Genomic DNA, 127,518 nt, shown 5'->3' with positions numbered 1-127,518 from the left:
TATGTCACACCCTTCCACAACCTCATTTGCTCTTTCAAAGGCTGCTCAAGAACCTACATTTTAGGCAAGAAGCTTTACAGCATCAATGTGCTTTAGTGGATTCAGATTCCATATGGTAGTGATGGCTGGTACCACCACAAGGGCTTCAGAAGAAGACAAAGGCAGGTTATCCAGGCGGCTGGTGGTTTGGGGTCACCGTTGCGTTGGTTTTTGTTGGTGATAAATTTGGCTGAGCAGACTTATGCTTCCATGTGAACATTCACCTTTAGGTTAGATATCGGTTGTGGCTCTGTAGAAAAGTCTTCTTCTAAATGACAGGAACATGCAAACAGCTCAATATCTGCCATCGATCGTTGCCCAATTAAGACATCTGTTTGTTTACCCTCACATAGAACCGCGTGTGCATCTGAATGATGTTTATTGAACAATGTGACCGAAGTCACACTGGGAAACGGGAAGTGATACAGATATTAGTGTCGTGTTGTGGGTGACAAAGGACAAATGAAATTTAAGTCACCTGTGAATATTGAACAGAACAGAAAGGACACAATTTCACCTACCTGCTGTTGTTCAATGACCTATAGGACCTGTCATCAAGCCCTGCGTATGTACGTATGAATATAAGACGATTTGCATCATTTATAGCCAATAAATACAGTAACCCTACTGAATATTTACATTTTATTGACACATTCGACTTTCTTTTCCAACACTGGGTCACCAGTCTAAAAACATTGATATCGTATACCTTGTATATGTTATCTACCCGTGCTTTCAAAAAATATAAATATGAATTTGAGAAAAAGCAAGGGTTTAGGAACAAACAAAAGCAAAATCTGCCCAGGAGTAAATATTGGTTCCTATTGGGCTTGAAGAGAGGAGAATCTTAAAGAAATACGTTTTTTTTAGAAGAGAGAAATCAAAACCCCATAAGAATAAAAATTAATATAGAATAATCATTTTATAATAAACCATCCACAACTTAAATTTCAAAATGTTAGGGCAATGTTACTGGTAAATAACCCTTTTTTTTCTAAATATGTAGGGATGAGCGAAACTGTCCCGTTTCCCTTTGATGAAAAATTTTCAAAACCACGGGAAATTTGCAAAATGCTAAAATTCCATTTAATTTCATCAAATGCATTGGAATCAGTAGGTGTTCTTCTGGCTCAAAAAATGCATGGCCAAATGCTAAAACTGCTTTTTAATGATTTTTTTTCCCAGTGAAACAAAATGCATGAATGTGAACTCAAAAACTCAGAATAGATTCCAAAACTCAAATTTTCAATATTTTCAAGAGCGAGAAAAAATGTTGAGAACGTTGGTTAAATTGACCTATTCTGGGCCCTCGTGTAACCGTAGGGTCTGTTACCTCTGTAGTTATGCCTATGCTCGACTCATTGAAGATGATGAGTAGAATTTGATTTTGCGTTATTAGAGTATCTTTTCATATTTTTAGCTGTTTTAGTCGTAGTTTGCCATAAATAAGCTAACATTTGAGTTTGCCAAGTTTGTTCGACAAAAACACAAATTCACACATTTTAATTTTTGTTGAATAGGTCTCTATTACAAATCAGCACCCGTAGGACTTTCCTCTTTGCAGAAGATTACCCTGATCACTGTCCAAACAACATTTGCCTAATCCAATTGCCCCTATTCATCTTCCTTACTCACTGATCCTTGCACATGACTGCCGTGCCCAAATCCCTGCTCTGCTGTGCCCAAATCCCTGCCATGCCCAAATCCCTGCTCTGCCCAAATCCCTGCTCTGCCATGCCCAAATCCCTACTGTGCCCAAATCCCTGCTCTGCCATGCCAAAATCCCTGCTCTGCCGTGCCCAAATCCCTGCTCTGCCATGCCCAAATCCCTGCTCTGCCCAAATCCCTGCTCTGCCATGCCCAAATCCCTGCTCTGCCGTGCCCAAATCCCTGCTCTGCCGTGCCCAAATCCCTGCTCTGTCGTGCCCAAATCCCTGCCGTGCCCAAATCCCTGCTCTGCCGTGCCCAAATCCCTGCTCTGCCCAAATCCCTGCTCTGCCATGCCCAAATCCCTGCTCTGCCGTGCCCAAATCCCTGCTCTGCCCAAATCCCTGCTCTGCCATGCCCAAATCCCTGCCGTGCCCAAATCCCTGCTCTGCTGTGCCCAAATCCCTGCTCTGCCATGCCCAAATCCCTGCCATGCCCAAATCCCTGCCATGCCCAAATCCCGGCTCTGCTGTGCCCAAATCCCTGAATCCCTGCTCTGCTGTGCCCAAATCCCTGCTCTGCTGTGTCCACCAGAAAATTTGTTTTGAAATTAACAACTGTTTGAGATGTCACCATTGTCCTAGAGCTGCTGTACTTTCTGTAAAACCCCAAGATAGTCCCTCTGTAAAAAAAAACTACAGGTATGGGACCTGTTATCCAGAATGCTCGGGACCTGTGGTCTTCCGGATACTAGAAAATCATGTAAACATTACGGCCATTCCATAATTCTGAGCTTCTGGATAACGGGTCTCTGGATAATGTATCGCATACCTGTACAGTGTTTTTATATAAAACTCCTTATCACATATGAGAAAATAATGTCGAATTACAGTAAGACCTTCTCCTATAGACTCCATTTTATCCAGATAAGACAAAATTTTAAAAAATGATTTTCTTTTTCTGTGTAATAATAAAACAGTCGCTTGTACTTGATCCCAACTAAGATATAATTAATCCTTATTGGAGGCAAAACCAGGCTATTGGCTTTATTTCATGTTTATATGATTTTCTAGTAGACTTAAGGTATGAAGATCCAAATTACGGAAAGATCTGTTATTCAGAAAATGCAAAGTCCTGAGCACCTGGGGCGTAACTACAGAGGAAGCAGACCCTGCAGCTACAGGGGGGCCCAGGAGGTATAGGGGCCCCATGAGGCCCTAATTTATGTACAATTTCAATAAATATTGGTAAAACAAGTCGACTCCTAGACATTTTGGGCAATAATTTGCTGTGGGGCCCAGTATCATCGAGTAATGCAACGATTGAGCATTCTGGATAACAGATCCCATACCTGTATTGCAGAATTTAAAGTAAAATGTTGAAACATCACAAAAAAAACAAACCATATATTCTTTGTTTTAATCTGTTAACCGAAACCCCTGTGTGCACCTGTACGTTTAGCAACAGCTCAATGGAGCATGAAAGACATCCCTCGGTAAACAGCTCAAGTGTTTCCCTTGTCTGTGTTTTGTACAGGAGCAGATACCTCGTAGGTATGTACAGGTTAACATTTATGCTCTGGGGCCACTTAAACTGTTGGGGTAGACGAAAGCTGAAAAAGTATGTAATAAATGAAAATAAAATTTAAAAAATGTTGTGTAATTGGAAGAACAAGCCGCAGAATTGTGCAGTATTGCACTTGTGTAACGCTTTAATAATAATAATAATAATAATAATACTCTCTTTGCAGAAGTCCTGAGTATATTTGGGGGGGATAATTTGACTGCAAGGTCTAAACATAGCGGGGACAGGCTGTACCTTCAACTTGACTTGGGGGCTTCTTATTTAAAGATCAGAGTTAAAACCATAGTCACCTGTAGTGGAATTTTCAATGTTTTCCCCGGGTTTTTTCTTCAATAAGACAAATCCAAATTTTATTTTAATCAATAAACATCTTCTGTTCTTAGATTTTACAGTGTATTCCCTGGCAAGAACAGAAATTGGGCCATATTCAATAGGGTTCTGTTTTCACCTGGACAAACCAGTTTTTGGAAGGGCTGTCCAGGGTGAAACTAATTGCATGGCGATCAGCCAATCACTGATTGTCACATAATAACTCCAACGTCACCAACCCACACCCCAATGTCATCAGCCCCGCCTCCAACGTCACCCACCCAACATGACCCACTCTACCCCCAGACGTCACCCTCCTGCCCCCTGCCTAGAGTTGAGTAAACGAAAAAGTGTCAACCCTAAGCTTCAACGTATCTCCTTATTCAATTCCAGCTTGTCCCATAGATCATAGAGCCACATGTAATTCAATAAGAAAAAACGTATCTCACTGGTTATCACATGAAAACTCTATTGAATCTAAATGGAAAAGACTGGACCTGAATTAGGATAAACGTCTTTTATCTGCAGATTGAATCTTGCCTTTATGTTTTCACATGATAAACCATAATAAAGATAGATTCATAAATATATAGGTCAATCGATAGAGAGCGATAGATAGATAGATAGATCGATAGACAGACAGACAGATAGATGATAGATAGATTGATAGATAGATAGATAGATAGATAGATAGATAGATAGATAGATGATAGATAGATAGATAGATAGATAGATAGATAGATAGATAGCCAGTAGATAGATAGATAGATAGATAGATAGATAGATAGATAGATAGATAGATTGATAGATAGATAGATAGATGATAGATAGATAGATAGATAGAGAAATAGATAGATAGATAGATAGATAGATAGATAGATAGATAGATCGATAGATCGATAGATCGATAGATCGATAGATAATAGATAGATGATAGATAGATAGATAATAGATAGATAGATAGATAGATAGATAGATAGATGATAGATAGATAGATAGATAAATAGATAGATAGATAGATGATAGATAGATAGATAGATAGATAGATAGATAGATAGATAGATAGACTGTAGATAGATAGATAGATAGATAGATAGATAGATAGATAAATAGATAGAGGACAGATAGATAGATTATTGATTATAGAGAGATAGATAGATAGAGAGGTAGATAGATCGATAGATAATAGATAGATGATAGATAGATAGATAATAGATAGATAGATAGATAGATAGATAGATAGATAGATAGATAGATGATAGATAGATAGATAGATAAATAGATAGATAGATAGATGATAGATAGATAGATATATAGACTGTAGATAGATAGATAGATAGATAGATGATAGATAGATAGATAGATAGATAGATAGATAAATAGATAGAGGACAGATAGATAGATTATTGATTATAGAGAGATAGATAGATAGAGAGGTAGATAGATCGATAGATAATAGATAGATGATAGATAGATAGATAATAGATAGATAGATAGATAGATAGATAGATAGATAGATAGATAGATAGATGATAGATAGATAGATAGATAGATAGATAAATAGATAAATAGATAGATAGATAGATAGATGATAGATAGATAGATATATAGATAGATAGATAGATAGATAGATAGATAGATAGATAGATAGATGATAGATAGATAGATAGATAGATAGATAAATAGATAGAGGACAGATAGATAGATTATTGATTATAGAGAGATAGATAGATAGATAGAGAGGTAGATAGATAGATAGATAGATAGATAATAGATACATTGATAGATCGATACTTGGGATCTTCGGGACCTGAAGTTTTCCGGATGATGGATCTTTCCATAATTTGGATCTTCATACCTTAATTCTACTAGAAAATCATGTAAACATGAAATAAAGCCAATAGGCTGGTTTTGCCTCCAATAAGGATGAATTATATCTAAGCTAGGATCAAGTACAAATATTACGATACTGTTTTGAAAAATTTGGATAAAATGGAGTCTATGGGGCAGATTTACTAAAGGGCGAAGTGGCCAATGATAGCAACTTTTCGCCAGCGTTGCCACCTGCTGGGACATCGCCAATTCATTAACAGGCGCAGGTGCCAATTCGCTAGCGAACTGGACCATCACTAGCGTTCGTTCGCACTCTATCGCCAGGCGACTTTTCGCTCTGGCGAATGATCGTTACTCTGCAAATTCAAGTGCGGATTTTACTGAACATTATCTCTTTCACCGGAGTTGACTTTGCACCTCAGACCAGGCGAAGTGCTAAAAAGAAGCTTCTCAATCTTCTGTCACTTACATCATATCCTGTGAGCCGAAAATGCATTTAAGCTCCAAAAACGCTGGCGACTTTTCCTTCTTTGAACTTAAAAAAGTCCTGACTTAAAAACTTTTTTTGGGTTAGCGGTTTTCAACAGACATTTCATAACATATGGAACATTCAGTTTACAGTGGGCTCATGTGTAGGGCATTATATTAACTCTTTGTCTTTATTAAGGTTCCCTGGACATTTGTAATAAAAAGTGGTAACTTCAACCATTTGCACCAACATTTATTATATAGACGTCCATACAACTTTAAATTACCCGCCATATGCAAATTGAACTAAGTGCAAGATCACTAGAGAATTTTCGCTAGGCACAAACGAACGCTAGTGCATCCTCGCTATGAAATGCTCGCACATCCGAAGTAACGTTAGCGAAAAGTCGCCAGTGTTGGGCGCCCAGGGCGCAACTTTGCATATTAGTGAATTAGCGTAGCGGTAGAGGATTTACGAAGTGTTGAGATGTGTGCGAATCTGTCACTGGCGATAATTCACCCTTTAGTTAATCTGCCCCTATGGGAGACGGCCTTTCCGTAATTCAGAGCTTTCTGGATAACGGATCCCATACCTAGGTACTAGTGGCTAACACAAAATACTTAAATGTCTGTTTTAGCATAACATTTTCCAAGAATGTAAAGACGAATTAGTAGTGACTATGTAAATACAAGGAAAACACCAATCGAATTCTTAATTGAAATTCTTAAATTCTTAATTTATTGCAAACACCTTCTAAAAATGTACAAGAATAATATCTCTAGTTGAAAGGCACTTTATTCATGGATTCCAGTACGAAACAAAAAATATATACAAGCACTTGGTGTGAAATAAAACCGCTCTCAGCACTGGAATTATCTTTTTTTTTTTTTCTGTTAAAATACATTCATCTGTAAACAACATAGGTTAAAAATTCGCTATCAGCACCCCAATGCGTAACAAAAACGATTCCTCCGTCAGATCGCAAAAAGAACGGCGAGTTCCCCCCCCCCCGCAGATCCTACTTGTGCTACAAAATATACTGTCGAAAAAGCCTGCATTGCCACACTGCATCACAAACAGACACCTATTGCCAGTCATGTGTAATAAACACACACAGAGCATAATGAACATATACTGCAACCATTATATGTATCCTAAGTATGGGATCTATTATACAGAATAAGGGATCGTTCTTTAAATTGGATCTCCATAGCTTTTGTAAGGATTTTTTTTGGTGACATTTTTATTTCTGAATTACACTGCAAATAATTCACTCTACCATGTAAAATGTTATTTATAACCCCACAAGTGTATTTATTTTAGTTGTAATATTGGTGTGTAGGTGCATCTCAGGTCATTTTGCCTGGTCATGTGATTTCAGAAAGAGCCAGCACTTTAGGATGGAACTGCTTTCTGGCAGGCTGTTGTTTCTCCTACTCAATGTAACTGAATGTGTCTCAGTGGGACCTGGATTTTACTATTGAGTGCTGTTCTTAGATCTACCAGGCAGCTGTTATCTTGTATTAAGGAGCTGCTATCTGGTTACCTTCCCATTGTTCTGTTGTTAGGCTGCAGGAGGGAAAGGGAGGGGGTGATATCAATAGAACTTGCAGTACAGCAGTAAAGAGTGACTGAAGTTTATCAGAACACAAGTCACATGACTGGGGGCACCTGGGAAACTGACAATATGTCTAGCCCCATGTCAGATTTCAAAATGAAATATAAAAAAATCGGTTTGCTCTTTTGAAAAACGAATTTCAGTGCAGAAGTTTGCTAAAGCAACGCTATTATCTGATGTGTTTTGAAAAAAACATGTTTCCCCATGACAGTATCCCTTTAAGTCTATGGGACATGGCCGAATAAGGGATCCTGTACTTGTTGAATAAGTATATTAGTTGCAGTATATGTTTAATCTGAGCATTATTTTGGCTTCTTACTGTGACAAATTCTTATATTACATAGTTGCGAATTGAGGCCAGCGTAGCATTCATTTCCTTGTAGTGTCCAACCACTGAACATATTTATTAATAATTGCTAGTCAATATGGATAAAGGTCAATGGCTCTCAGATTATTGGTGAATCCAATGCTGGAAAAAGAAAGGGACAACATACAATAAGACTATTTGGGGAATTTTATGTGGGTGTATAACCTTCACCAAGATTCACTACCAAAAAAGTTGTGGCAGAACCAGAATTCCCAGAATCCCTCGATTGCAGGATAATGAGTTTTGTGATGTCTACAGAATATTTCCAATGAGAAAAAATGTTAATTTTGGTAATGGGACAACCGAAATAAGTGCTTCTTTATAATAGCAGATTCTTTGAAAAGGCGTCTTGATCAACCAGTCTTAATTAATGAACCAACGCTTGTGGAACTGGGATTCATGTGATATTGATATCTCTTTATGTCACTGAGTAGATACAATGCACTGTAAACATTTCCAAAAAAAAAAAAAAAGTAATACGTCATATTCACCCAAAAACTGGGAATTATCACATTTGTTCATAAATTTACCAACAAAACATTCTTAATTGTTTTTATCTTATGTCAGCTCTGGGATTCTTTTATTGTGTTCACTGGTTGATAAATGAAACTAAGGACCACTGCTCTTGAGTAATACCGTCCAACGTTTGCATTGAATAAACTGTATCTATTTTTCCTAAATTCTTCCCACCATGAAGTGGACTTGGCTCTATTAAAATGATATGATAACATGGAAGCTATGGAGTTCTTCAAACATGAATCAATTTTGAAGACCCAAGGTTGACTGTTGGGAATCCCAACGCTAGAATGAGTATTGTCCAAAGCTTCCTACACACACTCGAGCCCATTCTATACAAACCCTGGACTAAAATAGAGCATAGAACTGGGGGGGTTGAAGTTGCCTTGAACTTCATTGTTGCTCCAAAAAGAAAGAGATGAATCTGCAGGAACACCTGGTCACTGTGCTCCCTCAGTCAGCTCCAACAAGAAGGCAAGAGTTGATTGATGAGTCCTGTTGAGACATGCACAAGATGGCAGCATTAGATCGCCGTTATTATGGGTAAGCAGGCACAGCACAAGAGACTTTTTGAAGGACAAGTCAGCCTGAAGCAGATAAGCCAGTCTCAAAGCAGACAGAAATAAAAAAAAATGCTCAATAGCAACTAGACATCAGTTCACATCACATCAGTGCTTTATAATAGACTCTATTATCTATAATATAAATGTGGGTAACTTTAAACTGTTTGGGGAGCGTTTTTTTAATTTATTTTCATAAATCATACCATTATTATCACACCGGACCATTATCAATAACTCAACTTGACATTTAAAGCAATATATTGGCTTCCAGAATGCAGTTTTATTCTGTCCTCACAAAATTCAATAAATCAATGGCCTCCTACAATTAAATTGACTTTTCCAGCTTGTGTGTGTAGTCTAATTATCATCTCTGTCTAGCAAAGTTGCTGTAACACCAACCGCAGTTCTTAGATGAACTTTTTCAGATACCAAGGGGAGTATGTCTTCCCTGCAGAATGTGGGTGGAAACACATTGATTTCTGAGGTTGCTTTTGAACATGAGTCCCAATCTCTGGATCCTCTGGTTCCAAGACAGGGAAGGAATGTACTTCTCCAGTCTGACCCGCACCCAACCCTAACCCCCAACGTTTGGCCAATTTTTAATCTGAATCTTTCAACTGGTGTTCAACCCACTCATCACTACTAGTTGTGCCTTATGACCACCAAATGAAGCAACTCGTGGTAGGTCTTCTAAACACCAAATGAAGCAACTCATGGTAGGTCTTCTGACCACCAAATGAAGCAAACCACGGTAGGTCTTCTGACCACCAAATGAAGCTACTCATGGTAGGTCTTCCTAAAAACATTTTAGCCTTCCTTAACAGGCTTGATGTGTCTCCATGTGGTTCCATGTCCTGTTATCCACCTAGTGCTCTTGTGGGCAAACCCGTCTATGTTATTCAGATATATTTATTAATTTATATGACTCATCATACCCATAATTTGTTTCCTCTGTAGAACCTACACCTACAGTCCAAAGCAACAAGACACTATGCATGTGCAGAGAGCAGCGTATAGTACATGTTCTACAGAATACAAAATCTTATTAAAATCACAAAACAATTTCTTTATGCATTTTTTCAGCCAAATACACATTGTGTAAATCATGCTCCGAACACTCACATTATATCCATAGCCTGAGGCCAACTTGAGAGCTTTTTTACTGCAAGGGGAAAAGAAAGAAAGAAATAGACTCAGCGGTGCAGTGTAAGTTTTGTGGTTTAACTTTATTTTTTTCTCATTATTTTTAATAGTATTGTATGTCTGAGGAACTTATAATGTAGATATATTAATATGCGGTTTTGTAATGTAAACAGACCCATACAGTATGTGTGTAATGAGCTAAACTACAATTAGAGCAGTCCCAATGGGGTAGAGTTTATAGTACACAATGGCAAGATCTGTTGTGCAGATGGCCACCATTTCCGCAGCATTTGAAGTAATAAAATCCAAGAAAAACTTTTGGAAAAAAAAAAGAAAATATCTCTTTCAAAGATTCTACAATTATGGGAAAACAAGAAACAGAAATATAAAAGAATCCCCTGTGCTTCTACAAATGTAAAAAAAATACCTGTTTTGCTATGAACTTACATAATAAATGTAAATAAGATGACGGCACTTCTAGAAATAAGTCAACAGAATGCAATATTGGGTCCAATATAGGAGAGGCATATTCAGGGCTGAATTTGGTATTAGTGCTCATGTGGCCTAGATTGGTAGTGTATCCTTTAGTTCTTTTAGGCTCAGAATTGAGCAGTGAAGTTTCTGTATTTGTATTAATACACAATTCAGAATACAGTTTTTCATCATCTAAAACGTGATGGGTGGGCTATCAGATTCAACTGCACGTATAGGTGTTTTAATCCACCATCCCTCTTCTCTCTTAATAAACTGAGCAGAGATTCCATATATGTGTATGTAATATTACATTATACACTTAAGAATTGCCACAACCCCACTTATTTTGAAATGAAAATCAATTTCACCATAAGTTTATAAAGGTCTACACATCAGTCTCCCTTACATCATAACCTATGCTGCTGCGTGAGCTCCTGTTTGTTGATCTTGGGCGATGAGCTCCACCATTCCGTCCTTCCTCTACATTTTTCCCATAAGCGGCATTAATTCTGTCTGCTATCAACCCTTCTTTTTCAGGAGGATCCTCAGCTGATGACTCTTCATCATTACTCTGTCGGAAGATGTAAGAAGCGTGTTTCACCGAACGCCTTAGTAGATGTCTCCTAAAAGCCCTCTGGATTTTGATGGCACAGACTTCTTCCTGCTTCCTTTTGAGAGTGGTGGTGATTGGTTCATAAGACACTTTTGATGGATTTGCCGCCATAAACTTTTCTTCCATTGATTCTTTCAAGGCATCCATTTCTCCTGAGTCCCCCAACACCTCTTTAGTGAGTGCAAACAAAATGTCCAAGCAGTGAATCTTATCTCCAGTTACCATTGGAAGATCCAAAGTAATTAGTTTAATTTTGTTAGGTTTTGGAATCCGTAGAGGGTCTTGCAAAGTGTCTACAAAGTCTGACATCCGACTGTATTCAACAAACTGGGTGGCATCTGGATCAAACTTCTCCCAAGTTTCATAAAACATCTCAAAGTCATCTTCACATAATGGCTCGCCGCTCTCTTCAGTGGCAACATTAAAGTTCTCCAGGATAATGGCAATGTACATATTGACAACAACTAAAAATGAAATTATGATGTAGCTGCAGAAGAAAACTATACCTATAGCCGGATTACCACAATTACCGCTAACTGTTGTTCCAGGGTTCTCCATATGAGGGTCACAATCTGGAGGGCCGCTATTTAGGATTGGATTTAGAAGACCATCCCAACCAGCAGACGTGGTGATTTGGAACAAGCATATTATGCTGTTTCCAAAGGTTTCAAAATTAAATATGTCGTCTATTCCAGATTCTTTCTTTACGTAGGCAAAATTGGACATTCCGAAGATTGAATAGATGAACATAACTAAGAAGAGCAGAAGCCCGATGTTAAACAGAGCGGGGAGAGACATCATTAGGGCAAATAGTAGTGTGCGAATCCCCTTTGCTCCTTTAATGAGACGAAGAACTCTACCGATTCTCGCCAGTCTGATGACTCTGAAAAGGGTTGGTGAAACAAAGTATTCTGCTATGAGATCCGAGAGAACAATACCTAGAAATGTAAATAGGATTTAATTAGTTTCTGAAGTTTGAATTAAATCTACAATATTCTAAAGAGGATATGGTTCTCTTTAATTTACTAAGTTATGTTCCTGCCTCCAAAACATATGCTAGTTAGGCTATTTCTCTATTACCCCAAACATGGGTCATAAACCATCTTCACTTGTAGCAGTTAATGGTTCTTGTGTGACTATAAGTAAGGGGCAGTATTAATGACTTCTAAAACACAGTAGAAGACCTCTTAATCCACTTAATCCACGACTGATACTCACCAACAATAGAAAGGATGACCACCACAAAGTCAAATATGTTCCATCCGATTGTGAAAAAGAAGTACCTCAGAGCAAACATTTTGAGAACACATTCACCCGTGAAGACGACAATGAACACCAGATTGATCTTGAAAAGAATATCAGTTTTTTCCTGGCTCTGGTCATCTGTTTCAATCATCATCGTCACCATGTTGAGGCAAATTAGAATCATAATCACAATGTCAAAGAGCTGCTTCATGACAAAGTCATACACCAAACCTTGAATTTCGTTCTGGTCGAGTGGATTCGACAAACAAAGGAGAAACAGACATTGTGACAAAAGGAAACAGATACGAGAAGAGATAAGGAAGAGGGTTACTGGTAGAAGAAAGGAAATCGACTTCTATTTTTGTCCAAAAAATGATAAAAGGCAAGGTAAAATGCACATTTATTAATTCTCTTTCTTTGGTAATGTCTCAGCTTTAAAGGCCCTGTTAATCATGGAATTGGAAAACCTTTCATTAATCATGAGAAAAAACTTGATGGCATTAAAATCACATTCTGTTATTGAATCTTGAATTTTGCCAGTTTTTAATAGATATATTTGTTTAAATATTGCACAGTACGCTGTGCTTAAATGCTAATATAACAAGGTTTTGAGACATAAAGTCAGTCTATTTTAGGATAGAGATTTATATGTTATTTGTTCTTGCTTCATTGAAAGCTGCCTCTACAACCAGCTGTGCCCAGATAGAAAAAAGGAAAGTTACTGCCTTTAGGCGAAAGCATTGACCATATTGTTTTATGTTGCATATATATTACATGTATTGTATGTATGTTTACTATATGTAGACTGCCTGCACATGTGTTGTGTAAATCACTTATTGACTTAGTGCCTCAAAGCCTAGTTAGAATAGTCAGACTCGGATTTGTGGCAAGGCCGCCAACCTTGCTGCCGAACCACACCCACGCCAATCCCCACTGCTTCGGTCCTGATAATGAAAATTTGCACAAATAAAGGGGAGGGGACAGGATCAATGAATGGCAGTGGGCCTACGGGCACCCGCTATGTAAATCTGGCCCTGGGAAGAGTCTCACCAAAAGATGGTAGGAGACAGATAGGTTACACAAAAGCAGGATGGGTCTGGGCCGGTGAGACACCGGAAAAAAACCTGGTGGGCCCCTGCTCTCGTGGGCCCTGCCGGCCCAGATCCACTCTCCCAGCCTGCACTCCTTTGTGACCTCCCCTCTCAGGAGACGCCCAGGAAAAAGGTATGTGCTGGCGGAGGCGGCGGAGTTAGTGGGAGGCTTGAGCAGGGGGCCCCTGGGGGTGGCAAGCTGCCCTGATGCGGCAGCCCTGATGGGCCCAACACCCCCCAGTCCAATGCTGCACAAAAGTAGGAAGTCCAGTGTCCAGCCATGAAATATTAATTTGCATTGGCATCTCTTATTCAAAAATACTACCCTTTCTGTTTTAGAACCAGTGCAGCTAATTTAATGAGCAAAGTCTGCTAATCTTTACTAACTGCCGTTGCATCTTAAAGATGTCCTTTTGTTTTAAACAGAGCTTTAGCTAACAAATAGTTTAGTCTGGATCCTCTATTCAAACCTTTCTTCTGACTAAGATGACCCCATCCACTGCCATTGCCCTTTTCCTGCTTTCTGGACCCTACATTATCATTATTTGGACCTTTGGTCAAGCTGCTGTCCAGGGGAAGTTCTATAATTGCTTTTCTTTAGGTTCAGATACTGTTACAGCTATGTCATTATTAACAATGAGAGGTTGGCTGTTAATGTGTACACCCTGATCTAAGTCTGAAACCTTCTGCCTGTAAATATTATATTAAGAATAATCATGCTTTTTCTCTTCCTTTTAAATCTTTGTCATAAGAACTTGAATTTTTTGGATGTAGAAATTATTTGTTTTGACATTTTTTGTTTTCAAGGGAAAAAAATTTGAATCTCAAAGAAATGAGTGAAATATTTTACCGCGGGTCTTGGAATTGGTTTTTGGGGTTTTTTGGATCCCAGCTTTTTCATAGCGTTGTAGTATTTCTTCTGTTCCTCAGTCATAAAGATGTCCTTACCTCCAAAGTATAAAACAAAACAAGCCTGTTATCATCATTTTAATATTTTTTATATTTTAATATCATTTTAAAATATGGTGCTAATATTTACACTTACAATTAAGAAACACCACCGTATCTATCTATTTCTTTATATAGCTTGTACCTAAGGTTCCAAATAAATACTTATCTTTTTCTTTTGCTGGTTGAAGTTGTCGATAATGACACCGATAAACAGGTTTAGAGTGAAGAAAGCTCCAAAAATGATGAATATGACAAAGTACAAATACATATAGAGATTTATTTCGTATTGTGGCTGGTCCTCAATCTGTAGGGGAGGGAAGAAAGGATAAACAAAAAAATGTAAAAATAAATTGATCATTTTCTTTGCATTACTCTTTATTTTGGTTTAGAGATCTAGGGCTTGTTTTTCCCACTCTCTCTCCAGATATCAGCTTAAAGGGACGGGCCACAAAAAAAACATGACTTGTGCCTGCACTTTAGGAGAGAAATGCTTTCTGGCAGGCTGCTGTTTTTCCTTCTCAATGTAACTGAATGTGTCTCAGTGGGACATGGGTTTTTACTATTGAGTGTTGTTCTTAGATCTACCAGGCAGCTGTTATCTTGTGTTAGGGAGCTGTTATCTGGTTACCTTCCCATTGTTCTTTTGTTTGGCTGCTGGGGGGAAAGGGAGGGGGGTGATATCAGTCCAACTTGCAGCACAGCAGTAAAGAGTGATTGAAGTTTATCAGAGCACAAGTCACATGACTTGGGGCAGCTGGGAAATTAACAATATGTCTAGCCCCATGTCAAATTTCAAAATTGAATATAAAAAAATCTGTTTGCTCTTTTGAGAAATGGATTTCAGTGCAGAATTCTGCTGGAGCAGCACTATTAACTGATTCATTTTGAAAAAATGTTTTTTTCCCATGACAGTATCCCTTTAACTCTAAATAAATGTGACAAAAGTGTCATTACCCCACATTGAGTGCCGTGCAAAGCTCCTTATTTTTACATTCTCATACACAGTTTGGGTTTTTTCTTTCTTGTATAAATTGTAGCCTAATATAACTTATTTCTGAAGCTTATTTTTGAACATTCTAATTCTGATAACAATTTTCCCCGCACATTTACATGTCCATCCCCTGTGGGTGCCGTCCCTGAAGTCTTCAGAACCCAAGACACAGGAAGTACAGACACTGCTGTTAAAGTTAAAAAACCACTTTCCCTGGTATCGGAAGGAGCTGTGCTTCTACCTGAAAGCCACTGCTTTCAAAGCTTCTGAAATGAACGTTTTAGCAAACTTTTAGATTAGCTTACCCCCCTCCCAATTTCTTAACCAGTAATAATCAAACTAAGAGCAGCATTTGATCTACTCACATTCCGGGAATCTACAGCAGCATACATGATATCCATCCAGCCTTTGAAGGTTGCCTGTGTAGAGAACACAACATAATATCAACCTTCATAATCACTTTGAAAGGCCAGAGAATGTTTTTATTTTCCCTTCCTTGGGTTTCTTCAGCTATGATTTCGTTATAAATACCATGGGGAGAAAAACATCTTCTATCTCCTCTAGAGGTCTCCATCAGACACCTTTCTGCTTCCACCAAGTTCGGTGGAGGGATTACTCATCTAACGTAATTGAAACTACACCATTAGTGTAAATTATTTGGCTAAATTATGTGCAAATTAAATGTTTTTTTATATAAATTTTTATATCTAGTCTCTGAACAAATGAGCATTTCAATATCTTGATGGTGTTGGTCTGTGTTTCAAGCTAATTTCTGATCAAGCAACCATTCTCCAATGGGTATTTCCCAATTCCATATTTTGGATTCCAACAGATTTGGATAACTTGAATTCCAACAAACAAAGGTCAAATAAACTACAATTGATTTGTCCAAATCCTGAACCATAATCAGAAAATGTTCAAAAATTGCAATAATTGTGAACATAAAATTCTTATTTTCAGTTGCTCAGGGTCACATGACTGTAAGGGATAGATTTATCATAGGTCGAATATTTGAGTTTTTTTTAATTCGAATGACCTCACAATTTGAATAGTATCTTATTTAAGAAAAAAATTCAAACATCTAAAATTCGAACAAATATTACCCAACCCGAAAACTCAAATCGAATTCCAATGGAGTTTTTTCTCAAATGGATCACTGGAACTCTGCCATTGACTTCTACATGAACGTGACAGGTTTAAGGTGGTGAATAGTCAAATTTGAATTGTTCCCAGGGTCCAGCTATGATAATCTCAAATTCGAATTCGAGTTCTTAACACCTAGAAGGGTATATTTATTTTGGAGTCTGAAATTTCGGTGCGCTGGTTTCCACAAGACATTTGCCATTACTGTATCTTTAATGAAAGTGGCACCAGACATTTAGGAGAATAACCTTAAGTTACTTGTCAAGGTTATAACTTGCTCCACGCACAATATCAAATGGACCTTAATGCCTCGCAGTGTGATCTTCTTACCACTTGTAGAAGGGAGAGATACCCAAGGCCCACATTGTCAAAATTCACTTTGACATTAACCCATCGCACTTGCTCTGTATGGTTTAAAGCGGAGCATTCGGAACGGTTGTTGACCACGTTGACCTCAAATAATTCTGACGTGGTTGTGTTGATGCATCGATAATATTTCCCGGCAAAGAGATTAACGCCCATAATGCTGAAGATGAGCCAGAAGATCAAACAAACCAGCAGGACATTCATGATAGATGGAATGGCTCCTAGAAGGGCGTTCACGACCACCTGGAAACATAAACAAGCGAGCAGTTGAGGAGGGAATTACCAGGTCCTTGCCTGTCCCACCCTAATTTTTTTTGGGCGGACGCGTCTAATACCACCAGAAATAGTATTCAATAGGTTGAATGTTGCTGCTAAATATTGAATCTAAAACTTCAATATGTTTAGGTGTGTACTGGTATTCTACGTCTTTCCTGCACACACAGAGAACATCAATCACGCAGAGAAGAACAGAGACTTACTCTCATGCCTTCAAATCTTGACAATGCTCGTAACGGTCTGAGGGCCCTCAAGGTTCTAAGGGATTTGATGGGGCCAAGTTCAGAGTAGCCCATCCAGTTGGCTGTCAGGCTGATTAAAGACACCTATCAAAAAACCAATGGCACACAAATCACATCATGGTAATTCATCCTTTATGAGGGCAGATTGTGCTACATTAATTAACTTACAGCAACAATTAGGAAATCCAGCCAACACCAGGCATTCGTGAAATAGATCTTAAAGCCGTACGCCGTCCACTTCAGTAGCATTTCAAACACAAAGATATATGTGAAGACTTTATCAGCATACTCCAGGATAGTCTTTATCACTTGCCTCTGTTCAATGTAGACATCTTCAAATGCCTAGAGGTTAGAAAAGATATGGAATTAGTGTTGATTAGTACCTAAAATTCTTCCCTTCTCTTTGACCTCTCCCTATAGGAATCACCCACATTTACAACCCTGATTGGATAGAGAAAGGAATATAGTTGGGGCTTAATAGGGAGTGGTTGGGCGTGAGGTGGTTGTGGCAAAAACGTTTGGGTTTGGATTTTGATTCAAAACTTTGCTGACGGAAGCATTTGCAGAAGCAGAAAATAAACAGACCCAGAGAACATAACAAGGAGTTGAAAGGAGAAAAACTTCAAGGAAACTAGATTATTCAGAATCAGTGATAAATTCAGGGATTACCCTTTTTTTGTGATGTCGTTAGGGTTGCCACCCGGCCGGTATTTTACCGGCCTATCCGATAAAATACCTGCCAAGGCCGGGGCCGGTATTACAAATTTACCGGCAATGTAGCTGCCGGTAAATTTGTAATATGATTAAAAGGAGCCCTCGGCCTGCCCCCAATCCCCTGGAACTTACCTTTTCTTTTACTTCTTCTAGCGTCCGTGGCGTCCGTGGTGTGGCCTGCCCCTTTTGACATCACGGCCCACCCCTTTGTGTCCCCGCCCCCCAGCAGCCGGTAAAACATTTTAAAAAAGGTGGCAACCCTAGATGTGGTGTGGGACCAATTTGGCCAAAGACTTTAAGCATGCATAGAATGCAAAGTATAAAGATAAAATAAAAGAAACTCAACTCGATTAGGTGCCCCTGATATACTTAAATACTATTTGGTGGCATGGTCGGATAGGGTACACGATGGAAAATGGGTGACTCTAGAAAATGACAAGGTCTCCCCTTATACTATATCCTCATAATTATGGGTCTCTTGAATGTAAAAGATAACCCACTGAACTCAGTAAAATTGACTCTTTCCTTATGGAACTATGCTAAGATTCAATACAATACAGTTCAAGAGCCGTATAGATAAAGCCCTATATGGGGCAACCCATATTTCACTCCAGGACTCACTAACGCCAATGCACAATAAGGGGAAAAGGCAAACCTAACACAGCGAAGGGATTTCTACAACCCACGTTTCAGGAACTTCAAGCTAAATATGATTTAAGTGCCGTCTTGCAGTGCCAATATCTCCAATTGAAACAATAGGGGCTCAGATACAGAGTGCGCACCAACGGATACAATTATGGCAACAAAAGCGAACAGGAAGGGTCTCATATCAGACATTTATGGTATACTTAATCAATGTTCAGAAATGTCATTTGTTGAACACGGTTATATGCAAGCTTGGGAACAATTTCTTGGGATGGATATTCCTCTCACCAAGTGGTTACTTATATGGGAGAATCTTAAAAAAGCTTCAATGTGTGTTACGCATTAGGAAACAAATTACAAAGTCATGATGCAATGGTATATGACACCCACTAAGCTGCACACAATTTATCTATTAGAAAGCTACTGGAAAGAAGTATTATCCTTATTAGAACCCCTGCTGGGTCTTAATTTACAACTAGACCCACAAACCTTCCTGTTAGGAAAGTATGGAATCCATGGGATACTTTGCATCCTTTGACAGAAAGTAGATTGTTTTTAGAAGCTGATACCTCCCCAAATACCCCCAGACTCAGAAGGTTCAAAATGTTATCTTTCTTTAATTTTATCTTCTTTTCCCCGCTTCTTCTCTTTTCTCCCTTTTTGCACTTTTGTTGCTTTTCAATTTACTTCTTCTTTATTGTTTTCAACTTCTTTCAACCATAATCACATGACTCACCACTTCCCAAATGGGAAGAGATGTTCCATAATGCATAAGGCGTATTCACATAATGGATAATATGCTTTTCATGAGCTAATGTGCAGTGATGGGCGAATTTATTTTCCAGGCGCGAATTCTCAACGAATTACCGCAATTTGCCACTGGCAAATAAATTTGCAAAAATTCACCAGCGAAAATTCACCGGTGTCAAAAAATAAATTGACGCCGGCATCCGTTTTTGTGGATGCCGGCACATGTAAGCCAGAGAATGTGCGCCGGCGTCCAAAAAACGGACGCTGGTGTCAAAAAATTTGAGAAATTTCCTCAAAATTTGCTAAACGGCGAAAAATTTGCGAAATGGCGCCTGCGTCTCGCTTTTGCAGCCAAAGCCGTTTCGCTAATTTTTCACAGTTTCGCGAATTTTGCAGAAAATTCTCAAATTTTTCGGTATAGCGAAACGCCCCAAATTCGTCCATCACTACTAATGTGTACAATGATAACCTTATCCAATATGTACAATGTGAATATATGGATGTTATGATATGAAAATAAAAAATCAAACTCAAATAAAGAGTTAAAAAAAGTGATTTCTTGCTGTCAAATTTTCACGTTGGGCACTAATAATTATACAAAATCATACTTAATCTTATGTTTTCTGGATTAGAAGAATAAAAGATCTTGAAGAAGATGGACAAGGTATATGTACCAGTGCTCCACTACTGAGTAGGATCATGAAGATGATGAAGGTTTCAAACCAGTTGTGCTCCACAATCACGAAACATGTTTTCCGAATGTTCCACCAAAGTTTCCCTTTTTCTGTTGTGATGTCGACATAAAGACAAGGGAATCTTCGTACACAATCTTTAAAAGCAAATATGGGAGAAATATTTGAATTAGATGAATTGTGATTCTTCTGTTTGGGTAGAAGAACAATATCCATTAATATTACAAAATAAAATATATATGGTTTAAGTAAATAAAGCTGTAATTGACCTGCATAACTGCCCTGTGCCTTTATATGGTCACATAACCCTTCAGTGGCTTCCAATATCCTTCTCATTTACAGTAGGGGGTACATTATCCCTTATAATACATGAGTGATACTCAGAGTTCCCTGTATAACTCAGCCTGCAGCCTTGTGCCTTTATATGGTCACAGAACAACCCCTCAGTGACTTCTAATATCCTTATCATTTACAGTAGGGGGTACATTATCCCTTATAATACATGAGTGATACTCAGAGTTCCCTGTATAACTCAGCCTGCAGTCTTGTGTCTTTATATGGTCACAGAACAACCCCTCAGTGACTTCTAATATCCTTATCATTTACAGTAGGGAGTACATTATCCCTTATAATACATGAGTGATACTCAGAGTTCCCTGTATAACTCAGCCTGCAGCCTTGTGCCTTTATATGGTCACAGAACAACCCCTCAGTGACTTCTAATATCCTTATCATTTACAGTAGGGGGTACATTATCCCTTATAATACATGAGTGATACTCAGAGTTCCCTGTATAACTCAACCTGCAGCCTTGTGCCTTTATATGGTCACAGAACAACCCCTCAGTGATTTCTAATATCCTTATCATTTACAGTAGGGGGTATTATCCCTTATAATACATGAGTGATACTCAGAGTTCCCTGTATAACTCAGTCTGCAGCCTTGTGCCTTTATATGGTCACAGAACTCCTTAGTGACTGCCAATATCCTTAGTATTTACAGTAGGGGACATTATCACTTTTAAAACATGAGTGATACTCAAAATCCACTCTATATTTCTCAACTCCTGTCTCTTAAAAATGGATTCACTTGTCAGTGTGCAGCAGTAATTTGGACTTTATCCCTGTATATGGCAGCTTGATGCACATTCAGGCCAAACAAAAGAGGGAAATCTGGGAAAACTAGAGCAGCCACTTGTACCTTCCACCTCTCCTTTTAGTGAATAGGGTTATCAAGGTTACACAAGGAGAGGTTTTTATTGGCAACTATTGTTCTTGCCTGTTACTATTACTTGAAATCTAGCTATTATTAACTTGGAGCAGATATAAAATACTATGCCTTTGTCTACACAGGTTGAAAGTTTTACTCTTCCCCGTACCCTTAGTGAAACATTCCTCTGGGCCTTCATCTTCTTTGTGTTCAAGGGCCTCCTCTTCCTCGTCAGGTTCTGGTGGTTTGTAATCTACTGTGCTACACACTGAAGAGCCATCATCGTACTTCTTCTGCAGAAAAAGATACAAATGTCACACTGTGTGGTTTTCGGAAATTCCTTTATAAATTTATGTCAACAAACATGTATAGCAAACGTCAAGGGAGTCTATAGTGACACTACTGTCCCTCCATGGCATAAAAGCTAGAGTTCTTTCAAAAAACTCCTTTGAAGTGGACTTCTTTAGGATCTACAAAGACATTAAGACCAAGTGCTTCTATCATTTAGTCTAAGGCTATTGATTATAACAACACAGCCAATCAGAATTAATATACCAAATGTTTAGAATGTAAAAAAGGATACCTACACTGTGATGGGAACTCAAGTTATAAACATGTAGGCCATGTTCTGATACTGAAGATAATTCCTTAAAGTATGCAGTGTAGTCATACCTTGAGCTCCTCCACCTCCGACTGTGTGCTAAGCTCATCCGTATCTGGAATGTCAAAGTCGGACTCTTCTGAGGCGATAGGAACTTCTATACGAATGTTTGGGTTGTTAAAAAAATTGGCACGGTCATAGTCGTCCATGAAATAACGTGTTTTTTTAGTCACACCATCAATCAGTGGAGGTTCTGTCTTGGGTTCCAGTTCTGACTTGGGTTCTGGTTCTGTCTCTACGTGGTTGAGAGCAATGTTTTCTTTGTTAGGGTGGTCCTCTTCTTCCTGCTCGGTTTTTGGCTTCCTCTTGAAGTGCAGGATAGAGAAGAACGTTTTCTTCACAAAGTCAATGCCCCTGGTGATCCTTCCAATGGCAATCTGTAGGTTGTTCATCTCCCCATCGTCGTCCGAGGCCGATAAATTGTCTGCGCTGAAGGAACTCAGCAACAAAGCCAAAAAGAGATTGAGGACCTAAAGACAAATACATGGCAATGTCATCATATGAAGTTGAATTTACTAATTTTGTAAGTTCCATCCTGATACTTACAGCTGTTTTACTGTTTCAAGTTTAATCAGTTGCTTTATCGATAGGCAGCCTGCCCCAGCTCAGGCATACATGCAGCCCAAATTTCACACATTCAGGGGGATCAAATAACCGTAGATTGTAAGATGGGAAGTTTAGATTTATTACTGATGGTTCACATTCTTCCCTACTGAAATTTCATACTCTTAATGCACAAGAAGTTTTTTGAGTTTCTTCACCTGGGCCTTTGGGGTCTGGGTATAAAAATGTATTGGACGACATTTTTCAGCATTTAAGAAATTTTTTATGGGTATGTATTTGGATAAGCCATATAGTAGTGATCCCCAACCAGTGGCTCACAAGCAACATGTTGCTCCCCAACCCCTTAAATGTTGCTCCCAGTGGCCTCAAAGCCGGTGCTTATTTTTGAATTCCTGGCTTGAAGGCAAGTTTTGGTTGTATAAAAACCAGGAGTACTAACAAATAGAGCCTCCTGTAGGTGGCCAGTCCATCTATGGACTACCATATTTGGTGTCCCCAGAAATGTTTCCATCTGCTTGTGTTCTCCAATGTTTTTTTAATTTGAATGTGGCTCATGAGAAAAAAAAATGTTGACGACCCCCAACTTATAGTTAAATCTGAATATGGTTTGGAAATGGAAAAGTAAATTCAGTACAGTCAGATACACATGAAGAAGGCGAAACATTTCAGAGTAAAAAAAACATATTCATCTGCTTTTTAAACTTTATCCCTAATTAAACCCTTATGGCTCAAATAGAAACAAATCCCATGGACATGAAGCCCATGTAGAACAAGCTGTAAGCTGAAAACAGGACCAGCCAATAACCAACCCTTAATGGCACAGCTAAGAAGATTTAAATAGAACCTTTGCACCGACGTCTTGTCTCCCGTTTGTTTGATATTGCAGTTAGGTACCTAGACACCAACTTCTACTTTTCTATTTTCTGATCGGATTACTAAGCTACTTAAGTTGCTTCCTCCTAATGTCCTGTTATAGCCTTAAAGGAATTCTGGAGGAAATAGCTTCGAGCCTATATTTGTACTTGACAAACAGCTTGTGCATTGGAGCTGTTTAATTGGCAAAGGCATGGAACATGCTTGAAAACAAACAACATTGTATGATATCTACCAAGCCTTTGGATCATGGTTTGTATTGCCCAACTTAGCCAACAATATGTGTAGCTAAACTTGACAAACGCTCTATTGGTTGTCCACCCTAGAGGAATGAAAATTGCTTCTGAATTCACTGCATAATTCTGGAATACAAAGAAGCTTTGCCATACTCAGTAAATAAACATTTCAAATACATGCGTCTGCTCGCACTTGACCTAATCTGTGGGTTGTTAACATTCAACTGACTCATGCCTGCCAAAAGCATACCAGCTGTCCTTGACCATGATAATGTCATATTTGTCACAGGAGTCACCAACGGGGAATGTCATAAGTGCTTCCAGTTAATGATCCTTCTAATTTTTAGTAGTTCTTTACTCTTGGGTATATTTTAAGAAACATAAGCAGAAAGCACTACGGAGACAAATATGGCACATTGCAATGCCGCCTTAACTACTAATACTCAAGTTGTGAGTTGGTGTAGAACTTTACTTTAGTATCTTCTATTTGTTTTGATATTAGTTAGAGACCCTCAGTGACTAATGTATTTCATCTTAAAGGAAAGTGTAAACCATTGCAAAGGACCATGGTTAATGCCTCTCAAGTTGGGTAGGCTTGAGGCCAGATATTGCCCACTTTCTGGTTTTGTAGAATCCGTAAAGATTAAGTAAAACATACTAAGGAGATCTGAAAATCCATGAGATGATAGGCAACTTACCACCAGGTTACCGATCACCATGACCATCATAAACACGACCAGGCACATGGCTTGCCCCGCTACTTCCATGCAGTCCCACATCGTCTCTATCCACTCCCCGCACAGGATCCGAAAGACAATGAGAAAAGAGTGGAAGAAGTCATGCATGTGCCACCGTGGCAGCTCGCAGTCGGAGGCAATCTTGCACACGCATTCCTTGTAGCTCTTCCCAAACAACTGCATCCCCACCACCGCAAAGATGAAGACAATAATTGCCAACACCAGGGTGAGGTTTCCCAGAGCTCCCACTGAGTTGCCGATGATTTTGATGAGCATGTTAAGGGTTGGCCATGATTTGGCTAGCTTGAATACCCTGAGCTTGAAACAGGAAAACATTGTACATTAGTTCGACAGAATAGAAAGAACAGTCTAATTAAATAATTTTTGGCTTTTTTAATTTGTCGTAGTAAGCTGTATGGTTTGGGTAGGGGCTCTGGTGCAATTTCGTACATTGACCCCCATTTGTAATAAAAGGCAATACGTTTGCCCAGGAGCAGTAACCCATAGCAAGCAATAAGATGTTTGCTTTTAAACCGATGACCATTAAATTCTACCTGCTGATTGGTTGCTATGAGTTACTGTTACTTTTATTACATAACCCCTTAATGAATAATCTCTCATGCATTTTGTTTTGGCAAAAGCTGGTGGCCTAGCTGGATAAAGCGAACATTTTGTGCAGAAGAAGAAGACTACATTGTCCCCATTGTCGTACCGTATATGTGGATAGTAGAAGTTCACTGGATGAGAGATAGCAGAAGAGGGGGCACGTAATATAAATCGCAAGCATTATTTAAAATGGCATTTTTGTGAATGTTTAGCACTCATTCACAGGCGACTATTACATCGCGCATTATCTCTAAGCAAAAGGTTTAGCGTTAACACCTGCTCTGGAGTTTCATGAAAGTCGGCCAGATCTCGATCGGATGGGACAGAAAATCTCGTCGGATCGCGGCCGCATCTATTCGTTGATGCAGTCCCGCAATCCGACCGCCCGTTTGGGCATCTTTAGGATCCGATCGTTGGGCCCTAGGGCCCACGATCGGATCAGCCGATATTGCCCACCTCAAGGTGGGCATATCGGAGGGAGATCCGCTCGTTTGGCGACATCGCCAAACGAGTGGATCTCTCCATGTATGGCCACCTTTAGCCTATAGGCGGATGCAGGCAATTAATTTCACTTTCCATTTTGCATTTCCAACATGTCACTGCCCTGCTCACAGTCTATAATTGTGTAGCTAGTAGGCATGGGCATCAAGTCTCCCATTCTGGCACACAAACAAGATTTTAAAGGTGTTACAAAGCTTATCTTAATAACAGGGTCCACAAAATGGCTGCTGCCTGCTTGCTGTGGTTATGAATTCCAAAGCAGGTGGCAACAAAGATTTTAATAAGTTATATAATGTAAGAAAAGTTTATTTTGCTTTACAAACACAATAGATAAGAATTTGGAATTATTTCTTAGGGTAACAGGTCCCCTTTAAAAAATCTAAAAAATTTGGATTTTGACAAATAACCTCCTTTAACCTTTAATTAATGGTATAGGACAGCATAATTACAATTCATTTACTGATTACTGAGTAGGGATGCACTCAATCCAGGATTCAGTTCGGGATTCGGCCAGGGTTCGGCTTTTTTCAGCAGGATTCGGATTTGGTTGAATCCTTGTGCCTGGTTCAATTGAATCGGAATCGGAATTGTATAAGCAAATTAGGGACGGGAAGGGAAATCACGTGACTTTTGTCACAAAATAAGGAAGCAAAAATGATTTTTTAGGATTTGGATTTGTTTCGGTATTTGGCTGAATCTTTCACGAAAGCTGAATCCAAACTAGTGGATTCTGTGCATCCCTATTACCGAGTTCATATACCATTTTGGGATGTCCATATATAAGCCCCTTGTAAAAACAAATGCTGAAACTGCATAACCAAGACTCTATCCTGAGACACGGCTTATATTTCAAATCATGATGTTGTGCAGAGAGTTTGTTGAAAGTTTTGCAAGCAGAAGTACACATAGTTTTACTGCATATTACATTTCTCCAGGAACCCCCAGCTAACGTCTATAATTATGGCTCACCCCATCCCTCCCATTGCAATATTTCCAGGAGGAATTTTTTCAAGTTTTTTGAAAAAAACACATTTTTCAAGAGTTATACCCCAAACCTGGAAATAGCTCGAATCCGAAAATACACCATCTAAAACCTGTTGAAGTTATGTAGGAGTCAGTGGCAGAGGTCCCTGGAACCACTGGAAAATGTTAATAGCCTGCAAGACGTTCAAGATCTTTTTGGAGAGTTTTCCCCAAAAACTTGAAGGATTCGAGTGATTCAAGTTTTTTCCCACCAAAACCAAGTTTTCGGGTTTTGCAATTTGCAGTTTTTTCCATTTGAGTTTTTTCTTAAATAATGAACCATTTGAGTTGTGAGTTCATTCGAGGTACAGGTATGGGACATGTTATCCAGAATGTTCGGGACCTGGGGCTTTCCGGATAACGGATCTTTCTGTAATTTGGGTCTTCATGCCTTAAGTCTTCTTTTAAACATTAAATAGGCAATAGGCTGGTTTTGCTTTCAATAAGGATTAGTTATATCTTAGTTGGGATCAAGTACAAGCGACTGTTTTATTATTACAGAGAAAAAGGAAATCATTTTTAAAAATTTTGATTATTTGGATAAAATTGAGTCTATGGGAGCCATTCCGTAATTCAGAGCTTTCTAGATATCGGGTTTCCAGATAAGGGATCCTATACCTGTATGACAAAACTCTAAAATTCAACCTTTGATAAATAACCCCCTAAAACAGCAGAGAGAGAGGCAACAGAAAATACTTACCAGACGGAATGATCTGAGCACAGACAGACCTTCCACATTTGCAAGACCCAACTCCACCAAACTCAAGGTGACTATAATGCTGTCAAATATATTCCACCCCACTTGGAAGTAGTAGTAAGGATCTAGGGCTATGATCTTGAAGAACATTTCAGCTGCAAATATGCCAGTAAATACCTATGAAAAAAACAAACAAATTTTAGTAAAAAAACTTGAATGAATCATTTGTACAGAAAACAAGTAAATTCGCCTAAGGTCAGAATGAGGCTCAACCTCAGATTCCAACCTTAGACCCTCTAGTTCAGTTCTGTCCAACTGTTTCCATGCAGAAGGACAATTATTCATTATACATATAACATACAATATGTTGGAGGGTCAGAATATGATGATGTTATCTAAAGATCAACGCTGATCCCGAGCCATAAAAATCTTTAGGAGGGCCACCCCCATCCAACAGAATCCCAATGGGACAGTACCGTTCTATTATAAAGATTTCCAAATTACAAGACTTCCCCCATAGTGGGACCCAAAGCAGTTGATGGGGTGCACCAACCTGATGTTCAAATGGTAGAAGATTTGAGCAGATGCATGTCTACTGAACCCTTTCAGTTATAGTAGGCCCAATAGTAAGATGAGGATTTTGAGGAGAGCATTATTTGGATAAAATGCTGGACCACATGGCACTTGAAATAACGATGTTCAAAAATCACTACTCTAGAAGATCATAATTGCTTCTATTCAGCCGGCTTACCATGAGAGTGCCCAACTAATGTTGGTAGTTTACAGGACTACTATAGGGTAATGAACCAACATGGATAGTTTTGCCCATTTGTACAGTAATACCCACTCAACCTGAGTATGACCAGAACAAACAGAACTCACCAAGTTTCCTACGCTCAGAACATTCTCAAACCGCTCCGTCATCGGGTAGTGTTCCATGGCCATAAAAAGGGTGTTAAGCACGATGCAAATGGTGATTCCCAAGTCGACAAATGGATCCATGACCACAAACCGTACAAATTCCTTAAACTTCACCCATAGGACGCAGCAATCCCAGATCAAAAAGGTGTTAGCGAACTTGTACCACCAGGGAGGGCATTTTTGATGAGCCTCTTCCAGTTCTGTGAAAAACACAAGGAGGCACAATGAATTCATATTATTTCATTAAATATGTCCACCAGTTTTGCATAGGTGGCAGTTTTATGTATTCCACTGGGAAATGGACCCAGTGTCCCATGTCCAGGGGTAGTGTTATATACGTGGCTACTTTATCCAACCATCCTAGCATCATAGAATGTCAGAAAATGGCAACGCTATGGTGGGAACCACCTAAACCACCAAGATCTAATAAAGACAAGTTAATAGAGCTCCCCTTTAAGATCAATAACTGAGGAACAAAGGACAACGATTAAGACAGCAGCAGAAGCAGCATTGCATTCCAAATACTCTTCTCTCATCATACAGACCTTCAAGAGCAACTTCTGACACGACACTGCGGGTACTCGCTGCCCTTTGCTGTAGAGTTGGCTCCTCCAAATAAATCTTAGAATTCCTCTGTTGATCTGACTGTGCTGAGCTTGTCTGAAAAAAAGATTGGAATAAGTGTGCATCATTAGAGATAAAAAGAGTTAGCACTAATAGTCTATTAGTTTGTCTTGGCTAGAGCAACGGTGGTCTAGAGTGGCCAAATATTACTGGAAAAAATTTCTATGTATTAAAAGACATTTGTTGAACCTGCTGATAGGTGAGCTTAATGTAAGAATTTTTTTTGTCATGTGCCTTCAAGTGTTATATGAACACTGTGGGGTTTACTTACTAAAATCCAAATTTATCTCATATTTTATTTAAAAAACCACTACCAAACTCCCATGCCTGATTATAGCTTATTTATTAGTAAAAAACTTGATTTAATCGGATCGCGGAAACCCCGAATTATTTGAATTTTTTTTCTTCCCCTGAATTGCTCAAATTTTTCTAGTTTTAGCCTGAAAACCCAGAACTTGTTGGATTTTTGGGCTAAACCCACCGCAGACCATGAGAACTTGAGATAGGCGCCTCTCCTATTGACTTATACAGGACCTCAACAGGTCTGAGATGGCAGATGTTCAGATTCATGCTTTTTGCAGCATCGGGGTATAACAAATCTCAAAAAACAATTCTAGTTTTCTAGTGAAAAAAAAATTATATTTTACAACCAGTAATGGTTGTGATGGTTGCATTGGGAAGTATATAAATATAGAATCCTGATAATGTTGGGGTCCAAATCTACAGGCAGATAAACGAAATAAAACTTTGTGGCTTTGGTTTCAAATTCCAAGTATAGGAACAAAAAGCCACAGCTATTGGAAAGGCCTACTGGAGTCCATATTTTCAGATGGCAGAGCCATGGCATTGGAACCTTACTCATATAATGCTGACCCCCTAAGGAGGGCCCAAAGGTGTGCAATGAGGTCCATTTAGGTTGAGATTTGTGTTGAATGGTTAATGTTAAACATGAGTTAGCTGCCCTACACTTTGTGAGCTATAATCTCCTTTAGAGCTAAAAGGGACCATGAACATATGTTTGAAGACAATGGCAAAGTTGTGTTTTGGTACTTTTGATACTCACATCCTCCAAAGAGGGTGCGCGTTCAATAATAACTTTGGGCACTGTTCGCCCGTTGCAGTCCATATTTTCTGTGCCGTCTCCAGCAAGACTGTGTTCTGAAAGAGCCTTTTTCTTTTCCGTGTCGATGAGCCCAACTGAGGCAACACTGGACTTCTGGAAAACAAATGGTACTACGTTGCCTTTTTGGTGAAATACCTCAAAACAGAAAATTACTCTTTTAGCTGTGAAAGTCTCCATCATGTTAGTGATCTTCAAAATAAAGTACCTTGAAACCCATGTAAATATAAGAACCAACAGTTTGTACATAATTGTTTCAAGTAAATAAAGGTACATCATAGATGTATTTTAGTGCACAGTGAGCCTTGAGGTTTTCTTTCCAAGATATGACCATAGTCATTGTGCCAAGATTTCCCATACATTGACCCATTTTCCCTTTCATTGTGGGGCACCATGTGCTGATGGCAAGAAGGAAATGAAATGTAAATCTTTATTTGAAGAGTTCCTTTACCTTCATTTATTGCCTTAGTATAATATTTTCCATACAAGAAGCTAGTTGGGAGACAGTCTTGTGGACAAAGGACAACATCATTGAGTGGCCCTCTTCTCTTTGGTGTCATAGATACAGTAATGTTCTGTATCTATGGCACCAACGAGAGAAATCAGAAAAGCCACTTCTGTCAACATTTTTTCCCCTGATGAAGACCTTCTCTTTTGGTTGAAACGCGGTGGGCTTTTATTATTTAATACAGATTTTCCTGTTTTCTTTTTCTTTAAAGTGTGCAATCCCTTGACTATTTTTGTTTAATGGATTGGGATCGTATATGGGCTGATTCCAGTGGACTGGTACCTCACTTATCTCTTAAGGCAGTGATCCCCAACCAGTAGCTCGTGAGCAACATGTTACTCTCCAACACCTTGGATGTTGCTCTGAATGGTCTCAAAGCAGGTGATTATTTTTGAATTCCAGGCTTGGAGGCAAGTGTTGGCTTCATAAAAACCAGCTGTACTGCCAAACAGAGCCTCAATGTAGGTTGACAATCCACATAGGGGCTACTAAATGGCCAATCACAGTCCTTATTTGGCACCCCAAGAACATTTTTCATGCTAGTGTTGCTCCCCATATCCTTTTACTTCTGAACGTTGCTCACGGGTTCTAAAGGTTGGGGATTCCTGTCTTAAGGTGTGCATCTCTACTAAAAGCCACTTCTTTAACCGGTGTATTCATTTAAGATGGGAAATGCCAGAATAATACTCTGTTAAATGCAGGTTGGTGAGGTACAAGAGGAGGCTTTGAAGGCCAGGCTTGTGCACAATCATTAGTCAAGAATTTTAGAGCCTCTATTTTAGGAAGCTGGCGTCAGGAGTTCTGAAGTAGCACAGCAAGTAGTGAGCCATTATTCATAACGGGAACGTTGTAAATTCCTGAGGGATTCTGCAATATCCTTACAGAAACCTACGTTAGGGGAACTTTTAAGCAGGAGAAGAGAACTCACTGTTCCATATGAACTTGGCTCTTCCTTGGTAGATCCTTGGAGCCTTAACAAACATACAGTTAACTTTAAAGGGATACTGTCATGGGAAAAAACATTTTTTTTCTAAACGAATCAGTTAAGTCACATGACTGGGGGCAGCTGGGAAATTGACAAAATGTCTAGCCCCATGTCAGATTTCAAAATTGAATTTAAAAAAAATCTGTTTGCTCTTTTGAGAAATGGATTTCAGTGCAGAATTCTGCTGGAGCAGCACTATTTACTGATTCATTTTGAAAAAAAATTTTTTTCCCACGACAGTATCCCTTTAAGTAGAATTTACCAATGGCGGAGCAGCTCTGAAGCTAATTCATAGCTCGCTGTTTTCCCCCAAAAAGGAAAGTTTTGACCTAGCATGGCAGAACTCAGTACTAGGAATAGGATGGATCTGGCTGGCTGCTCTCTCCAACCATCAGAAATTGAGTCACTTTAAAGAAAACCTTGGTTTCAAAGTGAAAGTACTGAAAAATAGGCAACCTTTATGCAGGTTTGATAACATCTGTTCCATTTTTATTTTTGCCCCAGAGGTTTACACCTAGTCAGCTGCCATCTGCACACAATTTCCAGAGCCATAGTGCATAGTTATTATTTTGTGTGTCAGCCAATCTCCGGGGCCTCATGATGCATTTCTTAAGGTCTTGGGTCTATAATTAGCATGCTACTGGATTTGTACTCTGATACTCTAGGATAGCCATATGGCACTTACTAGAAGATACTGTTAAAAAAGTACAGTATTTAGAAACCTGGTATTAATTATTCCTGTTAAGTCAGTGCATAGGGGCTTAACAGACCCTATGTCTCCTTATTAAAATCTATCCCTGGCAGACTGTAACGGTTCTGATCTCTTCAATGCTGTGTTGGCTCATTCTCCAAGCTGTGCAAGTGTAAATATGAGAAGGATCGGCTCATCAGATTACAGTTATATGAAAGGTCAAGGGAGCACCGTACATTACTACAGTTAGAAGCAATAACAATTTTTGTGCTCCGCTCTGGTTGCTCTTGGATACAACCCACAGCAGAAATCCCACACGACTAAACCTATGTATTCTAGCGAAGAGCCAACATGAAAGGCTTAGATAAATCTAAATGTAGAGTCATATCTGGAAAGCCGCCATAGCTGTCATCGCAGTAGAAATAAAACCAATAAGTCATTCCCAGAATTCTTATGTTTACAAGTTTTCTGGCCCAGATTTTAGAAAACAAACTGGGATTGAATAACAAAGCAACTTTCTGATGGTTTCTATAGCTAAATGCAATCCATGTTTTTATTACATTAGTAAAACTAATCTAGACCACTCTCGTTCATCCCATATACCTTTACTAGATATGACCCAAGTAAAAGGTACTGACCCTACGTTCATTTTCTTGATGTTTCTTCAGCTGCTCCAAAAGCTCCTGGAACTCTTTCTCTTTTTCTATTTCTTCTTGGATGGTGGCTTCATTCTGTTCTGCATATGCCATGGCCACCACAGCAAGGATCAAGTTAATCAGGTAGAAAGACCCCAGAAATATTATCAGCACAAAGAAGACCATGTAGGTTTTACCAGCTGCTCGTAGGGTCTGGAGAAAATGAGAGAAAGAAATATCAGTGGTTTGATTCATGAACAGAGTTGCTAATTGCACCATGTGCCCTAAATAGAGTTAAAAACCCATCAGTAATTAGTGTGTACTCCAAATCTCACCATGATAGACCTCTAAGCTGGGCTTTCTGGTGTATCTAGGACAGCAATTAGGCATTATTTCCACATTTTACCCAAAATAACCTTTGTGCTAATCACCCTCCTTCTGTACCATGTTCCCACAGGAGGCCAGCCTCCTGGTTTAGGGACCACTGATTTAGAGTCATATATCTTGTTAAGGAATGGAACTGCATAAAAATGTAGGCAGATTTTCAAAGAAAAAAAAGTCTAATTTCCAGTTGGTCATACATATAGAGGTATATTTATCAAAGAGTGAAGTTAATAGTGAAGTTCCGCCACTAGAGTGAAATTCCGCCACTCTCCATTCATTTCTATGGGATTTTTATAGGCGTATTTATCAAAGGGTGAACTTTCACTTTCACCCATTGATAAATACGCCTTTCAAAATCCAATAGAAATGAGTTGAGCTGCGGAATTTCACTCTAGTGGCGGAACTTCACTCTTTGATAAATTTACCCCATAATATCTCACGTGCATGGTGTGCCCTAAAGGGATCGTACCAACTGGAAAAGATTCTCCCAGTAGTCCTGTGTCATTAATCGGAAAAGGGAAAGGAAAGCCCAGTTGAATGAGTCGTAGCTGGTGTACCCGTAATTTGGATTTCTTCCAGTTTTCATACAAGTGTAACTTTCTGGACATTTCCTATAGACAAAAGGAGAAAGAAGAGAAAATCGCCCCTGTCCTGTTAGAGCCTTCCATCAAATGATCACACCCTCAACATAAATGAATAAGAAAGACATTTACTGGACAATTACCCAGCGTCGCTGCTGTTGCCACATAGAAGAGCATCATTTGCTCCATCCAGGAAGTAAAAATTTGCTTTTGTAATTTGGGAATAAAACACATGAAATTAATGACACAATCAAACAAGGAATGATTACATTTTATAAATTTGCACTTGGACATGGGTGTTTTTAGCCCATAGATTACAGAAGTTAATATCTGCTTTTCTCTAATACCTTCATCGTTGAGGTAGGCATGCCAGTCAATGGTGTAGTTGTCGAACACCTCTGTGCTATTGCTGAGAGTAGAATTGATCATTGTATCATTATATAGGGTGGTGTTTAAGGTACTGTTGTCATATAGCATGAAGTAGTCAGCAGGGGGTGGCCATCGGACACATTTGTGCCTCAGATTTCCCATAAAGAGCTGAAGGCCAATGAGGGCAAAGACAGCAAGACAGAAGACAGTGAGGATCATCACATCGGAGAGTTTCTTCACTGACTGGATCAAGGCACCAACAATGGTCTTCAGGCCTACAAATTAAATAACACTTAGGGGTTATATATCCAAGTCCGAATGCAAAACACTTGATAAAATCTGAATTTCTAGTGGAAAAAAACTCTGAATTTATTAAACCCCATGGGTGTTAAAAGTCCAAATAAAAAAATACTCAGACCTGCTAAGTTCATGTAGAAGTCAATGGGAGAAGTCCCGAATATATTCAGATCTACGATAGGTTTCGTGCAATAATTTGAAGATTTTGTGGTTTTCGGCGTCAAATCCTAAAGATCTTTACTACTCGAATGTTTTCGTGATTTTAGCAAAAAATAAGGGAAAAAATCAGTGTGGATTTAGTCGGACTATTTTACCGAAAAATATCAGAAATTTCAGATTTTGATAGATAATCTCCACCTTGTACGTTTATCTTCCATGACATTCTCAATACTCCCTAACTCTTTAATCACCAAGTAGTCTAGCTCATCCTTCTTACCTTTGGCTGCAATTCCCTTTGTCAACCAAGAGGCAGGAAAGGTGTTCTACTAAAGTGTTATCACTGTTGTTAATGGACAAAAGTTCTGTAATCAGAACCCAGATAGTTGACTGACTCCCCCACACCCAGCAAGAGTTAAAGGGATACTGTCATGGGAAAAACAATTTTTTTCAAAATGAATCAGTTAATAGTGCTACTCCAGCAGAATTATGCACTGAAATCCATTTCTCAAAAGAGCAAACAGATTTTTTTATATTCAATTTTGAAATCTGACATGGGGCTAGACATATTGTCAATTTCCCAGCTGCCCCAAGTCATGTGACTTGTGCTCTGATAAACTTCAGTCACTCTTTACTGCTGTACTGCAAGTTGGAGTGATATCACCCCCCCTTCTTCCCCCCCCCAGCAGCCAAACAAAAGAACAATGGGAAGGTAACCAGATAACAGCTCCCTAACACAAGATAACAGCTGCCTGGTAGATCCAAGAACAACACTCAATAGTAAAATCCCATGTCCCACTGAGACACATTCAGTTACATTGAGAAGGAAAAACAGCAGCCTGCCAGAAAGCATTTTTCTCCTAAAGTGCAGGCACAAGTCACATGACTGGGGGCAGCTGGGAAATTGACAAAAGTCAAGTACTATTAACTGATGCGTTTTGAAAAAAAACCTGTTTTCCGATGACAGGATCCCTTTAAGACCTCAACTCACATAGAATCAGGAAGTGGAGAAGACAGCCATAAAATACAATATAATAAGGGCAACTTCTTAAAATGTAGTACCTGTCGTTCTCTAGGCATGAAAACTAAAATAGAAATATCTAAAAACTCTCTCTGTAGGAAAAACAACTCCTTAAATTTACTTCTCAATTTACCTCCTTGATAAGGATTCACCAACACAGTGGGGTAAATTCAGTAAGATGCGAAGTTGCGCCGCACTTCTCCAGGCGTAGTTTCGCCAGCGCTCCGCAAATTCACTATAATCCGAAGTTGCGCTCAGGGGTAGCGTAAGGTTTGCGAAGTTGCGCTAGCGTTGATTCGCTACGTAAAGCGAAGTTACGCTAGCGAAGGCTAATTTGCATACGGCGCCAAATTCAAATTTCAATGGAGGAATACGTATCAGCACTACAAATGCCAAGAAAACCTTCAATTCATCAAATAAAATTTTTATTTTGCCCTACACATGTGCCCACTGTCTAGGTATGAGTCAGGAAATGTAGGGGGGAAGGAGGGGAGCCCCAAAAAAACTTTTCGATCTTTTTCAGCCTATCACCCATAATGTAGAAAACACGCCAGCGTTTTTTGGGACTTAGAAAAAATTTTGACTTTTTTTGAAACAATCCCTATCTACTCTATTGCGCTTCGCCAGGTCTGAGGTGGCGAAGGAAGTCTAGCGTAAAAGGTAGCGTTCAGTACACTGCGCAAGTTAGTGAATTTGCGTACTTACGTCGCTAGCGAAAATTCGCCTGCGTAAGGGTGCGAAGTAACACTAGCGAAACTACGCCAGCGTTCGTTAGTGAATTTGCGCAGTAACGAAAATGCCAAACGCTAGCGAATTAACGCTAGCGTTCGGCGCTTCGGCGCTTAGTGAATTTGCCCCAGTGTTTTTTCCTGCATCCTCTGTCAATGGGGAAGGGGCACACTGGTGGTTTGATGGGCAGCTGGCAAAGGGCATATAAACTTCATTGCTTAGGGCGGTTTTATAAGATGGTGGCAGTGGTTGAAATTGCCCCCTGCACACGATGGAGGAATATTGATCAGACTAGGTCCAGAGCATATACTTTGCCCTGTAACACAATCTTGTTGAGACTCCATGAACAATAAAGTTGATATGTCTTATGCAAACTGCCTATCAGAAGTTGTTTTGAGTTTTGTAACACCAGAAGATGTTATCCTATCAAGCCATGATACTCTTCTTCACAAAGAACGAGGACTATATTTTATTGGGATTGAGGTAATTGTGTCATACCAGTCCTACAGTTTTGATAAAGCCTACCATAGTAAAATTGAAGCAAAAATATGAAATATTATTGGAATGTTCCATTGTGTCCCTTCCATATAGAACAAGAGAAAACAAGAGATGCTCCATGGAACAGATGATTGTGCTCTATGGTAGATGTACTATGTGGAAGAAAACCTGAGGACTTAATAAACATTAGACTTTTTTCATGGCTGAGCCTCAAAAATGCATTGAATGTCGAATAGATTGAGAGGCAAAAGAATAGCACTGTAGCCTTGGAGTGGACAAATATTGTAGGACACCTCTTTTAATACTTTTAAATGGCCATTCCCTAGTACATAACAATGTGAATAGCAAGCAAGAGTCAACTATATCCTTGCATAACAAGGACTATGTAATTAACAGGTCCTCCAAGTATGAAGGAAAAAAAGGTTAAAGGTGGCTCGGGATGATATGGAAAAAAAAGTCTACTCATTGTAAGTGATACAAAGGAAACATTTCCAAGAGGTGTGAATCTGCTAAAGTGTAAAATGAGCAACATAACAAGACGATTGACCTGAATTCACAGTATGTATATTTCATTAGTAGTCAAAGGTACCTTCTCATATAAATACACAGATGTATGAAAGGACGAGGATAAGAATACACTGCACCCAAGCTAGTTTATCCTGTTAAGTTGGTTTAGAATACTAGTGGTGTCCTTTGAGACAGGGTTCCCAGTTATAAAGATAGCTAGAATCTCTGCCTTAAAGCAGAAAATGTAAAAAGTAAAGAATTTTGTAGATGCCAAGAAAGATACAGATACAAACCTGGAATTACTGTGATTGTTTTAAGAGCACGGAGTACACGGAATGTCCTGAGAGCAGACACATTCCCCAAATCTACAAACTCTGTGGTGTATCTAAGGAAAGAACAAAGAGACAACAGAAACCAGAAAATGAATTTGGTAGACAGGCTGGCACTAAGTGTCATGATATACCCCACATGCAAGTCGAGATCACTAAGAACATGCAGGTTTGCTAGAGAAAGAAATATATTCTACATCAGGAAATAATGTACCCTCTTTTTGAAAAATGTAAGAGTATTTGAAGTCACCAAGGAGTTTCATGTCCATATGAAGTCACCAAGGAGTTCCATGACCACATGAAGTCACCAAGAAATTCCATGACCATATGAAGTCACCAAGGAGTTCCATGACCACATGAAGTCACCAAGGAGTTCCATGACCATATGAAGTCACCAAGGAGTTCCATGACCACATGAAGTCACCAAGGAGTTCCATGACCACATGAAGTCACCAAGGAGTTCCATGACCATATGAAGTCACCAAGGAGTTCCATGACCATATAAATTCACCAAGAAGTTCCATGACCATATGAAGTCACCAAGAAGTTCCATGACCATATGAAGTCACCAAAGAGTTCCATGACCATTTGAAGTCACCAAGGAGTTCCATGTCCATATGAATTGACTAAGAAGTTCCATGACCATATGAAGTTGCCAAGGAGTTCCATGATTATATGAAGTCACCAAGGAGTTCCATGATCATATGAAGTCAACAAGGAGTTCCATGACCATATGAAGTCGCCAAGGAGTTCCATGTCCATAGGCAGTCACAAGGCCAAAGGCCAAGTTCTTTTATACAGATCCTTATAGTCGGCCAACCCCCCAAAAGCTACCTCTCTCTGTGCCCTGCCTTATGCGATGAATTGATCATGTCTTGGGGTGTCAAGGAATGACATGTTCAATGCACAATGAGCCAGTATTGTGTTGCACAGTCCACAATAGCAACAGTTTAATTGGGGAACTTTATGGAACAACACAACAGTTGGTTTCAGAGATATAGAGAGATTCAAAGGTGAAAAAAGGAAATAGTCTGGGTGTAGGTTTTGATATTGTACAGCAGCCCTAGAATAATTCTACCGTCATGGCAGGGCAGACAAGGATCTATAAAGTCGGCGGGGCGTCGGGTAAGGGTTGGGTGAAGGTGAAGGAGCAGCGGGTTAGGGTCGGGTGCAGGTCAAGTTTTTCTCAATCCACACATCACTATTAGTGGGTTATATCTACACAATGACTGGTATTTCTCATTAAGTTTAATAGCTGATGCAGTCATTGATATCTATGGATATTCCAATATATAAGCAAGCAGGTTAGTTACCACAATGTCTACCTTCCACTTACGCCATAACAATGACACAGAAATCCAGCCAGTTCCAGGGATCTCTGAGGAATGTAAAACTGTCAATACAAAATCCCCGAGCGAAGATTTTTATTAAGGACTCAAAGGTGTAAATTCCAGTAAACGTGTACCTAGAAGTCAGAACCAGAACACAAGGGAAAGGTTCAGTGACACAGTCAGATAATTTAATAATCAATCATGGTCAGAGATGCAGCTAAAGCCAACCAGACGCTATGCATCAGCAGCAGAAATGTAACTAAAATAACATCAATAATACTAAGTGTCAAATATTTGACTTGAAGCAGTGCAATATGCATGGAAAGGCAACAAATATGGTTGAACATGTGCTGGACACATCTTACTGCACTCACCAATCAAAAGCAAGCATCAGCAGAGCCTAAAATGCCTGTTTAGCTCTAGGTAGCAATATCTTCAATGTCACAGCCAGTGCTTAGATAAATTAATGGGGGTTTTTTGGCTTGATCCTACGAAGCATATGCAAATACATGCATTAAAGCTGTAACAAAGACATTAGGGAGAGAAAATATCAAGAAACCAAGCCTGTGCCCAAAGACAATAACAAAAGCCATCACCATGTTTCTGCCTTGCGCTGCTCTACCAGTATGAATGTCACTTACTCTACATTCTTGGACCACGGTGGTGGGTCACTCATGGTCATAAAAACACAATTCGTTAAGATGGTAAACATAATAAATAAGCTAAACAATGTGACGAGAAGTTAAGGAAACATATAAATGCGGTCATTAGAACAGAAAACATTAGAAGACCGTGAGCTTGCAGTAAGGTAAATAGACTCTAGTTTGGGTCCGAATTCCTTGGAAGAACCACTTCCTTTGTATTATACAAGTGTTACTGATTTTTATATTTGTGATTTTATAAAGAAGGTGTTGTCTCTATAACACTGAAGATGCATACATGATGATCCAATGAGGATTCTGTATTCTTTTTTAAAAATTGAAAATGTCCAAAATATTCCCATGGGTGAAAAGTCAATATGCAGGACTGGAGAAAGTGTCATGTATTCCCTTGATGAAGTAAACAGTGGAGTTCATTTTTGACAAGGTCTGAACATTAAGCCCATGATTTCCACAAGACAATGTCATGCAGGGGCAGATTTATCAAGGGTCGAAGTGAATTCGAGGGAATTTTCGAAAGAAAAAAAATTCAAAATTCAAAGTAATTTTTTGGATACTTCGACCAATCGAGTAGGATACTATGACTTCGAATTTACTTTGACATCGATTCGAAATAAAAATCATTTGACTATTCGACTATTCGATAATCGAAGTACTGTTTCTTTAAAAAAACTTCGCCAACTTAAACCTGCCGAATTGCTGTTTAGCCTAAGGGGGACCTCCTGTGTGTTTTGCTAAGTTTTTTTATGTTGAAGGATTTTTTGGGAAAATCGTTCGAATTGTTTGATTCGAAGTACGATTGTACGATGTATAAAATCCTCCGACTTCGAATTCGAATATCGGAGGATTCTACTCGATGGTCGAATTTCGAAGTTTTTTCTACTTCGAAATTCGACCCTTGATAAATCTGCCCCTAAGTATCACCTTGAGCCAAAAACTGGCTAATTTTGCTCCAGGAAACCACCCTATAGTTTTTTTTTTTTTAAAAGGACCCCTATTAGAAAGAAAAATCTTCTTTAATATCTATCATAGTCAATTTGAACACAATGTTTTTAATAAACTAGATGGTTGGTCATTTCGTGGCTCTCTAATTACTCCCCTTCGGAAGCCACCTCATTTTTTGAAGACTTTCACTGCATAATAAAACACAAATGAAAAGGTATAATGAAAGGATATGAATGGATTAAGACTTTAATTGCGCCTCTTCTGAATGGATTAAATGGATCCAGTAAATACAAGGCTTTTGTGGCTGTGAATCGGAATATTGCTTTCCCTTTGTTTAAGACGATAAATGTCTGTTGAGAGAAAAAACACAATTCGAGAAAGTATAGAAACCTGTTGATTAACAGTAGGATGACAGTAGAGATGATTAAAGGGAGAACTTTTGTAGAAAAAATCATTTGAAGGAAGCTCATTGACTCTAATGAGCTGTAAGTCATTAATAAAGTAATGCACCTAGAGAGAAATCATTTATATTGTTATTTAAAACCTCCTTTATGACTTTACAATGGGAAGAAGTATAGAACTTTTCAAAAAAAAGAACTATGACCAAATAAATTCAGTCATGGTGGAACAAGTACATTTTATTTCTAGATCACTTATAGCCCCCTACCAATTTATTATTATGCCCCACTCTGTTTCTGTACACAAATAAAAAGTTATTCACCTACATGAAAGTCAACATGAAAAAGTTGAAACATCTATATTTTTCTAAATGTTACCTTTTGAGTGTCATAAAAATAATCTAGTTCCTCTAAGGGAACCCCAATAAGTTCAGGTGGAGGATCTCCATATATAAGAGGCAAGTTCTTTCCAGCCTCCAGTCCATTGTTGGGTTTCGGTACTCTCCCTTCGAGCACTTCAATCTGTTTGGCTTTCCGGGCAACCTCCTCCTCAATTCGCTTCTCTATTGCAGCCAAGGACTCTCTGGTAAAAGGACGCAAACTCTCAGGACCGGGAGGGCGCATCTTGCCAGCCATACTCTCATTATGTATCTAGGGGAGGTACAAACTGGCAAATCAGCCGTCAAGACAAATCCTGAAAAGAGGAAAAAATTAAGCATAATCAATGTTTACAAAAGCATTAAAAATGAAGTGCTAAAAAACAGAATAAGCCCTAATCCCTCATTTGTCAACAGTCACTCTATATATCTGTCAACTTTAATATGCTAGCAATTTTATCCATGCCTAACTGAGTTTATTTGAGGAGAGGGTAGGCACAAAGTCGGACTGGGACTCCAGGGGCCCACCCAAATACCTTAGACCAGGGGTCCATCAAAAAAACCTTAGACCAGGGGCCCACTCTCAGTACTTATATTCTTCCTCTCCTCACTCAACCTCTATTCTCCTAGTCTCTTGTGTTTACATACTATAATCTATTATTCCATCTATTTAGCCTCTTTGTTCTCATAGAATGAGGGAATGGCCATGAAATAGGCCAACATTGAGGAGCATGAGGGCCCACTGGCACCTGGGCCCACTGGGAGTTTTCCTGGTATCCCGGTGGGCCAGTCTGACACTGGGTAGGCATGGACTGGAAAGATTTGTACAAGACCCGGGAAGCTGATATAAAAAACATACAGATAAAAGAGTCTTGATTAATGACTGTGGTGTATAAAGCCCAGGAAACCAGGACGTAGGAACACAAAAATGCAATATTTCACAATAAATATTTTAAAAAAATGCATGAGAGGAGGACCATAGGTGGATCCAGGGAGAGAGCATCAAGTAGACCCAGTTATAACTATTGCAGTGGATACTCAAGTCTCTAGTTAAGCCACTACTTGATCTCGGCTGAACTTCTTGACCATAGAGAACAAAATATCAGATATATGGGATTTCACTGGTGATTCCACAGGGCACGGGATGATTTTGACAAAGTCTCTTTCTCAGATGAGGAGAGATATTTCTGGATAGACAGATTGGTTGCCAATGATTACTGGACTGATACAGGTCCATCTTTGTCGCCAGAGTGTCAATATTTAAAATGTAAAAAAAAGACCACTATTTCAATGTTTAGATTTCAAGTAGCGTAGTTGTATGGTATCTCTCTCTTTACAACTAGTGAGAAAACTTAAGGCGTTGTCAATTCGGTAGGGAGTTCAGCTGCCAAGCCACGTACTTCCACTCCCCCTTCAGCTTACTAGTTAAGGGATCATAAAGTAATGGGTGGTCTTTTGGAGGTGTTAAGGGATGCCGTTTCTAGCCAGTCAGTGACACATTCATAGAGGGAAGGCAAAACAATGACTAATGATGAACAACCTCATCATCTTGATTAGACAAATATAAATAGGAAACAAAAAACAAAGTGTAGATGTCCTTTAATTAAACATGAAAGCTCAAACAAAAAAATATAATATTTAGAAAAACATAGTTTCTCATTGTAAGTCTATTGGACCCATTTACTAACAATCGAATTTTATTATTTTTAAAAGTTCTAAAAATTAGAGATTCATTAAGGAGCTTTATTAAGATGTGACTTTTTTGTTTGTCTGGCTTTTTTTACACCAAAAACCCTGGATTTATTATGCGACAAAATTGTGACGATTTCGAATACGAAAATACTCCAGCTAAAATCAAATCGAAATCATGTCAATTTCAATGGCAGATATCCCTTTTACAACTGGTTGATCTTTCTTTGATTCAAGATTTTAGAGGTTTGTAGTGGTTTTTTGGGTATCTTTGATGCTGGCTTTTGCGCAACAAAACGAAAAAGTCGAAGTTTTCGCAACTTTTCCTGTTCGTGCTTTTGCAGTTTTAATTTTTTTAATAAATGTCATGACATTCGTGGTTTTAGAGAAAGTGAGTTTAGTCGTGGTTTAAAAAACACTAAAATTCGACCTCTAATGAATAGGCCTCCACGTGTTCTATTCATCAAAATTGAATTGACTGCTTTGAGCAGCCAAATTTTTACCGAGTGTTTCCTATAGATTCCAAAAAAGAACAAGCGCCATCATTAATTTAACACACATATAATTGCAGAGCCGGGCCCAGCCAGCCGACCTAGTCAACAAGACTGGCCACAGTGCCAATTTGGTGCGCGCATGCGCAAACTGACGTGTGCATGCGTGAACGGACGCAGGCGCGCACGCGCAAATGGACACTAGCGTGTATGCCCTAACGGATGCTGGCGCGCATGCGCAAGTGGACGCGCAAGCCGACTCTACTGAAGAAAGGAGACCGGATTAGGGGTAGGCAGGCAGCATGGAAGGTAAGTGCCTGGCACCCCTCCAGCTTTGTGCCCTAGGCACGTGCCTACTCTGCCGACCCCTAGTCCCGGCCCTGTACAATTGTCTGTGATTTAGAAACAGGAAACACAAGCTATTTTTTAAAGCCTATTATAAAAAATTATGGGACTTCCCATTGCAGTTATAAACCTAGCTTCTCTTAAGCTGATAAATCTTTAAAAATTTACTACATTAGAGATGCAGGATTTTTTGGTGATTTGGCTGAAAACCAGTCCTTCACTAAACCAAATAGAACCTTAATTTGCTTATTCAAATTGAAGCTAAATAAAGAACAAAATAGCCTCAACTGAAAATAACAATTGGCACATTCCATTGTCCAGAGCTTTTGTCATTTGATTCATGTGAACACTTTTTGCCAAACCCAATACCCAACAAAAAATTCCTAGAATGTCCGAATCCTGAACCAAACCTTGATGAAGAGGACACATTTTTACGTCCTTCCCCATGTTTTTGCATGGAAAAGGAGATGTGTGTTGACAATTTATTTTGGAAAATATTTGCCATAATTTTTATTCTATGTGAAAGTTTTTGACCATCAAATAAAAATACTTAGAATCCGTATATCGAATTCAAACTTTTTTTCATCTAATTTGGCTATTCTGCGGTTAAAGTAAAATCGAACGATCAAACGATTAAATCGTTCGAATGGAATGATTCGAATGATTTTATCGCACGATCGAACGATTTTTACTTCGACTTCAAAAACGTAGAAAAATTCTGTAGAAGGTCCCCATAGGCTAGGTTCGGCAGGTTTAATTTGGGGAAGTACTGAAGTCGAAGTTTTTTTAAAGAGACAGTTCTTGGTCGAATTTTTGAACTATTTTTACTTCGAATCAAAGTCGAAGTAAATTCAAAGTCGTAGTATCCTATTCGATGGTCGAAGTATCCAAAAATTACTTTGAATTTTGAATTTTTTTACTCCGAAAATTCCCTTGAATTCACTTCGACCCTTGATAAATCTGCCCCGTAATGTGTAAAGGGATTTTGCTTGGTTGAAATAGGGATAGGGTTGCCAACATTTCCTTAGTCAGTTCCTGGATAGTTCTGCAGTTATTTAATGTAAACAACTTAGATGCTTTTAGTTGCGGAATCAGTTTCTTGCCTTGATTTTCTAAATAAATCTCTTCTAGAAGGCCATGCTAACATGGACCATTGCATATTCATTTACTACAAGTAAATGTATCCACTCCAAATACTGAAGGACTTCTAGAGGCTTCTTAAAAAAAGAAAATCTGTGATCACGATTTCCCAGTTTTTTCAATTGCTAGCACATTTACAAAAAAAAAAAAATCAAATCTGAAAAACCTGATTAAATTTATATTTTACAAACTTGATAGCTTGAATGTTGAAAATATGATTTATCTCATTTGATAAATCTTGCAAATGCAAGATCAGAAAACTTAAATTTGAAAAAAATTCAAATTCCCTCTTGTTTACTGTGATATGTGATCTCAACTTTCACTACCTCTACTCATTTGAGTCCCTCACCTTATTTATCTGGTGATGCTGGGACTTAGGGGCAGATTTACTAAGCTCGAGTGAAGGATTCGAATGAAAAAAAATTTGAATTTCGAAGTATTTTTTAGGTACTTCGAGCATTGAATGGGTCAAATTCGATCGAATTTGATCGAATCGAATGATTTGAAGTAAAAATCGTTCGACTATTCGACCATTCGATAGTCGAAGTACTGTCTCTTTAAAAAATACTTCGAACACATACTACGCCACTTTAAACCTACTGAGGTGTAATGTTAGCCTATGGGGACTAGGGATGTAGCGAACTGCCGATTTGGTGTTCGCGAACGCCGTTCGCGAACACCGGCAAAAAATGCGAACGTTCGCGGACAGTTCGCGAACTTCGAACACCCGCTAAAATCGTGATCGAATTAAAATCCTTTGATCGATCGCTTAAAATCGTTCGAATCGATTTTTACTTTGATCGTTCGATCACAGCATTTGCGCTAAATCCTTCAAATTCGATATTCGAATTTCGAAAGGATTTAACTTCGAGGGTCGAATTCGAGGGTTTATTAACCCTCGAAATTTGACCATTGATAAATGTGCCCCTTATAGTCTAATAAATCTGAAGTTCTCCAGTGATCTGCCCATTTCAAGTTCTCACCAAAATAGAATAAAATTCACATGAGCCAGGGTACATTGTACAATGTATGTGCCCTATGAAGCCTAAATGTTTAAAATAAGACCAATAGAATTTGAGTCTTCTCACCTTGGTACATAGAGTATCATCTCTCTAGTTTCAGCCACGCCACACCCAACGCGTCATCGTCAAGACTATTAAAAAAGGAAGCTCATGGGTATAGGTCTACAAATGCATTGAGCTTGCAAAGTATTGAGGAATCTGAAACTGATGGAATTCATTCTACAGCTAGTAGAACTTTACTACTAAAGTATTTTTACTACTAAAGTATATTGAAATTGAAGGATTTTTCACCGTATTTGGCCATCGAACGAAGTAAAATCGAACGATTAAATCTGCCCCTAAATATAATGTTGGGCAGTTAGGGTTATTTATCAAAGTCCGATTTTATCTCAAATCCGCTCAGGTTTTTTATGTTTATTTATTATAAATTTTCCCGAAAATTTGCTTGCGGGAAAAAAATCTAATTTTCGCTATTTTTGCTGGTTTTTTACTTGAAAACTCAGATTTTTTTGGATTTTTCACCCGAAAACTCTGATTTCTTTTCTGCTTTTTGCTCGAAAAATCCGAAAACTTTGGGCTATTGCACAAAACCCAGCGCACATTAAAAAATCCATTGGGACTTCTCCCATTGACTTATATGTAACCTCAACAGGTCTGAGATGCTGGATTTTCTGATTAGGACTTTTCCATCCTCATGGTTCAATAAATTCTGAAAAATTTGTGATTTTTTTAAAAGTCTTAGAATGAAGAATGAATTAAAATGTTCTTCTCATTATGCACTATGCCTTTCATATCTACCCCAAATTCTAGGAACTCAGTTTTGAGAGCAGCTAAACTTTCATTCCATAAATGACTATTACTGAAAGACACAGAATTTCGTTTTAACCTAACAGTATCTAGTAGAAACAAGTCTAAAACAACTAGACTTTCTGAATTGTCTTGAAAACTCACCACTCATCTGGGTGGCTTCTTTGAACTGAAATTTGCAAGAAAACTCAAGTTCCTGTATATCATGACCTGGATGAATGAAGATCTTCACAGAAAATCTTTTTAACCTTGCACCAGAAAATCCAAAATTGATCTCAAAATATAAATCAAATAGGAAGCTCAAATCTTTTTGAAATGTAAATGAATCTATTTTATATACATAAAAAAAACTCTGCCCAGCCCTATGTTGAATTTAGATTTTTAAAAAAAACAAGAAATAAGAGCAATGAAATTAGATTTTATCTTACCGCAAAAAGTAAAAAAAATCTCCAAAGATCACAAATAGGACAAATGATTTTGGTGGAAATTTTAAAGTGGGCTCCTTCTCATTCAGGAATCCAAGTTCCACCACCCCACTTGCCCAGGGATTGATGTAGGTTTGCTGCCGTTTCGCTGACATTGATCTGAGGAACTATACATGGCAGGCAGATCAGTTAACGTCACAACCAGAGAACGGAAACGGCTCTGTTTATAACCTGTAACTCTATCAAGACACTGTATCAGTGGGTGGGGGGGGGATCTGACCGGAAATTGTACAATAGACTCTACCTTCTAAATCTAAGCCATATCCTCGTAAACTTCCAATAAAGAAAAACCACCAGATATTAAAAATTTTCATATATTGAAAGAATAATCCCAAAATATTAGGAATTAGGAAACTTAGAAAATGTTGACTTTTGGTGGAACACCAAAACGCAAGCTTGAATTTCGATAAACCTATTTTCCCAGCAGAATGTCCTGGTTTTCACACTGATAATTAAGTATTTTTGACTGGGAAGCAATCTCAATACTTTTCATGAATGCATTGATAAATACCCCAAAACCTTCTTAGTCGATACAGTTAAAAATGAAATAATTCAACCTGGTAAATCTGCTCAAAAAAACGGTGATGCCCATTCCTTTCCTTTGCACTAAACTGTCTGTTTCTGTTAACCATGTCACTATAGACATACCCTACTGGTATATGGTTGACTTTCCTTGCATAGACAACCCGGTCCTTTTGTAAAAGTCAATCTTCTTTTCTATGAAACATGCAGGCTGTCTGTTTCCTTAAATTACCCAACACCTGCTAAATTCTTATCTGTTTAGCATGTATGCTGTTGAGAAGGACTTACGAGAAACCAATCAAGACAAGGCATTGCACAATCCAACACACAGGCCACTCTCCCACTTTTCACCTTGCATCTTCTCCACCATCATATATCAATTAACCTGGATTTTTTGCATTAGAGTCAACTCCACAATCATTTCAGTCGGAGTAAAAACTCTGTGGGTTTTATTTCCAGATCTGCAACCAGACCTGTCCCTCAGCCCAAGTTTCCCAGAGATCAGGTATATAAATTATTGGATTATTTCTGGCACACGCACCTGTGCTTCCCTGGGGAAGTCTGGGACACATTTACTGTCTGGGAGAAGAGAACAGGATACACTTGGAAACATTGAGGTTGATTTCACTAAGTGTAAATGTTTTCTTATAATGAATTAAAGTGACACTGGGACGTTCCAGCTCCCTATACTTATACATGTTAGTATAACTTTATAGATCTACCTGGCCCTGCTTATACTTTATATTACTAAACCCTTTTTCTTCCCCTCCAACATAATAATTTTACTGACAAGCCTGCTTCAATTACTGCTGAACTTGTTACTGTTAGTTCGGAGGCAAGTCAAAGACCCAATTAGCAATTGGGTTGTTGGTCTTCATCCTAGCAGGAGGTGGATCTATAAGAGGTCCTGAGGTGGAGGTAGGCCTCAGTAGATCGAGACCTAAGTCAACCAATCCTTATTGAAGCTGGGGTGCAGGAACGCCATGATTGATTCATACAAAGAACCAACTAACTCCTGTGGTAGTACACCCTAAGGGTGTAAGATACTGCAAAAGCAGTCTTGTGCTCCAGTTCATGGTCAAGAACCACTGGCAACGATTTCAGCAAAAACACCGTGACCTTTCCTCTGGACATATCTCAGCTGAGACAGAGGGACCCAATGTAGTTCTACTGTTCAGCAGATATGGCTTTGCAGGGAAATCATTCAACATCCCCTTCTGACATAGGGGCAAATTCACTAAGATTCGTAGTTGTGCCAGCGTCCGCTTCACCGCACTACACCAGGCGTATTTTCGCCAGCGCTACGCAAATTCACTAAAATCCAAAGTTGCGCTCAGGGGAAGCATAAGGTTGCGAAGTTGCGCTAGCGTTAATTCGCCAAGCAAAGCGAAGTTACGCTAGTGATGCTTAATTTGCATACGGCGCCAAATTGAAGTTACAATGGAGGTATATGTAGCATCACTACACAAGCCTGGGAAACCTTCAAAACAGCAAATAATTTTTTTATTTTGCCCTACACATGTGCCCACTGTATAGTTAAGTTGCCATGAGTTAGGAAATGTAGGGGGGAAGGAGGGGAGCCCCAAAAAAAATTTCGATCTTTTCCAGCCTATCACCCATAAAAAAAGAAAAAACGCCAATGTTTTTTGGGACTTAGGAAAATTTTGAACTTTTTTTGAAGCAATCCCTATCTACTCTATTGCACTTCGCCTGGTCTGAGGTGGCGAAGGAAGTCTGGCGTAAAAGGTAGCGTTCAGACAAATTCGCGCGTCAGTGAATTTGCGTAGTTACGTCCGTTGCGCAAATTCGCAAGGCGTAGGGGTGACGAATGTATGCAAGCGTCCGTTAGTGAATCAGCGAATTAACTAAATTGTGCTATGCTAGTGAATTAACGCTAGCCTTAGGCGCTTCGTCCTTTACTGAATTTGCCCCATAGTCCGTGAATATATAGTAAAACTGTTTATCGGTCATTGACCCACCTAGGCTGCCCATCAGTCACATGGGTTCTTCCTCTATAGTTATACCCATGTCAGTAAACCCGGAAAAGACTTTGCACCTTACATTACATTAGCCGGTTTGTAGCTCCACTCTCTGAGCATTGTTTGAATGAGCTGAGCAGTTTGGCAGCACACACATGTCACTAAATAAAGCTTTAAAATACTCACTCCACCATTGTGTTACGTGAGCATAATTCCTTCTTAATCTTGGGCTTTGCACTAGCCTCTGCTCTGTCCCCGGGGGTATTACGTTTCTGTGATGTGCACAAATACCCTCTTTAATAAAGTACAAATAGCTCTCTAAGTGAGACGCTTGTAAAGGGGATACTAACAATTATTGTGGATTTAGAGAAGTGGTGCTATATAGGTGTATATGTATAAATGGCTTTCTATTGGTGGAGCTGTCTTTTGGGGCTCACTATAGTGGGGTGCCTCAAAACAGAAGCTGTAGAAAGGAAATATGGGACAGTGGTATAGTCGGGCATACTGATAATGACAGTAGGAAAAGATGGTAACTGTTGGGCAAGGAGGCATCTGTGTTCCCAGGCTGCGGTCATTCAGGAATCACAACTCCAGTTGCTGAATTCTTCCAGCACTGCAATGGGTTAGAAATTCCTGGTTCTTATAAATATAGGTCAGGCAGTAAAGACAGCCCTGAATGGAACCAGAACTAAGGCCATCGCCCTACACTAGTGATTACTGTGTCTAATAATCCCATGGACTCTAATGGGTGCAAAATTGCTCCCCTTAGCACCCATTTTCAAAATGCTTGCACCCATAATTACTGGGGTTCCCTAGTGCCGTGTTCTGTCTGGTTCTCTGTAATGTGTTCATTTGAAATGTGGTCATGGCTTCCACTGGGATGGCCATGTGCCATCCCTGATAAATACGGCATTGCTGAATGCAGACGGCACTGTATTCATGGGGAAGGCACATGCGTTGTGCTCTATTCTAAGACCACAACTGACACAGAAGGGTGCAAAGTGTAAAAAAACGTCACTTGCCGTGCCTTTAATAAACAAGCCCTATATTAGTTATCTGAATCATTTACCCTACAATACAATGTAACAACAATACCAATCTATGTAAAAGATTGAGCACTAATTTATTAGTACTGTAGTACCCCAATTTTACGTTTCCCAGGGGTCAGCATCAAAACTGTGTAAAATCCGGGAAAGAAATAACTGCAGCTTGACTGAATCAGGCCAATTTCGGGAAAACGTAAAACCTGGGGACATAAAATTTGGGTTCCAGTACATTTCATTTCCGATCAAGGTTTGTATTTCTCTTCCTTAGCACTGAAAGCATTTGAGTTTCCTTAGTATTATCTAACACCACCTCTGCTGGGTAGCACATGCAGGGATTGACTACCCTTGGGAACTTCACGGCATGAACCTGGGTCCTGGCACCCTTCCTTAGTGGGACACCGCTGTGGGTTTGTACAGTTGGTTATGGAGCTGTTGTCACACAAGCATTGGACGGCACAGGCGAGGAAAATAAGGCTCTGAAGTGCATTCAGGAGCAACACTGACTCCTCAGCTGCCATGAGAGATCACCCTACAGGGGGGAGTCAGATTTCAGCAGCCTGATGACTCGGTTCATTCCTTCAGAAGAAGTAACGAGACGGAGAGTGAAAGTTGCACAGAAAAGTGTAAGGGAGGTATATCATCCAAGGGACGCAAGGCTTCCCACCCCCTTTCCTGCATACTGCATCCAATTGCCTACTATTTTACACACCTAAAAATGCCCCTTGCTTCCGCTCTTAACTAAATTCAATCTGGAGCTGGTATGACAGTTTCTCCTGTCGGCTGGATTAGCTGTGAACTGATATCTTCCTTCATGCATTATATGTGGATCAGTGCCAGTGCCTTAAGACCTCCTGCTCCCACCGTGTCACTGCTTGGAACGGGATTCGCTTTCCACTATCTGGACTTGCACCTCATTGCACTAAGTCCAACCATCAGCACTCAAGGGCAATGGCGGCACCAGATTCATGCAGCAAATCATTAATCCTAAAATGCAATATGTTACAATAGTCAGTAATGCTAAAGTATTATAACATCACCAGATAATGAGAGCCCCATCTGTGGGTAGAGCAGAACCAACTTGATCGCTATCAACTGAGACAGAAGCCTGGATATGGGCCTAATAAGATCCCCTTCACTATCCATCATTTATAGGAGCTCATTGAGAACTCCATTGGGTAGTTGGCTCACCACACTTACAGACATACATTATTTAAACAGTTACTAGAGTATCTATCTGTGTGCCCAAAAGTAGAAAGATTTCCATCATCCCTTTCTTACTTCCACCAGAGGCCTGTACAGAATTCAGAGACTGTTCCACCAGTAATGGCAGGGCCATCGAGGTCAGGTTGTCCAGTTGGCCCAAGAGTCTCCAGTCTGACACTGACAATATCTATATAATATGCCACACTATGTCTAATGTTTGTAAAGGTGGGCCCATGAGAATCTTTGATAGGCCCTAGTGGTGGGGCATTTTCCAATGACCCAATAGAACAGGGCACCCACAATCAACTACTTATCAATTAAAGGAGAAGGAAAAGCTAACACTAAGTAAGCTTTATCAGAAAGGTTAGTATAAATACACAGTAAACCCTCAAAGTAATGCTGCTCTGAGTCCCCTGTCAAAAGAAACACAACATTTCTTTCCTTCTATTGTGTACTCATGGGCTTCTGTATCAGACTTCCTGTTTTCAGCTTAAACCTCATTGCCCGGGGCGTGATCATGCTCAGTTTGCTCCTCTTCCCCTCCCTTCTCCCCTCCCTGCAGTAATCTGAGCCCAGAGCTATAAGTGAGAAGGGAGAGACTCAGGCAGGAAGTGATGTCACACCAAGCTAATACTGCAGCTGCTATCCTAAACAAACAAAGAGCTTCTATATCTTTTTACTCAGGTATGGTAAAGCATTCTACAGAATAAATATAGCATTCTAGCTTGCACTATTGCAGCTAATCTATTGGCAATGAAATGCCTCCATAGCGTTCCATCTTCTTTAAGAAATCCTGAGAAATGGCAGAATCAATTGTCCAAGTCTGATAAAAGATGACTATGGGTTCCCGGAGAGGGCAAACTCCTCTAATGTTAAAACGTCATCCGCTGGATTATATAACAACATTGAATATAGTTGATTGAAATGAAGCTCCTGATATCACAGCCCAATCCATTCACAAATCATAGACACAAAATACATTACTTAGGGGCAAATTCACTAACGGCGAAAATTCGCCAGCGCAGGCTTCGCGCACATCGCAACACTTCGCCAGGCATAAATTCGCCTGGACAACTCTATTTCACAAAGATTCGAAGTAGCACACAGGGTACGGAACAGTTTAAGTTACGCTAGCGCTGGCTAATTAGCATATGGCATGCAGTTAAGGTACAATGGACGTATATGCTGCAGCAAATACATTACACTACACAAGGCCAGGGAACCTTAATAAATTTATGTGCCCTACACATGTGCCCACAGTATAGTTTAGGTGCCATATGTTAGCAAATATAGGGGGGAAGGAGTCTATCTATTCTAAATAGGAAAAAACGCCAGCGTTGAGGAACTCCTATCTACTCTATTGCACTTCGCCTGGTCTGAGGTGGGGAAGGCAAATCTGGCGATAGAGGTAACGGTCAGTAAAATCAAAAACTTGCGTAGTAACGCTCTTTCGCCAGACCGAAAATTCCCCTGCCATTAGAGTGCGAAGTTGCGCCAGAGTCTATTTCCTTGGCGAAATTACGCAAGCAAATTTACCCCAGCTACCGTTAGTAAATCGGCGAAGTGCCAAAATGACATCACGCTGGCAAATTTTCGCTAGCGTTAGCCACTTCGCCCTTTAGTAAATTTCCCCCATAGATTCAATTATTTAAGTTCCATAGTGATGCCATTTTTCTTTATTTATTTTTTACAACTATGTTAAATTGCCAGCTTGTCTGTGACAGTTGTACCAAGTGATCACTAGAGGGGCTCTGCAGCAGACCTTCACTGTAGCACCTAAGAAGAAACTATTTGCTTTTTGGGGTGTTCACATCACACAGCAGAAGCAGCGGTGCTGTATTTCACCTTGAGTGGCCACCCGTGGCTCCTTTCCAGCTCACCGCTCCCCTGCTATTAATGCTGCACCTGTAATGTGCCTGTTCTGCGCCAGCAAAGTCTTTTTTATCATGCAGTTGTCAGGCTTGGGGGCTTTTACCAGATAGCTGGTTGCTACAGAGGAATTACCCTAGCTACCAAGTAGTAGCTAGGAAGTCAGAGTGGAAGATGAACAGCAGAGGACCTGAACTGCTAAGCAATAATACTAAGAACTGTCTGGCATCGGCTTATTAGTGTGTGGAACGTGGATTCTACCTACTGATTAGCACAGGGCTTTACTTGTAGCAATAGCAAACATTATGGCAGCTTCCATTCATAAAATGAGCAAGAAAATTGGACTTAAAGGGGTAACTAATGATCTAAACACAATTTTTAACAAATTATTAGCTCATGTTTAAACATTTTACATTATTTTAACCCATTTCTATCCCACTGCTCTCATAACAAACATTTATTTCCCTTCTATGTCGTCACCAGTCCATTCTGTAAACTAATTTAGTATCCCAACATGATGTATCCGTAAATACAAAACACAAAAATGGCAACAGGACATTCAGCTGCCATTTTGTACTTGGGATTTGTAGGTTGTATAGAGAGCTCTGTGGCTGATATGAGGCCCTGTGCTCACACACAAACCAAGGGCACGCATACATGCTAGGTTACACCAGCCAATGAATGGACAGACTTCTATGTTTACCTTTTACACTTCCTGTTAGAGTGAGAGCCTGAATTATTTCCTGTCAGGGAATCAGTGAATGACTGACAGAACATCACAAAATGGTGGCTCAAAGGAAAAGATCTCAGCAACCTTCTCTTAATGTCCTCAGTGAGACGGGCTAAGTACCCCTCAACTAGGGTTGCCACCTGGTCGGTATTTTACAGGCCTGGCCGGTAAAAATGATGGTTGATCCCAATGTTATTAATAGGGAAAAAAGATAAATATATAGGAAGGTCAGTGATCCCAATGTTATTAATAGGGAATAAAGATAAATATATAGGAAGGTCAGTGATCCCAATGTTATTAATAGGGAATAAAGATAAATATATAGGAAGGTCAGTGATCCCAATGTTATTAATAGGGAATAAAGATAAATATATAGGAAGGTCAGTGATCCCAATGTTATTAATAGGGAATAAAGATAAATATATAGGAAGGTCAGTGATCCCAATGTTATTAATAGGGAATAAAGATAAATATATAGGAAGGTCAGTGATCCCAATGTTATTAATAGGGAATAAAGATAAATATATAGGAAGGTCAGTGATCCCAATGTTATTAATAGGGAATAAAGATAAATATATAGGAAGGTCAGTGATCCCAATGTTATTAATAGGGAATAAAGATAAATATATAGGAAGGTCATTGATCCCAATGTTATTAATAGGGAATAAAGATAAATATATAGGAAGGTCAGTGATCCCAATGTTATTAATAGGGAATAACGATAAATATATAGGAAGGCCAGTGATCCCAATGTTATTAATAGGGAATAAAGATAACTATATAGGAAGGTCAGTGATCCCAATGTTATTAATAGGGAATAACGATAAATATATAGGAAGGTCAGTGATCCCAATGTTATTAATAGGAATAAAGATAAATATATAGGAAGGTCAGTGATCCCAATGTTATTAATAGGGAATAAAGATAAATATATAGGAAGGTCAGTGATCCCAATGTTATTAATAGGAATAAAGATAAATATATAGGAAGGTCAGTGATCCCAATGTTATTAATAGGAATAAAGATAAATATATAGGAAGGTCAGTGATCCCAATGTTATTAATAGGAATAAAGATAAATATATAGGAAGGTCAGTGATCCCAATGTTATTAATAGGGAATAAAGATAAATATATAGGAAGGTCAGTGATCCCAATGTTATTAATAGGAATAAAGATAAATATATAGGAAGGTCAGTGATCCCAATGTTATTAATAGGAATAAAGATAAATATATAGGAAGGTCAGTGATCCCAATGTTATTAATAGGGAATAAAGATAAATATATAGGAAGGTCAGTGATCCCAATGTTATTAATAGGGAATAAAGATAAATATATAGGAAGGTCAGTGATCCCAATGTTATTAATAGGAATAAAGATAAATATATAGGAAGGTCAGTGATCCCAATGTTATTAATAGGAATAAAGATAAATATATAGGAAGGTCAGTGAACCCAATGTTATTAATAGGGAAAAAAGATAAATATATAGGAAGGTCAGTGATCCCAATGTTATTAATAGGGAATAAAGATAAATATATAGGAAGGTCAGTGATCCCAATGTTATTAATAGGGAATAAAGATAACTATATAGGAAGGTCAGTGATCCAAATGTTATTAATAGGGAATAAAGATAAATATATAGGAAGGTCAGTGATATGATCCCAATCTTATTAATAGGGAATAAAGATAAATATATAAGAAGGCTGGTATTTTTTACCAGAAAAGTTGGCAACCCTACCCTCAACACGGCAGGACACTATAAACAATGTATCACATAAAACAGCATAAATGTGCTATTTATTTATATAGAATGTGTTATTTATAAACAAACTTGCTCCTGGGCAGTAACCCATAGCAACCAGTCAGTGATTCGGTCTTTTTTCCCAGCCTGCTGCAAGTAGAACCAGTGACATAACTAAATATTACTGGGCTCCACTGCAGATTATTTTCCAGGCCTCCAGATTTACCAATATTTATTTAAATTGTATAGGAATTAGGACCTCATGGGGCCCCTATACCTCCTGGGTCCCCCTGCAGCCACAGGGTCTGCTTCCTCTGTGGTTACACCCTTGGGTAGAACAGTGAAAGCAAACATCTGATTGTGACAAATACATACAGTCAACAAAAGTCCTCTCCTTTTACTCAAGCCAATGGAAATAAAGAAAACCAAAAGTGCGAGTTCCTCCAAAAAAATTATTAAGCAGCAAGTAAAAAAAATACAAAAAGTGTATAAGGACATATAAGGACATGGCCTGATGCCATAATATGTCTTTTTACTTTTTTTTTACTTTTTTTTTTTACTTGCTGCTTAATCATTTTTTGGAGGAACTCACACTTTTGATTTTGCTCCTATGTACATGCACCCTTGGACTGGGATGAACCAGGGGCGCTCCGCCAATAAGCCGAGTTGAGGCACTCGCCTCAGGCGGCAGCGCCCCCCTGGTTGCCAGGGGCGGCAAAAATACCGCTCCTGGTAACTTAGAGCTGAATTTCCGGTTTTAAGCCCAGAAATTTGGCTCTTCTAGTGCAGAGAGAGCAATTGCGCTGTCTGCACTAGCGACGCGGAGACGGCAAAAATGAAGGCCACCTTTGGGGGCAAATTGGATAGGATCGCCCCTGGGATGAACTGTGAGTATGTCCTCCTATTTCATTTTCATTTTCTATTATTTTAAATTGCATTGACTTTAGTAGTGCTGATATAGGTTGGATGCACCATCTCTTTTTGTAGTCCAATGGAAATGAGGGCTTATTGTCAAATGCGAGTGCAGGAATATGGCACAAAATACAAGTGCAATTAACTTCCACCTAATGCATTGCCAAATGCTGAAGCCACACCAGAACAGACACGTTTTACACCCCTGACTATGGCACTACCTTTTGCAAGAGAAAATACCAGGGGATAGGGGACATCAGAGGCCAGGGAATGGGCAGAAGGGGGAATCTATGAAACCATGGAGTGGGGCAGCTGTAGGGAGAGTTATAAACGTTTTTGTTTTATTACACAGACAGATAATATTGAAGCAAACAGCACAAGTAAAACCAGGCTATCTGGTTCAAAACCGGACAGGTAACAGCATTACTTCTGACACCAGCAAAATACACATGCAACTTGGATTCATTTGAAAAATGGGGGCACTGCAAAAACACTTCATTTTGGGTTAAAATATGGCAATTTGTTTAAGCCTAAACTGGTACTGGCACAGGAGCATGGGTACAGAGTGGGCAGACAGAAGAACTGCAGCCGGAGTTTCTTATAATAGAATCATTATACTGCTAGGGTTTACATAAGGTTTTTGAAGTGTAGGGCAAAACACCCAAACAAGAATGTGCCATTAAATAGTGGGGTGGACTATGTTTCATGTTCAGAACTAGGGGTAGGCAGCAGAGGCATTTTGCCAGTTGTGGCCCCCAGAATTTTCCTTCCTTGTTCTCAAAGTTGGCAGTGGTAAGCGGGTGGGCAGCCGGGAGGCAAGAAAAGTTTTGCAGCCAATGGACATTGCCCTAGATGCAATGCTCTATGTATTCTAGGGATGCACCGAATCCACTATTTTGGATTCGGCCGAACCCTCGAATCCTTTGCAAAAGATTCGGCTGAATACCAAACCAAATCCAAATCCTAATTTGCATATGCAAATTAGGGGTGAGAATGGGAACATTTTTTTACTTCCTTGTTTTGTGACAAAAAGTACCATGATTTCCCTCCCCACCCCTAATTTGCATATGCATATGCAAATTAGGATCCGGATTCGGTTCGGCCAAATCCGAATCCTGCTGAAAAAGACCGAATCCTGGATACAGTGCATCCCTAATGTATTCGGACCAAGGGGTTAAATGGGTGGTTCACCTTTAAGTCAAAATTTTGTGTGTTACGGAATTTTCAATTGATCTTCATTATTTATTTTTTTATAGTTTTTTTTATAATTATTTGTCTTCTTCTTCTTACTCTTTCCGGCTTTCATATAAGTTCACTGACTCCGTCTAGAAAAAGAATGCTCTGTAAGGCTACACATTTATTATTATTGCTACTTTTTATTTCTCATCTTTCTATTCAGGCCCTCGCCTATTCATACTCCAGTCTCTTATTCAAATGCATGGTTGCTAGGGGAATTTAAACCCTAGCAACCAGATTGCTGAAATGGCAAACTGGAGAGCTGCTGAATAAAAAGCTAAATAAGTCAATAATAATAAAAAATTAAAACCAACAGCAAATGGTCTTAGAATATCACACTCTGCAAGCTACTAAAAATTTAATTGAAGGTGAACAACCCTTTACGTTTCTGTGGCTATAACAGATGGGCCTTTAGTCCCCCCCTACCTAGGAAGTAAATGTTAGCAGTAAACATCGGCACATCTGTGAATGCTGCGACCAATGCTTTGCCTTTATTTATATAGCGGCAGGATTCACTGTTGTGGTGCATCTGTGGTAATGGGCATGGCTGAAAATTCAGGTGATTTAAATGACTGTGTTGGTATTATGTGCTGCATGAAAAGAGTCCTGTGCTCTCAGCCCAAACTCAGAACAGGTGTCTGTATGGGGCATATAACTACCGCATATCATAGCACCAACCCTCCTGCTATAAATAGGCCAGGCAACGAGGGTTTGATTTGCAGATGGAGCGAGGGAACAGGTGCCTGAGTAATCTGGAGAAACACTTCAGTCTCCTTCCCTGTGCAATGGGGCATGGCCGTGCCAGGAAACCAGCATTACAAAGAATGTGAAGTCATCAAAGAAGGGAAGGCAGCTACTTGGCCAAGTATTTGGGTGTAAGCTCTTGGGCCGGTGACAAAAAGTTATATGGCAAAAGTGTAACATCAACCGGTGTATCCAGCACATAAGCAGGCATGGATCTACAAAGTTTGGCGCTTTAAGTAAGTCAGCATTTATGCTGCTGGCTGAGCATGATGGGAACCTTTTTGCAAAGTATATTGTCCAAGGTTGCAGCTCATTTAAATAATAATTTGCTTCATAATTTTAGAATCATAAAAATAATTGTAAGGTTAACTTTTAAAGAGAATGTTCACCGATTAGTAGGTTATAAAGGCATCTACTCTGTTGGCCCTTTTCCAGACTGCATCTGAAAAGTCTTTATCATTGGGAGTCACTGACCCCCCCTTTTTTAACCCATATTTTTTAAAGGGCACTCCTCAAGTTGCACCTGATTTACCAAAACTGATGCTGCTTTGATTTCACATTGGCGCCTTGCAATGGGTGCAACAATTATACTGGATATATATGCTGCACTGTGGGGAAAAAACATGGTGATGTGCAGCCAAATATTGCACAAAACTGCATAAAGGAGGCATCTGGTTTTGAGATTCTCTTCAAACCGTAGAACAATGTGCCTTTTGTTTTAGATATCACATTAGATGGTGCTGACATTTTGGGAGACCCAATTTTAATCACCTATTCTGGGAGGTGAATTTGAGACCAAATTTACCCAAATTCTGATGAATGCAGAATTGTTCTTTATAACATGGCTAACAAGTAGTGTGACATTTCTAATTATCATTTAAGGGGAAACTATGGTATATGAATTTACTCTCCCATTATTTACCTATTAATGGTCATTCTAGCTGGTGATCTTTTTGGCTTACATGATTGGGAGGTGCCATGCTACTTCCTCCATCGAGGTAAAAATAAATATCAAAAATCAATCTCTAAACTAATTCCAGTATAAAGGGGAACAATTACCTCCCCCCTCTTAAATTTTAAGTGTTTTGTTTGTAGGGGGGGGGGTAAGGAATCGGTTTGAGACAGTATACCAATCTGGTCTCCTAGATACTTTTAGATGCCCACCTTGGAGGTCAATTATAGCACGATTTGTAAACGGTAAATGATAGATATACTTTGTCATAAGCTGAGGGGAAACCTGGCCAAATGTTGGACCTCAAAGGGGAACTTCAAATCAAATAAGTCAGACAAGTACCGCAATATAGGACAAAATGCACATGTTTAGAAACAATATCTAATTGGCATCACTGAATAATCCATATTATATAACTATATGACTAACCTTGCTACGTAAGCTTTGAGCTTATTCTAGAACCCCTTTCGGACATTTTATTCTGTTTTATAGGGGTGATGCTAGATCTCAATTGCAGAATATTTCAAATTCTAAGAGCAATTCCATTCCAAACTATGCCTTTAGAATTTAAATCTGAATATCCTTGATACAGCTAAACCTATTGTTAGAGTGAGTTTAAGAGGGGCCACTCAGTCAAGGTTATTGTGTTTCTATATGGCATTTCCTTAGCAACTAGTGCACAGCCAGCATAGCTGCAACAACTGGGGACACCAGAGGGAAATCTAAGCCATGTAACAGTAAAGATCTCACTTCCAGAGCCTTCCTAAGGAAGAAAAGTGTGACTTATATACTATTAAAATTCTTTCATTAGTCAGTTTAATGCTTTTAACATCACACCTCATAATTGTTACTATATTTAATTTATAAAGCATTAGCACATTCCGTAATGCTGTTTATAGGGATAGTAAATGACAAATGATACATAGTACAGACGTGCCATAACAAGGGCCCTTTCTGGATTACAGTCGAAGACAGAGAAAGGCATTGGTACTCGGTGAGTTGCAAAACTACAACTTCCAGCCTAAAGCCAGTGTGTGTGGGCGCTGGGAATTAACCAAAGACAACACTGAAATAAAACTTAAAACATCATTAACTTATATCAAGAACAAGTCCATGTAATGTGCTATAACTGTGTCTCTATATACCATTCATGGTCTTAAAAAGAAATCTTTTACAAAGCAGATATTTCATTTTTAGGAATACTAAATTCTAAAATTATATGAGCACAAATCCCTGTGGTGAGCTCCAAATATTAACATGATTGTCCATTACATAAATATAGATTTTTTTTATACTAAAAAGTACCCATGGCTTTATCAGGTGGATGGACAGACGTAGCATGGAGAGACTGGGAAGAGGGACCACAAGACTGGCCTTGGTGATCAATTTCTAAGATCGCAAACAGATCAGTCCATTGGTTTCTGCAATCGCTAATTAGGTTAAGTCATGCCGGTGTCCCATGTCACTATACAGTGGAGAAACATTGGCTTATGTTTCAAGTCCTTCTCTTTTAATAAGCCTTGTTTATAAAGATGTCTCTTTGAATACATTCAACAAATACCCATGTTTCAGTGGCTCATTACACAACTAACCACCTCTAATGTGCTGAAGAAGCTTTAAAGCTCATGGATACAGGGGTCACCTCTCCAACAACTGGCTCTTAAAAGTGTTTTCCTGATACATCTATGCCATTAATTCCTTGAAGCTTCTGAATGTCGATGGAGGTCTCTCACAATGGCTAGAAGAACTGTAGTCCTTTTTTTTTTTTGCACATATTGGTAATAGTGGTTGTGCCAGGTACAAACTCTTGGCATGGTCACCTTATAATTTAAACCCTCAAACTATTGCCAGAGCAACAGGGTAGCCTTAAGTACTAAGCACAGTTTCCGAACCTATCACTAGAATCATAGCAAATGATCATGGCATTGGAAAACACCATTTTTATCGCTGCACCCTTGACTTTCTAATGGTAGGTGCTGTAATGGGGATGAAAATAGGCATCTACTACCAGTGGCGTAACTAGATGTTACTAGGCCCCACAGCAAATTCAATTTAGGGCCCTAAAATGTTGCTAAGTTTACCCATTCTACCAAGATATATTTAAATTGCCCATTAATTAGGGCCCTCTAACCTCCTGGGCCCCTCTGCAACTGCAGGGTCTGCTTCCTCTGTAGTTATGTCCATGCCTACTCCACATTGAGGGCTCACTATTGTTTTTACTGAGTGCAGTGCAAGTGAAGTGGGGTGCAAGTGGGTGCCCATGTCATAACATTCTCCTGCTTTATAGATGCACCCAAATGGGCACAATTTGCTACTTTGATCTTTGAAGTTTCAGGAACAAAAACAAGGTGGACACACAACTGTGAACAGTGTGAACCAGTATATTCTTGATAAATTAGTCCATAACAACAATTTAGACAACATTATACTGGCTGCATGTTTCATAGAAATACAATGTGTTGACCATGCAGAGATGAATTATACACGAGCCTGTAATTTTTTGGTGGTTAAAGGGCAGGGTCAGGTTACTATATAATACCCAGTTACAAGGCCAGGTGGGCTGTGTAAAGTTGACCAAACACCTACAGATATGGTCATTCATTTGGCAAGATGACTCCACAAGGCCAATTTGGCTACCTGTGATGGTATTTTGGAACCTGTCCAGTAGATACCTGGATAATTTTTGGCTCATTTATATAACAAAAATAATAATATAATATATAATACTAATAATAAAATCATTATGCTGCATGGCTGTTTGTTCAATCGAACACTACATGGTCGTATAGAACATTCAGGGGGGTTATGTAATAAAAGGCACTATATTTGCCTAGGAGCAGTACCCCACAGTCAGCAGCAGATAGATCTTACTGGTCGCCAAAAGCAAAGATCTTGGTTATTATGGGTTACTGCTCATGGGCATACTTAGTGCCTCTTATTACATATGGGCGTCAATGTTCTATACAACTATGCAAATGTTTGCACATATATATATATATATATATATATATATATATATATATATATATATATACTTCCCTGTTAAAGGGGAACTATCGCGAAAATGAAAATTTAGTATAAGCTTCATCATAATGAAATAAGAAAATGTCTAAACAGAATCGATTAAATGTTCTCTACTGTTTCTGAAATAATCAAGTTTATCTTCGCTTTCCCTCTCTCAGCATCTGTTTCTCTTTATTCTTTTTCATGCAAGAGTTGGGTGTCAGAGAGTCACCGACCGTTACATCCAATATATCTTATAGGGGGACCTAGAAGATTTATTCGAGCTCACTCTATTAAAATCCCCAGACATCATGTCTCTCTATATGCAGAATTTGTCCAAAAGGCAGTTATTTAATTAGATTTTGTTTGTACTGGAATCAGTTATTTGAGTGAGCTCTAATTCATCTGCTAGGAAGGGGAGACCACCTATAAGATATATTGGATCATTCATCTGACACCCAACTCCCGAATGAAGAAAGATTGAAGAGAAACAGATGCTGAGAAAGGGAACATAAACTTAATTAAGAAACGATGCAGAATTTTTAATTAATTGTATTTAGAAAGTTTCTCATTTCAGTGTTCATGAAGCTTATACTTAATTTTCATTTTCGTAATAGTCCCCCTTCAAAGTGGTGGCATTGTCCCTTTAAACACCACTGTAGCTCATGCCCGCTTACCCTAGCAATTCTGCCTGTATCAGATAACTCGCTTATTGCCACAAGACCCTGCTCTGTTTTCCCACTTCAGAGCTCAGCTCAGTTAGCTTTTCAGTGTGTGGAGGAGTGAAATCTATCCCCAAGATATCTGGTGTTCCACTCTGTAATGTTCAGTATTCCGTGAGATGTTTCAACACCTCTTGGAATGAGCGTTCAGGCAACAGGCAGCTGACTTTATGGTGACGTGCCCTCCTCTTGCCCACAATATGCCCCGTGCAAACGCACTCGCCATAAGGAATACATCCTCACAATCTCAGGCATGTGTTATAACTTTATTGTAACTACACTATGAGCACACGGGTATCCCCAAAATCCACAATTTAAACAAGACAAAGAGCATCTCCAATTGCAACGTTTGATAACATCAGCTTAGAAAAAATGTATATGAAACTGAATATTTATGGTTCTGATGAAATATGAACATCATGAGTTGTGAGTTTTAAGGTTATTTGTTTTCTCTAATAATCTGAATATGCAGATTAGGATCCTAGTTCTGTTTGTTGTCAACCAAAGGGTCACCATTATTTATAACCCTGGTGGCTTAGCCCCTGCATAACAGGGTGTGATCAGGGAGTAATGTGGCAATATAAATGCAAGTTATACACTAAATGGCAATGTGTTGGGAGTTTCCTTAAATGAGAAGGATCTAGGGATCTTTGTAGATAACACGTTGTCTAATTCTGGGCAGTGTCATTCTGTGGCTACTAAAGCAAATAAAGTTCTTGTATAAAAAAGGGCATTAACTCAAGGGATGAAAACATAATTCTGCCTCTTTATAGGTCCCTGGTGAGGCCTCATCTGGAGTATGGGGGCAGTTTTGGACTCCAGTCCTTAAGAGGGATATAAATGAGCTGGAGAGAGTGCAGAGACTAAGTGCAACTAAACTGGTTAGAGGGAGGGAAGAGTTAAATTATGAGGGGAGACTGACAAGGTTGGGGTTATTTTCTCTGGAAAAAAGGCGCTTGCGAGGGGACATGATTAGACTTTACAAGTACATTAGAGGACATTATAGACAAATAGCAGGGGACCTTTTTACCCATAAAGAGGATCACCGTACCAGAGGCCTCCCCTTTAGACTAGAAAAGAACTTTCATTTGAAGCAACGTAGGGGGTTCTTCACAGTCAGGACAGTGAGGTTGTGGAATGCACTGCCGGGTGATGTTGTGATGCTGATTCAGTTAATGACTATAAGAGGGACTTGGATGATTTCTTGGACAGACATAATATCAAAGGCTATTGTGATACTAAGCTCTATAGTTAGTATAGGTATGGGTATATAGAATTTAATTAAAAGTAGGGAGGGATGTGTGTATGGATGCTGGGTTTTCATTTGGAGGGGTTGAACTTGATGGACTTTGTCTTTTTTCAACCCAAGTTAACTATGTAAGGTCAGATGACATTTCTGGAAAAAAAAGGGGTAATCCTGGGGCAATGAGGGTTGGTTTAAGATAACTTAGACTCCTGTTCTATATAGGACCTGTTTGGGCACGTGTATCTTTGAAATGCCAGGGTCTATTTTGAATCTCCATCCAGACATGGGTGATGGCCAAGCGGAAGCTCTAGTGTTGATTAGTAATTACTGTAGGTTGGTGTCACCATGAAACTCATTGAGCAGTACTCGTCTTCCCTTTGTTATGGAGGTGGTTACTCCCAATGCTCATGTGTATTAATAAATCCATCTGGCCAGCAAATCACTAGATCGAACCAGGGCTGGTACAGGTATGGGACCTGTTATCCAGAATGCTCGGGGCCTGGGGCTTTCTGAATAAGTCCATAAACTTGGTAAATTAAATATGGTGATGCTTTTGGGAAGAATAAAATGTTCAGCACTTTGCATCCAAAAACAGAGGATTTGTGGCATAATCATTTATTAAAATGTGCATTTATATGAAAGAGCCCAGGAAAATGGACATAATTCTCCTGCGAGACACATTTTCCTGTTGCCCCAGGATCCATTGGCCAACAGTTCCAACAGAAGAAGCATAATGGGGATTTACATACTGTGGTTGGGGTCAGAATTTCTGTGCAATTTTATATTGTGTTCAAACCCAATAGTCTTCCTCTATGGATGGAGGTCTAAAATGTTAATGCTGTCAGCTCCGGTAACTTCTTGTTCTTGACTTTGTACTCATTCTGGCACAGTGTCCCAAGCATTCTGTTGCTACAGTCAAGTAACCCTGATTGACATAACCCTAACTTGAAAAGCTATATATATAGATATATTTCTTAATATTGATAGATATGTGTCAGTGCATTAGTTGCCGGGGCTAAAAGTGGCTCTCCATGCAATGATACAGTCAGGGAGGTCAATGTTTTGAAAGACCGTTCCTATGGGTCATTGATGATCAGCAGAAGTCTTCCTATTAAGATATAAAATCTGGTTAATTGGTGCCTCCTGGTGTCCATACATGAGGTATGAGTTCCAGGGGTACCCAGGGCACAAATACTCACCCCACATTTCCCCCTAACTTGCCTTCAGGCTGGGCCCCCTTAGCTCAAAACAAGGTTACACAAATATAGAAACATTGGGGTAACAGTCACCCTGCTATAGTTCAAGGGGTACCCAGGGTACAAATAAACACTCACCCCAAATCTCCCCCTAACTGACCTTCAGGCTGGGCCCCCTTAGCTCATAACAAGGTTACAGATATATATAGAAACATTGGCGTAACAGTCACTCTGCTATAGTTCCAGGGGTACCCAGGGCACAAATTAACACTCACCCCAAATCTCCCCCTAACTGGCCTTCAGACTGGGCCCTTAGCTTATAACAAGGCTACAGATATATAAAAACATTGGATTAAAAGTCACCCTGCTATAGTTCCAGGGGTACCCAGGGTACAAATAAGCACTCAACCCAAATCTCCCCCTAACTGGCCTTCAGGCTGGGCCCCCTTAGCTCATAACAAGGTTACAGATATATAGAAACATTGGGGTAACAGTCACTCTGCTATAGTTCCAGGGGTACCCTGGGCACAAATAAGCACTCACCCCAAATCTCCCCCTAACTGACCTTCAGGCTGGGCCCTTAGCTCATAACAAGGTTACAGATATATAGAAACATTGGGGTAACAGTTACCCTGCTATAGTTCCAGGGGCACCCAGGGTACAAATAAGTACTCACCCCAAATCTCCCCCTAACTGGCCTTCAGACTGGGCCCCCTTAGCTCATAACAAGGTTACAGATATATAGAAACATTGGGGTAACAGTTACCCTGCTATAGTTCCAGGGGTACCCAGGGTACAAATAAGCACTCACCCCAAATCTCCCCCTAACTGGTCTTCAGGCTGGGTCCCCTTAGCTCATAACAAGGTTACAGATAACATTTAAACACCCAAGCTACAGATCAGTTCAAATTGAAATTTCATTTTGATTGTCTGAGAGAGACAGTTACAAAGTTTTTCTCTGTATATATTTGTGTTTGTATGTTAATTGTAATTAATACTACATAAAATGCAATATATACATATATATATATATATATATATATATATATATATATATATATATATATATATATATATATATATATATTTGTGTGTCTGTGCACAGAAAATTATATATATTGGAAACAATACAGCAACAATAAAGGATAACTGATTATTCCCCACAATTTGCTAGTGATGAATGGAGTACAATAATGTAGGAGTAACAGTTCTCATCAGTAAAACCCAGCACAGCATATATAAATAATTACTTCCCAACTGTTTTTCATGGTGGATTTGTGTTGAGGGTCCAATGGAATTAGAGGAATCTACCACCATCAATCTTTGCCTGGCCTCTTAAAATTCTGTTACCCCTTCACAGCCCTAAAGAGGCCTGGGGTGTAAACAGATGTCTATTATACCTCTTGTAGAGCGGAGGGGGGCGATGAATCTTTAATCCCACCACAGCCTTTGGCAGTTAATAAAAAAGCACAACTGAGCCCATTTTATCTTATAGGAAGAATAACATGCTGGACGTGAAATTCCATAGAATTAGCGTGAAATATTTCTCACAGTACACTAGACCCCTGACCAGGCTGTTTCCCCCCACAACCTAAAGTAAAATCAATACCATTGACATATCAATTAGCGACCGATGATCTGAACTCATAATTGAAATTCTTCTGAGATCTAATATGCCAGAAATAGCACTAACAGAAACCTGTGTTGAACTCCATTACCCTAATGTGCACTCGCACAATACAATCCCAGTCACTTGGGTCTTCACTCAATGCTATCAAGGTCAACAAAAGTTGTATTTATGCTAAATGTAAATTTTCTATAAAAAGTTTAGCATTGACAATATTATTACTCTGGAACAGTCTACAGTTGGTCTTGTTTTACCATATTTGCAAAAGCTACCCACTGTAAGAAATACAATCTATACCATACAAGCTAGGATAGCTGACAAGTATGAAATTCTAGCAAGGGTTCAAGCTGTGTCGCACATTTCCAAACAACTGCAAGGTAGCACATGTTGTTTTGACTCCTGAATTTACACCTAAAAATGTAGGTTTTAACATGATTATTATAATGTTCATCAAGAATCAAAAAAAGCTTCCAACATCCCTAAATGCTCAAACTCTAATTGGTATTGGATTATGCAAAACAGAAGTGATCAGTAACATTTACTATAGCACAGTAGGATGTCATCTTTCAACATTAGCCAATGAAAACTTCAAACTTAAAAAGTATATACTGCAGTTCCCTGTCAGGTCCTCCCTAGCAGCTTAGGAGGAGAGTAGTGTGGCTTGTACAAGGTGGGAATGGCTTAAACTGCTGTGTTCTGCTGCCTAGTTATTAATACACCATTTAGGAACCACTGCAACCCAATGGTACCACCACGCTGGTATGTTGCATAACCTGTACTCTGCCCATAGCTAGCCAAAGGGATATACTGAGTACATTACGGGGGTTATTTATCAAGGTCCGAATTTATCTCAGTATTTCTAATATCCAACTTCGAGCAACTCCAAATTCCCAAAAGGACCTTATTTATGAAGAAAAAAGCCCGAAAAATAGGGTCGGGCAAAACGACGAAAACTTTGTAGCTTTCCCCAAATTCCACAAAAACTAAACATTTTTCGGGATTTTCTGAGTTTTTTTGCTCCTAATCCCCGAAATCATTGGTTATCGGTACAGACATCAGCACAGACACTGGGACCTTCCCCATTGACTTATACAGGACCTCGAGAGCTTTAAGATGCTGGGGTTTCGGATTTAGAGTTTTTAGACCATCGGACTTTAATAAATCTCTAATAATTTGCAGGTTTCTTTTTTGCTCCGAAAACTACGAATTATTTGAGGTTCGGATATTCAGAGCTTGATAAATAACCCCCCTTGTGTACTGATAACAACAATCAGAGGTTTAACAACAGAGAAAGCTAAATTGGTGACCCACAAGGTGGGTTATTAAGGTTCATATGATGACCTGACCCCCAATTCAAATTAATTAGATCACAAAGAGGATTATGTAGACCCATTGGGAGAAAAGATCTCCAGCCCAACAAGGTCTTCATGCAGCATTCTTGACTGGTATCTGATAAGCCCCGATCATATATGTGACCAAATCAATTACGTTTTGGTCCAAAGTTTTGGTGCCATAAGCGGATCAGAAGGTCGATAATTCAGCCCAGATACAGATCCAGTCAATACGGACCCTGGAATGGCCATAGTCACTCACCTAAGATTAAGCCCAAAATACAGGACTTCTGGTATTGAACAGTTAGGGGTTATTAACTAAGCTTGATTTTTGCTGGTCAAGGTTTTTATGGCAATTTTTAGAGGAAAAAAAGCCTAAAATTTTTCATGATTTGTTATACCCTGAAGCTGCAAAAAGTCAGAATCCAAAAATCTCAAACCTGTTGAGGTCATGCATAAGTCAATGGCAGACGTCCCTTTTGAAGATATAATGGTCTGTGCTGGGTTTCGTCCGTTAACCCAAAAAAATCCAGCGATACGGGCGTCAAACCCATACGATTCATACGATTCGGGTTTTCACTGGATTTTATCGAGTTTTTTCCCGACCTGACTTTTTCCAGTTATTTTATTGCTAAATAAAATCAAATCTTGGATGGAAGTTTGATCAAGCTTGGTTTAATAAAAATATGAGTTCTTGTTTAAGAATCCCCCATAATGTAATGTGCTGATCCACAAAATTTGTTTCACCTTTGAGGTAAAATGGAACGGTTGAAACATCCAGGATCTTACTGTAATCCACCTTGATAACTATATTATGTGATCCATACCTTTATTTGTAGTGTATTGGGTTTCTACAAAACTACAATCAACAAAGTAGCAACTTATAGCAGGGAACTCTCCTGAAGATGACCCCTGTAGCTCCCCGTCTCATTTTTGGTTTATTCACATGCTCTAAGTTGCTGTCACTTACTTGATCTTAGGGACCAAATGTCCTCAGAAGATGGTGAGCTCCTGTGGACAAGTTTGAAGGCCTGGATCATTACTGTTGTTGGACTTCTGAACCATGGTAAGAGTAACTGGCTGCATATCTAATACTAGTTTGGAAGTGTAAACCTGTCACCAAGATATTTCCCATCAATGGGTTATCATAACTCTAAGTTCCAAAAATGTCTTATTGACACTAGCAAGAAGGTGAAATAGTCTACATGTAGACAATACACATGACAAAGACTGACATACCAATGTGCTATTTATACACCGCTAAGGGCCCCAGTCTTAATTTGTGATTTGAAGAGTCTCAGTGTTCAAAGTAAACAGAAGAAGATGCCTCAGCTTCCTTTGCACACCCCCAATATTGAATTTCCGTGCCATCTACATGAGAATGAAAGCCTTTTTTTAGGGAATGGAAAGGAGAATGTAATACCCCCCACAAACTCTCTGCAAGATGTAATGTGTGCTAATTAAATGCAGTGATTTGGTTCCCCTGCAAATTCCAATTCCAGTGTGCCAATAGGTCTACCAACTGCATACCCCCCAACAATCCTCATTTGGGAAACTGGAAATTTTAGTAAACATCTGATATTCCTGGGCACAAGTAGCTATGGCTTTTTTCTTCCTTTCTCTTTCTATTCAGCCCCCTACTATTCATATTCCAACGTCTCATTCAAGCCACTGCCAGGTTGCTAGGTTATAGCAACCTAACAACAATCAGCTGCTGAAATTTCAAACTGGAGAGCTGCTGAACAAAAGCCAAAACATCCAAAAAATAAATAATAAAATGAAGACCAATTGAACATCACATCACACTAAGGGGCAGATTTATTAAGGGTCGAATTATTTATTAAGGGTCGAATTGAAAATTGGAATTGTGAATAATCCCAACTTGATTCGAAAATTGAGATTTAATAAACCTTGACCCTCGTAACAATTCAAATTCGACTATTCGCCACCTAAAACCTGCCGAGTTGATGTAAAAGTCAATGGGAGTGGTCCAGTGACCAATTTGAAGATGTTACTAGCCTTCTTGACATTCGAGTTTTTTTCGGCGAAAAGACTCGATTCGAGTTTAGTTGAATTCGAAACGAATTCGATTCAAGTTTTTGGGTCGGTAATATTTGTTTGAGTTTTAGATTTTCGGTTCATTTATTAAATACCCTCCCAATCGAATTTCGAGTATATTTTGCATTCTACTTGCATTGAGACAACTGGTGCACCAACCCCAATAGGGCAGATTCTGCTAGGTACCCCTTCTATAATGATCTTAATGTTTTCTAACCGCTGTGTATATTGAAAGTTGCTCTTTTCAGTAGAAAGAAATGTCTACTTCCCACCCAGCTCACGGACAGGACAGGACAGGACAATAAGGTGGTTTTTGGTGGATAAGCACAAGAGGCTGAGCTCTGCCTCCTCAATTGGCTAAATGGTCCTGATTGCCTGACGGCCTCTGTTTTCCCATTAGAGTTGACTTTCATTCTATACACTGGGTACATTACCCCACATGCTTGAACATTCTGCGACCATAAGAGACATGAAGCTTTTCTGAACCTGAAAATCCCTCTTTTGCCCACTCCCTCACTATTTCTCTACTGCTTTCCCCGAATTCAAAAACAACATAAATAGTGCCCTGATGAACACACAATACTACCTGCCTCTCTTCCTAGAGATCACGGGGCAAATTCACTAAGCGACGAAGCGCCTAACGCTAGCGTCAATTCGCTAGAGTTGGGCATTTTCGTTAATTCGCAAATTCACTAACGAACGCTGGCGTAAATTTGCTAGTGTTACTTCGCACCCTTACGCCTGGCGAATTTTCGCTACGGACGTAACTACGCAAATTCACTAACGCGCGCAGTGTACTGAACGCTACCTTTTACGCTAGACTTCCTTCGCCACCTCAGACCAGGCGAAGCGCAATAGAGTAGATAGGGATTGCTTCAAAAAAAGTCCCAAAAAATGCTGGCGTTTTTTTTTATATTATGGGTGATAGGCTGAAAAAGATCGAAAAAATTTTTGGGGCTCCCCTCCTTCCCCCTTACATTTCCTAACTCATGGCAACTTAACTATACAGTGGGCACATGTGTAGGGCAAAAAAAAAAATGTATTTGATGTTTTGAAGGTTTCCCAGGCTTGTGTAGTGATTGTACGTATTCCTACATTGAAATTTGAATTTGGCGCTGTATGCAAATTAACCATCGCTAGCGTAACTTCGCTTCGCTTAGCGAATCAACGCTAGCGCAACTTCGCAACCTTACGCTATCCCTGTGCGCAACTTCGGATTTTAGTGAATTTGCGGAGCGCTGGCGAAACTACGCCTGGCGAAGTGCGGCGAAGTGCGGCGAAGTTACGCCTGGCGCAACTACGATTCTTAGTGAATTTGCCCCCAGGTCTTTACTTTGACTGAGTTACTACTTGATGTATTTTCCATATATTCAGTATCTGTGCTGTAAGTTCACATATAAGGCTGAAGAAGAAGCAATTCAGTGCGACATGAAGAACATAAACAAAAATCTTAAAAGCTTAGTTGTGATTTTGCCATAACGAACCCTTAAAAAACCCTTAAAGGCCTTTATTACCCTCATCATTAAAGGAACTTGCCTCAACATGCACTTTTGTATAGGCCTCCTAATGCAGAGATATGCAGTAGGGTTGGTGTCCACCATGTTTGTCCTCTTGACTTTTCCAGCTTTTCCAGCAAAGGAAGCTGATCTGGTCCTGGCTTCCTGTATACATGATTTTAGTAGACTACCAGCACCAGACAGCCAAGAACCTGGCCAAGCGTGGTACAGAGTGTATAGAGGAAACCTGGTTGCTCTCAATATTTATTGGAGAATGGACATTAGACTACACTCCTAAAGTTTCTCTCAGTATGTTTCATATGGAAAATATGTAAGTGGCTAACTGGTTAGGTGCTGACTGGGTTCAACAGGGTTTCTAGTAGCACATTCAATAAGAGAAGCCATATGAATACGCCATTTTGAGAAATAATATGCACACTCAGTGATTTCTATCTCTGTTTTAAAACCTATTGCCAAAACATTGGTCTCACACTTTGTCATCGGATCCTACTTATTCTGCGTTGATTTACACGTCTGGGAGACTCCAGGTCAGGTGATACACATCTATAAACGAAGATGTTATATTAAAACCCATTATAAATTTAGCTTATGCATCACTTGTTATGATTCAGTTGCCATAAACAAGGTAGAAGATTAAACGGGCCCACCATAGCTCATACCTTCACTGTAAAACTGAGAAAGTATTCGGTAATAAGGGCAATGCAAATACGTGTAGGATGGTGTAGGTGCTCCCAGAGACATATATCTGCCCATCCCAGCTGTTTGCTTAGCTGCCTTCTTAGGTTCAACTAGAGCAGCTTATGATCGTTAGAATTCCATTTGGAAATCCTGCTGACTGAAGTATAGTTTCTACATAGCGAATTTGTGAGTTAAGGCATTGCATAGGCAATTAAACACATTTAACTCGATGCATGAGGATCATGAAACACTGAAGCCATAATCAAAGTTGCAGGAGATTATGCCATTCAATAGACATAATATATTACCCAGGAACTTATTTGTAAGCATGATGGATTTGTGGATAGATAGCTAGATAGTGTAACATCCGCCGTGTGCCAGCGCCTAAATGCTGGCGCGCATCAACTTAGGCGCCGGCATGCGTCAATTTAGGCGCCGGCGTCAAAACGCCGGCACAGACGCTCCCGCCAAAAAACTTAGGTGTAATGACCTCATAATGGTGTCTCTATTCTCCTATTGGCTGTTGATGTGCCTGTCCTTCCTCAACCTGCTCCTGATTGGTTCCTGCTCCCTTAAATACCTTCCTCTTCCTCCTCTCATTTCCCAAGCTGGCTTCAGTTTCTACTGTTCCGCTAAAGCCCTGGGTGTCCGTGTTCCTGTTTGACCCTCTGCCTGTTTTACTGGACCTTCGAACCTTCGCTGCCTGAAACCGACCTCTGCCTGAAACGTGACTACGCTTTTGTTTGATCCTTTGGTACCTCGCTTCTCTGACTTCTGGAACTGACCTTGCCTGAACTGGACTACCTTCTTGCCTGATCCCTTGTACTACGCTTTGGTAACACGCTTGGCTCCTTTGCTGTCTCCGCCGCAGAAAGCCTGGGGCCCCAAAAGGGCGTCGGTGAAGACCGGAGCCGTAGAGGAGTTACCGTTGCCACCAGTCCTCCGTGGACCAGCCATCTTCCTACGGGATCCCAGGTAACAGAATGTTACAGATAGATAGATAGATAGATAGATAGATAGAAGAATAGATGGATAGATGGATGGTAGATTCATAGATAGATAGATAGATAGATTAATGGATGGATGGATAGATGGAATGATGGAAGAATAGATGATAGATGGATGGATGAATGAATAGATGGATAGATGGATGGATGGATGGATGGATGAATAGATGATAGATGGATGGATGGTAGGTAGATATCTGAAATGCCTATTATTATTTATTATTATTATTTATTATTTGCTTAAGATGGACAACAGGTTTATAGATAAGGGATGCCATATGTAAATTGTATGTATAGAGCTGAAGCACCTATTGACTACATTTATGGCTAGGCCAGACAAGTTAGCAAGATGAAATGAGTTATTTGGAGGTGCCTGTAGAAGATACTCTAGGGACACTTGTGGTGGCGCCCGAGACTCTAAATAGAATTCTGGGTAGAAAACGTTGCAGTGTGTGTTACATTTCAATGTGGCACATGGGTAAAAAAGGTTGGGGACCCCTGCTCCAGATCACTCTCATGGTCATTCGATTTCACCATAGAAAATAATTGATTGTGTCAACCCGCAGCAGGGGCTCCCCAACCTTTTTTACCCATGAACCACATTCAAATGTAAATAAAAAATTGGAGAGCAACACAAGCATAAAAAAAAAGTTCCTGGGGGTGCCAATTATGGGCTGTCTTTGATTATTGGTAGCCCCTATGTGAACTGGCAGCCTACAGGAGGTTCTGTACAACTGTTTTTATACAACCAAAACTTGCCTCCAAACCAGGAATTCCAAAATAAACACCTGCTTTGAGGCCACTAGAAGCAACATCCAAGGGGTTGGGGAGTTACATGATGATCCCGAGCCACTGGTTGGGGATCACTGACCTGGAGACAACAAAATCATGTGGTATACGGGTATAGGATCTATTAAGTGGAAGGCCTGGGACCTATAGTTTTCTAAGTAAAGGGTCTTGGGGGAATGATCATGCCTTAAAGCTACTAAAACATACTTTATAAACATTGTCACCAACACGGGTTTGTAAAGCTTAGTTACCATGAAGTACAAGTCATGAACTGTTTGTTTAAAAAACACAAACCTTGGGTTCCAGATAAAAGACCCCCATACCTTGTGCATTATACACAAAGAACAGAAGCTGAAGACAATTTTGCCGTGAGAAGCAGTATAGCCTACAAAGGCAATATCTTTACATTCATTTCTAATCCCCCTTTGATAAACTGTTGTATTTTACCAATTTTATCCTCTTTAATAAAGCATGCACAGGAATGAGACCTGTTATCCACAATACGTGAGCCCTGGGGTTTTCTGGATTAAGGATCTTTCCATAATTTGGATCTTCATACCTTAAGTCTACTAGAAAATCATATAAACATGAAATAAACCCAATAGGCTGGTTTTGCTTCCAATAAGGATTAATTATATCTTAGTTGGGCTCAAGTACAAGCGACTATTTTATTATTACACAGAAAAAGGAAATCATTTTGAAAAATGGGGATTATTTGGATAAAATTTGGATAAAATGGAGTCTATGGGAGATGATCTTTCCGTAATTTGGATCTCCATACCTTAAGTCTATTAGAAAATCATATAAACATTAAATAAACCCAAAAGGCTGGTTTTGCTTCCAATAAGGATTAATTATATCTTAGTAGGGATCAAGTACAAGCGACTGTTTTATTATTGCAGAGAAAAAGGGAATGGAGTAATATGGGAGATGGCTGTCCCATAATTTAGAGCTTTCTAGATAACAGGTTACTTGTTGAAAGAAGTAGTATCTGAATTCAGTACCAGTTAAATTGCAACATAAAGGTAATATACATTTACTTCCACAAAGAACACTGAACTCTTTGGATTTTTTGCCTGACACAGGATGCTGGGAAATATCAACCGCCCAGAGCCTATAACCACTACTTGGTGCTAAATAAAGAGGTTGTTTACCTTTAAATTACTTTTAGTATGATGTTGAGATAGTTATTCTGATACAATATGCAATTGGTTTTCATTTTTTATTATTTGTGTTTTTCCACTTATTTAGCTTTTTATTCAGCAGCTCTCCAGGTTGCATTTTCAGCAATCTGGTTGCTAGGGTCCATATTCCCCTAGCAACCATGCACTGATTTGCATAAGAGACTGGAATATGAATAGGAGAGGCCTGAATAGAAGGAGGAGTAATACGAATTAGCAATAACAATACATTTGTAGCCTTACAGAGTATTTGGGTTTTTTTTCAGGGTCAGTGACTCCCCATTTGAAACCTGGAAAAAGTCAAAAGAAAAAACACTTTAAAAACAAATAATAAATAAAAGTTGGTAAGAATTGACTATGCTATAATGTACTAAAATTTAACTTGAAGGTGAGCCACCCCTTTAAGGCAACGCTGTTTACAATATTAGTCTCGGCCCTGCCCACGCTAACGTCCTGCCCATAAATCAGCGCCTGTCTCTTTAATGTCAGAGTCTTGGCCTCCCTTCTGACAGTTCAGCTCCTCATTTTCCACGTCCTTCTATCGCCAATCGTGGAAATGGGACTGGCAACAGCGACCGATTGAACAGTTCTGTGATAAAGCAGTTCGTTGTGAACTTTTTTGTTGTCGCTTTCATATTTTTAAGATTTTTCTAAAACAAAATTGTCCCTGAAACCACAAAGTTTGGTGGTGATACATACTTTCGAGCAGCTACAAAGTAATAAATTCAATCTTTACAATAGTATAACTCACAAACATGGATTCAAGCCAATATATATATATTAAAGCAGTAGACCCCTGATCTAAAGAGCTTACACTCTGGGAAGGTGACGAGGCTTAACCTATACATACTTTTGAGCAGACACCACGCTACAAAGTAATAAATTAAATCTTTACTACAGGATAATTTATACACATGGAATTAAGCCAATATATATATTAAACCAGTAGACCCCTCATCTGAAGAGCTTGCACTCTGGGAAGGAGACAAGGCTTTATCTGTACATACTTTTGATCAGACACCACACTACAAAGTAATAAATTCTATCTTTACAACAGGATAATTCATACACATGGTTTCAAGCCTATATATATTAAAGCAGTAGACCCCTCATCTGAAGAGCTTGCACTCTGGGAAGGAGACAAGGCTTTATCTATACATACTTTTGATCAGACACCACGCTACAAAGTAATAAATGTAATCTTTACAACAAGATAACTTATACACATGGAATCAATCCAATATAGATTAAAGCAGTAGCCCTCCAGGAAATGAGGCTTAACCTCACAACACGACACACATATATATATACGTATATATATATATATATATATATATATATATATATATATATATATATATATATATATATATATATTCAGCTTTGCACCATCCATAGTTTTATTCCCAGGCACGAGGAGAAATTTTGTCCAGCTCCGACTAAGTTGACATGTCGTACCTCATTAAGTGACAGTTTTCAGAAGTGACAGTTTGGGGCATCAGGAGGCAGTGGGTCCCAGGGAGAGACACTCAGGCTGCTGCAGGGGTCTTAGCTCCCCATCATCTCAGTTGCTCAGCAGGCTTAAAGCTCCTAAGTACAAGTTGGTGGGACGGAGGCGCCCAACAGCACAGATTAATGTAGGAAATGTGATTTTTTTTACCTTATCAGATGCACATGAGAAATCCCCAAGCAGAGGAGTTTTTGTGGTTCAGACTGTCCCCAAGTGAGTTAGACGAAGCCAGTGCCTCCGGCCAGGACAGCTGCAGCTGATGTCAGAGGGTCATGCCTGAAACCTGAGCATCCAACAAACTCTTCAGGTAAAACTTGCCTCTCTCAGGTTTCGGACATTAATTCCCTACTTGGCCACTGCACTGATAGTCACGTATGGGGTAATGAGCCCGGCCCAGTAATGCTGTATGTGCACATACCATCAATGTACTACACGGGACACTGCTGAACCATATACACTGCTTTCATAGGAGGGACACATTAGCAATCCAATTAAACAGGCAGACAAAAGCGTGCGATCAGAATATTATACACAGGAAGGATCATAATACAGCCCTGGGACTTGTTATCCAGAATACTCAGGACCTGGGGCTTTCCGTCTCTCTTTAATATGGTCCTCCGTGCCTTAAGTCTGCCAAAAAAATCATGTAAATCATTAAGTAAACCCAAAAGGTTGGTTTTGCCACCAATAAGGATTAATTATATCTTAGTTGGGATCAAGTACAAGCGACTGTTTTATTATTATAGAGAAATAGGAAATCATTTTTTAAAGATTTTGATTATTTGATTATAACGGAGGCTTAATGAGTTTCCGGATAACGGATCCCATACCTGGACTGTGTGTTCAGTGTGTTCTCACCATCAACTGTTAACAAAGAGTGCACAAAGTATTGTGTAGTCCATAGATGTGTGTATTCATGATCTCACATACAGGATTTGGTGTGTTGAGGACATACGTGAGTTGACTGTTCAAGATGTAGGGTGCATGCATGGTCTTAATATTCAGTGTACTGTGGACATACTTCATTTTATCATTCAAGATGCTGTGAGTATATATGATCTTACTTTTCAGTGTGGTGTGGACATACATGAACTTTATATATTCAATATACTGTGGGCACATATCATATTCAGTACATTATATTATTGCAATTTTCAGTAGATGTAGCATTCATTTTCCTAGAGGAAGACATGAACTTGCCCAATGTTAGACTGGAGGGGTCCTGGCCCATCTGAGCTGCCACATCAGGGTCCCCCAAGCCCCATCCCACCCTGATGGCCCCTGCTCTAGCCACAATCTCCCTCTACCCCATCACCCCTGCCAGTGAGTACCTACTTATTTCTTTGGGTGGCCAGAAAGGTGAAGGAGTCACTCAATCGGTTGTGGGCCAGGGCCCACTGGTTCTTATCCAGCTGCCCGGCGGCCGGTTCCAACATTAGACTTGCATTTTAGTCTGCTAATATGCTGTTGCAGAGTGGCACACATAGATGACTGTAAAGGGATTTCTATTGAGAGGCAGGTATAAGCCCTTCAGGTGTGGACTGGTATCGTGCCAACAGGTAGAAAAGGGGTGACTGAAGGTTAGGAACAAGATATGGGTGACCATGTCAAAGTCAGGGTTTGGCAGGATAGCAATGGTTCAGGCGAAGAATTGGTGACTTTCAGGAGTAGGAGGAGAACAGTGACTGGATTGGAGCAAGAACATGACTGAGCAGCAAAAAACCAGGAGGTCCTGGTTTAGAGCCCCAGTAGAACATTACAGATGACATTATGAAGTGTGCACAGAAGAACCTCCTGTTCCAACATGATTTTACACCACAAATCTATGTGCACATTAAGGATAAAACACACTTATTGTCAGGTCTTAAAGGCAACATATAAGGGGAACCTGTAAGAAGTCCTTCCCTGGTGCCTTACAAGAGCACAAGGCAATGTGTCACATTTTGGGCGACTGTGGGAAAGTAGCCAAGGGCAAGAACAGAAGGATGACCAGAGGTTATCCAAAGAAAGCGTCTATGACTATGACTTCAGCACAACTGGGCAACTGCCTCTGTCCAACCTACCATCCCCTGTATCAGTGAGCTTTGTAGCCTAATCCTCCTCACACCAAGGTACTGTAAGTCATATGGGGTCATATCAGGTTACTATATTAACTTGTGTTGCCTTAGCCAGAGAAGCAGTGAGAAGGGTCTAGAGCAGGGATCCCCAACCTTTTTTACCCGTGAGCCACATTCAAATGTTAAAAAAGTTGGAGAGCAACACAAGCATACAAAAAATTCCTGGGGGTGCCAATTATAAACTGTGGTTGACTACTGGTGGCTCCTATGTGGACTGGCAACCTATAGAAGTTGTTTTTTATGGAACTAAAACTTTACAAGCCAGGAATTGAAACAAAAACACTTGCTTGGAGGCCACTGGGAGCAACATCCAAGGGGTTGGTTAGCAACATATTACTCATGAGCCACTGGTTGGGGATGACTGGTATAGAGTAAGAAGCAAGGGGACAGGATCAGGCGATGATCAGGGAGAGGACTTGTGTAGCAGAAGATTAAGGAAGGTTAATGAAGGCAATGTGTAATATCAATACAAGGTTTAATATCAATACAGTGTAGACAGGAGAACATTTGTGAAACGTTCATGCCTTAAAGTCATACAGAGGGAACAGTTTACACAGTAGAATATTGATTGTGCCATGTATTATTATTATTTATTATTAACGTATTTATATAGCGCCAACATATTGCGTAGCACTGTAAAGTAAATGTGATTATACAACTAAATCACATGAATTATATACATAGAACATATGGCGTTACATACATCCACAAAAGGTGAGGAAGGCCCTATGCAAAAGAGCATACACTTTAAAGGGAAGGGAGTAATACACAAGGTGTGGGAGTGGGCAAGATTGAATTAAGTGGGTGAGAAATGTGGTACTGTATGTGGTGTTGCATTTGGTAGTTAAGCAGAGTGAGGGGAGGCTTCTCGAAAGAAATGCATTTTAAGAGATTCCTTGAAAGCAGAAAGTTTGGGAGAAAGTCGGACAGACCGTGGGAGAGAGTTCCAGAGGAGGGGTGCAGCCCTTGCAAAGTCTTGAATGCGAGCGTGTGTGGAGGTAATGAGAGAAGAGTTGAGTAGCAGGTCAGTAGAGGAGCATAGTAAGCGGTTGGGTGAGTATATAGAGATGAGTTCAGAGATAAAGGATCGGGCAGAGTTATAAAGTGCTTTGAATGTCAGGGCCATTAATTTGAATTTGATTCTGAAAGGGTGGAAGCCAGTGCAGGGATTGACAGAATGGTCGAGGCAGAGGAGGAGGAGCGGTTGCTGAGGTGTATGAGCCTCGCAGCAGTGTTCATTATGGACTGGAGAGGTGACAGTCTCTGGAGGGGAAGGCCAATTAAAAGAGAGTTACAGTAGTCTAGACGTGATATGACGAGAGAGTGAATAATAATTTTGGCAGCATCTCGGGTGATAAATGGTGTAAGTATGCCAGGGTGATTTTATTGGCATCCCCATAATATTATACATTAAGGGCAAAGGGTGCTGGCACCCCCAGTACATTACACAATGAGAGCAACGGGTATTACATCATCATCCCATTACAAAGTAAGAGCAATGGATTATAGCATTCACAGCATAAAAGGTGAGAGTAATGGGTAATGGACTAGCATCCCAAGTACAGTAAAGTGAGAGCAATGGATATAGGTGTTTGCAGCACATACTGGCATCTCAAGCATTTTAAACAATGGCAGCCTATCCATATAATATCAACCATATCATGTGGTATAAGCAGTGTGCACTACTATCCACTACATATTATACAGTCTACTGGCAAACTCTACAGTGAGAGCAGAGGGAACAGACTTGCCCAGCACAAAACACAAACACATCCAGTACATTATATATTGAAAGCCGTGGGGACAAGAATGTGCAGAACATACAGTGAGAGCAGATGAGTCATTCACATTATACAGTGAGAGCAGTGGGTACAGACATGCCCATCACATTATACAGGAAGAGCAGTGGATACACACATGTCCAGCACATTATAAAGTGAGAGCAGTGGGTACAGATATATCCAACACAATATACAGAGAGGTACAAACATGTCCAGCATATTGTACAATGAGAAAAGGCTGTGACTCCCTTCTGGTTTATTTTAGTGTTCATCTGCTACATTATTTTCATATAATTATAGGGATAGGACTGGGCTCTGAAGATGTGAAATACATCAGGGTAATGTAATCGGCACAACGTTACTTTTACCCCACATCTACAGTATGTGCTTTGTAGCTGTTAAGAACTACAAGTTAAATGATGTTCCTAGGATCAGACCTGCTGTTTGTGCCGGGGGGGGGGGTGTGTGTGTGAAATGACCACCTTTTAATCAGTAGTATACGTCAGATATTTAACATGGAGTATTAATAACATGGCGGGCGCATTTTTAAGAAATGCATCAGTGGCAGACCTACAACCTATTAACTTCTGCATTAAGTCTTCAGATCAGCTTGCACTGGAATATTAGATTTCATTACAGACATTTCCCTGGCACGGTCAGGCACCCTACATTAAAGAGCCCCCTGCATCTATAAGTGGCCAATAGTTCTGAGAACATGCATGCTAGAGAAGCCTTCCATATATGCAGTTGCCTTTGCTCATGCCTTTGGTAATGGCATTGTTATACACAGCACTATGTAGATGACTTTTAAGGCTGGCAGATCTTCAGGACCTGTCATAGTCGAGTGCTTTCCGTTGTCCAGGCGCTGGTGTCAGAGGTCACCTAGGAAAGGAAAAAGGTTACTAAAATATTGATCTTACGGCACAGTAGGGTTAACAGTCAGCGCAGACGGTACTTACAATCATTTTCACGGTTGCCGTGCCATGTTGAACATCCCTGACCTCTTGTGATTGCTCTCTGAATTGCAACCACAGTCATAACTCATACTTGATGACCAAAATCATTTAGAATCATGATGCCATTCAAAAAAGTTATGCTTAAGCAGACTGGGGTCCATAAAAGTCCCCATTGTGGGTCACATATTTCCCATGGGCCTCCAGTTGGACAGCCCTGATTTATATGCAATGAATACATAGCTTAGAGTACCACCTGATGTAAGGCACTTGCGTTAGTACTTGTGATGTCTACGACACAGGTACAATGAACCATGGTCTAAATTTAATGTTTTTGGTTGTGGAGAAAGTAAATGCCATACCTTGTCCCAAAAGGTTATGGAGTCAGCATATGCACTTTACAATGTGACCGAGTTTTGAAGCTATACAAAACCATTGCTCATGCCTAAAGGTGGGTGAAGGTTTTGCTGTTGGAATAAACAGTTGGGGACCCCATCTCACCTTCTTTGTGCTGAAAAATGAGGGCAAGTCAGGCAAAGAGTCACAGTCCGAATCCAAGGTAAACTCGGACTCAACTGATTCAGGAATAGAAGAAAAGGAGATGCTGGAGGCTGGCATGAGGGTGGAAATCCAGAACCTGCAATGGAGAGGATGGACAATGAATGAAGAGAAAAAAGCTATGGGGGTTATTGGTTGCTATGCACAGAACTCAGTGGAACATCAGTAATCTCAATAAATTTAGGAAAGCTGCTTAAAATTTCTTTTCTTCCTCAGAGCAATTGTCAGAAGCTACTGGCCTCTAAAACAAGTATGAATGGTGAAGAAGGCAAGAGTGGCATGTGTTTGGCGTCCCCCAATTGCTCCCTAGACACGTATCTCTGCTGCCTACCCCTAGTTCCGACCCTGAATGTTCTTTCATTATGCTAAAAATGAGGTGGACTCTTCAGAGGTACCAATCTCTAGCTTTACATTTGGGTAACCATTTATAAAAGGCTGCTGGCTGGTGTTTGACAATTTTATAAATAAGTCCTTAATTACCAGAGACAAGATGGTCTTCTAACTTCTTCAACCTAACTGTCCTTCTGATTGGGCCTCCACCATCACCATGCACAGCAATGGATTTTCTAGGATTGGAACCATACATTGAAGAAGTTCTTGAACACGATTGCAAAGATAGCCCAGTCATGCCTAAATGCCCAGTCATGCCCCATCCAACCTTTCCCCGAAACGTACTCCCTTATCATAAATAAGTGAAAGCATGGACTGGTCTATCTTTCTTTAAGATAAGGATTAATTACATTGCTTATGAAAGTCACAGTAAAACCTTTGCATAGTCATGCTCCCCAGCCCTAAAGCAGACCCTATGAACCTAATGCTGAAAAAATGTTATTGTCCTACCTTCAGATAAAGTGCCTAGATCTGAAGGTAGGACAATATAAAACAGCATCTCAGAACTTGAATACAGAGCCTTATTATTTAAAAATTGCTTTTTCTTAAGTACTCTCTGACCTGCTGTTCTCCGGTCCAACTTTTGTAAACATCTTCATATGGGTTCTCAGGATCAAGATGGGGACACAAACCAGTAAAGCAGATAGGAGAACGCAGCAGCTGCCAATGATACATGCCAGCTGTATGGGAGTGAGTGAGGAGAGGCAGCACTGATCTCTGTAGCACAACATATCAGTCGCGGGGCATCTGAAAGGTGATATGAATGGTGTTAGGTGTATTGGTGTCATACACGAGCAGAGAGAACATTAGTATTTATTAGAATTCGAGATTGAATGCACAATTAACAAGGGGGCTCACACTCAGAGTTATTTGGCTCTGAGTGTGAGTCCCTTCCCCACTCTAGTGGGACCAGTATGGCCTTCATCAGAAATCTCAGAGCTGCATAAAGTTAAATGGTCAAGGATATTGCCCTGCCTGTCGGGGCATGGGAGGGGCTTCTATTTCCATGCAGTGGTCCCCTAGCCTTAGACTCATCAAAAGCCCATATATTGCTACATAAGACCAAACAAAGCAAATTGGCCATATTAAATTTCTGATTACTTAAGAGACCAATAGCACTTATATGTCTTTTTTGATATTTACTATGCAATCAGTTGAGCTGCGATCAACTGTATATGTGGACATCTGCTGTCTTTAAGGAGAAGAGCAGAGATGGGCCACTGCCATGCTCCCTGCACATATAAGGTCTTCTCAGATCTTCATCTTTAGATAAGAAGAAGATGGTGCACCATGTATTGTAGGGCAAGGTGGCAACAAATGGTCAACAATGGAACATTCAAGCAAGATGGTGATAGTAACATTTTAAGATCAGTACTGCCCAGTTTAACGATTGCTTATTATAGAAAGTAAAAATCAGAGGATTACATAAGGAGGTGCAGAAGAAGACTTCAATTAATGAGTACAACCTCTGCTATGTTTGAGTACCTTTAGTATATGCACAACACATTGTATCCTCAATATTCAAAAATGATTTTTGGAATGTTACCTCACCTGCACGCTGCCCCGATGTTCTCCACGATCACACACTGCCCTCCATTTTCACAGTAGATTCCACTGATTTCACACTGACTCTTGCAGATGCCGTCATATATCTTGTAACCCGAATCACATCCAGAACCATCCTCCCTTAATATGTCTGGGAAAGTCATTGCAACTTGCCCAGGTAGACCTTCACTGGTGGTTGGGCCTGTAAGTACGGAGTGTAATACATCCTTCCTGAATGCAGGAGAAGGGATTGTGTTAATTATCATTGAGTTGTGTGTCGAAGTTAGGAATTGTATAGCACTTGATGGACCCTCTTTTTGGTCTATCAAAGACACCAGTGGTGAAACTGTGTTGCTTTTAGTCTCAGGAATAACATTCAGAATCCTACTGAGATCTTGATTTCCTTCAGACCCTGTTTCTAAGTGCCCACTGCCCTCTGTCTCCAGAAGGCTATCACTAGGAAGACCTAATAGTTTCTGTTGAACCCCTTTGTCCACTAATTCTTTCTTAATGGACTTCTTTTTCTGACTGCCTTTTTCTTTCATTGAAGGCTTCGCTCCATTATCTTTAGATTTTGACTCCAGCTGTTTATTTTTTTCAGTGTCATAGAGAGGATTACTTATGTTTGATGAATTATTTGTAGGTGTTACTCTCTTCGGTATCTCACCTCCATTTCCTTCGGTCAGTACTTGCACCTTTTTCTCTTGTCTAGCATTTGAAAAGGAATTGGGTTTTACTGGGCCATTTTGAGTTGATGTCACCTTCTTGTCCTTTATGTTTTTCTCTTTGGCAGTTTGTTGCTGATGTCTGTGTGACCAGGGGATAGCCTTTCTTAAATGATCCTTTGTAGATCTAGCACGCTTGGACACAATCATTCTATAACCGCCAGGAAATATTTTTGGAGACCTGTCTATCTCAAAATCTGATTGGGGACCTGTCCTTCTTGGGTTGTTATTTGACGATCTAAACACATTCTTCATTATATTCTGATGCCTGTTCTTCTGAATCGCTGAGAAGTGGTATGTTCTTCTTGAATTATGGCTGCTCGTTTTGAACCCCTTAGATATCAACTTTGTATTCGACATGAGTCTGTGGGTTAAAATGCTTGTGGCATGATCATAGCTTTGACCAACATTAATTGGTTTACTTTTCTTGGGCAATATACCATCTCCCCTATTATTGTGCAGTTTAGTAGCCTTATGTATTGGCGATATATATTCCCTGACTGATTTATAACCTGTAGGCTCCTGTTTTTCATTAAAGAAGCCTTCTTCTTCTCTTAGTCCTCTCTCATCCATGTACCTGTCTTGGTTTCTAAACCTGTATTTGAAGAACTCTGTAACGACTTCTCTTTCTTCTATTATATCGGGGTTACTGCCATCCTTGATATCTGGTGAGTATGGGTTCCTTAATCCAGATAGTTTCCACTGATAATTATAAGGGCTTCTTGGTTTCAAAAATGTTGAAGTCTTTATTGCTGTTTTGAGAAAGTAGAGGATAATTTAGTGTCCCAACTATGTTATCTCACATGACCAAAATCGTTAATATCAATGTCTCCTGAAGAAGCAAGATCTGAAGGACACTTCTCCTGGAGATCTTGATATACTAAGGGCTATGTCCCTGTTAGAAGAGGAGATATTCCTAAAACTATGTTTTGCTGTAAGAAAAGCTCTACACATTAAAATTGTTCTCTCCAGAATAGGTCCATGCTTAAGCTTCATAATATTATACTTCTCACAAAAATAGTTGAGAGTCATGTGCGCCTATGACACCGTGTCACTGTGTTAATCCATTCAATATTCAATAATATGTACATTTTTAAATTTAATGTAAACTGTAAAGCAATATAATTGTACAAACTATTTTTCATTCATAGAAAATGTTTGTCCCCCATAAATGGCATCCTGATCATATAAACATCCAGAGTCATGGTAAAAATAATTAAGACTAGAATAGACCACTAGCACCATGGGATTAAGTACAGTATTTTAACTGTATTATTGGCAGGCTTGATGCAGGTCTTCATGGGAATAAAACTTTCCTTACATTTGAAAAATCTTCAATCGGCAAAAGTCCACAAGTATTCAGCCCTTAAATGCCCTGGACATACCTGAACCCTCTAAAGATGTTCTCAAATGACAAGATTCTTTGTTATAAAGATTTTACAAATGGTCACTTACCTGCTACCACCACAAAGAAGAACACGCAACCCAATATCCCCATCGTAACCTCTAGCATTACTTTCCTCAAGTCATCTGCGTCTGCTCCTTTGAGATGAAGCCCTCTCCATTGTGTATGCTCTATCCATCTCCCCCCCTGTAATTAGGTTTTGGGGTGTGTCAGTCTATATTGAGCAGTGGGAATGAACTGGGTGGGTTTGTAAATTCCTTGTGGTGATATGAAAAGAAGAATAAGAATGAATATCATACAGAAGCACTAGCCATTTAACTGCTGAGGTCATTCAGACTAACTCACCAGTACAAATGATATTATTTATTATTTTTATGTTCTTTAATATAGCAGCAATGTTTCTTACCTTCTGATAAAACTGGCCCAAATCATCCCTTAAATTTATAATATCAAGGTTCTAATATCAGACATTGTAATTGAGTCATCATAAGCATGAAAATCATTTTGGAGGATTTCTGGTGTTAAGGCACCACTATATTTTGCTTTGCAGCCCTCAAATGGCAACCATTGCATAAAAAAACCGACCAATCACCAAAACACGCAAAAGTCCTTTGGTTTTCCAAATCTGTCTTTATCTTCCTTTCTTTTCTGGTCCCTCTTCCTTACATTTACTCCTTGCTTCCCACTGCTTGTATTTCCATCCCTTGTCTCTCCTCTTCCTAATCTTCCTTTCCTTTTAGAACCTTTTTTTTCTGCAATTAATACAAACATTTGATTCTGGTGTTATATATAGGGAACACTGTTACCAGTATGTGGCAGCAATGGTACACTTTACCTGGTGCACATTGGCCAACTATCCCCTTTCTGTGGAAAGTCCCTGGTTTAAGTCCTCTTTCTCTTCATTTGTTCTCTTTTACAACTGACCACTGATTGTGGCTAAAAATGTGCTCTCTATATAACGCAAGTGATTTAAAAAGGCCTGCTTAAACATTGTAGATTTGGCACTGTTTCCTTTCTCTGCATGCCGTTCATTTAGTGTGAAGGCCAAATGGTAAAGAAATTGGAAATAACAATTGAATAACTATTGAAGGTGATGGACCTCTTGTCTATGGTTCAAAGACTTTGACTTTTTCTTCTTTCTCTTCTTCTATCACTTCTTCTATCCCATCCCACCCTATGGGCTGTAGTGAAAGGTTGCTGGGCCTCACAGCAATATCATTTTAGACCCTCACCCCAAACTTTAGATATTTTTCCTAAAGATATATTTAAATTGCATGTCAATGCCTTGCTGCCCCCTACACCTTCTTGTAGAGTTGGTCACATTTCTGAAGCCTGGAAAGCAACCTAAACACACACCTGCATTGTATCCTGTGCTTGAATGGCTACCCCCATGGCTACACAGCAGCTTGTTTATATAAATTATAGTAGTACTTATCTGTTATCTACTGTGTATCCTGTGCTTGAATGGCTGCCCCCATGGCTACACAGCAGCTTGTTTATATAAATTATAGTAGTACTTATCTGTTATCTATTGTGTATCCTGTGCTTGAATGGCTGCCCCCATGGCTACACAGCAGCTTGTTTATATAAACTATAGTAGTACTTATCTGTTATCTACTGTGTGTCCTGTGCTTGAATGCATACCTCCCAACCGTCCCGTTTTAGGCGGGACAGTCCCGCTTTTATGCGCCTGTCCCGCTGTCCCGGAATGTAGCCTTAATGTCCCGCTACACTGGGGCTCTGTCGCTCTTCCTGGTGCGTTTTTTGCCGAAGTCTCGCGAGAAGAGACTTTGCCGTGATGTCACAAGCTGTGCGGCGTGCGCGTCTCCATCTAGTCCCACCCTGTAAGGAGGGGGCAGGATTCAGAGACTTGTGCGCGCTGGGACTGGGAGCTGAGGCGGGGGGAAAGGCGAAAGCCGCTATACAAAGGAGCCTGGCTTTCCCGGAGCTTTCATTTTGGATCCTTTGGCTGCCAGACTGCTATAGCCGCAGCACACACTGTCACTCGCGACGCTCGCTTGTTTTGGTTCTACTGCGGCGTTGCGCCTGCGGCCAAACCGATGGAGGAGGAGTCTGGCGGTGTCCGAGCTCTGCTGCTACAAAGTGTCGTGTCGGGACTTGAGAGCTCAGCTGCATAAATGCCCGCAGAACTACAGGTGTGTGTAATGGAAGGGCACAGTGGGTTCCTGGGGTGTGTTGTACAGCTGCTCACTATTAACAGGGGCACGTGTCAACCAAGGGGAAGGGGTGTGTTTTTGTAAAATGGGTGTGTCTTTGGGGGGGGGTGTCCATCGAGTGGGCGTGGCCAAAAAAAATTCGGCCGCGCTACGCGCGGCTAATTTTTTGTCCCTCTTTCCTATTCTCAAATGTTGGGAGGTATGTTGAATGGCTGGCCCCCATGGCTACACAGCAGCTTGTTTATATAAACTATAGTAGTACTTATCTGTTATCTACTGTGTATCCTGTGCTTGAATGGCTGCCCCCATGGCTACACAGCAGCTTGTTTATATAAACTATAGTAGTACTTATCTGTTATCTACTGTGTATCCTGTGCTTGAATGGCTGCCCCCATGGCTACACAGCAGCTTGTTTATATAAACTATAGTAGTACTGAAACACTTTAATTTTGTGGGGGATTAATGTTCCTTTAAAGATCAGGTGTTATTTCTAGGCCTGTGCTGGACCAGATTGATAGGGATTTGAATATGACTGGGGCCCTGTGATTCTCTGTCCCATATTAACTTGAAGGGCAACTTCGATTATTTTATTTCATATTTATGAAGATTAGGAAATGTTTTTTTAAAGTATTTTGATTCAGGAACAAAACACTGTATAGACAAGAAATTATCCCATGCGAGATATTAGCGAAACTCTAATCAATGTCGCTTCTGAGAGAAGAAATAATAGGGGATATTATTGATGTTCTGGTTTAGGCGCCTGAAGCAATAACCCGGAAGTGCGCAGTAAACACTCCAACAACCAGAGGGCGCTGCTCAGTTCCTCGGTGACACAATAGCAACCCCGTGACAGGCTGCGACACAGCTGGTTACGTCACTTCCTGAATCTGAGAGTCGCTTGGGTCGCTTCCGGTCCTGAGTCACGGTGAAGCGAAGAATGGCTCCGCCGGGAGAATACAAAGCTGCAGCGGCGGATGGAATGGAGCAGGTACCGGGGACAGAGGAGAACTCGGGATTAATGCGGCTCTTCTCTGTGTGCGCGGGACTTCCTTTTGTATTTGTACCCGTGTCTGACACCTGTGTCTGAATCCTGAGCTGAAACATTCACTGCTCCCCCATAATCACTCCCAGCCCCTTACTGTCCTGTCTTCTGTCTGTCCTACCTTCTCTTCTGATATCTTTCCTACTTCGCCTGTAGGTTTGTTTCCACATCCTCTTTCCAAGGCCCCCCCCCATATACATCACATCCCCCAGAATCACATGGATTTTACTATTCTCCCTTCCCAGTATTTCAGGGACCCCCTTCCCTCACCTCAAAGTATTTCAGGGACCCCCTTCTCTCACCTCATAGTATCTCGGGGACCCCCTGCCCTCACCTCCCAGTATCTCAGGGACCCCCCCTTTCCTCACCTCAAAACAATTCAGGGACCCCCCCTTCCCTCACCTCAAAACAACTCAGGGACCCCCTTCCCTCACCTCAAAGCATCTCAGGGACCCCCTGCCTCACCTCCCAGTATCTCAGGGACCCCCCTTCCCTCACCTCAAAACAATTCAGGGACCCCCCTTTCCTCACCTCAAAGCATCTCGGGGACCCCCTTCCATCACCTCAAAGCATCTTGGGGACCCCCTTCCCTCACCTCAAACCAACTCAGGGACCCCCTTCCCTCACCTCAAACCAACTCAGGGACCCCCTTCCCTCACCTCAAACCAACTCAGGGACTCCCTTCCCTCACCTCAAAGCATCTCGGGGACCACCTGCCCTCACCTCCCAGTATCTCAGGGACCCCTTCCCTCACCTCAAACCAACTCAGGGACCCCCTTCCCTCACCTCAAAGCATCTCGGGGACCACCTGCCCTCACCTCCCAGTATCTCAGGGACCCCTTCCCTCACCTCAAAACAACTCAGGGACCCCCTTCCATCACCTCACAGCATCTTGGGGACCCCCTTCCCTCACCTCAAACCAACACAGGGACCCCCTGCCCTCACCGCCCAGTATCTCAGGGACCCCCTGCCCTCACCTCCCAGTATCTCATGGACCCCCTGCCCTCACCTCCCAGTATCTCAGGGACCCCCTGCCCTCACCTCCCAGTATCTCAGGGACCACCCTTCCCTCACCTCAAACCAACTCAAGGAACCCCTGCCCTCACCTCAAAACATCTTGGGGACCCCCCTTCCCTCACCTCAAAACAATTCAAGGAACCCCTGCCCTCACCTCAAAGCATCTCGGGAACCACCTACCCTTACCTCCCAGAATCTCAGGGACCCCTTCCCTCACCTCAAAACAACTCAGGGTCCCCGTAAACCCTTGTTTGGAAGATCCTTGTTTGTTACTAAGTGCTAAGTACTTTGCTGATGCTATACAAATAAATGATGAGGATCTCGGGGACCTCCTTCCCTCATCTCCCAGCAGGTCAGGAGACCCCTCCCTTAGCATCCCAATGACCCCTGTACCCCCAGCAGCAATATACTATACCTTACACAAACAAAGGCAAAGAGTGATTGACACCTGACCACTCTCATCTATTTACAGTATTCATTTTCTTACCTGTATTATATTGCATTTCCCTTGTTAGTTAGGAGGTGGCTATTGCCTTGTTTAAATAGTTTTTGATGTCTGAGACAACAATATGCTGAGCCTGGTCCCCCATTCTGACCACATTCTGCCCTTTCCTTCCTGCACAGATGGAGATGGACGAGTCCCGTGGAGGCATTGGCCTGCGGCAGTATTACTCATCCAAGATTGAAGACCTGCAGGTACTTTTTACATCCACAATCTGTGCTGTATCTGCTTGTGTGCAGCTTGTGTGCTGCTTTGTGTAACCACCGGGCACACAACCTGTGTTACTGCAGTGTTAATCACACAGACACATCCAGTTATCCATAGCTGATAGTCCTGTCTTTTCTCCCCAGCTTGTTGTTAATGATAAGAGTCAGAATCTCAGGCGTCTGCAAGCACAGAGGAATGAACTGAACGCTAAAGGTATGGTGATTCCTTCATTTGGTTGGATGAGCTGATAGATATGGAAACTGAACATACGCTTGAAGGTTTGTGAACCAATATTTCTGCATATGTAAGACCTAAAATGTTCTTCTGTTTTCACACAAGTTCTACAGTAGAAACCAAAGAATCAATGTTATACCTGTTCATATATTTACTGAGGAAAAGAAAACGATCCACCGTTGCATATTTGTGTGTGCGGACCCTCTAGGGTTTTCCATTCATTTAAAGGGGAAGTTATAGATTTCCGTGTTTAGGTCAACGGTATGATAATCAGATGCGAGTGTGGGAGGCTCTACTTTATTTAATGAACAGAAATCTCAATCGTCACTTTCCAAGTGCGAACTGACAACACATGCTCGAACAAAAGAGATTTCTGAAGACCCCTGAAAAATAGTGATTAATGATCGCCAGGCTGGAAAAGGTAATAAAGCTATTTTTTTTAAAGTGTGTGGACTCTTCTTAAAAACTCAGCATCATTGGTAACCTTCCCCAGGAGTAGTCAACCAACAACGATCAAACCAAGTGCATGGCGTGTAATACTCCGGGAGATTTCAGAGAACCCTGTTGTACCATCAGGAAAAAAAATGATGTCCCCTCGACAGCAGGAGGACCGTGTTTTTTTAAACGTTGCGTGATGTTTTTAGCTTGTTCTTATGATCTAGTTTTAGGAATTGCGTGAAAAATGCACCGTGTTTTGTCATATTTATGCAGAAATGTTGACAATTCAAAAGGGTTCACAAACTTTCAATCACCACTGCATAGCACTTCTAGCCTGTAATTAACTGATTAATATTGTGCATTGGTGTAAGTATGAATGGGGTTGGCTCACATTCGAATTTTTGAATCAGTGCGGCTACTGAGGGAGGAGCTGCAGCTGCTTCAAGAGCAGGGATCATACGTAGGGGAAGTGGTCAGAGCTATGGACAAGAAGAAAGTATTGGTCAAGGTGAGTGGAATTAACATTTCCAATATGTAGATTAATATGTAGATTAATTATAAGCATAGAAGGCAGATGACCAACGTTTTCTCTTTCGGTTAGGTTCACCCCGAAGGGAAATTCGTTGTCGATGTTGATAAGAATATTGACATCAATGATGTAAGTATTTTGAGTATACCATTACTTGTATATATTTCAATATTCAAGAATACCGGATTGTTTCTTCGGGGTTTTAATGTAAACGCATCATTGTTGCCGACTTCCCTTAGGTCACACCAAACTGTCGAGTTGCTCTGCGCAATGACAGTTACACGCTGCATAAGATCCTGCCCAACAAGGTGGACCCCTTAGTGTCTCTGATGATGGTGGAGAAAGTTCCAGACTCCACGTACGAGATGATTGGTGGCTTGGATAAACAGATAAAGGAAATCAAGGAGGTCATTGAACTGCCTGTGAAACACCCAGAGCTCTTTGAAGCCTTGGGTATCGCGCAGCCCAAGGTATGCAAATAACAAACCAATTGTATACTGTGGTAACAGGCAAAGGGGCACTGAGATAATTTGGCTAAGGGTGCAAGGGAACCAAACAAAAATATTATTGGTGTGGGGCAGTCCATAAAAAAACAAGTGCTTTAAGGGAGAACTAAACCCTAAAAATAAATGTGGCTAAAAATGGCATATTTTATATAGTGAACTTATTGCACGAGGCTAAAGTTTCAGCTTGTCAATAGCAGCAATGATCCAGGACTTCAAACTTGTCATAGGGGGTCACCATCTTGGAAAGTGTCTGTGACACTCACATGCTCAGTGGCTTAGGGGGTCTTTAGAGTCCTTTCTTAAGACCCAAACCTGCAACCCGCATAACTACCCACTTTGATCCGCTACCCAACCCCGGACCCAGAACTGCCTTTTCTGTAACCCGATCCACAACCCGCCGACCACCATCAAACAGGAAGTGGTGCTGCAAACCGGAAGTGACATCATCAAAAGTGGGTGGGGACAGACACAAGTTTTGTAAAACTTTAAAAGGAGTAAAATATAGACAATATTACATATTTAGATAAGAAATTTAGATGAGACCCGCGGGTATACCGCACCTGAAAATCCTCCCCTCATTCCGCAGGGTGCCCGCTTTTTTTGCGGGTAACCCGTGGGTACCCGACCCGCTGCAGTACTCAACTTCACAAATTATTAAGCAGAAAATGAGCTTCCCCTGTAATATAAGCTGATGCTACAGGTTTGCTGATTATTCAATTCTGATGCTAATTGCACTGGTTTCTGTGCTGCCATGTAGTAATTATGTGTATTAATTACTAATCAGCCTTATATTGTGACATTTCTATTCTATGTGTACTGTATATTGTGAGTGGCTCCCTAAGCTCAGTAAGTGACAGCAGCACAGAGCATGTGCAGTGAATCAGCAGAAAAGAAGATGGGGAGCTACTGGGGCATCTTTGGAGACACAGATCTTTACTGCTAAAGGGCTTTTTTTTGCCTTGGGCTGATACAGAAGCACAAAACATAATGTACAACATTTCTAGCTACTACTTTAGTTAGGCTTTAGTTCTCCTATAACTTAAACAAAGGGCCTCGTGGCTTATAGATGGAGGGCATGTTTGCATATAAAAAGTTAAGAGAGATTTCTCTTTCAAAATGATACTAATCTACACTAAACTGGTTTTATTTCCTCAGGGCGTGTTGTTGTACGGACCTCCTGGCACGGGAAAGACACTTTTGGCTCGTGCTGTGGCCCATCACACAGACTGTACATTTATACGAGTGTCTGGATCCGAACTGGTGCAGAAGTTCATCGGGGAAGGTGGGTACTAGGAATAGCCATGCTATTTGTGTGGTGGTTTTTGTATCTATGCTGGACTTTTTAATAAGAATTAAACCTCCAACCCGTCATTTAGCAGTCAACCCAAAACATATCTCGCTGAGGATGCTGGTAGTTGTAGATCAAAATAGGTATAGGTTTGTAAGTCTGATATCTTGGCTGCCTTTGTCTAAAGCCCAATAATGGCAAAAGGATGACTGGAAGTAATTAACACAACAGGCTCTTGTCTAACAAGATGGCTGTTGATTTGGATCAGCGGATTAGCAGTGTTTGGAATGAACAAGACCCCACCCTTCTAATAATTTTATATTTGGCAACACGGAAGGATAAAATCTTTGGTGTACAGATCAAGCTCTAACAGTGCCACTCATACAGGTGCTCGTATGGTGCGTGAACTGTTTGTTATGGCTCGAGAACATGCTCCCTCCATTATCTTTATGGACGAAATTGATTCGATTGGGTCGTCGCGGCTCGAGGGGGGCTCGGGAGGAGACAGTGAGGTCCAGCGCACAATGCTTGAGCTGCTGAACCAACTGGATGGATTTGAGGCAACAAAGAACATAAAGGTACGAGGAGTCATTTTACATTGGAGACAGTGCTAGAATGGTCAGCACTCCCTTCTTTCAATGGGTCTGACTTTTGTAACATTCTTTTATATTCAGGTAATCATGGCAACTAACAGGATTGATATATTGGACTCTGCTTTGCTGCGCCCAGGTCGCATTGACCGGAAGATAGAATTCCCACCTCCTAATGAAGAGGTAATGCCACCTGCTTTCACTATATGTTCCGTTTACTATGTGTTTGTACTTAAAGGAGAAGGAAAGCTAACACAGCAATTTATTGCCAATAGATTAGCCACAATGCTGCAAGCTATTACACTTATGTTTATTCTGTAGAATGCTTCACCATACCTAAACAGCTCTAGAAACTCTCTGTTTAAAACAGCAGCTGCCATATTAGCTTGGTGTGACCACTTCCTGTTTGTGTCTCTCCCTGCTCACTCAAAACTTTGGGCTCAAATTACAGCAGGGAAGGCCAGAGGAACAAACTGAGCATGCTCAAGCCCTAGCCCTGAAGGTTTCAGCTGAAAACAGGAAGTCTGAGACAGAAGAGTTGTTCACCTTTGAATTAACTTGTCTTGTCTGATGTAGACAGTGATATTCTGTGACAAACTGCAATCGGTCTTAATATTTGCCTGTTTTTTTTCTAATTATTTAGCTTTTTGTTCATTAGCACTTTAGTTTGGAAATTCGGCAGTTATGTGGTTGCTAGGGTCAATTTACCCTAGCGATCAGGCAGTGGTTTGTTTAACTGTTGATTGGAATATGAATAGGAGAGGGCCTGAATAGAAGATTAGTATTAAAAAGTAACAGCAGCAATTAATTTGTAGACTCGGTAGTTGTTTACAGCTGCTGGGGTCAGTGACCCCCCATTTGAAAGCTGAAGAGGAAGGCAAATAATTAAACTATAACCAAAAAAAAAAAAATGAAGCTGAAAAAAGTTGCTAAGACTGGCACTCTCTAAAACACTTTATTTTAAAGGTCAAATACCCGCATTGCCTTCCTTTCACTGTATCCCATTAATCCTTTACAACATGGTGTCCAATTTCACACCTTTTTGCTTCACTTATTCCCAAATAATTTGGATCTTTCACTCCCTCAGGCCCGTCTGGACATTTTGAAGATTCACTCAAGAAAAATGAACTTGACGCGTGGGATCAACCTGCGCAAAATAGCAGAACTGATGCCTGGAGCGTCCGGGGCTGAAGTAAAGGTGAGACCCATTCGGCCTGAGTTTTGGATGCAGAAAAATCGAGATTCCTGGCTGAACATTTGCTCGAGAAAAGGCAGAAATCTATCAGTCAAGTATGGCAGCTCCCACTTGCATGCATAAAGCTAATTAATGCAGACAGGAAATGTTCTGGAAGCACAGTAATAATCGAAACAACAGTGGGATACAATGTTTCAATCACTTCCCCCTTCTTAGTGCACTTCTAGTTAACCAGTTCAGGCAATGGGTACATTCAGGGGGGTCGAATATCGAGGGTTAATTAATCCGACTAGGAATTGAAATCCTTCGAAGGATTTAGCGCAGATAGTACGATCGAACGATCAAAGGATAATTCCTTCGATCGAACGATTAAATCCTTCGAATCGAACGATTCGAAGGATTTAAATCCAACGATCGAAGGAATATCCTTCAATCAAAAAAAGTTAGCCAAGCCTATGGGGACCTTCCCCATAGGCTAACATTGACTTCGGTAGCTTTTAGATGGAGAACTAGGGGGTCGAAGTTTTTTTTAAAGAGACAGTACTTCGACTATCGAATGGTCGATTAGTCGAACGATTTTTACTTCGAATCCTTCGATTCGAAGTCGTGGTCGAAGTAGCCCATTCGATGGTCGAAGTAGCCCAAAAAAAAACTTCGAAATTCAAAGTTTTTTTACTTCGAATCCTTCACTCGAAGTTAGTGAATCGGCCCCTCAGTGTAGTAAAAAATAACCTTTATTAACAACCACTAAAAACACGCTGCCAAATACAAAAGACTCGCTACTGTAAAGCCATACATGTAGTGCTGGACCGTTTCCATAAAACCAACAATTAATAAAAGTACATAGAGTGGATCGGCGGTGTATATTAACGAAAGTAATCAGAGTAAGTCCCAATTAGTGCGTTAAATAGCTGGTAACCTATCCAGGATGTTTAATAATTTAACTAGAGATGCACCCAATCCAGCATTCAGTTCGGGATTCGGCCTTTTTCAGCAGGATTCGGATTTGCCCGAATCCTTCTGCCTGGCCGAACCGAATCCAAAATAGTGGATTCGGTGCATCCCCTAAATTTAACCCTCCCTTCCATGTTTTCCCCAGTCGTGCTACTAACCCCTGTTTTTATAGGAAATTAATGGGGGGTTCATATGCACCAAATATCTTGATTGCTGGTGGAAAACAAATTATAATTATATTACGGCCACCGTGTTGTAGCAGATCAAGGACGCCAATAACACCCTTTCCCTCCCTTCCGTTTGTTCCCCCGTGAACGCTACCTATCAACGTGGGGAGCGAGTGGGGGCTAGTCACCCATCGTCCACCTGTCAATTTCGGCTGTTTCCGTGACTTCGGGTCTTTTCGCCGCTTCAGGACTTCAATTTCGTCTGTTTCCGTGACTTTAGGACTTTTTAGCGGTTCAGGACTTCAATTTCGGCTATTTTCGTGACTTTGGGTGTTTTCGCCACTTCAGAACTTCAGTTTTGGCTGTTTTCGTGACTTCGGGTCTTTTCGGTGCTTCAGGACTTCAATTTCTGGTGTTTCCGTGACTACGGGTCTTTTCGCCGCTTCAGGACTTCAATTTCGGCTGTTTCTGTGGCTTCGGGTCTTCTCGCCACTTCATGACTTCAATTTCCGGTGTTTCCTTGACTTCGGGTCTTTTCGCCGCTTCAGGACTTCAATTTCGGCTGTTTCTGTGGCTTCTGGTCTTTTCACCACTTCAAGACTTCAATTTCAATTGCGGCTGTTTCCATGACTTCGGGTCTTTTCGCCGCTTCAGGGCTTCATTTTCGCCTGTTTTTGTAACTCCTGGTCTTTTCGGTGCTTCAGGACTTCAATTTCATCTGTTTCTGTGGGCAGCGAGTGGGAGCTAGTCACCCACTGTCCTCCTATGCCGCCCAACGCGTTTCCTCGTCTTCTTCAGGAGCATAAGTACCCGGTGCGTGTCGGAAGCAGGTTTAAATAGATTTTCGCTGCCTGTGTCCCCTTTCGTTTGCGCGGATCCTCATACATCATTCTTACTGAGACGCACCATGAACCGAAAGTCTTTTTGCCAGATCTGCTTGCGTTGCCCAAATAGGATAGATGTGCGACTTCTTCGATGGTCCCGCAAATTTTGCAAGTGTTGTATCAATAATGAGATTTTATTCTCGTGTAGTGGGCAACATGTTTTTGATATTGTTAACTGACCACCTATGTGAATCCCGTGATTCATTTAGTAACATGGCTCGAAGTACAAAAGAATAGAACTCGTATTGCCAACGCAGGCTTCACCGTTCTATTGTGCATGCTTTGCCGGTACTGTCATTACATTTATTATAAGCACAGTAATGTCTCTCTATTCGTTGAGGAATGGTTTATTTGTAAATAATAGTCTATTTAAGCAGCTATTTGCTTTGTGACCAAGGTTTTACTGCTACAATACACATTGTAAATAAAACAGCAGTACAAACAATTGGCAACTACAGTGCAAGAAAGCTCCGGCACCGTTTCAAGAGCTGCTTGTGACGTGTCCTACTGTGAGCCAGCAATGGGGCTTATAAATAGCAGATTAATGTACTGCAGATGGAGGCGTGCAATGTGGAGCTGCCACATTGAGACCCACCCTCTCTCCTTGCTTTGATTGTGATCTCTGTGGTCCAGATGTGGGAATGTCTGTACAAAACACATCTTTTAGCCCTTTAGTTCATGTAAAACTGTAACTCTACCTTCTGCTATTTTGTTGCATTTCTTGCACTTTAGTCTAGTACAACTGTAACTCTCCCTCCTGCAGAGGCTTCTGCTATTTTGTTACCCCTCTTGTCCCCTCCCGTTAATCAGAATGTGTTATTTTTATGTGCAGGGGGTGTGCACAGAAGCGGGAATGTATGCCCTCCGTGAGAGGCGGGTGCACGTCACACAAGAGGACTTTGAAATGGCTGTGGCAAAGGTAAGATTCACAGATTTACCGTGGAAATATTCTCTCTCTGAATTTGGGTTCAGGCTAAGTCTGAAGTTAGGGTCGTACTGGGCTGGGGGGGCACCCGGAAAAAACCCCAGTGGCCCTCGGCTCTTGTGGGCCCTACCGTCCCTGCACTAAACTTCCTGCAGCGACCTCTTGTATTCAGGCAGGTCTCAATATCCAATCCGACCCTGGTTATTGGCACTTGACAATTCCCCAATGTGCCGTTATTTCTTACAGCCATTTAATTCTAGTCGTTTTGTAGATTCTCTCCATTGAGATCAGAGTTTAAAGGAGAACTAAAACCCTAAAGAAGCATATGGCTAAAATGTCATATTTTATAGAGTGAATTTATTGCACGAGGCTAAAGTTTGAGCTTGTCAATAGCAGCAATGATCCAGGACTTCAAACTTGTCACAGGGGGTCACCATCTTAGAAAGTGTCTGTGACACTCACATGCTCAGTGGGCTCTGATTGGCTGTTGAGAAGCTAAGCTTAGGGCTCGTCACTAATTATCCAGCAGAAAATGAGCTTCCCTGTAATATAAGCTGATGCTACAGGTTTGCTGATTATTAAATGCTGATGCTAATTGCACTGGTTTCTGTGCTGCCATGTAGTAATTATGTGTATTAATTACTAATCAGCCTTATATTGTGACATACCTATTCTATGTGTACTGTATATTGTGAGTGGGTCCCTAAGCTCAGTAAGTGACAGCAGCACAGAGCATGTGCAGTGAATTGGCAGAAAAGAAGATGGGGAGCTACTGGGGCATCTTTGGAGACACAGATCTTTACTGCTAAAGGGCTGTGGTTGCCTTGGGCTGGTACAGAAGCACAAAACATCATGTACAGCATTTCTAGCCACTTCTTTGGTTAAGCTTTAGTTCTCCTTTAAAACATTTTTAAATCAGAGGTTTGCATTTAACACATGCCTTATCTTTCCTTTCTTCTACCAGGTGATGCAGAAAGACAGTGAGAAGAACATGTCCATTAAGAAGCTGTGGAAGTGATTTGTTTTGTGTTCTCCAGTCTCTTTGCTCTCAGCAATGTCAGTCTGTTCTCCTGTGGGATCGCAGCTCATTAAAACCCAGCATAAGACGCATCCCCAATTCCTATAATCTACAGATCTTCCATTGTTTTTTTTGCTAATGGAAAGCCACAAGCTGGAAGCTCCCCTGAAGCCTATTATTCTAGGCCACAAATTGCGTAGAAATTAAGACGACTCCATTGGGCATTTAGTACAGCGGGATTTTGGTTTTGTAACTGACGTGTATGTGATCTCCTATAAAATAAATACATCCAAAAAAAAAACCTCGAACTTGAAAAAACGTGTTTTATTATGAAAAATTTGTGCCGACAAAAAAAAAAACATTAAGTAAAGAAGTACATTCAGCCCCAGATCCCCAAGCTCTGTGTCTGTAAACAGCTTACAAATATAATCATGGCTTGTGTGTGATTAAAATGCATATTGCGGGGGGAGCTTGTGACTCTTTAGGTGCTGCACAACTACAACTCCCAGTATCAGATATCGGGTAGTTTGGCAATAATCTGCTCTCCAATAATAAAATCTGAACAAGCAAATAGAAACAGTAGAACATCTACAAAAACTAGGGATGCTCCGAATCCTCTGTGAAAGATTTGGCCAAATACTGAACCAAATCGGGGGGAAACATTTTAACTTCCTTGTTTTGTGATTAAAAAGTCATGCGATTTACCTCCCTGCTCCTAATTTGTATATGCAAATTAGGAATCGGTTCAGCCGGGCAGAAGGATTCGGACGAATTCGAATCCTGCTAAAAAAAAAAAGCCGAATCTCGAACCGAATCCTGGATTCGGTGCATCCCTAACAAAAACACATTCTTAATTGCATTAAAGGACAAGTAACACTTGCTCCAACCCATTTATTGGCAAATTAGGCATCGTCTTCAGCAGAACCTTAGAAAAACACTGTGTACGAATGCGTATTTTCGTTTACTGAAGTTACTTGCCCTTTTAAACCCCACTAAAATGCACGCAGAGTGGCGCCGATTATGTGAATTTGGTCCTAAACCAGGATTTTTCTGCATAGATAAAAAGGAAAATTGCCCTGAGGAAACAAAAGCATATGGCTATAGGCTGCCCCTGAAAAACATTCACAGCAACCCCAAAAGGGGGTCATTCCATATATACGGACTGGTTATAGGCTATAACCAAGCAGAAAGATCGTTGCTGCTGGTGATATCAACTAGTGCAAAGTCACTTTAAATATATATATATATATATGTAGCATGCACAAAGATATAGGAACCCTTTTGGCTGAAGCAGTTCCTTACCCCTCCTGGGCAGAAAAACCGCTAAGAAAAGCAGACACCCACCTCTGAAACCTATAGTGCAAATACACACGTTAACATAGAAGAACAAGAGTATCTGATTGGTAGAAGCCCACTAGTGATTTACATTCACGCCGAAAGGAGACTGGTTGGGGCGATTGGAGGAGGGAGATTCCTGAGTTCTCAATCAATAAGATGGCATGGAGCAAGGGGTATTCTGAGCACTGACAGATTTAGTCCATGCTCCTCAGCAGGGAATTCAAGGCTTAACTTGTCCTTTAAAGGGATACTGTCATGGGAAAAAATTTTTTTGCAAAATGAATCCGTTAATAGTGCTGCTCCAGCAGAATTCTGCACTGAAATCCATTTCTCAAAAGAGCAAACAGATTTTTTTTATATTCAATTTTGAAATCTGACATGGGGCTAGACATATTGTCAATTTCCCAGCTGCCCCATGTCATGTGACTTGTGCCTGCACTTTAGGAGAGAAATGCTTTCTGGCAGGCTGCTGTTCTTCCTTCTCAATGTAACTGAATGTGTCTCAGTGGGACATGGGTTTTTACTATTGAGTGTTCTTAGATCTACCAGGCAGCTGTTATCTTGTTACCTTCCCATTGTTCTTTTTTTTTGGCTGCTGGGGGGGGGAAGGGAGGGAGTGATAATCACTCCAACTTGCAGTACAGCAGTAAAGAGTGATTGAAGTTTATCAGAGCACAAGTCACATGACATGGGGCAGCTGGGAAATTGACAATATGTCTAGCCCCATGTCAGATTTCAAAATTGAATATAAAAAAAACTGTTTGCTCTTTTGAGAAATGGATTTCAGTGCAGAATTCTGCTGGAGCAGCACTATTAACTGATTCATTTTGAAAAAAAATTTTTTTTCCCATGACAGTATCCCTTTAAGGGTCATGGATTATGATTGGAGGAAGGCTAAAAAAAAAAAAAGGGGGATCAGTGATTTAAAACATAGGGAGTTGACTTGGAATGTCGTACCTGAGAAATGACAACGTCCCTAAAGAGATGGAGTCGCTAATAAAGGGCAGAGGGGGAAATAAACAAACAATGTGGAATGTACAGGTGACTGGTCCTGGCATAGGATTAGGTGAGACGGAGCCCCAAAACCTGCTCCAGTTCTTGCCGCCGTTGCTGCACCTGTAACAGGGACATAACATGGAGCGGGTTAGTCGGATTGGATGATACAGATGCTAAAGTTACCCACACGGGGGTCAGCCAAGTGCCCACCTTAAAGAAGATGTGTCTCCCCACTGCCTCCTGGGCCCACGGCTGCTGATAGAACTCCGTGTGTCTCTCCTCCTCGGGATTTCCCAATGTGTCCGTCATGATCTAGAGAAAAACACCAACGACCTTTACATTAACTTTTAGTCTGGAATGGCTAATTCTAAGCAACTTTTCAATTGGTCATTTTTGAGTTATTTGCCGCCTTCTGACTCTTTCCAGCTTTCAAGTGGGAGTCACCGACCCCATCTAAAAAAAACAAATGCTCTGTAAGGCTACTACTGTAGTTATTGCTACTTTTTTATTACTCTTCTATTCAGGCCTCTCATTCATATTCCAGTCTCTTATTTAAAATCAATGCATGGTTGCTAGGGTGATTTGGGCCTTAGCAACCCGATGGCTGATATTGCAGACTGGAGAGCTGCTAAATAACAAAAACCGTAGATATAAAATAAAAACCAATTGCAAATGGTCAGGCTCAGAATACCCCTCTCTAGAGCATACTAAAGGTTCATTTGAAGGCAGACATCCCCTTAGGGCAGAGACACGCTACTATTTCGGGAGGAGATTAGTCAGCCAGCGACAAATCGCTTCTTCGGGCGACTAAATTCCCCAACTGCCTTCCTGGCAGCTAGAATGTAAATCTGATCGCTTCCTAAACTTCAGACGACTTCGGAAAACGAAGCGTTCAGAGTGACACCTCGTCGGCGATTTACGTTCTAGCCGGCGGGAAGGCAGTTCGGGGAGATTAGATGCCCGAAGAAGAATAGATTTGTTGCCAGGCGACTAATCTCCCGAAATAGCAGCGCGCGTCTCTGCACAAACAAATTAGTAATATTTCACAGTGAGGGAAAATATCTGACATTTAGAATAGGGATGCACCGAATCTAGGATTTGGCCAGTATTCAACCTTTTTCAGCAGGATTCGGCCCAATCCTTGTGCCCGGCCGAACCAAATTTGCATATGCAAATTAGGAGTGGGAAGGGAAATCGCGTGACTGTCATAAAACAAGGAAGTAAAACGTGTTTTCCCCTTCCGACCACTAATTTGCATATGCAAACTAGGATTTGGTTTCGTTTTCGGCCAAATCTTTCGTGAAGGATTCTGGAGTTCGGCTGAATCCAAAATAGTAAATTCAGTGCATCCCTAATTTAGAGGCACATTGATCAAAGGTCGAATTTCTAATTCATGTGAGTTTTTAAAGACTCCCATAAATTCGAAATTCGACCATAAGTTATACTAAAATCGAATTTTTTAAACTCGGGTTTATTAAAATCGACCTGAAAACTGGAATCAAATTTGATTTGAATTTTAAAAACTCAATTCGAGTTTTTTCTCTGAAAAAAAAAAACTCGAATGTGAGGAAGGCTGCAAACAACTTCAAATTGACCCTCCCACTGACTTAAAAAGAAATCCGGCAGGTTTTAGGTGGCAAATAGTCGAATTCGAGTTCTTAAAGAGCCAGAGTATGATAAATCTCGAGATTCTAATTTTTTAAAAAAAAAAAAAAAACGAATCGAATTTGAATAACTCCCTTGTTGAATTTGACAATCTTGACCATAAAAAAATTCGAATTTCCAATTCGAACCTTAATAAATCTGCCCCTTAAAGAGCTGTTGTTCCATTAGTGTTACTCCTAGAGAGCAGATGCTTCATTTCTAATTGGCTTAGAACTTGAACTTAATAATACCCCTAAATCTAACCTGTAAACGCACAGACACAGAAGCGAAACGCAAATCACCTTGAGGTCCCTGCTTTGGGATTTCAGCCAGTCCTGAATAAAGTCTTGGGGGTCATTGCTGAAGCTCAACATGAAATCTCTCTGCGTCTTCAGCTGATTGATGGACTCAATGGTCTCATGGATCTGAAGGAAAAGAAACAAAATCAAACTCCTGTGACCCAAGCCAACCTTGTCTTCTGCTGCAGGACAACTTCGTGGCCAACGCTTGGAGACGTACCTTGGAATCCAGGTTGGCAATCTCTTGCTGGTTGGTGGTGGAAGCGAGAAAACTGCTCATCTGCACCTTCAGAGGGTCGTCGACCTCAACTTCTATATCGTAACAAGCAGTCTTCTTCTGGTCATTGGGGTCCACACTAAAAGGAAAAGGAGATGGGATGTAGGTTATGATGTAGGTCAAACTCATGACAAAGGTATGAGTACTCTGGATCTAAGGATGGGAAAGAAGAAGAAACACTTACCTGATGGAATGATTAATTATGATGGGGTCTGGGTGCTGCAACAAACTCGCCAACTTCATGGGTAGGTCGGAGAACTTCATGCGCAAGCAGTTGAAAATCTATGGTCGAAGAACATGGAGACATTACTGGTTGGGGAGACCCAAGTAGTGGGTAAAGGGAAGCTTGGATGATCTGCTCTTTGGAGTCATAAAATAAAAATTGTGATGGATGCAGGGCAGTTGCAGTAGTTACCAGGGTTATCCAATGGCATGGAGTAATGTTGTGTCAAGTCCTACCTGTCTGAAGTAGCGGTTGCAGTTGATGTGCTCCTTCTCGTGGCTGTCCTGCAGTTTATTGGCCTTGATGTAGAGCCAGAGGGCCTGCATGATGTTGGCCCGGGTCTGAGTGTGAACACCCAGCAGCCGTGCGAGACGAGGGTCCAACTTATATTGAGGGGGCTGCAAACAAGGATAAAGAGTGTAAAGCATTGGAAGTAGCTGCCAGAGAAGCATGATCACTATTTCACCTATAGGGCAAGTCCTTCAGTCAGCTTCCAGGCCAAGCTCCTCACCTGGTGGTCTAGCATCAAGAGCAAGGTGCACTTCACATTCACATCTCCAGGGCGCTTCACCTGAAATCCATCCGTCTCCTGCGTGGTCGCCATCCTGTGCCACTGAAAAAAAATAAATAAAAAGGCATTAACCCCTACATGTCCATGCCAGTCACAGTCTAATGGCTTTCCAATGGTTTTGTTTCTTCTCACCTCCACCAGATGATTGTCCGGCCCATACAGGTCCTTATCCAGCTCAATGACCAGACTCTTGAAGAAGGAGGAGAACTTCCTCTTCAGTTTGCTGGGCTGTTGGTTAACAAGAAGTCAAGTGTTCAGGAAATAATTTGATTTGAGCATTGGTCGAAATCTCCCCAATCAGCTGTCATCCTACTCTAGATCAGGGTTCTGGAAAGAAATGTACTCAGCATCTGTACTGGGTTGTCGGGAGTTGTAGTTTTTTTGAAGGAGAGGGAAAGCTACCAAATACCAATAGATTCATCATCATCATCATCATTTATTTATATAGCGCTGTCAAGATACGCAGTGCTTTAGCCACAATAGTGCAAGCTATAACACTATATTTATTCTGCAGAATGCTTTACCATACTGGAGTAAAACCCTCTAGAAGCTCTGTTTGTTTAGGATAGCAGCTGCCATATTAGCTTGGTGTCACATCACTTCCTGCCTGAGTCTCTCCCTGCTCACTCATAGCTCTGGGCTCAGATTACAGCAGAGAGTGAGGAGGGAGAGGTGGGATGGAGGAGCAAACTGAGCATGCTCAAGCCCTAGCCCTGGAGGTTTAAGCTGAAAACAGGAAGTTTGATACATATTTAATAAATAGACATCAGAGGACTCATGCCTATCTGTATTGCCAATAGCGGTAACACTAATTCTAACAGCAGTGATTCATCTGCACAAGGGCAGCTCAGACTCACGTCTTCCAGAAGCTTCCCTTCCACTCGGAGCTCCCAAGAGCTGACTCTTTCCGCCTCTTCCCCGTCGGGCTTGGCTGGAGTGAACGTGTTGGAGATGTAAATCCTCAGCTTGCGCTTTTGCTGTAAAGACAGAACACACGAGCTTGCTATATTATCTGCGACACATTGTGTTAACGAGGAGGAAACAAGCTTTGTAATTACAGATATTCAGGCTATTCAAGCCAACTAGGGTTCCAGCTAGAATGTAAAAAGTAATTAAAGGGAAAGAAGTGGCATTAAAGGGGAAGTAAATTCTAAAATAGAATAAGGCTAGAAATGGTGTATTTTGTATACTAAACATAAACTTACTGCACCACAAGCCTAATTAAACAAATGATTTATGCTTTCAAAGTTGGCCACAGGGGGGTCACCATCTTGTAACTTTGTTATACATCTTTGCAAGACCAAGACTGTGCACATGCTCAGTGTGGTCTGGGCTGCTTAGGGATCCTCATAAATGATCAAAACAGCCCAAGTCAAATAATATCTGCCAGAAGCCGATACAACAAGACTGATTAATAATCAGAATATACAGACTGCACTGGGTCCTGTGTTGTCATGTAATCTAATGTGGAAAGTTTTTGTATTGTTTAATAGAAACTTTCTCCAACTCTGCAGAACCAGTGGCTGCAGCAAAATAATCCTCCAAATAGAATCCCAGTTTATCTGTTTAAATCTGGCTCCCTGATCTTTGTCCCTGCAGCTGGAGTTGGAAACTTTAAAGGGGATGTAAAGGGAAAATAAAATCCAATACAAATCTCTACACAGTCACCGACTGCTCTACAGGGAAACAAACAAAGCTGCTTGAGTTCTGCAGGGCTGGGAAGTAAGGTGGGGGCTCCCCCTGCTGTTCAAGTATGATTGTTTCCCTGCAGAGCAGTTAGGGACCGTCTGACAATTCCTATCCACAGCAGTAAGTGAAGGGAGAATTTCACTGCATACAGTCAGGTTGCTTATAAAAACAGTACACATTTTTTAATTAAATATTGGAGATAGGTTTCTTTTTCATTAAAGAAAGTAAAAATTGGATCTAGTTTTTTTGCCTTTACATTTAGTTTTTTTTTCGCACCCAATCCTTCCCACCTCCAGCCCTATTTATCTGCCTCCATTACCCCGTGTCTCTACGCCTGCGCTGGGCAGAATCCATACCGTGAGGGGCTTCTTGATGGCCTCCTGAATCTCCATCCTCTTCCTCGCTATAGTCTGATCCAGCTTCCTCTCAAATGCCAAGAGGTCCATGTAGGCCTGAGACTCCGGCACCAGTTCACGGATCTAGATAGAGACAAAGAAGAGTAGGGGAACACAGCCTAGAAGACATGGGCACACGTTGGAGTGGAGGTGCATCGGAAGAAACCAGACGAAAAAAAAAACTAAATGGAAACCTACCCTCTGGGGCAAGATCTTGTCGGCCATCTTTCTTCGCTTCACTCTGCAAAAAAGGAAATATCACACACTGGACATATTCTATTGAATGAAGATAATACAGACTTTGAACCAATAGCGACTTACCCTCTACGCTGGCTCATGCCATGGGGGTGTCCCGGTGGGGTGAGCAGTCTCTTCCTAAACGGCTCCATAATCATTGGATTCATGGCAGGTCTCATGGGAGAACCCCCACCGTACGGAGGAAGCATGGGGGAGCCCATATGCATGCCGGCCATTGGCATTCGGGCGCCTGGAAGCATTCCTGGTCTCTGGGAAGAAGCAAATTGGGAGCATGAATATCATGGGGAATAGGATTGTAGAGGATTATTAACCTTTCTGTAATTCTACCCAATCACATACTGTAAAGCTAAATTGCTGTAAACAGATGTGTATCCTATAGATATGAATATATTTATCCAGACAGGCAGGACCGGTATTATATCCATGCGGTTGTTCTTTATACTCCCATGTAATACAACAAATCCCTCAAAATGGACAGTGCCCAATTACTCATGACCAACTAAACATCGGTCTACACAGGGGGAATATAACACCCCTCCTTTTTTTTAAACAAAAGAAGAGTTCAAGATGGTGACTGTAATAACAATGGGAATAATAGTCTCTGGGAAGGGAGTGTGACTGTGGGATAGCAGGTATAGTAGGGAGAGATGGTGTCTATAGTAACAGTGGATTATAGTCTCTGGGAAGGGAGTGTGACTGTGGGATAGCAGGTATAGTAGGGAGAGATGGTGTCTATAGTAACAGTGGATAATAGTCTCTGGGAAGGGAGTGTGACTGTGGGATAGCAGATATAGTAGGGAGAGATGGTGTCTATAGTAACAGTGGATAATAGTCTCTGGGAAGGGAGTGTGACTGTGGGATAGCAGGTATAGTAGGGAGAGATGGTGTCTATAGTAACAGTGGATAATAGTCTCTGGGAAGGGAGTGTGACTGTGGGATAGCAGGTATAGTAGGGAGAGATGGTGCCTATAGTAACAGTGGATAATAGTCTCTGGGAAGGGAGTGTGACTGTGGGATAGCAGGTATAGTAGGGAGAGATGGTGCCTATAGTAACAGTGGGATAATAGTCTCTGGGAAGGGAGTGTGACTGTGGGATAGCAGGTATAGTAGGGAGAGATGGTGTCTATAGTAACAGTGGATAATAGTCTCTGGGAAGGGATTGTGACTGTGGGATAGCAGGTATAGTAGGGAGAGATGGTGTCTATAGTAACAGTGGATAATAGTCTCTGGGAAGGGATTGTGACTGTGGGATAGCAGGTATAGTAGGGAGAGATGGTGTCTATAGTAACAGTGGATTATAGTCTCTGGGAAGGGAGTGTGACTGTGGGATAGCAGGTATAGTAGGGAGAGATGGTGTCTATAGTAACAGTGGATAATAGTCTCTGGGAAGGGAGTGTGACTGTGGGATAGCAGATATAGTAGGGAGAGATGGTGTCTATAGTAACAGTGGATAATAGTCTCTGGGAAGGGAGTGTGACTGTGGGATAGCAGGTATAGTAGGGAGAGATGGTGTCTATAGTAACAGTGGATAATAGTCTCTGGGAAGGGAGTGTGACTGTGGGATAGCAGGTATAGTAGGGAGAGATGGTGCCTATAGTAACAGTGGATAATAGTCTCTGGGAAGGGATTGTGACTGTGGGATAGCAGGTATAGTAGGGAGAGATGGTGTCTATAGTAACAGTGGATAATAGTCTCTGGGAAGGGAGTGTGACTGTGGGATAGCAGGTATAGTAGGGAGAGATGGTGTCTATAGTAACAGTGGATAATAGTCTCTGGGAAGGGAGTGTGACTGTGGGATAGCAGGTATAGTAGGGAGAGATGGTGCCTATAGTAACAGTGGGATAATAGTCTCTGGGAAGGGAGTGTGACTGTGGGATAGCAGGTATAGTAGGGAGAGATGGTGTCTATAGTAACAGTGGATAATAGTCTCTGGGAAGGGATTGTGACTGTGGGATAGCAGGTATAGTAGGGAGAGATGGTGTCTATAGTAACAGTGGATAATAGTCTCTGGGAAGGGAGTGTGACTGTGGGATAGCAGGTATAGTAGGGAGAGATGGTGTCTATAGTAACAGTGGATAATAGTCTCTGGGAAGGGAGTGTGACTGTGGGATAGCAGGTATAGTAGGGAGAGATGGTGCCTATAGTAACAGTGGATAATAGTCTCTGGGAAGGGAGTGTGACTGTGGGATAGCAGGTATAGTAGGGAGAGATGGTGTCTATAGTAACAGTGGATAATAGTCTCTGGGAAGGGAGTGTGACTGTGGGATAGCAGGTATAGTAGGGAGAGATGTGTCTATAGTAACAGTGGATAATAGTCTCTGGGAGGGGATTAGGGCTATGGAATAGCAGGTATAGTAGTGAGAAATAGTGATTTAATCAGGGGAGTAAGAATAAGGTGGCACTTGTATGGCAGCAATTCTAATTCTCCAAGAAACCCGATCTATAGAAATGGTTATTATATCCGGATTGTAAAAGGAACACTGTATTATTCAGAGGGGAATAGCCAGTTGGCAGTCTCCTCAATAGGATTAAATTGCCAGTTGGGCATTTACCAAGCAGAGACAATGAATTTTTGAGCACACCGAGACTGAACCTTTATACTGTAATTCCTGTCTAGCGCTTACTGGGAGTTGTAGTTTCATTGTGCACTGACAGTCATTGTGAATAGTGGGGCATGATTTACTAAGCTGTGCAAAATCGTCTCCACTGTTTGTACAGAGATTTCCCATTCACCTCCCCCTTTGCACATTTCTTCTGCTTATTCACTCTCTCTGCCTCCCTCTCGTATCCCCTCCACCTTAATCCCTCCCCCTCCAGGTGCGCCGTGTTACTACCTGCCCCAGCCTGAAAGACCAGTTTCCTCCTCTGAGCTGGAGTGGTGCATGCTGGGAAACGGCAGTTGCTTCAATTTTACCAACGTGGGAGTGCTGCGGAGCATGACTGCAAACACACAAGTCTGCTCTTCACAAAGAAAAGAGAAACTGACGGCGTATTTTGGTAACTTCATACTCCAGCAACTCTGTCCTGCCTCGTCCCACCCAAACTGTCATTTGATCAGTCCGAAGTGGGTCACAGGGGTCAGAAGAGAAAGTTAATCAGGGGCCATAGGAGAGGGGGCAGCCACTGTATGATAAAAAGAAATTTAGTGGCAGAATCTCTCTGTCCCTTTCTACCCTCTGCACTGTTGGTTCTGACTCCTGAAACAATGTAGCGGATTAAAACAACTGGAAAATAACCGACTTCTGCTACACTATTTCAAAAGTGAGAACCAGAGGACAGTCCAATACGGCTTTCCATAGCAATTACAATACAGTGGCAGCATCTATCTGTCCCTTTCTATTCTTTGCACTGTTGGTTCTGACTCCTGAAACAATGTAGCGGATTAACAGAACTGGAAAATAACCAATCTCTGCTACACTATTTTAAGAGTGAGAACCAGAGGACAGTCCAAATACGGCTTTACATAGCAATTACAATACAGTGGCAGCATCTATCTGTCCCTTTCTATTCTTTGCACTGTTGGTTCTGACTCCTGAAACAATGTAGCGGATTAACAGAACTGGAAAATAACCAACCTCTGCTACACTATTTTAAGAGTGAGAACCAGAGGACAGTCCAAATACGGCTTTACATAGCAATTACAATACAGTGGCAGCATCTATCTGTCCCTTTCTATTCTTTGCACTGTTGGTTCTGACTCCTGAAACAATGTAGCGGATTAACAGAACTGGAAAATAACCAACCTCTGCTACACTATTTTAAGAGTGAGAACCAGAGGACAGTCCAAATACGGCTTTCCATAGCAATTACAATACAGTGGCAGCATCTATCTGTCCCTTTCTATTCTCTGCACTGTTGGTTCTGACTCCTAAAACAATGTAGCGGATTAACAGAACTGGAAAATTACCGACTTCTGCTACACTATTTCTAGAGTGAGAACCAGAGGACCGTCCAATACGACTTTCCATAGCAATTACAATACAGTGGCAGCATCTACCTGTCCCTTTCTATTCTTTGCACTGTCGGTTTTCCGACTCCTGAAACAGTGTAGCAGATTAACAGAACTGGAAAGTTGTTTAGAATTCTATTAGGCAACATTTTATTTTTGGGTTTGCTCCCCCCCCCTTTTAACTTCCTGTTAGGCGGTTTAGCGGCCAATTGGCCGTCGTTCCTGGAATAGCTAGCCGTTGGCTTGTTGGGTCCATTTTAATCCCTGCTGCAGGGAGCCGTACAGATTGTGGTTTTGGCAGCGACAGCAGTAAACAGAGCGAGATAAATGGGGGAGGCTGAAAGAGTAAAGACAGGAAAATAAGAACAACAGAAAAGCGAGGGAGGAAGGAGCCACAGAGAAGTCTGAATGTGAGAAGTAGCAGCAAGAACATCAAACAGGTCAGATCTTTGACTGCACCCCGATACTTGGCTAAGCAACCAAGGGGGTGATATCCCTCCAACTTGCAGTACAGCAGTAAAAGAGTGATTGAAGTTTATCAGAGCACAAGTCACGTGACTTGGGGCAGCTGGGAAACTGACAATATGTCTAGCCCCATGTCAGATTTTAAGATTAAATAAAAAAAATGTGTTTGTTCTTTTGAGAAACGGATTTCAGTGCAGAATTCTGCTGGCGCAGCACTATTAACTGATGTGTTTTGAAAAAAACATTTTTTTTCCCCATGACAGTATCCCTTTAACGATTGGGCACTCCTTATCCCTCGTTAATAGGTCCCTGCAGATCTTTAACTTAAAATGAGATTAAAGGGCTGCAATTAAACGAGACTGAGAAAACCTGGCCAATCACAAAGTAACTGAATGTGTCTCAGAGGGACCTGGAATTTACAATCACACAGGCCATTCCATTTGAAGTTGGAAGTAGAGATCAATAAGGGCAATTAAACCACAGGACTTGGTAGCCACAGTCTATGGGGGCTACAGTTTTATTATTACAGAGAAAAAGGAAATCATTTTTTATACATTTGGATTATTTGGATAAAATGGAGTCTATGGGAGACGGCCTTTTCATAATCTGGAGCTTTCTGAAAAACAGATAACGGATCCCATACCTGTATCAGCTACTTGTCACAGCTACAAAATAGCTGCAACTTGTAGTGCCTTCACCCTAATGGAGCACATCACATTGACAGGCCTTGAGCTCTACTACAGTCTAGACCAGTGATCCCCAACCAGTGGCTCATGAGCAACATGTCGCACCCCAACCCCTTGGATGTTGCTCCCAGTGGCCTCAAAGCAGGAGTTTATGTTTCAATTCCAGGCTTGGAGGCAAGTTTTGGTGCATAAAAACCAGGTGTACTGCCCAACAGAGTCTCCTGTTGTCTGTTAATGCTATTGGGGACCCCCCAGGACCAGGTTTCATGCTTATATTGCTCCTCAAATCAGTTTACATTTGAGTGTAGCTCACAGGTAAAAAAAAGTTTGGTCTAGAACATCTACCAGTGAGTTACTGTACTCGGGTGCACCACATCTACCAGTGGTAAACACTGAATACACCACATTGACACCCAGTGACTTCTACTGGAATGTAGTAAACTCTATTGGACTTGAACTAGACCTGAGCGTACCACATTCATAGGCAGTGAACTCTACCAGAATGGACCATACCAACTGTGGTCAACTATGTGCCATGTTGATAAGCTGTGAATGTTACCAGAATGGACCATACCATCTAGTGGTGAACTGTACCAACATGCACAGCATTGAAAGGCAGTCAATGCTACTAGAATGGACCATACCATCTGCTGGTGAACTGTACAAACACGCACAGCATTGAAAGACAGTCAACGCTACCAGAATGGACCATACCAACATGTACCATGTTGATAAGCTGTGAATTTTACCAGAATGGACCATACCATCTAGTGGTGAACTGTACCAACATGCACAGCATTGAAAGACAGTCAACGCTACCAGAATGGACCATACCATCTGCTGGTGAACTGTACCAACATGCACAGCATTGATAGGCAGTCAACGCTACCAGAATGGACCATACCATCTGCTGGTAAACTGTACCAACATGCACAGCATTGATAGGCAGTCAACGCTACCAGAATGGACCATATCATCTGCTGGTGAACTGTACCAACATGCACAACACTACCAGAATGGACCATACCATCGGTCGTGAACTGTACCAACATGCACAACATTGATAGGCAGCCAACGCTACCAGAATGGACCATACCATTTGCTGGTGAACTGTACCAACATGCACAACACTACCAGAATGGACCATACCATCGGTCGTGAACTGTACCAACATGAACAACATTGATAGGCAGTCAACGCTACCAGAATGGACCATACCATCCAGTATAAACATGTTTGACATTAAAAAGCAGTGAATTATACCAGATTACACCATAAAAAGAGAATTAGTTCAAATCAACTGATGCTCCAAGGTAATTAAAGCATGATTACTATTATTGTATTACAATCCTGGGTATCATGGCCTTTTAACTCATACTCTCATCCTGCCCCCCTGGAACCATAACGACGTGCACTGATTTGTGGCATGATGATGTCACAAAGTCTCGTTTTTCACGATATTGCCTAAAAGTGAAACTAACTATCCTCAGTCTCATTCACACCAACGACTTCACCAAATTCTGGGAGAGTCCACTGAGCTGCACATTGTACAACAGCGGTGGCACTCAATAGGCCACTTAAGCTAAACGTGGCAGTTTCGGATGCCAGTTGCTTCCGATAACGATCTATAAATCGCAGGTGGGGTTCTGGTGTGCTACACAAGTAAAGCAACTCAGCATTTAGCGTTACTGATTGAATTTGGAACTGCAAGGGATTCAGTAGTCGCATTTTAGTTAGAACAGTCGTCAGGTTGCAAGTGCAAGTCTTTGGCTGCGAGGGCCTAAATGAAATCCATGCAAATTGGATCCTACAAGTCACATGTTACAAAGGGACATGTGATAGTCAGGCAGTTCACAGAGCCAACAATTAACCACATGCACATGATGTAGAGGTGCATCTGGCACAGGGAAACAGAAAGAGAGAAAATCACAATAGTTTGTACTGGAGATGGTTACCTGGTAGGGCCCCATGGGGGGTCTGTAGACTCCAGGGTTTGGGCCCCGCATCATGTTCATTGGGCTCCCAGGTGGAAGAGGCAATCCCCCCCGAGACGTCATGGAGTGAAGGAATTCTGTGAATATACAAAGGCACTTAATATACTGAATCTTATATACTAAATCTTATATACTGAATCTAAAGGTGGCCATACAAGGGCAGATAAAAGCTGGAGACAGACCGAGTAGGCAGTTTATTGGCCCGTGTATGGGGCCCCCCCCGACGGGCTTCCCCGATTGAGATCTGGCCGAAAGTCGGTCCCGCGATCCGAGCGCCCCTAAAGCCACTGTTAGGATCCGATCGTGGGCCCTAGGGCCCACGATTGGATCAGCCCGATATTGCCCATATGGTGGGCATATCGGGGAGAGATCGGCTCGTTTGGCGACATCGCCAAACGAGCGGATATCTATGTGTATGGCCACCTTTATATACTGAGCAGCTCCTGAATTATATTATTATATATATAATACACAAAAGAATATCCTATAAATTATATCCTTATAAACGGTGACTAGTGATGTCATCAGTTATAAACGGTGAGTAGTGATGTCATTTTTGTCACATGACTCACTAAAACTGTGTATAATAATAAATAAAGTGCAACTTGTTGGAAAATATGAGATATTAGAAGTAACCTCAGAGTTCCATGACCTGTATATTATACTCCTCGGTGACTTATAATATCCTTATATTTTACAATAGGGGGAACTTTATTCACTATATTATACTGTACAAGCTGTGTAGCCTTGTGCTGAGATTGGTGCTTGTATTGTGTAGCCTTGTGCTGTGTGACTATATTGTGTAGCCTTCTGCTGTGTGACTATATTGTGTAGCCTTGTGCTGTGTGAGGATATTGTGTAGCCTGTGAGTCCAGACTGGGCACTTTTACACTATGAGTGAATATTGAGGAGTCAGTGTGTTAGTGAGTGTTAGCTCTTCTGGCTCCAGTGTGAGACTAGAAATAAATAATCCTGAACTCAATTGTACAAGTCTAGTAAATCCGTGCTGTGTATCACTATTATTATATCACTATTATTGTATCACTATTATTATATCACTATTATTATATCACTATTATTGTATCACTATTATTGTATCACTATTATTATATCACTATTATTATATCACTATTATTGTATCACTATTATTATATCACTATTATTATATCACTATCAGTAGTATAAGTCCAGTATAACCCGCGTGTAAGTGCAGCACAAAGCCGCGACCCCCCAGCGCTACTGACCCGGTTATTCCCAGTGGATCCGGCGCAGATCAGAGTCTCCCCGTGTCACTGAGCCGGTTCAGCTGCTTCTCCCAATGCGCCGCGATCCCCCGACTCTCCCTCCCGGGACACAAGCCGAGCTCAGCCGGACCCTCCTCTCCCTCCTCCTGCTGCTGATGTCGGGCGGCTCATAGGAAGTTATTGGAAGGTTTTTCTGTTGGTGTCATCACTTCCACTGAGCAACAAACCTCCTTTTCTCATCTCTGCCCTCCCACTGTCTCCCCTCCTCCTCCTCCGCTTCTCTTCCCTCCTCCCGTCATCTGCCCCTTCTCTTTCGTCTCCGCCAACTCTCCCCTACCTGTCCCCGCCCTCTCCTACCTGACCCGCCCCACCTCTCTGTCCCCGCCCTCTCCTACCTGACCCGCCCCCACCTCTCTGTCCCCGCCCTCTCCTACCTGACCCGCCCCCACCTCTCTGTCCCCGCCCTCTCCTACCTGACCCGCCCCCACCTCTCTGTCCCCGCCCTCTCCTACCTGTACCCACTCTGGCTGTCTGGTCACTCCTACCTGGCCACTCCCTGTGTAACTGTGCCCCCCTCTCACCCTGCTCTTTTGTCTCTGCCTATTCCCATCAGTGCCACCCAACCCTACCTATACACACCCTCTTTCTGACACCCCTCCCCTAGCTACACCTTGTCTACCTGTGCCCATCGTCTCTCTGCCCTCCTCCTACCTGTACCTGCTGAATCTGCCAGTTCCTTACTGTACTTACTCTGTCTGCCTGTGCCAACTTCTCTGCCTGCCCTTTCATCCTTCTTCCCACCTCTTTTGCCTACTCGTATCTGTACCCGTAGTCTCTTTGTTTCTTATTATATCTATACCTACCCTCTTTGTATGCCCTTCCCTAACTATATTCATCCTCAGCCTGCCCTCCCCTGTCTATGCCAACCTTCTCTGCCTGCTCTTCCTCTTCGCCTGCCCATTTCCTCCCAGTTACCACCCTTTCCTGCCCTTTCCTACAAATGTCCACCATCTCTATGTGCCCTTCCTACCTGTATCCATCACCTGTACCTGACCTCACCCACCTAAACCCACTCTCATTCTGCCAGTCGTCTCCCACCTAAACGTCTCTCTTTCACCATTTCCTACCCGCACCCTTCCTCTCTGCCAGCCCCTTCATAACAATGGCCACCCTTACTCTTACCTCTACTACTTCTTTAATACCTGATCTCACCTTTTTTATCATCTGTCTCCAATCCATATAAGTCCTGTCACTCACATATATCCCATTTGTCTTCTCTCCTGCCCCCCTACCCACCCCCATCTGCCCTCTCCCTATCTCCTCCCTTTCCCTGCCCTCTTACTTTACTCATTCACACAATTCCATCCCCTAATTGCTCTTCCATGTGCTCCGCAGACTTTGAGCCTTTTCTTCTCCCTTTCATGCCTGCGGCTGCCCCTCCTCCCCCTGTGCCCCTGGGCTGCCTCTTGTGTTTCCCCTCATTCTACTACTTGTAGGACATGTGCCATGCTCTGGGCTGATCCTCTAACACACAACATACTACCGGCTTCACATTCATTTATCTTTAGGAATCTCTAAGTTAATGTTCTACTGGGGAGAAAAAAGTAACTGGCAATATAACGCCTGGTGGCCGCACAGTACTGCACATACACACACACACACACACACAGACACACACACACACACATACACACACACAGACACACACACACATACACACATGCACACATTCACATACACACACACACACATACACACACACATACATATACACACACATACATACACACACACATACATACACACATACACACACACATACATATACACACACATACATATACACACACACAGACACACACACACACACATACACACATGCACACATTCACATACACACACACATACATACATACACACACCCACACACACACCTTTACCTGCCTGCGAGCAACAACTCGCACAGCCATGTGATTTGTACAGACACGGCTGAACTAGCAATGTGCAAACTGCAATCTTTTGGCTGTGATTCAACCACTGTTGTCAGCAGCTGCCACAACCATTGGATGTTGGGGGATTCTGGGATTTGTAGTTCAAAATCAGCGCAAGTGTTTTGCCATACTGTGTGGCCTCCATGGAGGACTGCGCTTCACACAGTGGGGGACAAAGGGGAAATTTGCTAATTGGGCCCTGAACTCAGCACTGCCACAAATAATGCCATGGCCGATCCAAAGCCTGGTGGTGAGAGCAGCCACCATATTGCCAATTCCACTGGTATTGTTAAAATAGAGCAATGATATTAACTCCAGTTCCACTTGTTACAGTAGGACAGCACCCACTCACTGCCATACGTGCACAATCTGCCAGCAAACGTGCAAAAGTGCAGCCCCCGTGGAAATGCAGTGTTAGCTGAAACAACACATTGCTTTGTTTTGTAAATGCTGATTATAACCAGAAGAGGTCTCTGGGGGGGGGGGGGGTGATGATTCTGAGTACCCAGCCCCCCTCCCCCATGCTTGATAATTCATTCAGATCATAGACAGAGCTTTTTTACAAAAATAGGTGTGATTACCTCTGACTGTGCAGTGGCTTCTCCCGCACGGAATTGCTCGCAAGGAGCTGCCATTTACTGTTCCACTTTCCCAATTCAGCTTTTGTCATATGATCTAAGGCCTAGGGGAATTTGTGTCTTCTTCATGAAATCTAAAAATGTTCCATTGACGCCCATTTCCACTGTTTATAAAGATGCCTTTGCTTTGTAGCAGTAAACACACACGGAGTTGATCACTGCACATCCCCTCGCCCCTTCATTTACTAGTTTACAATGGCTTCAAAGTCCTTTGTCGATGTAATTGCCATAGAAAGCGGCATCTGTCTGCCCCTTTCTGTTCTCTGCTTCCGACGCCGGAAACTATGTAGCAGAAGCCAGTTCTCTTCCAGGTCTGTTAATCAGCTCTAGTGTGTCAGGAGTCAGAACCACCAATGCAGAGAATGTTGCACAGCTCATGGTAGATTTGAAAGTTGCGTAAAGGACATTATTTTTCTTTTATTGTGCAAATAAACAGTTTTTATTAATTGCAACCTTTTATATGTGGATGAAAAATTCATCCCTTTGTTTATCCGAGGAGCAAACATTCTCAATTATAGAGAATAAATGCTCAATACAGAAAGTGGGTGCGCACTTGGGTTGCCACCTGGCCGGCATTTTACCGGCCTGGCTGTAAAAATGATGGTTGATCCCAATGTTAATAATAGGGTTCAAAAGATAAATATATAGGAAGGCTGGTATTTTTTTCCAGAAAAGGTGGAAACCCTAGTGTGCACAGAAAGCAGATGCTTCCCACCATGGGCAATGGCATGCCAGACCACCATACTCAGAATCAAGCATCTTCCTGTTGGAACTGTGGGGGCCTCAAGGATTTTAGCCCTGGCTGTATATGGAGATACCAAAGAGTTCCTTGAATTCACAAAGGTGAAAGGAGCATACAAGTTCTACCACAGGGTTTGTGTGGCCTCCTATAACACCAGATTACCGGAAACAAGGTGATGTAGGTAAAGTAGCCTCTTTCCTAGACACCACCTCCTTCAGTAGATGTACTTTTTCTCCAAGGTCCAGCTCAACCCAAATTCTGGGCTGATTGTCCTGGGTTGGTGCCCAGAAGAACTAGGACCCACCAGGAGTTCCTCTGATGGTCCACCAGCCTCTCTGTCCACCAGCAAGCTACCAATAGGCTGTCAGGGCCTCGGTTGTAACCTGAGTTACCATCATGTTAAATATCAGTTAAGCAAGGAGCGCCTAGGCCAGACTTATTCATGACACAGATGGGAGACATCTATAGACAATCAGTGGAGACAAATATTGGGTTTATTTTCCAAAGTCTGGTGTGCTGCCTTCTATAAGGTCCAAGGGCAGCCCGATATAAAAATAATACACCAATGCTGGGCTGCTGGGTTCCTTTTAAGGACCACTGTGGTTAAAGTTTGGGCTGTTCGTTAGAAATTCATTTGAACAGGCAGAAGTTGTTGATGACCTTGATCTAGTAGATCCCCTCCCTCCACTCTGAGAAGTTCCTCTTTCTCTTAGTTGTGGTTTTTATTTTTAGCAACTGCAGCTACAGCATTGTGGTATATCGTCCGCTTAACAGTGTCACTGAGTCCTCCCTCGCTCTCTCCCAGGCCTCTCTATTAATTACATTGGGATCGCCCATCAATTTTACCAGCTAGGCCAGGGAAATACCGACCAGGTGGCAACCCTAGCTGGTAAAATTGATGGGTGATCCCAATGTAATTAATAGAGAAGAAAGATAAATATATAGGAAGGCTGGTATTTTTTTTCCAGAAAAGGTGGCAACCCTAGGCCCAGCACAGATATTGCTACTAAAGTGGAGACATTGGTAGCCATCTTAGAAGAGGCCTCTGCTGCCCTTTAATACACCTTGCTCTGAGCAATTCTTCTTTCTCTTTACTGTGGTTTTTATTTTAGGCAGCTGCAACTACAGCACTGATTGTGGTATTGTCATCTTTTCACATTCTCACTACTTCCCCTTCTCTCTCTCTCCCAGCACAGATATTGCTACCAGAATGGAGGAGGTGGCGGCGGCCATCTTAGAAGAGGCCTCTGCTGCCCTTTAATACACCTTGCTCTGAGCAATTCTTCTTTCTCTTTACTGTGGTTTGTATTTTAAGCAGCTGCAACTACAAGCACTGATTGTGGTATTGTCATCTTTTCACATTCTCACTGCACTTCCTTTCTTGCTCCCAGCACAGATATTGCTACCAGAATGGAGGTGGCAGCCATCTTAGAAGAGGCCTGACACCCTTTAATACACCTTGCTCTGAGCAGTTCCTCTTTCTATTTCCCGTGGTTTTTATTTTAGGCAGCTGCAACTACAAGCACTGATTGTGGTATTGTCAAGTTTTCACATTCTCTCTACTTCCCCTTCTCCAAGCACAGATATTACTACCAGAATGGAGACAATGGCAGCCATCTTAGAAGTGGCTACAGAAAGGCAGATGGTTTGTGTCAGTGGAACGAAGCACTATTTGTGTCAGAGGGGGAGACTGGGCTAATAAAAAGAGTTAAAAAGGGCTGTGGTACTGGGGATATTTGGCAGAGAGAGATGTCTCCCTCTCACACGTCTCCCCTTCAGGGGATGCTTAGAAAACAGGAAGTGGGGGAAGCGCAAACCGTTTGCCAATCAGTCTCGTTAGTATTTTAGTGGCTAAAAATAACAGGTTCTGCTTTGGAGAGAAATAAATGTGACTGTGTGACAAATCGAGGTCAGGAGCGAGGCCTTAGGATGGTTTCGCCTTGAATATGTTTTGCCGTTAACCTCTTCTCAGGCAGAGCGGGCTGGAGGCGTAAAAGCCGCTGCTTCTCGCTAACGAACCTGTAATTAGCAGCATGCTGGAACATCTGCCAGTTGCTAATTACAGGCTGTCTGAAAAGAGAGCAGCTGCTGTCACAGAGAGGAGCAGGGAATGAAACAAAGAGAGATAAAAGAGGCCATTGTCAAGCTGACAGGGAGAAAAGCAAGGACCCCCCCATCCGCTCGAAATCGTATTTGTGTGAGAGGCCTATAAACACGCACATGACAATGACAAAGCCCCTACGGCCATGTTTATGGATACCAGTAAGAGAACCAATAACTGCGTCATGGCTGGGGCTGCCACCAGGCCGGTAAAAATGATGCTTGATGCCAATATTATGAATTGAGGAAAATGGAGGTTGATAGGACAATCACATACATAAAGTTCAAATCAATCCTGCGAGTTGATCCACAGGAAGCTGAACCCCTTCAACATTTGAAGCTGCTCCATTTTGAGGGAGAAAAAATTCTGTTCTGTGGTAATTTTGACATTTTCTCCCTGGATAAAAAGACAACTGACCCTTCCTTAAAGCTATCTCATTATGTGTACTAGGGATGCAACGAATTCAGGATTCGGTTCGGGGTTCTGTCTTTTTCAGCAGTATTCGGATTCGGTCGAATCCTTCTGCCCGGCCGAACTGAATCCTAATTTGCATATGCAAATTAGGGGCGGGGAGGGAAATCGCGTGACTTTTTGTCACAAAACAAGGAAGTTAAAAATGGTTTCCCCGTCCCACTCCTAATTTGCATATGCAAATGAGGGTTCGGTATTTGGCAAAAGATTCGGGGGTGCGGCCGAATCCAAAATGGCGGATTCTGTGCATCCCTAATGTGTGCAACTGCTCTAAAGCATATGTTTAGTATGTTATAGAATGGCTGATTCAACGCAACTTTTCAATTGGTTTTCATTATTTATTTGCTATAGTTTTGGAATCATTTGCCTTCTTCTTCTGATTTCAGCTTTCACACGGGGGTCACTGACCCCATTTAAACAACATGTAATGCTATTGCTACTTTTTATTACTCATCTTTCTATTCAAGCCTCTCTTGGTGGGCTCCGGGAGGCAGATTGGGGGCGGCTGAAAATTTTCAGGGGCCCTGAGTGGGTGTGTGCGGGCCCCTGTTAGGGTTGCCACCTTTTCTTAAAAGAAATACCGGCCTTCCCATATTTTTATGGTTTTTCCCTATAAATAAAATTGGCATCAAGCAACATTTTTTCCTGGCCAGGCCGGTAGAATACCACCCAGGTGGCAACCCTTTAGGTCAGGGGCCCCCTAATAAGGTTTTCCTGGTGGGCCAGGACCCCCCCCCCAGTCCGACACTATTCATATTCCAGTCTCTTATTCAAATCAATGCATGGTTGCTAGGATAATTTAGACCATAGCAACTAGATTGCTGAATTTGCAAACTGGAGAGCTGCTGAATAAAAACCTAAATAAGTCAAAAACCACAAATAATAAAAAATGAAAACCAATGGCAAATTGTCTCAGAATATCACTCGGTATTAACTTAAATGTGAACAACCCCCTTTAAGGAAGAGAATTTCAGAATTGTCAGATTTGCTCTCTTGGAGGAACAGGAGTAACTGATCAATACGGATAAAAAGGGTCTCTCTTGCCAAGACAATGAATCTAGTTAGGAGGGCGCACGTGTACGGCAGGCCCCAGGCAGCTTTGCAGCAGTTAGGATGTGCCCTACAACAACGGCTCTCTATATTGTAGTCTTGTTGAGGCCTAGTTGAGACCACTGAAAGGTCACATCTTAATTAGTGAATTCATTTTAAAGGGACAGTGTCATTGGAAGTGTATTTTTTTCATGTCTAGTACTGTCTTGTGCTTTTTATAAGTACTTTTAATCCCTGCCAGCCAAATGACTGATTCTAATTTGTTCCATTTGCCATTTTTACAAATTTTTTTGGACATTTTTTCTTGTCAATATTAATGGCTTACACTGTGGTTTCAAATGGTTGTGTACAGTATGTCATTTGGGTAGTGCCCCTCACACAAGGGCAGTTTTAATGGTTTCAAAAACATATGCTAAAAAAGGCACATATATGCATTTACACAGAGAGCCTTGGGGGCCCACCGCGGCTGCAAACGAAAGGCCCTCCTTGCAGTCCCTGCAATCTCCTGGTTCGCGGCACACGCATTCACAGATACGCCGCAATGCGCGCGCAAACAGTGCACTCAGGTTGGTTTCTTTATGAGGCAGCAGGTCTCGGCCGGCGGCATATCTCCCAACTGTCCCGTTTTTAGAGGGACAGTCCTTCTTTTGACAGCTCAGCCCTCAGTCCCTCATTTGTACTGGAAAGTCCAGTTTTTCTCTGCACTGAACAGCCAGAAAAAGAAACAAAGTTTCTAACTTAATTGGCTTTTGGCAGAGAGCCAAGAACAGTCACAACAGAAGATTAGATACATTTGTAACAATTCAAATATATCTAGATAAGCAATCTAGATAAGCAAATAAGTAATTGTAACAATATAAGATAACAGGTCCCTTGGGTAAAGTTAGACTCACAGTTTAAGGGCAGGGGCACACGGCAGATTCGGGGAGATTTAGTGGCCTCTTCTTCAGGACGACAATCTCCCTGAACTGCCTTCTGCCTGCTATAATGAAAAATCGCCTGCGGCAATGATTTCCGAAGTCGCCTAAAGTTTCCTCGTGAGGCAACTTCTGAAATTGAAGCGCCGTGAGTGCCATTGCACTGGCGTTTTCTCATTATAGTAGGTGGAAGGCAGGCGGAAGGCAGTTCGGGGAGATTGACGCCCCGAAGAAGAGACGATTAGTCGCCAGGCGACTAAATTCCCCTGAATCTGCATGTGTGCCCCTGCCCTCTGTAGCAAAACTGTAATAATTAAAAAACAAAACACAGAAATCGTTCCAAACTTTTATAACCTGCGAAATTTTGTAAAATGAACATGGTAATTAGGGGGTGTGGCCACAAAAATGGGCGTTGTCGGGTATACCCGTAATCCAGAAAGTTTCAAATTACAGAGAGGCCGTCTCCCAAATAATCACATTTTTAAAATGATTTTCTTTTTCTCTGTAATAATAAAACAGTAGTTTGTACTTGATCCCAAATAAGATATAATTAATCCTTATTGGAAGCAAAACCAGCCTATTGGCTTTATTTAATGTTTACATGATCTTCTCAAAGTATGAAGATCCGATCTATGGAAAGATCCTTTATCCGGAAAACCCCAGGTCCCGAGCATTCTGGATAACAGGTCCCATACATGTATATTTTGTGCACAACCTTAAAATCTCTGGATCATAAATTGCTGTAGTAGGAGCAGGGGGGTGTAACTACAGAGGAAGCAGACCCTGCGGCTGCAGTGGGCCCAGGAGGTATAGGGGAGGCCCTAATTAATGAGCAATCTCAACATATATTGGTAAAACAGGACAACCTCTGGTTATGTTAGGGGCCCTAAAACTAATTTGCTGTGGGGCCCAGTAACATATAGTTACGCTACTGAGTAGAAGATTCCCCTATAGTTTAATTGACCCCCATATAAAGACAGTGGGCAGTTATCACCCATTGGCCTAGATTATTTTTACTATTATCTGTAAGGCCCAACTCAACTGTAAACTAGTTCAAAATGAGTGTAATACTCTATCTGGTCTGGGGAGCCCTCCAGTGGTGAAAAGGTAAAACATTAGGATAGAGCTGTAGATTTATGTATGTAATGAATCCACATGTTTAGAATTAGGGTTGTAAATACAATACACTTGCCCCACTGGCAGGGCAACAGTGCGGGCCCTGGGGCCCCATATAGAATGTGCTGATTCTCAGATTCTTTCTTCTGATAATAAAGATTGGATGATATTTTTGCAGCTCACGCTTGTTAATTCGTCTCTTTTTTTTAATCAAGAAACACCTGGAGCTCACCTGGTCACATGATGCTGTGTGTATATAAGGGGTTCAGTTGCATTTTGGGGCTGGTGCTGATTCTGCTGGTTTCTGTAAGAGAGGAGGAAGGTAAACTGTAACTGCAGAACTATAGGAACCCACCCAACTGCGGCCTGAACACCTGTATGTTAGAGTAGGTTTCATTGTTTGTATATAGATCTGTCATACAGTAGTGTGTTCAACTGTGCCAGGCGGGGGTCCTAAGGGAGAGGGTGGGGGGTCCTACGGATTAGGAAGAAGGTGGGTGTCCTAAGGGAGAGAGGGTAGGGGGCTGGAGCAGCCTTATAAATGTCTATTTGCTGCTGTGTTTTTAGCAGAGATTTCTATCAGCTGTTGGAAATGCTCCTCCCTAGTGTGTGTGTGTGTTTTTTTTTTTTTTTTAAAGGCTAATTTTTCTTTCAAAATGTGTTATTTTTGGGACATCCCATGCCAATTTGGGGCCCCTCTGGCTTTATTTTGATTAAGGTGGAGCTGCATGCAATGTCATCTTTTTATTCAGCTTTTCTGTGGTCCCATGTGTAGTCTTTAATTCCTGCTGTGCCGAAACCCCCTGTCCATTAGAGCTAGAGTGTGTGTGTGTGTGTGTGTATATACACACATTATATAGGTATGAGACTTGTTATCCAGAATGCTCGGGACCTGGGGTTTTCTGGATAACGGATCTTTCTGTAATTTGGATCTTCATACCTTAAGTCCACTAGGATAATGTAAACACGAAATAAACTCAATAGGATGGTTTTGCCTCCAGTAAGGATTAATTATATCTTAGTTGGGATCAAGCACAAGCTACTTTATTATTACACCGGAAATCCTTTATAAAAAAAAAAAAAAT

General features: G+C 41.0%; 4 protein-coding genes across 4 annotated transcripts; 1 reads left to right on the top strand and 3 right to left on the bottom strand.

Annotated features, from left to right (window-relative positions):
- Positions 1–8,787: 8,787 nt before the first annotated feature.
- LOC108701767 (sodium channel protein type 4 subunit alpha) lies at positions 8,788–78,457 on the bottom strand. Its single transcript, XM_041576824.1, has 28 exons — positions 78,383–78,457; positions 41,455–41,770; positions 40,910–41,028; positions 39,716–39,805; positions 39,080–39,208; positions 37,708–37,799; positions 34,185–34,481; positions 33,981–34,044; positions 33,726–33,867; positions 32,876–33,085; positions 29,997–30,149; positions 28,855–28,969; positions 28,271–28,509; positions 27,392–27,565; positions 24,523–24,879; positions 22,163–22,621; positions 21,660–21,783; positions 20,264–20,418; positions 17,649–17,822; positions 17,442–17,564; positions 16,927–17,205; positions 15,819–15,872; positions 14,629–14,766; positions 14,362–14,466; positions 12,394–12,664; positions 10,969–12,113; positions 10,068–10,107; positions 8,788–8,877 (listed from the first exon to the last, which is right to left on the bottom strand). Exons 2-27 carry the CDS (start codon positions 41,710–41,712, stop codon positions 10,105–10,107), a joined length of 5,469 nt encoding a protein of 1,822 aa, XP_041432758.1. The 5' UTR covers positions 41,713–41,770; positions 78,383–78,457; the 3' UTR covers positions 8,788–8,877; positions 10,068–10,104.
- Positions 78,458–82,380: 3,923 nt separating this feature from the next.
- On the bottom strand, positions 82,381–87,141 carry LOC121398147. The gene is made up of 4 exons (XM_041576825.1): positions 85,583–87,141; positions 84,593–84,778; positions 83,585–83,720; positions 82,381–83,012 (listed from the first exon to the last, which is right to left on the bottom strand). The coding sequence occupies exons 1-4, from the start codon at positions 86,872–86,874 to the stop codon at positions 82,965–82,967; spliced, it is 1,662 nt and encodes a 553-aa protein (XP_041432759.1). The 5' UTR covers positions 86,875–87,141; the 3' UTR covers positions 82,381–82,964.
- A 3,622-nt stretch (positions 87,142–90,763) lies between these two features.
- On the top strand, positions 90,764–101,680 carry psmc5.L (proteasome 26S subunit, ATPase 5 L homeolog). Its single transcript, NM_001092013.1, is given in 12 exon segments — positions 90,764–90,871; positions 92,567–92,638; positions 92,795–92,864; positions 93,734–93,831; positions 93,925–93,981; positions 94,092–94,322; positions 95,514–95,640; positions 96,034–96,224; positions 96,321–96,419; positions 97,324–97,434; positions 100,269–100,355; positions 101,326–101,680. Coding segments are annotated over 12 exon segments (1,248 nt in total). The 5' UTR covers positions 90,764–90,820; the 3' UTR covers positions 101,380–101,680.
- A 1,907-nt stretch (positions 101,681–103,587) lies between these two features.
- smarcd2.L (SWI/SNF related, matrix associated, actin dependent regulator of chromatin, subfamily d, member 2 L homeolog) lies at positions 103,588–117,680 on the bottom strand. The gene is made up of 14 exons (XM_041576826.1): positions 117,408–117,680; positions 116,125–116,240; positions 109,133–109,317; positions 109,010–109,052; positions 108,773–108,895; positions 107,585–107,704; positions 106,860–106,955; positions 106,668–106,769; positions 106,393–106,554; positions 106,118–106,215; positions 105,877–106,012; positions 105,660–105,782; positions 103,924–104,025; positions 103,588–103,833 (listed from the first exon to the last, which is right to left on the bottom strand). The coding sequence occupies exons 2-14, from the start codon at positions 116,224–116,226 to the stop codon at positions 103,780–103,782; spliced, it is 1,446 nt and encodes a 481-aa protein (XP_041432760.1). The 5' UTR covers positions 116,227–116,240; positions 117,408–117,680; the 3' UTR covers positions 103,588–103,779.
- Between the last annotated feature and the right edge of the window lie 9,838 nt (positions 117,681–127,518).

Source organism: Xenopus laevis, chromosome 9_10L (genome assembly GCF_017654675.1).
Source record: "Xenopus laevis strain J_2021 chromosome 9_10L, Xenopus_laevis_v10.1, whole genome shotgun sequence".
Lineage (NCBI taxonomy): Eukaryota > Metazoa > Chordata > Amphibia > Anura > Pipidae > Xenopus > Xenopus laevis.
This window is presented reverse-complemented; position numbering and strand designations above follow the sequence as displayed.

Coding starts and splice junctions, on each gene's coding strand:
- LOC108701767 (XM_041576824.1), bottom strand. CDS start 41,712: ATGGCTGGCAAGATGCGCCCTCCCGGTCCTGAGAGTTTGCGTCCTTTT. Junction 37,800..39,079: donor TTCTGTGTCATTGTTATGGC/GTAAGTGGAAGG, acceptor TTCTTTCCTTAG/ATACACCACAGAGTTTGTAG. Junction 20,419..21,659: donor AGAGGAATGTTTCACTAAGG/GTACGGGGAAGA, acceptor TTGCTTTTAAAG/ATTGTGTACGAAGATTCCCT.
- LOC121398147 (XM_041576825.1), bottom strand. CDS start 86,874: ATGGATGAGAGAGGACTAAGAGAAGAAGAAGGCTTCTTTAATGAAAAA. Junction 84,779..85,582: donor AACATCGGGGCAGCGTGCAG/GTGAGGTAACAT, acceptor ATCACCTTTCAG/ATGCCCCGCGACTGATATGT. Junction 83,721..84,592: donor GTTGGACCGGAGAACAGCAG/GTCAGAGAGTAC, acceptor TCTCCATTGCAG/GTTCTGGATTTCCACCCTCA.
- smarcd2.L (XM_041576826.1), bottom strand. CDS start 116,226: ATGACGTCTCGGGGGGGATTGCCTCTTCCACCTGGGAGCCCAATGAAC. Junction 106,555..106,667: donor TCTTGATGCTAGACCACCAG/GTGAGGAGCTTG, acceptor CCTTGTTTGCAG/CCCCCTCAATATAAGTTGGA. Junction 105,783..105,876: donor TTGCCAACCTGGATTCCAAG/GTACGTCTCCAA, acceptor CTTTTCCTTCAG/ATCCATGAGACCATTGAGTC.